A 144,179-nucleotide genomic window follows, 5' to 3' on the forward strand; every position below is an offset into this window, starting at 1 on the left:
GGTTTTACATATACCTTCTCCCGATTACAGATGAGATGGTGTATTTTAAGGCACAGTAATGGAACCTCTCTCTTGTTCTTCATTTTATTCTGAAAGCTTCCAACTAAAGTTAAATTACCACTTTACCATTTCAGTGCTTTATCTGCCTGGAACTGCTCCTCATGACTTATCCATAGAATAACCAGGAAACCCAATTTGCATAAATCGGAGTGAGGAATGGTTTGCTGAATGAAGATAACCAAATACCCAATGAATCCTTTCCAACTAGAAACAGGTAGCCCAGCTTTTAATTGCATACAACCTAAACACTGGCACTGCCAGAAGAAATCAAGTGCTGTAGTTAATCCTTGCTGGCACCATGCCACGTCTTGGAACAGGAGTCCTGTGGGGTATGGGCTCTGTTCATGGCCATGTGTACCATATGTTCTTCATGAAGCACTGAGCCGGCGCAGGGTTTTGAATACATACTGAAATTTGGTTTACAGGATGAAAATTAAACAAGGACTTTTCAGGGAGATGTAGGAGACTTCTTTGAATTATTAGGGTTTGGGGTTTTTTGAGGAAAAAAATGGTTTTATTGCTAACTTGCCAACGAGTGAACAGACTCGAGTTTCTCCACTTTGCCACCAGATGTCCGTCATGAGCAAGAAAAGCCGGTGACCTGAACGATACCCAGAAGCGTGAATCCGCAGCATTTTTGAAGGTATGACAGTGAAAGGAAAGTTTGAGTGAAAGTACATGTTACCGCAGAGCATTGGATGGTGGATTATACTACGAAGGGTCCTTCGCAAGCGAAAAATTCTGCCGGTAGCACTACAGTGTATTTCCAATTAACTCTTAAAGAGTGTGTATCAGCCTGTAGCAGTTGCTGAACGCAGAGCCTTTGCATGCCTCTGGAGAATTAGGCATCCAGCTCTCATCTGAAGTCTTAAAATTCTTTGCAGAAACTTGCCCTTTCAGATGGGAGGAATACCTGAAACATATTGCTGTAGGTGACCTCTGTAAGAGGACTTAATTCTTTCCACCCCTCAACAAGTTGCTGAGTGGAGCAACTTGGTCCCATAACATTAGCTGGAACCCACAGGAAAGCATTCACAGCTACAGGTGAGATGCATTTCCAGGGATAAGTAGTGTACATCTCTGGAAACACTGCTGAAAAAAGCGACAGGCTTAAATTAAACTTAATTTAAGTAAGTTTAATGGTGCAATGTTAAAAGTTAACACATTAAAAGTGTTAAAGGTTAATTTAAGGTGCAATGACTTCCTAAGGAGGGCATTAGCTTCCTAGCTACACACAGAAACTTACCTTAAGAATAAGGTAACTTAACAGGGAAGTACTGGAAAGTTTGCTATGTGTCCCTGTCCCCAGGTTGCATCAAACTCAGACGCCCAAATGCTGCCAACTGTTATTACAGGTGCAATTTACTGAAGTGATCCCTATGCAAATGACAGTATTTAAAATATTTTTCTTTTAGAATAAAAACATAGAGGTGATACACATTTGAGCATCAGAGGAGCAGAAATGCCCAACAGCTGTCCTGGAGTTTAATGCTGTCTGTTGCTAAATATGCACCATCTTTGCTGGACTTCAAGAGGAGTGGGAGACACTTTGGATGGAAAGGTCCATAACTTTGGAGATAATGGTATGAGACACTTCCCTCTGGTGCTGTCAAAACAGGAAACGGAGGCTACAAAGCTCTGCTGGAGACAGCAACATGAACTACATCCAAATGGGTTCAGACTGGGAAGTGAATGGCACAGAAATGGCTGGTCCCCTTCCTCACCACCTGCGGGATAAGTGCCTGCCTGGGAAACCTCTCTCACTGACCTCAGGGCTCCTGCACTTCCTCCCAGCCTCCAAATGTCCTTCCTAAGGCTGCTATAAAATACCTCCTTGGTGGGCTGAGAGGGATGCAGGACAGCTTGTGCACTGGGCTCTCTGCCTGGGAGCCTGGGTTTCCCCAGCAGGATCCCACACTGCCTCACAGAAGGAGAGGGATGTTGCTCACCTCCTCTCTGGGAGGGAGCCCTCCTCTCCCTCTTTAATCAAACCATCACCATTGCTTTAAGCTGACAGAAGTGAATAAATGAATCAGCAGTACAGAGGTTTCCCTGAACCCTGCCTTCCCCAGTCCTTAAGGGACAACACAGACCTCTTTCATGATGGTAATGAGGTCCAGTATAGCCAAAGGAGCGTGTTTGGTCCATGCTGTCGCACACACCCTCACTTTCAAATACTGACTATCCTTAACAAACTGGAAAAAAGAAGGGGATAGTTGCAAAAGTGACTTCCATACTCTTCCCTCCCACCCCCATGATAGCTATTCTCAAATCTCCTTAAAGATGCATTTTTTCCCCTCCAAAACAAGCTTTTAAATAGCTAGTATTACAGTGTTCCTTGACTGGTGCAGTTAAAGACCCATCTGCGACCTCGCTTTCACAAAGTGAACGCTTGGAGTAACCTCCACTTCTGAAAATAACATATTTGGTCTTGAATATTCTCAGCTGTGTCTCTGGGAAACTGAATATGAGCTTATTGCCAGATTCTGATTCTAATAAAGTTAATGGAAATTTTGCCAGTGACTTCAAATAGTCCAGATATTATTCTCAAGGCCAACTCCTATGAAATTATCCCAGTTCAAACCTAGAGCAATTGCGCTGATTTCAGCAGGGCTAGCCTGGATTTACTCATCCAACCCGAGCAAGACCCATGAAGTCAGAGATCAGCATATGGATGAGCTGCTCCTCACTCAACCTCATTGCCGTTATTAGAATGTTGGATGGTGGTGATGTGGGGGTTATATTTTATGAAAGGGCTGTAATCACAGCTGCAACCTTAGCCTTTGACTTTAGAAACGGGTATTTCTTTTATAGCAGTACAACCTATTTCACAGTACACAGGCACAGGCTGGTACTTCATCAATGGGGACTGGGTGTGAGGGAGAGGTACCTGTACCATTTACCAATGCTCCGTGCTTAGTTTTGCTCAGGATTCCAGAAAGAGGGGCGGGATGCTGTAACCCGTTCAAATGAACTGTAGGACTTTTTCAGATTCAGACCAGGTACCACCCCACCTGTTTTCAGGACAAATAACCTACGTGCTCTAAGTGCTGGGAGCGGGGAAATCCTTTTTTTACGAAGGAACAAGCCAGCGGAGACGAAGAGGCTGAGGCGGCTGGCGCCGCTATTTAGCGGCGCTCCAGCGCAGCAAACCAGTGACAACCGACGGGGCCGGCGCTTCCGAACCTGCTCCCTTCTGCCCCCCTCCATCCCCCGCCGCCGTCCCGCCCGCCCCGCGGGGCCGCGCTACCTGCGCCCTCGCCCGCTCCCCGCCCCGGAGGAGCGGCCGCCCGCCCCGCCGAGAGGCGGGCGCGATGGTGATTTGCCTTCGCCGGCAACAGCCCCGCTCTGGCCAGCCCGCGGGGACCGGGGCTGCCGCCGCAGGAGCCGCTCGCTCGCTCGCTCCCTCACTCGCTCCGTGGCAGGGGGAAAAGTTCGCTGCTCTTTCTCCTCTTCCTCCTTCTCCCCCAACAAGCAGACCCCGCGGCGCCCCGGGGCAGGGGCATGGCGGACTGACCGGCCGGCCCGGGCGGGGGGCGGCCCCGCCGCACCTGAGCGGGTGAAGGGAGGGGGGAGGCTGCCCCGCGGTGCCCCGCGGGCGGCCATGCGCGGCGGTGGGGCTGAGCGCTGAGCCCCTCTGGCTCTGGCTGCCCCGCCGTCCCAGCCGGTAGCCGCCGCGGGGGGGCAGGGCTGGAGGGCGGCGGGGAGCCTCCCCGGGGAGAGGGGGAAGCGGGGACCTCGCCTGCCTCCGCCCGGCCGAGCGCCATGCCGCGGCGGCTGGCCTGGCTGTGCTGCTGCTGGGCGCTGCTGAGCGGCGCCTGCCGCCCCGCCGAGCCCGCGCTGTCCGCGGAGGGCGGGGAGCCGCCGCCCGCGGCCGCCTCGGGCTTCCTGTACCGGCGGCTGAAGTCGCACGAGAAGCGGGAGATGCAGCGGGAGATCCTCTCGGTGCTGGGGCTGCCCCACCGGCCCCGGCCGCTGCCGCGGGAGCCGCCGGCCCCGCCGCCGGGGCGCCTGACGGCGGCGCCGCGCTTCATGCTGGACCTCTACCACGCCCTGGCTGAGGGCGCGGAGGGCACCGCGGGCGCGGAGCGGGGCCGCTCGCCGCCCCCCGCCCCGCCGCCGCCGCTGCCCAGCTCGCAGGACAGCGCCTTCCTCAGCGATGCCGACATGGTCATGAGCTTCGTCAACCTGGGTGAGTGAGTGCCGCGGTGCGCGGAGCCCACCCGCACAGCCCGCAGACACCCGTGCCCGGGCAGGGGGAGGCGAGCGGGCGGGGGGCTGCTCCCCCGGGAGCGCGGTGGGGTCGGCGGTCCGAGGGGTCTGCGTGCGAGACCCACGTTGGGCTGCACGGGGGTCGGCCAGGAGGGCAGCTCGCTTCGGCGAAGTGCAAAACCTCCCATCCCTCTCTCCAATGACACAAAATCCCGCAAAACCCGAGGAGGAGAAAAAAGAAAGGGGCATGTTATTATCATCTTTATTAATAGTGGTTTTGTCCTCGTTATGCTGGTAGCGGTCAGAGTCCGTCGTTCAGGATCAAATCCACCCTGCTCTGGTTCCCGGGCAGCGGAGTCGGGTTCACGCCGGAGCGCAAGTTGCATTCGCTCCGTGCGAGGTCCGGCAGCGCACAGATGCCTTTGGGGCTTGAGCGAAGTACAATCCCCCCATGCGACTCCACGCTGTCCCCGTCTCCTCTTTCTTTGAAGAGCTGAGCTAGCATGGTGATGAATGTGTGATTCCAGGTACGATATTCTGGTGATTGAACCCAGGAATGTGATAAAAAAAATCTGTATCGTGTTGGAATCTTGAAATAAGTTCTGTTAGACATCAACCTGTTCTTCAAACAAATCATGCTGTCAGTATGTTACTTATATGAAGGGCTCCAAGTTACCATGTCAGTGGGAAAGCCATTAAGCTTTTTACTTGAAGGACCCCTGAATACTAGACTGCAATTGTAAGGAAACAGTGTAATTAGATTCAACCTAAGGTGGAGAATGAAAATATTTCAGTTGGCAAATTGCAGTTCCTTTTTTAGGGAATTCCTGTGAAGCTCAAGTGTCTTAGCCGGTCAGTCGGCTGAAAACTGTCTTTTCACTAGCGCTGCCAGAGCTGCACACCAGAACGATGACACCTGGGAACAGCTTGTCTTATTTAAAGAAAAATCCAAGTTGTGCATTTCCTCATCTACAGCAGTGATAAGTCACTGTAGCAGGAAGTTTCTCTGAGCTCCCGGAACAGGTAGATGTGTTCAATAGCTTTGTGCCACAGTGTATGTGTTCAGAACAAGGACTGGGTGATTTTGGTACCTGATGAAAATCCTGTAGTAGGTCAGAAGTGTCCCACTTGCACTGCAAATGGTGATTGAAGGATTTGTCTATGTTGAGATTGGGGTGACTGCAAGTCATGCGGGCACAACCGAGCTGCCTCGGATGCTCAGCCCCTGAGCAGTGCAGAGCGCTGTGGGCTCCACATACCTGTCAGGGTCTCAACCTCCCCTTTAAAATTAGCTCAGAGATGTTTAGTTGGTGCTGCTGTCTCAGAGCTGTGATGCTTTGGACTGAGGCATCCTGAAATCATCCTTCAATGAAGCCAGCGTGATCCTCATCTGGCTTGGAACCTGGGATGTGGGAATACCATAAAGGTTTTGAGTCCAAAGAGCAGCTGCTTCTCTGTTTCTCCTCTCCCAACATCTCCAAACCTCTGATCTTTGAATGCTGCCACTGCTGCCACTCTGTTCTTTGCCTTGGGGAGCTCCAGGACCTGTGCTTGAAGCTGTGAGTTTAAGCAGCATGGTGTTGGCTGTAGATACCTGTGAGCAATCCCTGTAGCATGTTTTATTTAAAGAATGCAGAGCAAGATGCTTGCAAGGGTCTGGGTGGTACCCAGAGAAGCTGATTTCAGGGAGAAATGTGAGCATGTTGTGTTTTAGAAGGTATTTCGCTGCTTGTTTTATAAAGTACCAGGAGAGTAGTATTAGGCGGTAACCTGAAACCATGTGTTTCTTTTGAAAATAAAAAAAATCATATGATTCAGATCAGTTCTGATAATTTTGGATCTAGACACTTATGTAACAACAAGGAAAATTATTCACGTAATGTAGTAAAATAGCACGATTGAAATGCTAGTTATGAGTCTCAGGAAGTATGAATCAACTGCAGAAATTTCTCATCAACTTCCAAGTTCCGAGTCATAAACCGTAATGTCATTTAACGTGATTGTTTGTTACCAGAACGTTGGCAAATTGAGGGGGTGAGACTGACCATCTGTTCAGCTGTTTTCTGTAGCTCCTTTGACGTGTCAGGGATTTTGGGGGATCTTTCACATGTATATTGATGTTTGCTTTTCCACTAAACAATAATTCATTCTATTGCAGTGTAGAAACCAAAGGTGTGATAGGAGAGAGCCAGCCTGTGATCGATTAAAGCAGCTTATTAGATGTAGTCTAGGAAATGCAGCAAGAGATGGTGGGATCGCAGCAGAAAGGGGAGGCTCCTGACCTCAAGGACACTGACTATTCCAATGAAGTGTATGCTATGTGACCCTGAAATCCCACAACCGGAGTCTCCTTATAAGCAGACACTGCTAGAATTATTTACTTGGGGTTTTCCGCATGTGGTCAGACCTATAACTTCTGCTTCATTAAAATTGGCTTCTGAAGAGCTTTGTGTTCAACATTAAAGACTTCCCTTTCTACTACCGAAGGGGCAGCTACCAAAGAGGTGTGAGGAGCCCTTGCTGTTCCCTCGAGATCAGGAGTGTATGGTATTATATGGGTAAAACCTGTGCCTTCAGGGCAGCCTGCACCTGTGTGTGGCTGCATGGGTGTGAAGTCAGTACGGGTGACCTACCTTCAGGTGCTGATGTTGCCTCTGCTGCAGCCCAAAACATTTGATGATGCACCTGGTTGTGCTGGAAACCTATCATCTAGGTCAGTTGTGCAGAGAAGACCTGCTTTGTCCTGGAAGTTTGCAGGTGTTAATGTTCTTTTAAAGGTGTGTTTAATTTTTCCAGCCCTGTAGCCCAAAAAGGGTCAGTAGCTTGTAGTTACTGCTGATCTTAATGTGCAGTGCTCCAGTCCTTCCTGACCAACATATATATTCCTTCAGTCTGAGGGTACAACTGGTGTGTTTTCTGTCTGGGGAAGGCTATACTTCCATATTGCTCAGGGTACAAGTCCTCCTTATCGATGTCTTGTGAAGCCAAGGGACATTGGTGAGGTCTCAGATTATTCGGGCAGCGCAGGCTTGTCCCAGGCTCCAAGGTGATGTCCTGGGAGACAGTTTGTTTTAAAAATAAAAGAAGAAATAAAATAAAAAAGGGGAGCACAGAGGCATCGATGCTCTCCAGCTGCAGGGAGCTGCTGTCTTACAGGAAGGACAAGAAACATCAGTCTTTGAAGCACAGAGTCTGGGATTTATCTTGCCTACCTGATGATGTCTGCACTGTAGTATGGACTTGGAAGGTGTGGGCAATGATTCCCAGTGGTGCTGACTATAAGGGGAACTTTGAGTGTCCAAGGTTTCTAGGAGATGCTTAGCACTTTGTTTTATAAAGCACCTGAAGAGATGTATTGGGGAGTAGAAATAAGTGTTTGTTCCTGTTACAAATAAAACCACATGTAAGATATAAACCAGTTCAGATAATTTAGATAATAAATTTCATTTATCAGATTAGATATCAGAAAATAATTTGACAGAAAATATCATCTATCCTCAGTAAATCTGGTCCGTATTTTTGGAAGATGTCCTAAAAGTGTCTATTTTGGACATTTTCCTAGAATGAGGCACATGAAAAGCGCCTGTTTCTTTCCATTTCCCATGTGGGAAGTCTGGATACTAGTACAGGTAGATATAAGGTGCTGTGGAGCAATCCTGTGTCAAAATGAGGAAGAAGCTTTTCTGGTGCTCACCATACCTTCCTATGCTGGCATCCACACCAAGGGGAAAAAAGCCACATGCTTCCCACAAGAAAACCCAAGGAATCCAATGAGAGTCTTTGCAGGTTTCTGCTGTCACCCAAATCTGGGGCTGCTGACAGCTGGATGGCTGTGCATGAAAAGCCTGAACGCATCAAAGCCTCCAGAGATAAGGACCATAAAAATTGTGCTTTTGGGGTCTGATTATTCGCAGTGTTGTGCCTTTTTGTAGCTGACTAACTACATCACTGTATCCCTGTACTTTTGGAGAGAGGGTTTCCCCCTTTAATGCAAGGTCTACAGGTCGCTTGGGAGGACTTCAGGCAAAAGGATGAGGGAAAAACGCAGCTGTTTGCCAAGCAGTCCTGCAGGCAGCCCTGAAGCTTTTCCATGTGATTAAAGTTGGGATCATGGTGAAAAGCCTCTTTGATCTTTCAATCCCCAAGCCCTAGGCGATCCCTTTCTTCCCTGCAAGACTTCAAGTATCTGCTGGGGTAGGGGTGCTCCCTTTCAGTGCAAGGTTGCCGCTCGGAGGTCAACGTAAGGCTTGCTGTACAAATACTCTCTCTCTCTTGGCCTATAAAGCAGCACCTTCTGGATGCGATGTCTTCCAAACAGGCTTTTCATCTTTTTGGCAGCCATCACCTACCAGATTTCCTTCTAGGAATGATCTTGCACAAATCCATAGCAACTTAGGCGAAAGCAACATGGTTTCTCTCCGCATGGCTTTTCACAGGAGGGAAGCAGCGCTCCAGCATCCTTGTGTGCATTTCTAAAGCAGGTAAATTTTTTCATCTGAAGGATTTGATCAGCCCACCTGTCTTTTTCCTGGTATCACGCTTGCTGTCAGGGGATATGAAATGTGGCAACCAATGTATCAGGGATGTTGCGTGATTATATTGATGGGACCATACCATTCATACTGTCATCCCATCTGTTTATACTCTTGGCCACATGTTGTAAAGGTCAAGACATCTACTCAAAGGGAATAACTGGAGTGTGTGATGCTGCAGATCTGGCTGTGCTGCCAGCTGGCTGTGTACAGCCTTGCGCTCTCGGCGTGCGAGCAGCGTCCTCCACGTGTGTCCAGAGCAGGCCAGTATTAGAAGTCATGAAGCTGATGATGAGAATGAGTTTACTGACTTCTGCCAAGCCTTGTATACTGGGCTTCAATGCCAAGACAGATCCCAAGTGTCAGAGAGCAGCCTTACGTTTGCTGTTCAACTGTTGCAGCTCAAGGTGCTTGTTTATGTCATCTCCTTGAAGTAGTTGCTGTTTGAGAGCTGCCTGCTAGCATGCAGCTGCCTAATGACACTATTAAAACTGCAAACGGTCCTTTAGAAGTCCTCCGCTACTCCAGACTCTGAATTCGAGGGACTGCAGTCATCCTTCTGCCTTTGGCAGGAGCCCTTGGAAGATGCACGACTCCTAGAGAAGCCACTCTTCAAAACCTGCACTGAAATGCTCTTCAAAACCACTGAAATGAGTGGAGGGTTGCATTTGTGTAAGGGCTAAGTGTCATCTGGACTGAGCTACTGGAACCAGACCATGTGGCATTAGTAGGGCTATTCTTTGTCTTGCGAAAGCTTTTCAGAGCTTGAAAATTTACCGTCTTATATTTGGGTGAAATGTTGAAGTCTTACAACAACCAGCAACAAAAAGTGATTGTAATTGGAAAAAGTTAAGATTGCCAAAGTAGTCTTGATTGATTTGGCTCAGATTTTGTATGTGTAAATAGCTACAAAGTTGTATTTTGAAATATAAACCCAGGTGTGGGGTTTGTTTGGGTTTTTTGTTTGTTTTTGTAAAAATAAAAGCAACGCTTCCTAGTTCTTTTCCTCAAAGTTGAAACTAAACCACTTCTTATAAAAAGGCTTTATTCTGGCAATTTTTAGCAGCTGGACACGGCTTCATCAGAAAATAGCTGGGGCAGCTGTTGTGGACGTCTTGGGCTGAGCTCCTGCAGGAACTTCTTGCTGCAGGCTTGTGCCTCTGCTGAAGAGGTATGGGTCCTGCCTAGTCTAGCCTGGTGCGTCACAGTGGTGACGTGCTCTCTCGTAGTTTTAAATATAAACTTTTAAGTGGTGTTTGTGATTTAGGAGGAAGGAAGGTGGTGTTTAGACTTTCCATGCTGCAGAGGCATGATTCTTTTTAAGTCATCTTGCCTCGTGGCTAACTTGGCGGGGGTTAGAGTAAGGTATGAGTTACTTAGGACGTAAACAGTCCCACCATGTGTTTCTGCTGTATCCCAGCAGTTGCACAGTAATGCTGTTAAGTACAGTCCACCTACTAATCAGTTAGTGTTTCCACGTGACCATTTATATAGCAATGTGAAACAGAGAGCAAGCACTAATGCCTGCTAAAACAAATACAGATTCCCATTTGTTTTAGCAGGCATCAGACCTCAGAGCCTGTCAGACTGAGGTTAAGGAGCAAAAATTCTTATGTGCACTGGTGGGTTGCATGGAATGCTTCTATTCCAATGGGGCAATGGTTTTAAACTGAAAGAGGGTAGGTTTAGGTTGGATATAAGAAAAAAATTTTTTACAGTGAGAGTAGTGAGGCACTGGCACAGGCTGCCCAGAGAACCTGTGGCTGCCCCATCCCTGGAAGTGTTCAAAGTCAAAGTTGGATGGGGCCTTAAGCAACCTGGTGTAGTGAATGATGTCCCTGCCCATGGCAGGGGGTGTGGACTGGTTGTTTTTTGACAATCCCTTCCAGTCCAAACAACCTGTGATTCCAAATGTGGAGAAGGCGTTTGGGACTGGGATTCTCCAGCTGTGATACACCAAGGGTGAGGGGCCATGCGCGAAAACATTCAGCAGGTTGTTCCCACCTTTTTCCAGTCATAGCTGGCAGAGGATGAGGAGTAGTGCCTCCTGTCACCCTGTCTGCAGCGTTTGCAGCAGGGGTGGCCAGCAGTAGCACCCCAAAAAGGCGTCTGCTCCTCAAAAGCCATGTGGTCCCGTGCTTTGGACCCAGACCAGGTTCCCAAGGTGACGGCTTTGGGAAGGGCACAAGGCTGTAGCTGCCACCGAGCCGCTGCAGAAGAAGAAAGCTTAATTAAAGAAACAGCCCCTATGGGATTGTAGTAGTGTTTAATACATCATACTGGACTTTGATTCTTAAAACCTGCTATGGATTTGGGCCAGTATTTCCTGAACTTTCAGTTACTTAAGAAACAGCCTTGTAGGGTTGGGTGGATTTTGGGGCTGGTTTTTGTTTGTTATTTGTATGGTGGTTCTTTTTGTTGGTGGTGTTTTGGTTTTTTTTCCTTGGTGATGGCATGAGATTACTTTTTGTTGTTAAGGACACAAAGATTTTGACAGCACTGCCTTCAGCTCTTTTTATTTTACGTTGCAGTGTTCATCATAGCACAATGACAGAATTGAATCAGTGGTAGCAACAGTGGGAATTTTTGGCAAAAAAAGATAATGTAGACAGAGCTGAAGTGTTCTGCTAACTAAAACAGTAGCTGTATTTTCAGAGAGCTAGACATGACTGTTTTGATCCAGTGTGGTGTTAATCACAAGAATACATAACTGCTTTCCTATGAACTTTCCCCTTAAAAATATCCAATGATATCACCTGATGTTTTGCACGAACGCTCGGTATAACCAGAATTTAGAACAGCTGGCTCCATATAAACGTGGAATATTCATAGGTCAAATATTAGTGTATAAATAAAAACATTTTGAAAATGAAAACAGAAGCACAGTATTTGAAATATACTCAGCGTGCAGATGTACTTCATGGCTTGAATAGCTTTGCAAATTCATCAAGACAGTGCTAACACTTGTTCCGAAGAAGTCAAATTTCCCGATAATAAATGAGAAAGTGTTTTTCAAACAGTATTCCAAAGATATTATTCCATGTATTTTAATGGTCATTTGCAGTATGAGAGACATATAAATTGGCTATTCGAAGTCCCCTTTTAAAGAAGATGTATTTGATCAACCCAAAATCTTACTGGTGGCAAATGGAGAGCCACAATTTCTTTTATCAAGTGCAGGCTGTAAAATATGCCTTGTTTAAAGCATGCACACAAATGTTCCTGGCGAGGTGTGCTGCTGTATGCAGGTGCAGATGCAGTAGTGTTATCTTGTCACTTACTGCATTGCCTTCACGTGGCATATACGGTCAAGGTATTAGACATTCTGTTTGTACAAGGGCTAAGGGGTGACATAATGTCTATTGAAGCACAGGCGTTTAGCTCCACACCAGGCAACCAGGAGCACTTAAAAAATGAGAACAGATTAGAGCCTGTGGGCAGGTTGTGATAGTCACACCCATAAGCCAGGAGGAAAGGGTCTGCAGTTTTGGTGTGAAACAGAGCTGCCTTCTTGCACCCTTGTGTCTCCTGGGCTTTTCAGACCATTTGATGGATAAATCTGGGAGAGTAAAGCTGTAAGCAATCAATCCCAGTCCTCTTACAAGGAATAAAATTGTCCATATGAGTTGGAAAAATGTTGGGCTGTTACAAGCATGTACTAGATGAATAAGACTTCTCTGCTGCTAGCTTTGTAGACTCTGTAATAAAAGTTGTTTGGACATGAACACTTAATGCAGCATAACTTCTATATTTTTCAAACCATGTTAAAAGTATCTGGATTAAGGCTATGTGTTGGGGAATAACGACATGGTTGCAGCTTTAATTCCTTGTGTCACGGTGGTGCAAGCTCCCTCTGGTCGAATCCAGATGAGCAGAGGTTGAAGCAGAAGTCTTTAATCGCCGAGTGCTCTGCAGGAAAAAAGGAGGAAGCATTTTCTGTCACTTACCATACGCTTCCCATTCACATTTCTTGTCTTTTTATGCCCACACTGGTGGCATGGTCCAGCTCAGCTGTGATAAACACACTTCTTGGTGCAGGAAGAGGTCTTATAAGCTTTTAATATACCTGTGTCTATCATGATGCCAAGCCCGGTTCGTCAACATGGAATCATACAACGGTTAGGGTTGGATAGGACCTTAAGATCGTCTAGTTCCAACCCCCAGCCATGGGCAGGGACACCTCACATTAGACCATGTCACCCAAGCCTCGTCCAGCCTGGCCTTGAACACTGCCAGGGATGGAGCATTCACAGCTTCCTTGTGCAACCTATTCCAGTGCCTCACCACTCTCACAGTAAAGAATTTCTTCCCTATATCTAACCTAAAGCAAAGAGAAGCTTCTTTGAGGGCCTTGTCCTGTATACACAATTTTGGTGCAAAATAGTAGGAGTAGAGTTCTAAAATTTAAGCCTGGTATGAAATTGTTACTTGAATATCTATACAAAAGTTTGATTCCACAAGTACAGAATCCAGGTGCTCTTAAACAACAGAGCTTGGAGAAGATATCCTTTATTTTAGAAAAGCAACAGTCTCTTGCCCACAGTCATCCTGAGACTGCATTTCAAGAATGCAGACCCTTTTGCTTAATTATTGTAACATCAAACGTCTTTGACATGAAAGGGACTAAGCAGTGGCTATGCAAGATAATGACTTGTTTATAAAAATAATTTAAACAGCATATGAAAAGGATAAACATGCATGTCCTGCCAAAATTCACTGTATGTTCTGCAGGCTTTGGTGATTGTGAATCTCTTGGCTTGTCCTTTCAATTTCTTTTTTTTTTTTTTTTTTTTTTTTTTTCTTTTTAACCCACAAAGACAAAAAGACAGAGGGGGCAGGGAGCGAAGAAAAAGGGAGACATAAAATAAAGTTCTTTTATTTAAAGAAGTTCTGACTTATTGTGCTATGGAAGAGAAAATGCATTTGTTTAACTAACTACAGTAGAGATTTTCATTTTGATGTGTCTGTGTCTTGTCTCTTGCATGTGGTAGTTTTTACACTTTAATGATTGTAACAGCTGTTCTGTCCAAAAATGTGCCATTCTGCAGAATGCGTAATGCTCGTTACTTACTAGACAATGTAAGAATGCTGCTCTGTCTCTTATTGAGGTCCTCAAAGCACTTCATAAGTGTTGAAGTCTCACATTGTGCTCTGACAAACATAAATTGCTACTATACTCATGTCCAAATGGCTAAACTGAGGCTTGGAGAGCATGACTGGACTGGAGCTGTGATGAGGTCTCTGAAATTCTTGCTTCAGTCCTGCGATCTAACTGCAAAACTGAGCTCTGTGTTACCGTCCTGGCAGGTCTCTAGTGGCCTGTGGAGTCGTTGGAATAGTAGGGTCTTATTTGGTGAAACCTGACCTTTCTCGGGTTGCAGCATCAGTCAGCTGGAGTCCATAGGTTCTCACCTGGCTTAGGCTGTAGTACTTCCCACTTGTGTACCTTGCTCATCCATGTTGCCCAATCTGAGCCTTCTGCAGCCATGCTCTGTTAGGGACATGGCTGCTCAGCCATGCTTGCAAATAGCAAACACCTCTGATCTTTGTGGGTGATACCTGAACATGAATTTCCACCAGGCATCCATTTGTATATGATGCCTACTATTTGTCCTAAGTGACCTTTTGGAAGAGAACAGCTTTTCCTTTGTGGTCTCTGATTGAATGGTGCAGGAGATACTTGGGTGCAGCGGGTGGTAGCATGAGCATGAGGGCAGTCTCTGGTTTTATGTGTGTGTTGAAGTGCGGTGCATTGGTGTAAGCAGGCACCCTCAAGGAGATGGTTAGGAAAAATTAAAGCAGTCACAGGCTAGCACATTTTTCACTTGAAACTATTGGAAAGCCTAGTAAAGGTTTGGCTGACTTTTGGTAACATCCATGATAATGGTAATGTCCATGCTGTGGGGTGGTAGTGTGTTTTGGTGATGTCCATGCTGCAGAGTTATAATGCCTTTTCATAGTGTCCATACTGCAAGGAAGCTAATACTAGGTATTCTTTTGAGGTAACTGATAGTTTTGTTGAGAAACTCCGAATAAAAATGCAGTGTAATGGCTGAAGTTAGTATAATGACTCCTTTATGTTTCAGGAGCTATTGGGATTGGGTCCGCCTGATACTTTTGCTATTGCTAGTCTCAGTAAAAACAATTTTATGGGGTCCCAAAACAGTCTGTTGCTTCTGGCAGCCAGAGGGCTGGCAGCCCCAACTCACTGAGGCTTGAAGAGATAGTTCATTAATTCATGGCACTTTCCAGAATAAACATGGCAAACCTCCTCTGAAATAACAGACGGTAAATTCTCCTTGTCACTCAAGACTGCACATTTGTCTTCAGAAAGGGGCCGTGAAAGAAGCTGTCCATCTCCTAATGAATGAGAAAATAAATAGAAGAAGAATTGTGCATTGTGTCATACTTGACATGGCGAAGCTTCGGGATGGAATAACAACAAACCTTTCCTCTTGTCTTATCCCTGTTACATGTGGACCTAAACCAAGCAATGCCCACTGTGCAGGCTATCAGATGGAGTAAACTTTCATAGCTCTTCAGGAAGGATCCTTGGTGGGAACAATGGCCTTTTTTACTCCTGCTTTGACTCTTTTTAGGAAGGTAGATTTCAGCACCTCTCAGCTTTAGATCCTCAGGAATGGGACCCTCTGGTTTCTCTGTACTGGGAGACTTGTGAAGGTTGCTACAAGCTGGGGTTGCTCGGAGCGCACAGATGTTTTGTGCAGCTTGTTATTTTCTATGTTGGAGGTTATGAGTCAGATTACTGTTACCAAAATGTTTATGTGAAATCATTTCTGAGTCATATATTTGCATCATATACAACCTGTCTGACAATCAAAACATTCAGTGCTCAGCTAATGATTATACTAAGTTTTCCAACAGTCTACTCCAACATAACATAATTACATGGAAAAGTGCAATATATTACTTTGACAGGGTTCTTCATGTGTCTTGTGATGTCAGAAACATCATCATTGCTATTATTTGAAATTATCAGAGAAATATGGACTTTGTTTGCACGAAACAAAGTTAAGAATAGTGAGAAGCAGTCCCTCAGAAACAAAATGGCTTGCAAATGTTCCTGGAAATGGACTTTTTCTATCTCCAAGAAAACATATATTTCAAGAAGTTGCATAGTGCTTTTAACCTTGTTCTTTCCAGAGACATGCTTGATCAGCACTTATTGGTGAATCGACAGAATAGCTGTGGATATTTACGCAGAGAAATTGCTTGGCTCCCAGGATTCAGTATGTGCCCTGGGAGGCTGTTCAGTAGTTTCTGTATAATACATTTTATAAGATAGAACTGGGGTATTTTTAGCAGCTTGGAAGACATAAACAGTCTGTAAACTGCAACTTAATGCACGCTGTGTTTATCTCTAGCGTAAATAGGGGTTGCTTACAGAAGTATTCTGAATAATTAGGGCAAACATTTAAAATTATATTTACCTTCAAGTGTGTGAGAACTAGGGCAGGAGTATTTGCTGCCATATTCCAGGGAATTCAGTAACTTCTTTTTAACTGTTTATTCTAGAATGGGATGGGGAAAAACAAAGCACCCCCCAGCTGTGTGCTAAGGAAACAGTGAAGGAGATGAAAAGAATGTAGGGGCATCAGGCTGCTATTTTGTTTGGTTGTTTTTAATAACTATCAGTGAAAAAGCATATGGATATTGAAATGGAAAACACTTTTAGGGCTGACTTGTCTGAATTTGGTTTATGGTCTTTTGGAATTGGCTTTAGGAGCTCAGTTAAAAGTGTGAAGGGCACTGGCAGATCCTTTCAAGTATAAAATATCATTGCATTTCATCACTTTTACTGAACTGGCAGTGTGCAAAATGCAGGATGGATTATGATGACATTCTTTATGTTCCTAGTGAAAACAGTATGGACAATATAGTACTGGACTTTCCTGGCTAGAAGTGTCTGAACTGTGCTTAGTAATTAGGGAGCCCATGTTTGTAGCAATAGAAAGCATCCCCATGCAGTATTAGCAAGCACCATCTCTGCTTATGTACTCTCCTTGGCCAGTGTCAGTGGCAAATACATAATTGGACTATGAGGACCAATATATTGTGAAGTGTAGTGGAAAATGCCAAAAAAAATTTCAGTTGGATGAGGTCCATTTGTCCTGTGCTAATTTCTAGCCCTGTAAACAAACACAGCTGCTGAGTGTAGAATCAGTGCTCAGAGTGGTTAAAAACAGTGATGCATTGCTGGTGAGATCACGGCAGAAAAAATATGTAACATATGAGGCTGCAGTAAGGATCAAGACTATCCTCATCTCTGATTAATTGTTTCTGTTTATATATTTTCATCAGTTTATAATGTTGTAGGGTAACTGGAATGTAAAGATGGCTTTTTAATATCCAGACCATTCAGCTGAGACAGTTGGAGTATGAAGTATTGGTGAGCTGGTTGTGAACTTTTGTAAAAGGGTCTGTATCAGTGACCACTATGTATATGTATGTATTTTATATTTCTCTTTTTCATACCAATATGTTATTGATTTGGTCATCTGGGATTTATTGTTGTTTGTTTATATATATGAAGGATCCATGCAGGTTGGTTTCCCTATCATTTCATCTTCATTAAAATGTCTTTAGAAGTACTGCAGTACTGAACAAGGGACATGAGGCTTCAAACATTAGAAACCTCAGGGCCAAGCCTGCTAGGTCATTGGCAAAGCAGCAGCACTTACACTGTAATTTGTCTTGTGGCCCAGTTATATGTTTTGACATCCCTGAGCTGACTAATTGCTCTGGGGAAAAAAAAGAAGAAAAGAATGGTCTTGGTTACTGTAGTAGAAAAGACAGCTTCCAACCTTTTCTGTCCATTGCATCAATTATTTAGTGACTGCTGCATGGTCGTCCCCAGATCTAGCAGAGTAGAGCTTCTGTGGCTTGCCACATTGCAATTACATAACGCGCTTGACATCGTATTGTGCATCACCTATCCCAACTGGTTATTAGAGAGATTACTTTTTCCTTCTTGGCTTTGAGAAAGTAGAAGGCTAAAGGGGCTAGATAGTTCAGGTGGGAAGTAGCGGAGAGTAGATGAGACAGAATATTAATCACTATGTATGATTGATCAGAGGAGTTGTTAGGGAATCCTCCAGTGCAATGCACTTGTACGTAAGTTGTATGTTGAGGATGGCTGAGGTAGCAAGGCCTGTGTGAGGTAGCAAATGCTCTGTGTGAGGGTTCACTTCTGACAAAGCTGTGGTGGTACCTGTGAAGGCTTTTTGCCAGGTGATTTGCTGGTCTTTGGCCAGCTTGGTTGCACATGTGTTGCTGGGAGACTGTGAAACTGAAACAGATGTCCTGGCTCCTCTGTGGTTTGCTTTGGGCTCTGTAGTTGCAAGGTCTCCATGAGCTCCTGGCTCTCTGCCGCTTGTCCTGTCCCAGTGGCCTTCACAAGCTGCTTAGAAGCCCAGAGAGTGGCAGGTTATCTCCTGCTGCAAATCTACATCTGCTTTGAAATTTAAAAATCTTCTGAGATAGACTTGGTCTTTTGAACAGCTTTGGTTTGAGAATTTTGGACATATCATAGCCATCTAGGGCTTTGAATTGTGCAAGGTGCTTCATTCCATGCTCTCCTGTGGCACACAGTGGTGCCACCCTCTTCAGAAGCCTCTTGGGGCTTGAGAAATAATTGGGTGTTTGCATTTCTGCGTACTGGACTGAGATATCATGAATTGTGTTGTGTCTGCAGGAGGTGACCAGGGTCCGTCAGTGTCCCAGGTTCTGGAAACTCCCCTTGCCACTACCCCAGCACAGCTACATGCTGGCATGGAGAGTTTAAATCTCGAACTGTCAGTCTGGCACTTTCCATAAACACTAAATTGACTCAGAGTGGCTAGGTCTAGTGCTATAAAACATACCATTCAGGTCTTATTGCCAAGAAAAAAAAAAGACCTGTAAATAGCAGACTTACAGCATAGGGGCTTGTTTCTGTGCTTATGCTTTTTACATTTCCATTTTTGCACCAGCTTGGCAAGAAGTTAATGTAAATGTCAAAACTATTTTTATGTAAATATATGCATTATCGAATCTCTTACTCATAAAGCAAATACTACTTTAAACCCACACAAAACAGCTGAAACTATATATATTTTCTCACTACTGAATTTGGCTTTTAATAACATGGAGTGGACTGTCCAAAATAAAGTTAGGAATCAAGGGCACTTTATTTTCCAGCTAGCAACATATGTATTCTTGGCTTTGGACTGTACCAGTTTGAGATGGAAGAAAATTTGGATTTATACTACAGATCTTCTCGGCAATTAGAGAGATTGTGGTTAAATAAACACATTATTTTTAAATTAGCAAACTTTTCTAAAAATCTATAAAGCTACAGAAAAAATATTAAGGATATTAAGAAACCATGAAGGCTTTGATACCAAACAGTGGCTTTCTAATGTGTTTCTCCTGCCGAAAGTACAGCCTTGTGCCAGATTCAGAAGCAGCAGCTACCTGGAGAAAAGGCTGTAATCTGCAGAGTCCCGTAGATTTCACTGATGCTATTTGAGGAGCCCTTAGCAAGTACAAACAAAACCAAAGCTGAGGTTAGGGATTGTGTACTGAGCCCAGGTTATAGTGGCCTGGAAGGAGATCATAGAATCACAGAATCAGCTCGGTTGGAAAAGACCTTTTAGATCATCTAGTCTAACCTTTACCCCAGGACTGCCAAGTCCACCTCTATGCCATGTCACAAAAGGCCGCATCTACACCGTTTTTGAACACTTCCAGGGACAGTGATTCCAGCACTTCCCTGGGCAGCCTGTTCCAATGCCTGACAACCCTTTCAGTGAAGAAATTTTTGTTCTTCTTCCTGGGATTCATGGCTTGTCTCCATGTCATGCATTTTCTTGCCCCACTACTCTCCTGCCTGTGGGAAGTTACCAGAGGCTGGTATCAGTTCCAAAAGATAAGGTGAGAAATGTCACTTCAGAAATTCATGTAGACAAGAGATTGTTCCTGAATCTGAAGAATACCTTGCCTTGCAAAGAAGCAAGGTAGAGGAAGAGGTGAATCCTCAGCAGAATCACATGCAACCTGCTATCCCAAATTTCAGTTCAAGGTTTTAAGTCAATTATTCAGCAGTTCAAACCATCTTCATGCTTTCTGAAGCAGATGTGCTGTGAAAACTGCCTTGGTTATCTGAGGCTAAAGTTAATGTGAAGCACAACTGTGGAAATCCCTTGAAAAAAACCCAAAACCTTAAAATGTTGGATACAATCACAAGCAAAATTTGGAAGACCCACCAGTGTCGGAGGAAATGCTGCAGTTGGTCATGGGTGGATCACATCCAGCTAATCGCTTGGGCTGGCTATGCATGCCTGACTTCATGGGCTTGGAGGAGAGGAGAAACATTGGGGGCTGGAGGAATGAACTGTGGTGGAGAGAGAGGTACGCATGCAGGTCCTGACTCTCACCCATGCAGGCAAGTGAATTTGAAGGATGGTGTCTAGGAGATTCCAGTATTCTCAAATGTTTTCAGCTGGTTGAAACTACAGCTCTTGCTGCGGCAGCTTTTGATTATTTTGCCTCTTATTCCATCTTTCCTAGTTTGCATGATTCAGACCTCTGTAAGCACTAGTAATGATGCCTTGTTGCTGTGAGAGCAGTGCTGTGTGGAAGAGGCAGGGCTCACAGGGGCATGAGGTTTGCCATCACTGATGATAATGCGGAAACAGGCATGCTCTCTGTCCTAAAAGCCTTTTTGTCCATGAGATCCCCTGTGCATCCCTGGGTGGTGTCTCACTGAGCTCCCCAGATGGCTGTTGGAGTGAGGGGTTGAGCTGGCTCTGCCTGGTGGTGCCTGGGGCGGAAACCTGAGGAAATGATGCTGTTCTGCTTTTCTTGTGATGTCCTCTCCTAAGAAACCTGATCGTAATGTTCCTTATTCTTTCTTGTTAAATAACAGTGTGTGTTAAAAGGCTCTGAAAGTAGGCTGCTCTGGGTTGTATTTAAATGCAAGCCTTAAGGAAAAACTGAAACAACAGATGAATAAAATGGTTGTGGTTTAGCTTGCTCCATAAACACTGTTTTCCTTTTAAAATACATTTTTGGAAGGTGAGGGGATACCAATTACAATCAAGTTTAAAGCAAGCAGACTTTCCTTTATTTGACTGGGATGCGTGATTCATCTCCACCAGCTTTTTCTTCATGTTTAAGTCATTCTGCTTGTGCTGCATTCATTCCCTGAGCTTGTTTTGTTAACCTTGCCACCTGAACAAATTAAGCATGTGTCATCGTGTGGTGTTGCCTTAATTATGTACCTGCTGGTCACAGTTGGGACACCTATACTTTCCCCTGCTTCGCTATGTAGCCAGAGGACAATTCGTCTTGCAGATTTTTTTCCAAAATCCAATCTTTGAAATTCTTTTCTGGGTATTGTGCAGATTATGTGAATACACTTAAATGTCCCGTTTTTTCACTGCTTTGGAATTTCTGCGTGTAGTGGTATTAAGTGCAGAAGTAGTAACCTTTGAGTCCAGAGGTAATAAACTGAGGTACAACAGTTGGTACTTTCCTTAGCAGTGGTGATGCACACAAGAAGGCCAGATCTGAGCAAGAAATTGCTTGTAAATTGGTGTTGGGACTAGCAAGGACCCTTAGGACCATTGCACACAACAAAGTTATAGGCATTTTGCCCAGCAAGCTCCACAGAAATCCTTCCCAGTTTACCCCATGTCTCTCCTGACAGCTGCCCTGAAAAAAAGTTAAGAGCAAAGAAGTAAAGACCAGCAACTACAGCTGTAAGATGCCGGAGGAGATGTGCTGGGGAGCAGAACAAGTCAGCTGTGCCCCTGATGTCTTGGGTCCTCACAGCAGTGCAGCAGCTGCTAGGTGATGTTCCCAGGTGGACATGGACTGTCCTCAGTGTTATAGAAGGAAGAGGAAATGCCTAACACGGAAACTCTCCGTGCTGCTTTGATTTGAGGAAAAGTTCCTTGTTGGTCTTAGCCTTTGCAAGTGTTATCTTTACATGTGGGAGATTGTCAGTAACTCAGTAATTGGGTCCCAGCAGGCTCTTGCCCTGTGAGAGGCACTGAGGCTCTTTCTTTAGCTGGGGTCAATATCTGATGCATCAGAGGACCACGGGAAATAAAAGCTCGGTCCATTGATATAACTCATGAGACATGGGACTACTATAGTATAACAATGGGACAAACAAACAGGGGAAGAGTGGTGATTGGAGGTGATTGTTGCACTCTGGCAGTACTGACAAATTTGACACCTCTGGCCTCACTTCCCAAGTTTCAGGTTCCTGTTTCAGGAGCTGCAAGAGCATTGGTTAAGTAGGACAACGCACACCTCAACTCTTCTCCGAGTTTTTCATGTGGATGTGTGTATGCTGTGCTCACTTTCATCTCCTCCTCCTCCAAAGTCAGCTTTCTCTTAGGAAAATCTAAAACTTGCAGCAAGGAGGTGTTGGAGGTAGCTTGCGAGAGATGTAGAACATGGGTATTTCCTTGGGGGAAAGATCTGCTTTTGTTGAAATTTGGCTTTTGGGTCTGGCTCGTGACATCTATACTGGTATAATAACACATGCATTAATATTAGTAGAAGCCATGACTGAATGTCATTGTTCAATGAATGCCCCAGATATAAGTGTTGGTTTAGATAAAGTTTGGCAATATATCCTTCTTATGTATATGATGAAGAATGAACTCAAAAGATCTCCAACTCCATGCAACGTTATTTGAAGTGATATGTGGCCAGTAGGTACCCTGTATGAGGGTGACTGGTTTAACTGGGATATTTTTCAAGAAAATGAGACAGTTTCATGATAACGGGTAAAAACCCTAGAGTTTAACTGAAACAGCATTAACAGATTGTTTCTCTCTTGGAATGCAATCAGCTAACAGTAAAGGTTGTTAAATAGATACAAAATTTAAGTGACTATACTCTTCAGAAAAAAAGCAGCTAAATAAATATTTCAAGAAAATAGTGAAGTGAAATTGCAATAAATTTTATTATTTAGTGCACTTTTAAGGCCTCAGGACAGGAACATATCTGCATTCAGGAAAGCACTTAAGCATGTGCTTTCCTGAATAGGGAGAGTCTAAAGCGTGTACTTAAGTGCTTTCCTGAACACGGGCCAGAGTCTTCTGAGAGTTTATTTTAAAGACACTCTTCCCTTAATTAAAACACTTGGTTCAATTTAACAATTAGGTGTCAGCTTGCTTACTGTCACACAGCAGCTTTCTGTAACAGCGGGCGGTAGCACTATATACAATAACTGAGGTCAGGAAGCGAAGACTATTTCATCAGTTGACACTAAGAGAGGAAACTCAATTTTTATGGGCCTCCCAATAGTTCCCTCCAGCAAGTGCGGGCCGTCTAAAATAAATTGAAGTGCTCTGCCAAGAAGTGGCCCAAAACTCTTTACAGGGTCTGCATTGGAACCAGCCTGAGCTCAAGGCTTCTCCCCACTCTAGTGACACTGAGCAGTGCTGGAGCTCTTGCTGGTGCCGGTGGTACGTGTGGCTGGACCGGGGTCATCCCACCAGATGTTTTGTTCTGTTTATGCAGACATTAAATTTTTATTCAATCATTCCTTACGAGCATCCAGTTGCTCCTTTTCTCACTTTGGTGTCTGAGAGCCAGTTGTGCTAATGACACTATCAGATGAGCTATAGAAAGTGGAGTCATTGCAATCCTGCTTCTCCCCCTGCCGAGGTCCTGACCAGTCTCTGTAGCTCTGAAAGGCAGGATGGAGTACTGCTCACTCTTCCTGCCTTTCCTCATGTTTGGTGTTTGCTGCTTCCTACCTGAAGGATCAAGAGTTGCCAAAGCAGTTAGGAAGTTGCTTTGCTGGGAGGGAGAGGTGGGACCTGGCCACATTAGTAATATTGAAAATTAAGCTATTTTGGAATGCATTGCCAAGAAGTTCCTGTGCACTGAGGAGGTGGCCTTCAAGCATCTCCTGCAGTGCTAAGAAACATGGAAAAGTGGGGTTGGTTTTTTTTTTTTTCCTAGCAGCTTGGAGGCAGACAAGTAAGCTTGATGAGAAGATTTCCGTACAGAGCCCACCACAGGTTCTGTACTTTGGGCATCCCTGTCCAAAAGCCATATTGATGAAGTGCTGGAAGTGGTGTTGGACTCCTGTCTTGTTGGGCTTTTGTCTTGTAGCAGCCTCATCTGACCTATGGACAAGGAAATTCACTCCTTCATTTTCCTGAGGTGTTGGATGTTAAAAAAGGTGTATATGGTTTGAAAACCTGTTGCATTTTTTTTCTCTCCTCTTAGGTTTAGTGGACCTATCCTTTGCTCCCTAACTGAAGCAGTTCAGTGTCTTCCACCCTTCTGCTGCCTGGACCTGGCCCCATTGTTACTATGGTTGTCTTCTCTCGCTTATTTTTTATTTTCTTCGCTTCATAATTTGAGGTCTGTAATTGCAGCATAGCTTGCAGCAGTCTAAGCCGTTGCATATGTGTAGGTGCCTTCCTCTGAGTGACATCTGCATAGGGTTTTCCTCAGATTGCAATAACCTTGGCATTTAATTTCTGAAGTCAGCGGGTGTTAGCCGTGGCCAGGCTTTTAAAGGTGAGGTGAGAGCAGGTCTGTGCCACATTCAAAACTTCTCCTGAAAGATTTTCCCATACAAAATCTCATGTGCTGCTGTCCCCTCCTTGTCCTTTTGGACATGGTTTCTACCTGAGCTAGGTAGGACCTAAGGCTTGCTCTTGGTGCCTCCTGGCAAGGAGGCGAGGAATGAAGGAGAAAATAATTTTTGTGAAAAAAGGTGAAGGAGGATGTAAAGTTTGGTAGCCAAAGACTGCAAATTGGATCCCTGATAGGTTGAATTTTCCATTTTATGGACAATGTGCCAAAATGCTACAATAAAATACATAATGTGTTTCCTCCGCCTTCCCATTGTAAAACTTGAGAGTTGTGGCATATTAACCAAATCCAGATACATCCATCGAGTTTCCATACTCTGAAGTAGTAGAGGGTGGGGTGAAGCTGGTATTAATAGGTCTATTCATCACAATAAATTTTCCTGGTAGATGTGGGTGGTTCAGACTCAGTGAAGAAATGGCTCAGAAGCAATCAGCCTCCACCCAGAGAAGCAGGAATTTGTAGCAGGGAGTGTCCCACATACCGGTAATAAAAAGTGATGGCTAACTGAAGAGTCTTTTCCTCAAGGGTTTGATTTTAAATTCAGGTGCGCTGAGGTTTAGTTAGCACCAAGACTCATTTTGGTTCCCCAGCTGTTTTCTAATGTAGTCACCGGTCTGTGCTCCATAGGTAAATCTGCGTTTGATTAGGAGCTGGCTTTAGGCTGTCATCTTCTCACTTCTGTCCCAGTGCGCCATAAAAAGCCCTATAAAATATGGAGGTTCTCAAGGGAGTTGGCATTTGCTGTGCTGACTGACACGAAACCAGCATTTTTGTGAATTTTTGTCATTAAGTAAGTTGTACATTCTCTTCAGAAATTTATCTATTTGTTCTTGGTTTTAATTGCTATTTATTTTGTAGTGAGGCTTGGAGTTTGTAATGAGACGTCTGTGCTGGGCGTTGTACCAGTACATAACAGAGAAGGCAGCTCGGCCCTTGACAGCTAAGAGGACATGGTGGGCTGATAGAAGCAACAAAAGGGGTGGAAGACAGAGTAACAAAGTGCACAGAGATTAACAGTTCAAAATATGTGGCTACCCACATTAAACAAATCATTTAAAATACATTATGTTATGTATCAATTACACAGGAACATGTATTTTATGGTATTTCATATGGCATTTGGAGATACACATGTTTTTTTCTTTTTAAGAAAAAGTAAGATTGGACAAAATCTATTTGTGTATATGTAGAGTAGTCTTTGGTACCTAATCACTAATGCCAAAGAGGCATTGGTGATGTCTGGGTTTAGAACTTGGATATCTGATCACGAGGGGATGGTTTGAACTGTCTGCTCCGTGGAGAGAAGGGAGATCGATCTGTTGTGAAGTGATGGATCTATATCGATAATTGGTCTCAGCAGAATATAGAGAATAATCCTGCTTTTTGGAGAGCATGGGCATAGGGATTCAGGAGGAGAGTGGACAAATCTCTGTTTTAGCGCAAAACCCAAACACTGATGGAAAGGAACCTTTTCCCTTAAACTTACTCTTCTGGGAGAATGGCAAGAGTTCATGTGGGGTTTGTGACACAGAGGAGTTTCTGAGGTAAAGGTAACCTGCCATTTCCTGCCCACACTGTTTGCTCTGGGCATCTTCAGAGGTTGTAAGGATTGCTTTGCATTTGGTGTATGTTCTGCAGGGGAGCTTATGGGCTCCCCATAGGTGAGAAGCACATTCTGCCCACATCTGATAGATGGACTTTCTGGCCTTCCTCCTATGAATAGTCATTTTGATATCTACACTGAAATCACTGAGACCAGATGGGGCTTAAACAGGAGAGATTTAGGTTAGATATAAAGAAGAAGTTCTTTACTGTGAGGGTGGTGAGGCACTGGAACAGGCTGCCCAAGGAAGTTGTGAATGCTTCATCCCTGGCAGTGTTCAAGGCCAGGTTGGACGAGGCTTGGGCAACATGGTCTAGTGTGAGGTATCTCTGCCTGTGGCAGGTGGTTGGAACTAGATGATCTTAAGGTCCTTTCCAACCTGAACCTTTGTATGATTCTATGATTTCTTACAGTAAAGCTGTTGTTTGCCTCAGCTCTGAGTTCTTTGCAGCAATTGAAGACAGTCTATGGAGGAACATTGTTCAGCTATGCAATGGCTCGTAATTTGATCGAGTAATTCTGAGATGGTCACATTTTTGTGGATGAGTGTGGGAGGCTGTGCGCCACGTTGCACTCTTACTAACTCGGGTTTTACCATTTAAACCTCATGTTTGCTGGTTACGTAAATGCTAAGTTTTCATTCCTAGGGCTTTATTTCCGGGGCTTCCTGTTCTTCACTCAGAAGAAAGCAGCCACCTCCACCGCAGTCCAGCCAGCATTCACAATGTGCCTTCTAGGCTGGCTTCGTACACCATGTGGTTTACACTGGTGAACTGCTGGCCCTTGTGGGTGAGAGACGGTGGGTTCTAGGGCGAGTGTCAATGCCTATGAGCTCCTCTGAAATATGTGCCAGTGAGGAATTCAGACAGTAAATCAGGCCCCTGGCTGGTGGCAGTGAGAAGATACCAGTGGTAAGCCAGGCTAGGGTGGAAAAAGTGGCGAGAGGCTGAGGACAAGCACCTGCATTGGTCAAAGGTGGAGGGGAGAGACAGATGGGGCTGGTAAAACGGGTGAGTTGGCGAGTGGTAGACAAGAACATTTCTGCACAGATCCCTGGGCAAATGACTAAGTGAGCATGGGAGTGAGTAAGGTGGCTTACCGGCATGCTGTGTGAGCAGGTTGGGTTTCTAGGCTGTGAGCAAGGGTGCTGCTGTGCTTCCAGCAGTGGCTGGGACAACACTGCAGAAATGCAATGCTTTTTGTGGAAGGGATAGTAAATGGTGACATTAAAGAAACTGAAAGTGTGTTCTTAAGAGTAGTGAGATGCTGAATTACTTCACAAGCAATATGTTGCGGGAGTGAACAAGTTTGCAAAGCAAGTTGCTGTAATTTGCTGCCGTTGACTTTCAGTGGTGCTCCAAACTAAATCTTAACCATGCCTGCAAGGAGAAGGAAAAGGCTCTCGGGCACTGAGTGCCAGGGTTCCTGCTACAGGTTGTCTTTTGCCCTGTCCTTGGCCAGTCCTCCTTGGGCGATGAGTTGGGTGAGAACCTGGTACCCTCCACTTCCCAGCACCAGCCTGAACATCTCTGCCACAGGTATAAAATTATTTCAAACCCTTCTATAGTATACCTGATGGAGGGAGATGGCTGGGCATGGCCTTTCCTTGCCCCTTCTTCTGCAAGTGCTGGAAGCCACCACCTTGTAGTGATTTTGGGGTCTTGGTTGGTAGTAGCTACCAGCATTAAAAAGATGCAGTTTGGCTTGAAATTCCTCCTACTTCTCACCTTCACAGGTGAGAGGTATTTTTCTGAATAGTTCTTGTAACTACTGATTTTGGTATTGTGTAAGTATGACTTGTCATGAGTTGCATTGCTGGATTTCAGCGTTGTTAGTCCATGTTTTTGAAAAATTAACATTTAGCTTTTTTTTAACAAAAGAGCTAAAGTGTTATGGTTTGGGCTTTTTACGGGCATTATTAATTTCTTCTGTTGAAATGGAAATGAAAAAGGGAAGGGGAAGAAAATGAAAAAATTAGAGTGTCTTTTCCATTAAGAAAGATTATTTTTTCCATCCCTTTACTGGCACATGTGGTGGATATTTGTAAAAGTGTCTTTCTTTTTTTTTTTTTTAAGAGCCCCCAGCCATATATTCTTGGAGAAAATACTTTAAATATGGAAAATCTCATTTTTAATTTACTTCATTTTGGAGGGTTTTTTCTTGCTATGAGCTCGGTTTACCAATTGTAGCTACCTTGTTGGTCTCTTGAATCCATTTTTGTCAGTGGATCTGTGCATAACAGTTGTCCTCCTTTTTTTTTTTCAAGAGTAGGGTTATAATGGGAGAACCAGCCAAAAGATACAGAGTGGGCCTAAGTTAAACTGTTTAGTCCAGACAAATTAAACAGAAAATGTGCATCTCATGCACTGTGAAAAACACCAGGGGCAAAAAATATCATCTTTTGAAGGTTAGCTTGTAGAGTGCAAAGAAAATAACTGGGTTGCTATACTTTGGAGCAAATTTTTGGCTTCCTGTTAAAAATAATTGAAAAATTAGTTCTTTTCATACAGTCATGCATAAATATTTTTCAGAGTGTTGATCTTGCCTTTTCATAACTTTTTCTTGCACAGTACTTCAAAAATTCCTTTGCTGTCTTTCTCAGATTTTATCTCAGAACATGTGTTTTTCTCATTAATTTCGTTCTTATGCATTCATTGTTTTACCAACTTTTGGTTGACTTACAGTCTATCTGCAGACTCTGTGTATCTTATTACCAGTCCCTGTTCAGTTTGTCCTTTAAGTGAGATTTCTTCCCCCGCTCCCCAAAAGACTCACTTTGTAGTGCATCAGTGTTACATTGTGGAAGACATTGCCAGTGGATGTTGTGGAGGCCAGAGGTATGAATAGTTCAAAAAAGGATGGAGATAATACATGTGCTGGTAACTAATAAATGTGATGATCTTCATTTTATAGAATCATAGAATGGTTTGGGTTGGAAAGGACCTTAATTAAGATCATCTAGTTCCAACCCCCCTGCCATGGGCAGGGACACCTCCCGCTAGACCATGTCACCAAGGCTCTGTCCAACCTGGCCTTGAACACTGCCAGGGATGGAGCATTCACAGCTTCCTTGGGCAGCCGTTTTCCAGTGCCTTACCACCCTCATAGTAAAGAACTTTGTCCTTAATTTCCCATGAGGCTGCTAAGCTTCTGATGGCTGGAAGACAGTGTGCCAGGGTACAGATCCTTCTGTGTCATCTCTTGTCCTGTGTTTGTCCTGAAACATTTCTTACTGGCCACCCTTGGAGACAAGATGCTGCGCTGCCTGTGTCTTTGGTCTGGTCTGTAAGGCTGTTTCTATTATCTTGTGAATCTGACTTTGGTCAGGGTTCTCCAGTTTGTGGTGCAAGCAGCATGTAGCATCAGCAATACGATGGTGGAAACCTGCTGGGAAATGTTACATATCCCTCATCTTTGTGACTGCAGTGTTGATACTTTTAAAAGCTGAAGAATAGAGGTAACCACTATTAGAGGTGAGAAGAATGACTATTTTCAACTTCGCATAGGCTCTGAGGTTGCTCTAAAAGGATATTTAATTGTGTGCCAGATGAACTCCTGAGTGAATTCATTGTGCACATGAGGGAAGGATTTAGCTCTTGTGTCTTACCTGCTTTTCTGATGAACCATTTCAGTGCCCAGCAGAGGTGATGATTAATCATTTTTGTGGCTGTACCTTCTCTTCAAAGTACTTGACAGAACCCCAGAGACCAAGAAGACCCAAGAGGTGGCTGTTTGCTCTGCAGGGGGCTAAGCTGAGGCATGAGAGTAAATAAGCATGACTTTCACAATGTCACGTCACAAGATCAGCCTCAGCCCTGTAGCAGCCTTTGGTGACTGTGTATTTTGATTAAGCAATTGAAATGGAGGCACATCCTTCAGTTTTTGAGCTTTTCATTGAGTGTTGTCAGACGTTGTTGGAAATTGTTCCTTTGCTCAGCTGTTGCTGGTGGTCTTTCCTTGGAGGCTTTGCTCTGACCTGCTTGCCTTAGAGCAGCCTGCCATCAGGACAAGAGCTTGTGAGCAGACTGTCATGGGCACATAACCACGCCTTTTGTGATTTTGCCCCCATCAGCCCTTTCCCACACGAAAACTGCAGGGAGTAGGATTGCCAGCTTTTCTTTTTGTGTATTTCCAGAGCAGAAAAGAACAACAAAGATTGAACTCCTTAGGTGGTTTTCTTGGCTGAAAAGAACAAGATGTTTAATATTTTTATTCTTTGCTTTTTGGTTTTGGTGTGTTGTGGGGTTTTGTTTGTTTGTTTGTTTTTTGTTTTGTTTGTTTGGTTTTTGTTTGTTTGTTTGTTTCTTCTGAGTTTTCCTGTAGAAGCCTAGAAAGATCATTATATAGATAATTTAATAGTAAAAGGAGTTGGTTTTAGTGGTTGGCTCAAGGTTTTTGAATATGTGAAAGCAAATATGAGTGTATTATAAGACTCATGATAAAACTCCTCGATTTGGAAATGAGATGAAGAGCAACATTGATGGTACAGGGGCATCAGCTGCCCTGTGGTTGCAGGGAAACCCTTCCTGTTGGACTGCTGGACAGATTTTGCACCAGGCAAGATGTTACACTGATAAGAAGTGCATAGGTACCAGTGACTGCTATTTCAGTTCTAGACCTGTTCGTTAAAGATACCTTGAGCATATAATTGGTAAACTACAGACCTTTCAAAAAAGTAAACCCACTATTAATATGAGCTTTATGTTATAAGAGAACACACACAAGCGGTAACCTTTTGAGGCAAGATTATTTGGTTTGGACATACCTACAATTAGGAAAAAAAAAAAAAGTGCAAACAGCTGTTTCAAGGTTTTGTTTTGAATAAAAGTATCCAGTCCTAGGTCAGGGTGTTTTTATGCCAAGTTCTGGTTCAAGGCCTGAGGGAGATCTTACAACTGACTTAAAAAGTCCTGAAATGACTCAGAAAGCAAATGCCAGCACAAACTGTAATGGTACCCAAGGACATCGCTGCCCCCTGGTTACCACCTTTGCTGAGTTATGGTCCTGCAGTGAGACTGCTTTGACTGGCCCTCGTACACATGTGCTGTGTTTTGGGGGCAATGCTGTGTTTTGTGTGATTTTTGGATCTTGCAAGAATTTACTTGTTTGGGGGCAGCTAGGGTGGTAGGTCAAGTGAGTGGACAACTGGGAACCTACCTACTTGAGAGACAGATCCTGATACTTGTGTTGTTGGGACCTGGATTATAACTATTTATGTTGGAAAATTTGGATCATGTTGATGCTCGCTATTACTAGTAGGAGTACCTTTTAATTATGTTGTCAACAATTAACTAGAAGGACATGGGGTAAAAGAAAAAGAAATTTCTCAGATAATTCTTGCAAAATAAATTTGTTTAACTGTGTATGTGCCTCCTTCCATGTTATTGTTTACAAACAATTAAATATATTGGCAGGGATGTTGGTGAAGGGGTCAAAACTTGTATGAATATGAGATAATAAAAAGGGAATTTAGAATTTGAAAGTGTTTGTATTGGAAAACTATTAGACCAAAACAGGGGAAAGAAACATCCCTATCCAGAAGCCTACAGAAATGTCAATATTGTGGATGCTAAGCATAAGAGTGAAAGATTTTAGTAGGGTTGTATGTGTGAATGAAAAGAAGCTGCAGATTTAGTGTCCTCTGAACAAGCCAGTAGGTTAGACAATGAACTGCTGCTGTGAACTGCATGTCTGCAGCTGGCAGTCCCTGGAAATTAATTGTAGAAAACAGTGGAGTGGATTATTCCAACCCAACAGATCTGGGATGTTCACAAACTGCTCATTGATAAGTGGCAAGTGGAGACTGGCAAAAGAAATAACATCTTTTGGCTGGTTAAATCCTTGTAGGGTTAGTAACTGAGAACAGCAATGCTTGTTCAAACTAAATAAAGAGCATTAGTTCAAGAGATTTCTTTTGTTTCGTAAGTTGAAATTCAGAAAGACGCATTTCATAGCAACTTTCAAGGAAAAGAGTGTGACATGAATCACCCTCATCCTCCCTGGTACACCTGAAATGTATCTGCAACCAAGCACACATCATTCCTCTCTACTCTCTGGGCCATTTGATTTCCAAGAGGCAGGATTTGCTTCTTCCATACTCTTCTTTTTGGTGCTTCTGACAATTTATCTCAGACCTTAAGTTTTATTGCGACCATTTATTACTTCTGTGTGTTAGAACATAGACGATACAAGTTTGGTTTGCAGTTTTGGGGATGCAAAAGGCACTTTGGAGAACTCGGCAGAGCCCTCCACTATATTCAGGGGAGTAGGACTTTGCGTATGGATAAACCCTCTGTGAAGCAGGTGTATTAGCTTGAGGAAATACTTGTCAAGAGCAAGGAGGAAATGCCAATAGCTGAGCCTAGATTGTTTCACTTGAAATACCTTGGGCTGCTGAGGTGCTGCTGAATCCAGAGTCCAGGAGAAACATTTGCGTGTGGTAACCTGCGCTGTGGCAGGAAGTGCTGGGAGTTTTGGGATCCCCAATCCCAGTGCAGGTACAACCAGAGGATCTTGACCACGGTCCCCAGCTGCAGAAAAAATACATCTAACTTAGTCCAAAACCATACTCAAAAGAAATGAAAATTTCCTGACAACTGGAAATCCTGTTTTTCCGCCAGCTCTATACCTGGCTCCAATTTCATCTCTTAATGGAAACAACCTGCAAGATCCTAATTACTGGCTGACAGCTTGGGACAGAAGAGGTAATGGCACTGTTAAATGCAGGAAGCAGATTTCATCAGTGCTTTGTCAACTGTCCTGCCTCCTCATTCATGTGCGGCAATGACTCAGCCATGGATCCCTGGTCCAGTCCCAGGTCCTTGCCTCAGACTGGATCACTCTGCAGTATGGATGTGATCTGGATCAGCTGTGAACAGAAGACATGGGATTTAATGGTACCTTGGTGCTTTTATGTTGGCTTTATGTTACCTGTGGAAGGCACAGACTGACAGATGGCTTGGCCTAGAGCCTGCCATTACAAAGTCAAATAGGTAGCAAAGAGTGGAGCAAGCTTAAACCACCAAAGGAAATTTTTGCCATATCTTGGTTCTTTATCACATTTTTTTGATTTGGTAGTAGTAGTTTTAAAGCTGGATTCACCATTCCAGCAAACCACGACATCAGCATTAATACTGATTTTCAACCCCTTTCCCTGTTTTATTAGCCAGATCATTTTGCAGATTTGACCTGGAGCTTGGCTCCACAGACACTTCAGTCAGCACAACGAGGGGCCAACAACAGCCACTGGGGATGAGGAGATGTCTAGAATGGCATCCTGGAAGCAGAAAGGCAGACAGCAACCTCTAGACTGTCTCTGCCACCAAAGGATGTATGTAGGATGTGGTACTGCCCTCTCAGAGCTAGGATCTCTTACCCTGGCTCTCCAGGTGGCCTCAGAGGTCCTTCTTCTGGTGTTGGCTGTTATTCCCTTCAAAGAATGGCTTATCTTCCCTTCTTCTTCTGGGTTGTTTTTTTTTTTTTTTCTTGTTCATGGTTTTTTTTGTGGGTTTGGTTGGGTTTTTTTCCTTTTTCTTTTTTCTTTCCTTTGGGTCCTTCAAAACAGTTGTGCATGTTTTATTTCTTGCTGAAATTCCTGTCAGTTTGTAATTAGAAACACAATTTACATTATCTGTTTTGAAGCCCAGCTAATGGGTCCTCTCTTCTTCTATTGAATCTGAAGAAGTTAACATAAATGATTTAGTAGTACGATGTAGAACCTTTAAGTTTATGGGGTTCATAAACAGTAACCCCAAGTGTTCTTTATTAAATCTGTGCCCCAGAAAATGTCATTTTAAGATTAAATGTAGATAGACCTAATATAGATCTTACACATACAAATGTGTATAAATGCATGTGTATGTAAAAAAGGAATTAGATGCAGCTGTACAGAGGACAGAGCGTTGCTTTTTTTTGTTGAAAGGGACACTACAGTATTGATACATTAAAAAAAAAAGGAAAAAAACCAACCAAACCAAAACAAAAAACCCCAACCCAAACCCAACACCATCCCCCCACCCCTCCCAACCTCTGTGGTGTGAAGACTCTGGGCTTTGCTCACATCTCACCTCCAGGTCTGGGTGAGAAGAGGCTTAGAGATTTGTTGTCTCTTAACTTCTTTTAAGAGGGTTTCCTTTAAAAATCTGTTTATGGTTGGGGAGGACATGCCTGAAAAAACATTTGCACATAAAACAGCTGTTAAGTGAATCTCCACACACTGAGATCAAGAGAACGTGAAGAAATATGTACTTCCAAGGACCTCTCTGCCAACTTGGAGCCTCTTTCAGAAAATAAATACAATCTCCCTATGAGTCTGTGGTAACTTAGTTACTGAAAAATAAATTGAGCTACTTAGACCCTTGAACCTTCTTCCCTCCCCCTCCCCCTTCCGGCAAAGTCTGAAGCAAATGCATAAAATTGTGTTGGAATGATATGCAGTGAAGCCAAATAGATTGCTTTTAATGTTCCTTTGGTATGTTGTCAGCTAGTCAAGTGCAGGCAGCGACGGAGTTCGTCTGTGTGTGAACTAACCACTTCCAGTAGTGCTGCTGCTGGCCTTCCAGTAGTAAATTTAAATGTCACAAACCCCTGTTTAAACCTACCCTTGATGCCACTCGCCAAAAAGAGCATCACTTGTGAAGGGCTGTCGGAGTTGCAGTACAGTGTTATTAAGGACTTTTCCTTATTTAAAGTTTCATTCCTCTTTCCTTGTTTTCCATGGCCCTGAAAGCAGAGGGCTTGCTGTGATAGCACAACTCAGTTTTCCTCCGGTTTTGTTTGTTGTGCTTTGGGGTGCCATTCAGAGCCAGTGTGCATCTAGTTGGGGTAGCTGCAAAGTCCCAGTCCTCCGCTGCAACATTGTGGCCCTTTAAAACCCTCAGTGGCCACAGCCAGAGGCGGTTGGTGGTGCGCTACAGATGTTTTTACAGTTCATTTCCAAACAGCTGCTTTTCCCTTTTTTCGTCTGTTTTTCCTTTATTTATCAAGTCCCTGAGGAAGGCTGATGGCTCACAACACTGGCAAGGGCTCCCTCGCTCAAAGTCCTCGCATGGGGTCCTGGGGCAGATCCCCGGGTGGCACCTGCTACTGCATAGGGGGGCTCACTTCAGCGGGTTGCAGTAAGCCAGCATACCTACAGCTTTTCCTAAAATGACCCAGGAAAAAGATAGAAAAGCACTTGAAATGAGTGTTTGTTGCACCAGGGGCCTTCTGTGGCACCTGAAGCCATGTTCTGCCTTGAAGGCACACTGTTCAAATAGGTTTTGCCCCACTTCTGGTGCTTAAATGAACTCCGCAGATTAAAATATCAAGGCACATCCCCTATCTGTTATCCCAGAGGAGAGTGCACACTCGCTCGCCTGCTGCTGCTGTCAACCCCTGGTTTTCCCTGATGTGCTGAGATTTGTCCTATACCAATAGAGAATGTTTTGATCACAGGTAATGGGAAGCAGGAAGACTGAAAACAAGCCAGAGCGCCCTAGCTGGCCAGCTGACAAAAATCCCCAGGCATTTGAGACTCATTCGTTGGCTCATGAGCTGGATTTTTTTTCCCATTCATATTCCCTTTCAAGCAGACAGATTTCTGTGGATTGTTTAAGGGGGGAGAGTCGAAAGATGAATCCTTTCTCCACCAGCTCTCTAACAAAGTTTTTTGTTTCTTAACTTGTTCCCAAAACCATGAATATGCTCCATTTGCTTCTTTTTCTTTTACATTTTCTTAAGGGCAGTTCCTTGCTTTGAAGGGCAAGTGAGTGCTGCAGGGGGACTCTGAGGTTGTTGCAGCCCTGTTTGGTTCTGTTGTATGAGGCAAATAAACCCAGCACTGCCTTTTTTTCTAAATGAGGTTTTGAGTTTTGTAACAGCAGGTTTTGCATACCACTTGGACCAGAAGATGCTGGTTGAGAATTAGTTGAGGGTCAGGTCCAGCTTTGTTAACTCTGAGAGCCTGTCAACTCTTTAGTCATCGTGTTGTCAAGTCTGGTCTGGGCAGATAATCACTTGTGACAACTTTGCCACACTGAGAAATAAGGTTAATTTTTTCAGTGTGGCAGCTGGAAGGTTGGATGCAAAACCAAAGGGTTTGCTGGATAAAGAAATGAGTGATAAAATGATTTTGCATTTGTGCTATTCTTTTGAAGAAGGGCTCAACTGGTTGCCCTTCAAGCTAAGTTAAATTAACTGTGTGGTCTTGCAAAACAGAGTGCAAGACACTGCAATTCTCTTTTAATAAATGGCCACCATGCTCTGGCTTCTTGCAGAGTGTGTGGAGTTGGGGCAGCACTGGTATGGGAGGAAAAAGCACCAAGAGATCAAATTTGAATAGAATACATTTGAATAGAATACATTATGCAAGCTGGCAGGGAGCTCTGAGACCTGGAAAGGAGTGACAGGGAGCCTGAAGGCTGGGCTTCATCTTTAACTTATTTCTGGAGATCCTCAGCAGAGGCTGCGGTGGAGGTTGCTTGCGGCAGAGGAGCAGCAGGGCTGAAGGACAGCACCCCTGCTGGAGGTCCTGCCTGTCCAGGGGTAGGGGAGAAATGGGTAGAGTTGTGTTGAGTTGCTATCCAGTGTGTGTGCGTGTGTGTGTGTGTGTGTGTGTGTATGCGCTTGGGCAGCAGGGAAGCCAAAGGCTTGCAGGGATCCCTGCTAGGACGGTCAAGGCAGAAACATGGTGGCACCCACTCTCTGGTCTGGGGTCAGAGTGCCCATGAAAGTGAAGGATGTGTAGGTAATCCCTGCGGAGACATCCCCATCCCCTTCCTCCATGGAGGAGTGCGTGTTACCCAGATTCCTCACATGCTAGGATCGGAAATAGAATGTTCCCTCTCCCACTTGTTGAATAGCCTACCGCTTTGCAGGTGGTTGGGGATTCCCAGGTTGTACAGTGGATGCTGGTAAATTCTCATTTGAAACATCTTTCAGCTTAGCTCTTGAAAGTGAAGTGCATAAGCAGACCATAATAACCATAGATGGGTCTAGTCGGGGCTGAGAGGATTGAAATATCAACACTTTTCCGGTAAAGAAATAAAATCAGTGCTGGCCATTTCAGATGTCCTGAAAATGGAGGATTGCTTCTGCATCTTGCTTTTTGTTGGCGTTTGAGATGCATCACTTTGGTTAGGGTTCCCCTTTCTGCATCACTGTCAGTGCTCTGCATCTCCCATGCCGTATTAAGTGGGTTCATGCTGAACATGCCAGAATTGCAAGGTGTCGTGGAAAATAAAATGCAATTTCTGTGCCCACTGAGTCAGGAGGGCCCCACACAGGGATGGTACTTGCTAGTTAAACTCGCTTCCATACTTTGGGTATTTGGCAGTAGCTTTGAACTCCTTCTGTTTCTCTTCTATTGTCAGGCAAAAGCTACAGCAGTTGGTTTGTTTCAGAGCTTATCTGCTGTTGAAGTAAACCCTTCAGAGTTAGCGTGGTGAGAGGCAGTTTGGCAAGGGCACAGAAGTTATGCAGCAAGTTTTTCCTGTAGTTTCTTCACTATTACGGCATGCAGTATTAGGAAATGCGCTATGAAAAACATTATGAGGCTAGAAAGGTGTCTTTGGCTTTTATATTTGTAAGATGTTCTTTAGGAGAAAACCACTTGCTAAGGTTTATTAAGCAGTAGGAGTTGGGATTTTTTTTTTACATCCTAAAGTGAGACACCTTTATTCCTAATAAATAAGAGGTCTGATTTTTTTTTTTTTTTCAATTCATGTAGACCTCCCAGTCCTGCCCAGATGCTAGCTTAGAGATGGAGCTCCTCTTTCTCTTTAAAACCTACTTGCTTCTGATTTAGGTTTGAACTCCACAAAAGCTTAAGCTGATGCTTAAACCTACTTACTCAGAGGAGACTCCTTAAAGTTCAGGTGGAATTTATACAACTTGAAAAAAATCATGTACATGAATACTATTTTGGAAGACTGAGGCATTCACTGACTGACGAAGCAAAAATTTGCATTTAGGTTCAACTGAATGAGAGCACCGCTTTGTTCTGTTTAGGTTGAGAAGAATAACCATGCATCTTCCTTTCTGCAACCTCTCCTCTTACAATGTTGTTACTGATTGACTTCAGTGGAGGATCTGCACTAAGAAAGTTTGTCGCCCATGATCGTTGCATTTCAGTGACTATTAAAAGAATACTGTACGTAAATTCATCCTTAAAGAAGATGATGGGAAAGCAATTAATTTCACTTCTGTTTAGGATTATTTTTGGCCAAAGATTTTTACCAAAAAGGGCTTAGTTTCAGAATACTAAATGCGAAAATCTGTACTGCATGACTTCAGTTATTAACAACAGAAAAACTGTCCCATATGTTTTACTGGCAGAGAAAACATATTTTTACATAATAGAATTAGAGCAGAAAATATTGTTCCCTCTTGGAAACATTATAGTATATTAAGTATGAACTTGGAAGCTACATTTCCCAACAGTTTGATTCCAAAAGCTTATTAAAGTTTGATGTATGCTCTAGTGTCTTTCATTTATTTTGTTTGTATGTGTCCTAATTAGCAAGGAAAACGTCAGTTGACAGCTGTAAAATTATGAATGTGTGTCTTGCCACTCCTGAGCCTTCAAACAATTCTTAGGTAATAGCTTTGCTTTTATGGTGCGTACAAGTGGAAGTGCAGCTTTCTTAACTCAAGTATGTGAAGCAAATGCAGACACAAATGACCTTTTACCCCTTAAAAACTACTCCATACCAGGGCAATCACTGACATTTCTGAACATACTGTTTTATTTGTGTTATGGTGACATCTGGAAGCCTTGATCCAAATTGGCCCTCTCCTATTGTGCAAGGCACTCTACGTAAGAATCAATCCATGCCTAGGAGAGTTTAGAGTCTAATTAAAACTAGATGCAATAAGTAGCTTTACCTAAAAGCCAAAAGGGAATGGGAAGAGGGAGGTAAAGCATGATGTTGTTTGTTGTTTCCAGGTTCACATTTAAAAGAAAAACCAAATTCATACCAGAAGTGTGAAAGCAGTGTTTTAAGCTATGAGACTCATTGTTTTGCTGGGACACTTTGTATTCTTTCACAGCTGGATTTACACAGCTGTGTTCAGATGAAGGTTACAATGGTAGAAAGATCTCCTGGTGAGAGCCTGGACAAGTGCAAAGTTAATGGAGAGACCTCTGCTGGAGTCTTGGACCTGCATACTGCAGCCTCAACTGTCATCAGCTCAGTCTGCAAAGACACAGGCAGAGCACTAATAAAAGTCTATGCACTAATAACACTCCCACTGGGCATCCTTGACCAGGCATTTAATATATGCCTTGACCTGTTGATGATTCCAGGTTGCTACTGGTCCTCCCTCTGCTTTTGATTAAAAGCAAGCTGCAACTCATGCCACTGGCTAGAATGAGCCTTGCTGGAAAAATGAAGACACTGCATTGTAAAGCTGGAGGTTTGGACCACTGCCTGGTCCTCCTTAGCAGTCCTGCAAGGCCCATTTGGGATGGGCAGCAGTAATACATACTTCACCATGCTGTTCCACTGGTGTCATCTCTCTTCCACCTGGGGAGATGGTAGCTGCTTCCCTGTTGTCTATTAAAGAGCCTTTCTGCAGGGGTTGTCAGGAAGGACTCCATCTGAGATGGCTTCCAGATGCTGACATTTCTTCTAGAACCTGGACTGAGAACAACCACTTCCCTTTCCCTCACTGTCTCCGTTGTAAATGGCTACAGACATTTCAACAGGAGTTTATTCGTTCAGGCCACGCTTCAGCACAGCAGTGCCAGTAAGGAGAAATCTGTGGAAACTGCTGGAAACCTCACCATTTCAGCAGCACACCTGTGTCATAATGAACTCACTGTTGTTAAGAGAAGGAAGAAATTTCTTGCAACTCTGGACATATGAACTACATCTTATATTCAGTCTTGGCTTCTTAAAAACCCCACTTTTTAACATAGGATATTAGCGGAGACAGGGAGGAAAGAACTCTCTTCTTCAGAGACATGCCTACAGGCAGTAACTGGAGATCAGAAAAATATTTAAAGACTCGTGTAAGCACATTTTAACAATACTGAAAGAAACCAAAGGCAAAAATCGTGGTGTTCCTTTTGTGACTGCTTTTTTTTTTTTTTTTTTTCTGGTGTGTTAGGTGTGGGTTTTTTTATCATCTCAACTGTCTGGTCAGAGAGCTTTTTATACACGCATTCATTAGGCAGAGCAAGTTGGAGTATAGCTTTTTTAGTCTCTGTGTTGTATTGTGTGTGTCATGTTCACATGTGCTTATGTGAACGTTGAAGTCAGAATCTTGACTTGGAGCACGAGTAAGTTAGGATTTGATTTAAGATATTTGACATGGAACATGAACAGATGAGGACTAATGAATGCCCTGTCAGCTGGGATCAGAGGGACCTCCTTGAAAAGGCTTCAGGCGCTCTTAAAAATCCCACCCATAAATAATACTGCAAAATGCCTCTTTCTTCTGTAACGGAAATCTAGAAGGCATCACGATTTGTCACAAAGCTGTGTCAGTCCCAGGCTCTCTGTGACTGTGGCAAGCTTTCAAGCAGATGGGTGCTCCTTTGCTTTGTTCTGCTTACCCTAACTCATAAATGAGACTCTGTGCAGAGTGAGATATGAGAGAACCTCAGCCTGTGTGGCATGGCTGGGCTCTTGTGACCGTCCTTGGTGGCAGTGGGGCTTGTGAGGGGCACCACTGGTGGAGAGGTGGCCCAGGGGCTTGTAACAAAGCCCTTGCTAAGGCTGCCATTGGCACCTTTTGCTGGAGAAGCTTCTGTTCACTTTGTTGGCCTTTGGGTTAGGCCCAATGTTTTGCAGCTGGAACTTCATCATGCTGGCACTGAAGAGCAGTGTATTTGTTCTTACCGGCTTTCCCATTACTACCTGTGTTTATGGACTGGTGGCAAGTGCCGTAGCCTTTTAGCTGCCTCTCTGTGTCCACGCTGTCTTCATAACCAGATATTTCCGCAACAGAAAAGGGGATTAGTCACAGGAGGAAGCAGGTGTGTCATGTATAGGAAAGAGCATGATTAAACAGTGGTATTTTCTGCTTAGGCTTCTCCAGTGAACTGAAGGAGTCATCCTTGGCACAGCATCTCCTGCGGTTCAGCTGCAAGGGTCAGGGAAAGGAATACCACCAGGCTAACACCTGGTGATCTACCAGCTGCATTTTGTACAGAAGAATGCTGCCTTTAACTAACCTGCAGGAGGTTTTCTCCTTTATGCTCATGAGTCTTCAAAGGAGGGAAAAAAAATGACTTCTTCAGTTCGCAGCAAATATAGTTAAGTGGTATTTCTTTTGTCATTCTTTAGCTAAAGACCCTTTATGTCTTTCCCCATGAAACTGTGGGGTTTGCTTTTTCTGCTGTGTTTTGCTATCCCCACAGTGGGTGGGGATCTGGCCACCGCTGGCTGAGGAAGGTGGTGTGAAGGGAAGATGAGAAGTTTGGGCTTGCTGCTGTTGGTGAGAAGGTCTGCTCCTCCCACTGCTCTCCTGTACCTGTGCCTGCCATGCCATGTTTGTTTCCAGCTGTCTTGGTGGGACACCAGCCAAACCTGGGTTTCCAGAGTGGTGCTGTAGTTACTGGGGTCATTCTTCCTTTGCCTTGACCATAGCAGGCTCTTGTTTTAGAAGCAGTTTTTCTCATAGATCAGACTGCCACCACTTGTGGAGGGAAGGTGTGTACCTTGATTAAGGCTGCGCCTTGGCGTCCTTCTTGCTTGTCTGCCCATTGTGATATAGGGAAATCTGTGCTTTTCAAACCTAGATTGCAATTGCTATGGAACAGTTTGGTTTTGTTTTCTTAAATCCTTATAAGTTTTATTTTTTTATCATTAGGTTGCTAGACCTAAGTTGAGCTCTTTGTCATTGGTTTTTGATATGTTGAAGCCTGATAGATACCTGTGAGAGCTTCCACTGTGAAGTTGCATTTTGCCTGGTTCAGTCTGAGTGCTTCTTAAGGGGAAGCAAATCCAGGTGAAGGGAAAGTTGTTTCCCCTTCATCAATATTTTAGGAGTAAATTTCACCCTCAGATTCATCTGTAGAACTACCCCTGTGGCAAAGAGTGGCAGAATTTGGGCTTTGGTGCTGTGATCTTCTATGATTAAATACTGAGACAGGGTACAAATAGATTTTTCCAAGTCACATGTTACCTACATATTTGGTTTTTTAATATACTCTCCAATAATTTTAAGAAATGGCTGAAAAGGTCCAGCACAAAGCCAAAATGCAAGTTTATTGTTATGCTACTGTTGTTCAGGCAATTTAGAGTAAAGCACTACATGTATTTTGGAAGAGCCAAAATAAATATTAGGACTTCATGCTTCAGTTCTCTTCCATAGTTGCTCTGCATATCACTAGCAGTAATGAAGGACTTACAGATAGTCACATCCCTGGAGTGGCTTCAAACGTGTAAACAGAATTTATGGAGGTGGCTTGTTCAGGAAATTTATTTTCTCTGTTGCAGGTACTGCAACCAAGTAAAGAATGGTAATATGTCATTGAAAATAATCCCTATGTATTTTGACAGCAGCTTCCGAAAACCCCTATCTAGTCAGAGGATTATCTTAATCTGGGTCAAGAGATACAGCTGAGAATTTGCGGGAGGCAAAAGCATTTGGGGTGGCTTTGTTTACTTCAGGCGACTAAAGAGAGGTCATGGACAAATTCCATTCATAGTCTGATTACAGAGAGTATCCAAAAAGAGTAAGTGCAGATGCTGCATTTGGACTGTGCACTAAGTCCTCTGATAGGAATGATCATTGCTAACAGGGTTGCTGTTCTGTCTGGTGGTCATCCTGGGAGCACTCTGGCACACATCTGGGGAAAGATAATGGTGATAGAACATGAGGGAAGCAGCACCTGGGGATGGAGTTAAGTTAGGAGGTGCCTAAGCAGGAGGTATGGGAAGGTGGCAGGCTCAGAGACTTGTGTGTTGCTGCTGTCTCTAACTCCCATGGTTCAGAGATTGTATCATGAGGATGTTGCCAAAATATTAGGTTCCTTGGCAAATGAAAGATGATTATGAGGAGCATGAGAAGCCACAAATTTTGTGGGGAGGTTCGAATGCCAGTAGCCATTCAGATGCTAGTGCAAACTGGTGGATTTTGTTCATAAGCAGAGCAGTAAGGTATAGCCAGTCAGAAAGTGGGGTTGACGGTGCTTGAAAATGGTCCCGAAATAGTTTTATGTTCTTTCTGTCAGGGGCAGGAAGCAGATCTTTTAATTGAGAAAGAGCCTTGTTCCAACTGGTGAAAGGGCCAGCATCGTCCTTGGAGTAATTGTATCCGCCACAAAAGGTTTTTGTGTGTCAAAGGAGCCTGACCTGATTCATCAGGTGCGTAAGGGGCTTCTTTAACTGGTCCGAAATGAAGATTTTGGTGATAGACATGGAGAGCAATGATGTTAGGCTTGGCTAATTGCAGGCTTTCTGAGTAGCAATTAACATGTCAGAAACGTAGTTATGCTTGAGGGAAATGCTGAAGCTTTCCTTGCCTCCTGTTAAAAAAAAAAGGCAACCACAAATGGAACTCTCCGATAAACTAATGCAAACAATCTGGTAATGCTTCAGGAACCTGTTTGTCAGTGGTGTGACCCACTCGTTGCCTGTTGGGAGACGGCTGTAAATAGGGCTGCCAGCAGCTCTAGGTTTGCTCTTACTGAAAGCAGAAAAGATCATGCTGCGTGTATGAGGCTTGTTAATACCCCTGGCAGCTGTAAGAATTTCCAAGACTATAAAAGCAGCTTATCTCCTGAGGAGGAGAGCCCTCTCACCACCCCCCTCCAAAATTAGACAGATTAACTTCCTAAGAAATGGAGAGTTATTCCACCCCAAACCTACACTGCTCATTCAAGCTAATCTCTGGAGGGCTGAAAGGCCCCTTGTCTGTGATTGGAATCATATGATAAAGCCTTGCTTGCCTTCTCTTTTATTGTGCCAAAAAGTTTGTCTTGCTTTTGATCTAGCTGAGAGCTAAAGTGGCTTTTAGTGTGTTTGTGTGTTATATGGAACATTTTGAGACAAGAATATTGGGTCTTGCCTCTGGGCTTCTGGCATGGTATCTCCTCCTACTCTGTGCTGTGCTCTCCTCAGGCATCTGCTGTACCTTCCCCTTCCTAGTGATGGTTAATAGCACCTTCCAGGGGGCTTCTCCACTGATGGGTGGGATTTTTCAGGCCTGGGGCAGAATGCAGACTAAACAGGGAGAGTAAAATTGTTATCTTAATTTGCAGATTATATTCTGCAGGCCAAGGAGAAGAGAATGCTGCAGGTCACCGTGGTCATGCTTCCCCTCCTGCATCCTGGCCCCGTGCTGGGAATGGCACTCATGTCTACTGCTGTACTGAGGCATGACCTATAAAAATGCTAACAGTAAACACTGGATTGTACTAGCTGCATGGTAATCAATAGTCATCAATGGTAATGAATAATTTTTGCCTTATTCCTCCCCATAATCTACTAGTACTTGCTTGATGGGCACTCAGTTTGCTTCTGAAGAGGTCTAGCTTTGGCATAGGCACTGTGAAGGCTATAAATGTTACTTTTTTCCCCCTAAAAAGACTAACTTTCCACTTCATTAAATGCTCAAGAGTCTTTTAGATCAAAAATCTCTTACAGATTTTTTCCTAAGAGCAAGTACTCTTTCCTCCTCCCTCCTAAAAAAGTCCCAAGAAAAAAAGAAATCTTTCCAATGTTCAATACATCAGGATTGTAAAAATGTATGTAGCCCTCAGCACATGGGTAAAGTTTATGCTCCCGGGGACTGGATCCTCATTGCTCTGCAGAGCTCTAGCAAATAGGCTTTGCTTGGATAGGCAAAGATGGCATTTCAGGAGGAGGAGGACTTCCTCCACACCGTGTTTTCAGTGCTGATGCTGGATACTGATGATGAAGTGTCCCCTGTGCTGCAGCAGCTGTGGGTGGCTATTGTAGAAACTTTTTATTTCTTCCCATTCTGGCATGAAGATCCTAGCCAGTGGGCTTATGACAGAGCCTGACCCTGCTAATACTGGGCTGGTGCTGGGAGAAGTTTATGGACGTGATGCGGGCTAAGACTCCCTCCACAGTTGGTTACTCTGTGCTTTCCCAGGGGGCAGGAGATTGGTACCACTCCTGCTTTGTATATTGCTGGCTGGGATTGAGGGTCCTGGGAAAAAATTGTCCCTGAAAGCCCTGAAGGGAGGAAGAAAAGAGGAATTGCAGGGCATGTGGTTAGTTGAGTACTTTTTAATTTGGGAACATCAAGGCAGACTCCTAGGCTCTCTTCTGATAAGATGAAACAATCTAAACTGTGTCAAAAAATGAAGCTTCCAAAAACATTTGAATTTGGATCACAGCTTGAACTTTGGCTCCCTTCTGACCTTATGTAAATCATGTAATCTCCCCTAAGAAGCATGAGGGGCCTTGCATTTTGAACCTGTGGTTCTTGGCTCATCCCTCTTCTGGCTTTCCTGTTCAACTCCTGGAAGCCATTCTTGTTTGCTGTTGGGTTGGAGGACTGGCTGCTCTGTCTTTGGAGCATTTCACAGAACAGTGGGGAAGATTCATTCATTCATTCATTTATTCATTCATTCATTCATTCATTCATCAAAAAGATTTATCTTTTTTCTGTCACAACCTAGTTTGCCTTCCTCATTTTTTTGTATCTTGCTGGTCTAAAGTCTGAGTGAGTGACAACTCAAAGCCTACTTAGCTAACGTCATGTGAGGAATAAAATATTTTGAAGTAATGGAGGCAAGATTGGCATTGTATTCCTGCACCTCAGGAAAACATGTGATATTCAGCGCAGGGGAGCCCGTTATCATCCACTGAGCATGTGGTACCAGGAGGAGAACAGAGCATCTGCCTTGTTTCATTTGAAAGAAATAAAAAATATAATGAAAAGCTTTTCACACGTAGTCTGTACTATGCCACATGCACTTATTTGTATCATTCAAAAGCATTGTTTTTAAAAACTCTTTGCAGTTTTCCGTCAATTGATCAGAAATATGGTAACCAGCTTTGCTTGCACTGGGTTTTGCTTCTTCCATCACTTCTGTGAAGGTCAACATGGATGTTAAAGCGGTTGCTGTAGTGGATGCTGTCACTGGGGGCTTCTCTTTATTTTTCTTCTTTCTGTGATGATTCTAAAAACTTCATGTTTGTTAAAACATCTGTGTCGTTTAATGCCCTATTGTTTTCCTGCTTTGCAAGCAGGAAAGGAGGGATGTATCTTTTCCTTTACCACAAACTAGCCTTTGTCAGGTGCTGACTCACTTGGCCTTGGTGTGCCGAACTGCTGCGAGTTCATTGTAAATGTCTCTAACAACGTATAGTTCGTGCCTCATGTTTTTTGGATTATGAAATCATATACTGCTATAACAGGTATGAGAAGTGCTCTGCATCCATTCAGCACAGGTGAGATTGTTATCTGAGCAGTAATTAGCTTGAATAGGACACTGGATTTAACTGTTTCCCTATGATAACTTTGCACAGTTCAGACTTTGAGATGCTAATATTTTTTGCATTACACAGGTTCTTTTTCTCATAGCTTATCTCTGTTTTAAGTGGTTCAAAATAGATGACATTTTAATTGTGCAGATGCATCAGAGACTCTGGAATGAAACCAGATCTTTCCCAGTGAGGGTCATGCTGAAGTTTTCATGTAATGAGAATGACTGTGAATCAAATACTTGATACTTCATTATGACGAAAGAAAACAAACATGGCATCAACAGTGGGTTTAGCAGTCTTTGCTTCATAAAGGAACTTGCAGAACCATTTAAGGCAAAACAAAATCCCAGGGAGGATCATCAAAGGGCTCAAATGAAAGCATAAAATACTGTACAATGAAAAATGTCAGGAAAACTTCAGTGCCTTAGATATGTATGTGAAAAATTTCAGGCTGAGCCTTCCCACACCATGGGAGGTCATCAAATAAAGCAGAGCTAGCTCTGTTTATCTCCAGTCAAAGCGACACATGACTTCGTTTGGGTTTTAGTCTCATTACTGCTGAAGTGTGAAGTGTCAGGTTAAAAAGACTACACGCTTTTCACCAATAGGGATTGCTCTGTTTTAATGGGTCAGGTCAGTGCTATGGCTCAAAGCATTGCAAACGATTAATGTTTAATGGATTTTAAACTTAAGTTCATGAGAATACAAAATTAACCCTGTGGACATCTGTGAGTGGGGCTTTTTGATATTCACCCCTTTCAAGGAATACAGTGTGCCATTGCTGCTGGCAATGGAGAGCTGAAAAAAAGCCTTGAGGAACATACTTTTCTCAAACCCTATTGTTCTTCACAGAGTGATCCTGGCAATCTTGCATCCTCAAAGATTGCCAGGATGAATTATGTTACATAAACATGTCAGTCTTGGACTACGAGAGGAGAGCAAGTGTCCAATCTAGGTCAAGCAAGAAAATGTTGCTAATCTTACCCAAAGAGTTTTCCATTTCTGACTTTACCTTCCATATTACTCATAATGCATACTGAAACTTAAAAAAAACCCACCCCCCCAAAAAAAACAAACAAAAAGCAAAAAACCCCACCCCACTATCACCAAAAAAAAAACCCCAAAAAAACCCCAACAAAAAGACCCAAACCACAGACAACCAAAAACTTCAATTGAGCAAAAAAACCCAAACCAAACAAAACCAAACCCCCAAAAAGCCTTTATCCAGAAGGGCAGAGATTTCTACCCCATATTCTTGCAATTTTTGTGGCAAAAATTAGCAGACAGAATGCTCACATAATGTCCACAGGTTAAAAACTCTTGATAGGGTTTTCCAACATGCCACATATTCTCTCTGGTGACTTTTGACATTGGAATTGTAGTGGTGGATGTCTAAAATGAGTAGCTAAGAATAAATTGGGGTGTTCTTGTATCTTGTCAGTGATGTTACTTTCATGGTGAATTATTGTAGAATCATAGAATGTTTAGGGTTGGAAAGGACCTTAAGATCATCTAGTTCCAACCCCCCTGCCATGGGCAGGGACACCTCACCCTAGACCATGGCACCCAATGCTCTGGCCAGCCTGGCCTTCAACACTGCCAGGGATGGAGCATTTACCACTTCTTTGGGCAACCCATTCCAGTGCCTCACCACCATCGCGTTAAAGAACTTCTTCCTCATATCTAATCTAAACTTCCCCTGTTTAAGTTTCACCCATTACCCCTTGTCCTATCACTACAGTCCCTAATGAAGGGTCCCTCCCCAGCATCCTTGTAGGCCCCCTTCAGATACTGGAAGACTGCTCTGAGGTCACCACGCAGCCTGAAGCATCATGTCTGTTGAGTACTAATAATGCAGAAAAAAATGGCTAAGAAACTGCTTAATATACTGCCTTTTTTGGAGTGGCATGAGGACAATTTGCCCTCATCATAATTTTAAAGGAATGCAATAGTCTGCAGTGTAACATCTAAGAGGAACAAATTTTTATGGTGGTAACATTCTCCATTCAGACCTTTTTTTTTTTTTTTAACCCAGAGTACTGGCATATTTATTTCAGAAAGGCATAGATAATGTCAGCGTTGAGTTCTGTGGCTGCATAAAACAGTGGGATGATGAGTTAAATTGGTGTATATTGATTTGTGGCTTACTTTTTATATGGTTTAGTAAAATGAAGCACAATTAATTAAATGTCGCAGGATTTAAGGTCAACATTCTTCTTCTAGATGTATCATCTGTTGGGGTCCTCTCATGGCTTTTGTTGTTCCTGCATTGAGTTCCAGAGGAAGTATTCTGATCAGCAAGGTCTAATGGAGGGATGTTTCTAAAATGAAATTATGAATCTCATAAATCTTTATTTCGGGGACCTTTTCAGTGTCTTGAAGCTGAGGCCAGTGTGTCACAATCTGTTACTCTGAACCAAATGCAACAAATAGCTCAGTCGAAATTCCGGTTTTGAATTTGTTATGATTTTTTTTTTTTTTCCTTAATTGAACATTTGTTCATAGGAAACAGAAAGGCTAAGAAAGATGTTGATATTTCATCCTCGCTGCTGGCAGTAGAGTTGTCTATTTTTATTTACTTTGAGAGACAGGGAGAATTGGACAATTGGCTGAACCACAGTAACCAGCATCACCCGCTTCTCATTATTTCTGTTGCTTCCTTAAACTTCTGAAATCTTGAGACTGTAAAGAAATCACAGAGTCATTTCTTTTGAAACCACACAGAATCTGGCAAAAATTCCAGTGCTTTCAAGCAATGATAGGATATACGCTGTCATCTTTGATCCATACGTTGGGAAGGGCTTCACCCTCTACCCCATGCCCACCCTCCTTCTCTTTGCTGTATAGTTAGGGCTGTCAGAAGTGGTTTCAGCGTATAACCCTTTGCAGACAGAAATAGATCAGTGTCCCCAGAAGCGCTAATTTAGCTGGCAGTCCTCAAAAAAAGGTTGGCGGTCCTGACATTTGCATCCCAACTTATCTTGCTATGAAATGCTTTGTAGCACATGATCTGTCCTGAGGAGAAGTGAAAGAGCAGCTCCCGAGTTGGGAAAAGAATGCGCAGCATGGATGTTGTTTTCCTTTGTGGTTGGGTGCAGGCAGAAAAGGATGAAAATGTGGTTCAGAAATCAAATGCAGACAACCACTGTTCTCCTTGGAGGACTGCACAGAAAGCGTATATGTGTGCAGGAGGCACTGCTGGCCACTGACCACATCCCACTCACCACCCATTAGGGATTTTCAGAATCCATAAGCAAGCCAATGGCAAGAGATTTTTATCTTTATGTTTTCTTTCCTGAAGGGTGATTTATTGTGAGTATCTCTTTTAAGCTTTTGCAGCTGGTGAGCTGGGTTCATATTTGAACTTGAGGGTTCATCTGGGCTAGTAGGGGGTGGGAATAGTAGGAAAAGGTTCAATAGACAAAGGATCAGGAATTTATGCTGGGCATTTGCAAGCTGTTCCTGGGGATTTAAACTATTTGTAGACCTAAACCTCGGATTCAGCTGCCCTTATGGAAAGGATTTTGTCTTCTCTATTTTCACTCCATCCTCAGCTCTTTGAGTACAGTAGCATAAAGTCTTGAAAATGCTGTACTGAATAGTCTCAGTCTTATAAGTCTTTGTTTCAAAGCATATCTGGCCATGTCTGGGCAGGTGGCTTAACCCTGTTCAACATGTTACATGTAGAAGCGTGTGTCTAACTCACTTAAAACTTGCATTCAGAGGTTGAGCTCTGCCCTTGCGGGAGCTGAATGAGTGCTCCCAGCCCATGTTCTGGCACTCTCGGCATGCTATGTGGTTGCACAAAGTTGGCAGAGTGTGAGCACCTGCCAGTCATGCTGAGTTTGCATGAACACTAGTGTGGCTGGTCAAGCCTCTTGAAACAGACTCTTCCATCAATCCTCTCATTAGCCTTGCCCACTTGTAAAAAAGGCCAAAATTCCCATTTTCACTCTCAGAAGCTTTCCACAGCTCTGTTGATTCTGTTTGGTGTGCTTTTCAACTGGCTTTAGATATAACAAAAAAACCTTTCCTCCTTGTGCAACTCTTCAGTGCTAAATCGAGCATGCAGAAGTTTTTCAAGTTTCCAAAACTCTCATTCCATTGATGAACCTCAACGCTTGGTAAGAAAAATCCGGAACTTTGCCACCAGTCTCCCGGTGCTGCAGGTGAATGTGCTGGGTGAACCAGTAACTTATTTCCCTCTCTGACTTTTCAGGATGCTATTGAGAGACACACACATAATCTCCTCTCAGTATCTCACCAGTGGTCTCTGGCAATGCAGTATACAAATGTTCTGATGCATGTAACAAAAAGGAAGGGAAGATTTAACTTCATGTAAATTTAATTTTCAAACAATTGTCTTAATCTCTTATTTGAAGATGAAATAGAAGTGAATGGGGTGTATCTGCCATGGAGACATTTCTTGCTTCCTGATGGAGGCAAGTGTCTATTGCCTGGAGTTAGTGTAGCACCGCTTGTGTTACGTGGATACAAACCCATGTCCTTCCCTCAATAATACCTGGTGGTATGGAGGAGCTAAGAGCTTTACAGTGTGAATGCAAACACAGCATGCCAGAAAATAGTGAATGTGAACATCCGTGTTGGACATACCTATTACCACTGTCTCATCATCAAAATAAACATAACCCTTTATATCCCATCCCACTATTGTTGGTTTTAGTGGGTGTGTGTGAGAGAGCGAGGTGTAGTATGCTCGGAAAGAAACAACTCAGTAGGAGGATGCAGGAACAACATGCACAACGGTCCACTGAGATAAGAATTTACAGGCAGGATTGTGAACATACACTTATGCCGGCAAACATGGTCAGGGTCCTGTCCAAAAGAAGGGAAGTGACAAAGAGAGGATTTTCTGGGAAGTGTACAAGGCACTTCAGTTGTGCTTACACAGCTCATTTTGACAGGGATGGTACCAGTGGTGCTTGCAAAGGACCTGCAAGTACCTGTGGCATTTCCCAGACTGGAATTAAACCAAGTGCTGGTTCATCTGCATGCCGAAGGCAGCAGGGAGAGCTCTAACTCCTGGGGGGTAAAGTGAGGGACGGCAGTCACTTGTGTACACAATGTTTCGAGTCTTTGCAACGGTGCAGCCAGCAGGCAGGAGGAAGAGCTGCAGTTCGTCTGTGGTTATACTGTTGCATATGGTGATCGAGTGAGAGGGAGGGTTTTATTCTCTTATTAATGCACCTAGACTGATACTTGATGATACCGTCTGCTTCTGAGCTCTTTACTGACTATAAAATACAGTTACCTACAGTAAAAAATAGGAAGTAGTTTGAAAACACTTTTTTTACACTGTTACTGTTGTAACATAGGTAGCAAGTGCATGCATGTATACTAAATGAGCAGTGGAGAGAAGGTTTTTAAGAGATTAAATAGATTTTGAGCTAAATAGATAATTCTGTATTTGATCATGTACTTTCTAGTCTTTCCGAAGGTCTACTCCTGTACCTTGTGATGTGAATGGTATTTCCTTCAAATGCAAAATTTTGTTACAGTTTTCTGCTATCTATAGGAATGCAAAATGAACTCTAAATAAATGGAAACTTTCTATTAACTACATAGACCAAAAAGCAGATGTCAGTCTTTAGTTGGTGGAGGTGAACAGCCAAATAAAGTTCAGCCAATTTTATTGGGAAATGAGGAAAATCAGGTAGAATATTTTCCAGCATTAAATTGCCTTGCTTGTCTAGCATGCTACTGGTATTAAAAATATAGGTTTGTTACAGATGCCAGCAAAATATTTCATCTTGTAGAGAGAAGAGCATTGTGAGGGAAGCTGCAAAATAATTTACATTCTTGTTTCCCAAGGTCTTTCCAAGGTATTTTTTTAAAAAACCAAAAGCAAATAGACTTGTGTTTGGTTTTATGTCAGAAGCAAATACTGCAATCGGTCAAATGACTTGGAGAGAGGTTGCTTTGTGGAAAGGAGTTTTCACGAGACTCTTAACAATGACTTAGGAGTGGAAAAGGGTTTTCATGAAACTCTTAGCTACTACAACTTTGTGAAAGGTGTACCTATTACATCAGTTAAATAACTTGTCCTGCAGAGCTTTTAGTTGAGGAACTATTTAGACTGCAGTACTTCAAATAACTCAAGGGTGTCCAGTATAGTTTTGGTTGCGCCTTCTTACTCAAGCAGAGCCAAGACCTTCTGTGTTTCTGATAGCTGTTTTGGCTCAGCTGAGCTCTTTGTGAGTTATCTAAAGTGGCTTAAGTGTGCTTTTGGATTCTACCTGACAAAGCAGCAGCCTTTGGTGAAACCAGATGTGTTTCCCTGACCCCTTTCTCTTTGCATGCTCTGACCTCTCTTACGGGTAGTTTCATGCAACACAATGCAAATGTTGCAACCCACCCCCGTATCACATGTGTTTTGCATAAAGCCGGGCTTAAATTCTTGAAGATACCCCACCTGTGTTTCTGGAAAGGACTTTTTCTGGTTCTGTCCGTAAGAGGAAATACACATGGTGCTCCATACACCTCCACATAGAGGAATAACCTATCCTAGTGGTGATGATGATATTTCTACCTATTGTGATATCAGTGCCTTGAAAGTACAGTACCACCCGTACAGCCCAATGCTGTGAAGCTTTTTGGACAAGGGATTGGTGCTGCTTTGAAGGAACTGACCTCTACAGCACTCAGTCCCTCTGCTGATCTGCTCTCCCTGTGGGGGTGGGACTCTCCTTAGTGGAGACAGCAACCCAAGGGAGCACCCAGCACTGCAGCTCTGTTGTAGATGGGCTTGAGTGCACATCTGGGGACAAGATTTTGTTTTCTGCTGAAAAAGAGTTTTCTTTGAAACAGAAGCATTTCTCAGGAGCAGGCCGATGTCATTAAAAAATAATCAGTTACACAACCTCAGAATAAATTGAGATGAAATTAGTCTGGAAAAGGGAGGTGAGAAGAGACTCTTCCTTCACTCCATTTCTTTGGACTTTGTTAGGAAAAGTGTTGGAGTGGGCTTGCCAAGGCAGCTTAAGACTAGTGACCACAAGCTTTAGCAGACACCCAGACTGGAATAGTGTTTGCATGGTCTGGCCCCGCTATGGAGTGAAGGTGGTGGCAACAGCCTGAAGGACAGCACTGGGAGCTGGGACTTGCTATAGGGGCTTGGTAGCTTTGCATTGAATGAGGAAAGCAAAAAGAAGGTTGTTTAATTTGCAGAGCATTCAAATCATCCGATTGCCCATGGGAAGGTCATTTCCTTGGAAGCTGCTGAGCAGCAGCAGTCTGCGTGTTGAGATTATTTCTCTCTTGAAGGTAGTTAGAGACAGGAGAGGGGAGCTCCCATGCCAGAATTTGAGTGTCTCTTCAAAGGCTTTCTGTCACACTTCCTTCTGTATGCAGAGGACAGTTGAGTTTCTTAAAAACTAAATAGTCATACTGCTTCAGACACCTGTCTAAAGACCTTGATGTTTACACTTGGTAATCCCACGTTACCCAAACAGGATTTGTGACACATTGAGCCAAATCAAATATATGGCTGTGGTAAATCACAGGTGGTATTAACCTTATCTCAACTCAGTCAGGCTGTCCGTTATCAGACCACTGGCCATGCCCAATGCCTTTTTGGGTAAGATGCAGCTTCAGTAGGTCCTATGGCAAACGATGCATTGGATGCAGGGTAGCTATCCCAGCTGCTGTTGCTGCATTGGTGCTGCTCTTGCCACCATGAACAGTTATGAAGAGACAGCAGAAAGGCAATGGCAGAATAAAAATACTTTTCACAAAATTGAGCCAAAAGTACGGGTTAAAATACATATTCAAGAAGGTTTGTATCAGCTTTGCTGTTGTTGAGCATCAATTTTTTTTAATATTCATAATAAAATCTTGCCTTCGAACATAAATACTTCTTCCCACTAAAAATATCTCGTTGTGGGGTTTCTGTTTTCCCTGATTGATAAAGAAAACAACAAAGCAAAATCCAAAATATTAAGAGCATAATTATGAGAAAAGGATTTCTAATGAAAATACTTATTAGAAAACATATTGCATTTACCAGGGTTTTTTTAAGTCACGGGCCTTATCTCAGTGCCTACAGTAGAGGCCGAGCGTTCTGTTTCACCCACACTTTTTCTAGCTTAACCTAAAGCAGATTTGCTTAAGCTTCTGATTTTTTCCACATGGTAAAGGCAGAAACTTTGTCTTCTTCCCATAGAAGAGGCTTTCTAATGCTGAATGGAAAGATCTTTTAACAGTTTGAATGGATGCTATCCTCAATAAGATAAACCTTCTATCTAAAATATTTTCCAGCTCAGATTTTCCTCTGATGGAAAGATATGGAGTGATTCTTTCCATGCATTTGGGTAACAGGGTAAGAAATAATGTTGCTAGAAGCTCTTCAGGATTTTGAAATACAAAGGCGTTGTTATTTGGGTTTGGGTTTTTTTTTTAATGTCTTTGGATGAAAAACGTAGGTCAGAAAGAGTCTGTGAGGTTATATACATCAACACCTCACCGAGACATCAAGCATGTGGAATTCTATATTGCAGTGATTATGCTTTAAAAAATGCCTGAAAGAATTCTCATCAGCTACCCAAACAAGTGCATGTATATCAGGTAGTCACAGGTCTTCAGAAAACAAACAAAAAAGTCCCCAGAAAAACCCTCCTTGGAGCTGGCCTATTTCCTGTAATTTTCTAACTAGCGTAAAGTAGCCAGAATCTGTGGTCTAGACTGGTTTGTTCTGCAGATATTTTTTTTTTTTCTTGGGGATTTACAAACCACAGAGAGTTGGAATGGATCAGAATAAATATTTGCTCATGCACCTACTGATTAGAGCTTTCAAAGTCCCCAATCTTGTTACAACACACATGTGAGCATTAGCATTCACACAGGTTAGGTAAACACAAGGGGTTTCCTCTCTACCCACTTCTCCCCTTCTCCCCCCTCCCCAATTTCAGTTTAATGGAGACAACACTTTAAATGTGGTGTGTTTTTCTTTTGGTATCCCACCATGTTTTCTGCCCGGCAATTCTCTGAGAGACTGTTATTGTACCAGAGAGCACATTTTTTAGGATCTTTTTATTCCCCTTCCTTAGTATCAAGCATATTATTACTCATCTTGGAGCGCTTCATCGCTGCTGTTTCTGAATTGGAGATTTCTCCAAGTATGATAGTATGATTAGCTGCAGCTAATAACATCAATTATACAACATTTAGGTTCTCCTGGTCTCATGTTTTGACTGGAGGAAGTTCTTTACTAGGACATGCCATATAATTAATTGCCCTTTTTCTGCATGCAAACATTGTATGAAGCTTTAGCCCTGCTGTCTCTATCGGAGAACAGCAGTAAAAACATTCAGTCATGCGAGCCCCAACCCCACTTGTTAGGATGGTTTAATGTGCAGGGGTAAAAGTGATTTCGTAAATGTGCATTAAAAAGGGGTTTGCTTGTCAGATGGCCCTCCTGTCTGCATGTTTGTAGAGAGAGTGCATTGAGGTGCTAGCCTAATCCAAACTTTGTAATAGTTGATGGTTTCCTTATTAAAACACAGACCAAAACCATCTAAGTATGTCAGCTGTCTCCCTGGAGTGTTGCTAACACTGTCACATCTATAGCATTATCATCCTGCAGTAACTTTAAAAAAGAAGAAAAATAATATACTTAAAAAACCCAAACAAACCCAGATCTTTTTTATAGCCAGTGTGCTTGTCACCGAGTCATAAACTAAAATCTGTGTCTGGGCAATTCAGTTGTTGACAACAAAAGATAAAAGAGTTATTTTGAGATGAAAATTTGAAATTGGTTGTGGGTACTTATTTCAATTGATCTCTCTGTATATTTACAAAAGGTTGGAGAGTCTTGATGTTTTTCTCCAAGGATGGCATGTGACCAGCCAAGGCAAGAGCGGAGGGCATTACGAAGAGAGAAGGAGTGGAAAAATAAAATCAGTGATGACAAGGCTGGATTGGGTGGGGCAGAGAAATACTGGGATAGCCAAACAGCAGGGACATGAATTGCAGAGAGTGAAGATACAGAAGCCAAATATCTAAAAATTAATCTGTGGGCAAGCGGCTCTGCTGAGAATTTTAACACCTTCTCTTTTCTTCTTTATAAAGTCTGTATCCAGGAACCTTAAATGAGCAGGATGCTGATCATTTAAGGAAAAGGGTCAAGATAAACTGAAAGCCAGAAATGCCTACATACACTGGGTTGGTTTTAAACCAGCGAGATTTACTAATTTCCTATTTGTTAACCTGAGGACTTATGGAGTCAGTTTATGTGCCATTACTTTAAGACCATTTGTATGTAACTTTAATTTTTAAATACTTAGAGCCCAAGGATTGCTTTGTGTATTTGACGAGAGTGAAGGGATGGGGTGGAAGAGAAGGGGGAAAAAAAAAATAGTATAACTTGGCAGAGGCTTCGCTTTTCCTGCTGGATGTTTTTCAGGTGAACTACCCAGCTATGCTACTGTATTAAAATGAGTCCAACTATGTGGAACTAAGGATTATTCCACAAATCCTCTTTTAATAGTTCTTTAAATGGTGTTTTTCCTTTAGTTTTACTTTTTCCCTAGGATTTCCTAACCTGACCGGGACTTTCTCACCTTTCCCAAAGCATTGCATCTCCCTGGCTTTTGACCAGGCTGGGCACCATGCTCCATGGCTGGGAAGAGGAGCTGTGTCCCCCACAGTCCTGCTGCGGGGCTGCAGTCACTGATGGCTTTATCAGATGGACAGAGACATTCCAAGTATGCATCTGGTCACTGGGGGATATGGGAATATAAAAAAGTAATGAAAAAGGAAGGCTTAGAGAACAGCTGTAAAGCGAACTGGGGCTTTTTGTCAAGTTTTGTTTCTTAGTTTAGTTTCTTTTTTAAAGGGTGAAATTCTTTAACCCTACGCAGATTGTTAAAGATGTGTGATATAACTTTCTTTTCTTTTTAAATACATGTTTTGAGAAACTGAAAAGCTGCAGGTTAGGTAAAACTATTAATGACAATTTTGTGACCTCTGCTCCAACCGCCCACAGCGGCTGCAAATTTTTAGATGTCTGATGGCTGCTTGGCTCTCTGCAGCATTGTTATATTGCTTGACAGCAGATGAGATTTCAGAGGTAAAAAAGTCACCTCCCAAACTGCACCGTGCTGGCATGACCAGTGAGCAGATGAAAAAACAAGATTTCAGTGGTTTGGTAGGGCAGGAGACCTCTGTTTTTATGACCAAGGCATGCCAGGAGCTCACTCTGGTTGACTCCAGCTACATCCTTCCTGTGGGTTTCATAGAGGACAATGTGCCCTGAATTCATCCTGTCTAAACCAAGATCCATGTGGTGAAGGGCTTATACCATGGTCCTTCCTAAGTGAAGGCTCTGAGGACATACTGGGTAGGCTTCCCCCTTCTGTTTTTCCACAGGCATCTGCTTCTGGTGGGTGCAAGACAGATGGCAGGGAGCTTTGGTTGGAGCAGGCATGGCTGGTCCCATGTAACGTGGCTGTCATGGAGGAGTGTGAACTTGGAGCTGTGCAGGGCACAGAGCAAGACCCTGAGCAAGGGTTGGGTAAGTGTGTATGGTGGGGACAAAACATGGCATAGCACAAGTGGGAGAGCTTTGCAGGATGTTATTGCCTCAGGAAGAGGGACAGTTACCTCACATTGCCGTAGTCACTGTAAAATATTCTGGGATTTCTGTGTTTAGTTTTCTTCAGTTTTTGTGATCACAGCTATTAAGCGCTTCCCAGATGTGTTAGGGTTGCGCACTGAGAACCCTAAGGGACTTCATGGCCCACCTGCAATGCTGGAGAAGGCTGCGGAAGTGGTGAGACTTCTTCCATCTCTTTTTCTTTGTCCTTTGCTCTCCCTTCAGCTCTTTTATTTGGCCCTACAAGAAGAGTGTGCTGATAAGCAGGGCTGTCCACATGTTGCAGGCAATCAGGCTCCTCATCACCTCTGGAGAACGGAGGTCATGTCTGCCTTCACAGGTGGTTTGGCAGGGTGGGAGTAATCAGGGTGGCCAGCGCTGGGGCTCCTTAAATCTCCTTTAGAGAGGGTTGCCTTTGCTTCTCTCTCCTCCAGTCCCCAGGTCTAGATGTAATGCCATGTAGATCTTCAGAGCTGTGGCATCTTCTTACCTTGACTCTCCTGGAGAGCATTTGCTTTGTAGCCATGTTGAACACTGGGAACTTGTGGCATTTCCAGATCATGATTTTACTCTTTTAATTCCTGCCATCACTTTCTACCCTCTATAGGTGCAGGGCTTTCTCCTTTCTCATGTCTTCTCTTTTCTCTGGCTGATACCAATCCAGTGTCTTTTGTGCTCCCTCACAGAGTGCCCTGCCAGTTCTCCGTGGTCTTTGGCTGGATGCTGTTTAATGCAGTCCTTTGAAATTGGAGCCCTGTGTAAAATACTCAACAGTAAATAATAAGTGACACAACAGCATTTCATGGTGTCCGCTGGAGTCATGTCAGTGATGCTGCCATTACAGTGTGGTGGTGTAGGCTTCTGCACAGCATGACAAGCTCTGAAGCGCAGCTGATTTTTTCTGTGTATTGGTGTCTCGAGTGCTAGATTAAACCTTTTCAATAATTTATAAAACCTTAAGCACTCTGGGCAGTATTTTTACAGGGAGTGATTACGCTGTGTTCAGGAGATATCTTTTTCAACTGGGCTATTAAATGAAAAGCTGAAGCCTGCCTGTAATACAAAGAGATGAGTGCTCGACAAAATGAAAGCGTGCAACTTATCTTTTAAGCAGTTTTATGTTGCCAGCTTTCTTACTTGTTGGTTGATTCACAGTCTTACTGTGAACACAAAACCTCCCCTGTGAAAAAAGCAGAGAGGGAAATGCCCATAAATTAAATAAACCAAAACTTTCTCACTTTGCACAACCTTGATTTTGAAATGTAGCTCAAACGTGCGAGTGAATTGGTTTGGACTGCCTTAAATTCCTGCGGAAGGGCAGATAATTTTGAGAGATGACGCAAGATGAGCCAGGCAACTGCTACACCATTTACAAACTCCTGAAAACATTTCCAGACCCAGTCGGTGCACCCGGGGCAGCTGTACACTTCCAGGGAGCTGCGTGCCGGTGGCCATGCCAGCAGGAAATGTGGCGTGACCTGTGGTGAGCCTGGAGGGTGGGAAACGCTGCGAGCAGAACATTTCCACGGGTGGCTCTAAGCGTCCCAGGCAGTTACTGTGTGGGCATGGATGCAGGAGTAAACATAAAGCCAAGGGAGCAAACAGGAGTGGAGCATGCTCTACCCTCCACGTGTGTAGCTGCAAAGTGCTTCCTATCGTGTGTCCCTGCTCCCAGGCTGACAGCATTGCCTTCTTCCCCAAATGCTGGTCTGCATGCCTGAAACCTGGCTGTGAAGTAGAAATGGTTTTTGGAAAGCATAATATTATTTTAATCATAAATTATTTGGAAATGCAATACAGAAATAGCTCCAGATCAGTTCTTCCAGAGGGGTGTTTTCGCAGTCAGGGTATTTATCAACTTCTCAGTGGGAACTGGATTAATATTGCCACAAAAATGCAAACAGTAGTGCCTTTGATAAAGCAATTTGGCATCTCTTAAGCAGAAAGATGTTTTGTTTTCCTAAGATACAACACTGTTTTCAGTGCAGGGACCTGCCGTATGTGCCAGCATATGGAAAGAAAATACCGTTTTTGTTAACATTTGTGTTTGGAAGCTGTGGGGAGGGGATGAAGGTGGTGGCTGCCTTTGCGGTTGCAAAGTGATCTCTGTTATTGCTAGGGAACAGCACAGGAAGCCCAGAAGTGAATGCTAGTTGCAGAGATGCCGGTGGCCTGCAGTCAGCCTCCCGGCCTTAGCTCCCCCCCAGAGTGTTCTGCCAAAGGCTCTCCTCCTCCTCCTTACATTCAGTTTAGTTCTTCCCATCATGTTCTGGAGCGAGGCTGGTCCCCATTGCTGCCTGCCTCCCAGTGCAGTGTGGAAAAGCTTTACTGGCCATACAGTAGGCATCTTTGTGGATACTGTAAAAACGCCTTTTAGTACTTTCTGGTGTCCCATGGGTATTACATGTTTGGTTAGTGCATTATTTTGATTTTTAGACTGCCTTTGGTTCAAGAGTCCTGAAAGGAAGCTGTTGTGCAACTGTTTTAATCTGATTTTATAAGCCGATTCCAGCTTGATTCCAGCACAAAGAAACAAAGAGGAGCCCATTGTATTTTTTTTGTCCAAAAGTAAAAGGTCCCCCTCCTTTGAAGATCTTCTATAGAATGTTACATTTAGAGAGTGATTTGCTATTGTTTAAATTTAATCTCCATAATTACAGTGGGATTGGATTAATGATGGGTTATTTTTCTGAGTCATTATCTGGCACTCACAGGTATTGAGCATAAAGCCAGGTCTTTATTGGATGTAAACTGGCATCGCTCCACTGAAGTTAGTGGAATAATTCCACTTTCTACTGTGGTGGTCCAGATTTTATATTATACCTGTTTCAAAGAAAGCACCATTTTAAAGTTTGTTGGCCTTGAATCTTCTTATTTTTAAGCTGTCTTGAATCTTCTTGCAGTTGCATTGTATTTATGGTAGCACAGCTAGCTGTTGTCTCTAGACCACCTCAGCTGGACCCGAACAAATCAACAAAAGGTGCAATGTCATGTTCAACCGTAAGTATCTTGGCTTTTTTTTTCCTGTTTAAAAACTTCTTTTTACCCTCAAGAACGCAGATGGGAAAAGTTCATTACTGATGTCTGGTGAGCTTTTACGTGCTCTTATCTATGAGAACAAACTGCAAATCCAGGGGAGATGCCTGGAAAGCAGAGGGAGGGACTGCTCCTTTTTTGAAATGGGCTATTTTTGCTCATTCTGCTTTTCAGAAGGGGGTGAAAAGGCAGGGATCTGGGGAGACCCGGTATGTAGGAGCATAGCAGCAGGAGCAGTAGGCAATGCATTTGATGTAAGTAGTGGATTTAGGATGTTGCTGCAGTGGGTTAGACTGCATGTCTCTTTAGCCTGGTATCCAGCTGACAGTGGCATGTACTATATGTAAGTATGAAAACCAGACACATTGGTGATTCTTTCCCTTATGCATCTGCACTAGTTCCAGGAGCCATCGGTTTTTGCTGTCTGCTTGCTGCAGGACCACTCAGTACAACTTAACTTTTGTGTCCTTGTTAAACCCGGAAAGTAGCTGTGAAGCCTTTTAGTCTTCTGTTCTTCCCATTTTAAGATGTTAAACTGGTATTTTGTACTCTTTGGGTTGTACTCTTTGCTCTTTTTTACACAGTATTTAGGAAATACTGCTTATTTTAGTAATAAAGGTCAGCTTTCATCTTTATGAGTAACACTGCTTCTATAGTTGTGATCGTTAGTCAGTGTGGCGGGACTGTTTGGGAGACTTTGCATCTTTTTTAGAATTGACCTGATAGATTTGGAGGAATACAGACTTATAAGCCTTTAGGCATATCCTTGGTATCTCTGCAGAGTAAAAGGCATGTGCTGCAAGTCCCATCCATGTAGATCCCTTTGTCTTGTGGTCTAGATAAGCACTTTTTGTGTAATCAAGGCAAATTATAAGACCCAAATGAAGTCTGAATCTTACACTCAAGTTGAACATCCTCAGCCTGGATGTATGAAAGGCTTGCATGCCTGAAAACTCGTTTTCTGTCCTCCCCCACCATGTGTCAGTCTTATGAAAGTACTACTAACTTCTGTCTTAATCCTGCCTATACATTGATTCTTACTGCCTTTTACTTCTTTTTACAGCAACTATGACCAAGGTTGAGGGATTTTCTTAAGCTTACACAGATTTTGTCCTGTGCAAACTCTTGACAGTTGTTATTGAAGGAATTCTGGTGATGCAAGCTGTAAGGTTGCAGTGGTAGATCAGTCATATATGTGCATGGTCCTTTTATTAGAGAGGACTGTTGGAATTGTGGTAATGCTTGAAGTGTTTGAGGTGTGATCCACCACTTCATTGCTCCAGATGTGATAAATGCCATTGACTTTATGCAGAAATTGGTGACATAAAACAGGGAAATTGCCTCTGTGCTTATTATATAGCTCTGGTGGTGAATCTCCTGTTAACAACTCCAGCTGTCAGGGGCTTTCTCATTTTGTTACGGGGTGGTCATGTACGAAGGCTGAGAAGAAACGAATAGGAATGGCTTATATTTGTACTCAAACTGAGTTCATGAACACTTGTGCAAAACTGGTAAGCAGGCTGTGAATACTGGTTGCTTTTTCTGGAGTGAAGTTGCAGTGGTCCTGCAAAACCAAGCCATCACTGAAGATCTTGGGGTGCAAAAGATTTTTCAGAAGTTTCAGCCTTGCTGGGGACAGGATGGATGCAGAATGTCCCATCCCAAATAATCATATCTCATTCATTTGCAACCCCACTCCTTCTCTGCCCCCTCCAAGAAGCCAGGTTGTTGTGGAAATGATAATTATTCATATATTGTGGAAATGATAATTATTTATCTATATCTTTATCTATTTATTTAAATAATTTATATAATTATTTATATATAATTTAATTTTGGACCTCTAAGTCATAAGTATACATATTAGTATTTTTGGTTTTAGCTCCTAGAGTATGAGCTAGTGACTTTCTTAAGCCACCATTGAGATTCTCGCCTGAACACCTGACCTAACACTTTTCTCTACAGCTGAGAGCTGGAGAAAGCTACCATTATCACGACACTTGGTGCTGCTCTTCTGAGTGAAAATTGTGTTTCCTTGGGAAAGATGGTTGTCCTGTTATTTCTGCATACCAGTTACTTTAGGTCAAAAAAGATGCTGAAAATTACTGTGCATGAGAAGAGTTTATTTCCATGACTGTCATTAGGGTTACATTTCCTTTGGTCCAAGGTGATGTGACACAGTCAAATGGAAGTATATTGGTATAGTTACCATAATAGATGCATTGTGTTAATTTTGTAATTAATTTTTTTGTGTGCGTGCAGTGTTTTTAAAGTAACAAGTATTGTAAGCAGTATGTTATTTTTAAACCAAGGACATTTTGTGCTGAATTTGGCTATTGCAACACTGGGTTAGAATTAGAATACACAAAATTCAAAACCACAGTAACCCTAATTTTGCCATTCTTGCCTTTTTAACTGCCTAACAATAGTGTTGTGTTTGTACAGTATTTAAAAATATTTGTTAAGGGGAATGTAAAGAGCTACTGGCAGGCTTCTCCGTTAACTGTTTGTGCATGCTCAGTCACTGTGCTCAGAAATGAGCTGTAATGAAAACTCTGGGGCGAGTACTCCCAGTGTCCGCAGCTCAGACCCCGCTTGGCATTGCAAGCAAAGGAGCAGCCGAAGCCCCAGCCAGGGTGAAGGCAGAGACCCGCATAGTGGAGCCGACAGTCCGTTTTGCTCAGAGGACTTACACCCATGATGATTTAAAACCTCTGTTTACCATCTCCTTTTCCAACTCATCCTAGTATGTGCATACCTGGATCTATAGTCTCCAAGGAGCTACTCTGGCAAATGAGTAATAATGTTCAGGATAATATAGTCTGACCATGAGGATGAATTTTATACAGCTATAGTTCATGTCATGACCCTACAATCCCTGGTTTGGCCTGGCTTGGTCTTGACATTTCAGCCAGCACTGGGGAGAGGTTAAGGAAGGCCAGTACCACGCAGGACTGCTTGCTTTCAACCTGCCCTAGCTGTGAGCTGACTGATTTTCCCTGCAAGGGCTTTGTGCAGTTGAGACATGGATGTGTCCATCTTCAGACAGAAATTAGCTTTGGATTTCACATGTCACTGATCAGACTGACCTGGATGAATTCATGTGGGAAAAATAATACTTGGAAAGCAGCTTGAGGAATTATTTCTCCTTTTTACTGTTGCCTTGCGTTTTGGCATGTGCTGTCTGCATTTTGAATACGAGGTCATCTGATGCATTGTATCGTGATAGCAATACAGACTGGGTAATCCTGGGAACCAGCAGCTCCGACCTTCCCTTTGCAAATTTTACTTTTCTAAAACTTGACTTCTTTGTTAAAAATGAACAGTTTCCAGGGGGTAGAAAGCCCCCAGAAAAGAACTGTTGGCATTTTATATTTTGAAGAGGTCTTGCTGAATGAAAACAGTTTATTATTAACTTGATGGGGTGACAATGAGTATATAGAATTTAAATATCTCACCACTCCCACAAAGAAAAAAAAACCACCGCACCCTCCATTGTATCATGGGAAGATACATAGCCAGAAAAACTTTCCAACTCGTTAAACTTTTATACTTGCTTCATACAACCTTAATGTAGACTTTTTTCCATCCTGTGATGTTGTAGGGATGCTTCTGACTGCAGCTGAGGAGTTCACCATCAACTTAACAGTATTTCTTTCTGAACATGCCTTTCCTATAATAGGAAAAGCTAAATTACATAATCTGAAGGATTAAAAAAAAGGTTTCCTTGTTTGTGTGTTTCAGGTTGTTTATTCTGCCAAGCCTGACAATGAAATCAGTCTGAAGGTTTCTCCTGTAATCAGTTTAGTCAGCTTCTGTGATTGTATGGGGCATTTGGACAAGGACAAGGATAAAGGAAGAAAGTTTTAAAAACAGGAAAATACTATTGTAAATGTATCAGGCAAGTTATAAACTGGAAAAGGGTACTTGCAGTCAAGCATCATGCCTGCTGCTACTTTTGATGCTCTGTGGTAGATGTTTTTGGTGGGATTTCTTCCTCTTGTGGCGTATGTTTGACTTTTTAGAAGAAGGGTATACTGACTTAAAGAGACAGAGAAAATACTGACTTAAAGGACTAGAGTCTGGCTGTATCACTTTTAAACGATGTATTTTGTAGTGGAGGTCAGGCTGCTGTAGCTGACTTGAGGTTGGAAAGGACTAACAAGAAGTGATGTTTGGGCTTGTTTTGAGCCCTCTGCCAGGTGGGACAGCTCCGAGCTCTCCCTTGTGTGCTTGGAGAGGCTACATAGCATCTCACCGTGTGGGGCTGTAGCTGGCAGGAAGCGTCAAATATTCCCTGCACTGTTTCTCCCTGGTGTAATTTTAGTTTTCCGGCACCCTGATGGAGCTTTACTGCTTGTGCTGGTAGTGTCCTTCCCCTTGCCCTTCCTGATCATCCTTTATCATGCTCAGCCGTGAGCCCACAGGTCAGCTTGTACCCATGACAGCACGGGGGGAGAAGTGGGTTTTGGCTGCTCATTGCACCTGCGACCAAGGACTTAGCAAGTTCTAAATCGAGAATCCTTGCTTCATACGTGTGTCTCTCCAAACCCATGGATTTAGACATTCCCTCACCATTAATTACATCCTCTCGTCTCATAGCAGCAAGTAAAAAGGCTAAGTTGGGCACGTCCTCCTGCTGCAAGCAGATGAACATGGTTTCTTGTTGGTTGGGTGCTTGCAAGTTTCTGACAGTATGTGGCCACTCTGTTTTTGGGAGGTGCATCCTGCAGGGCTTGCGTCGGGATGGGGAGCAACCAGGCAGCTCAGGCCCCTTCTCAGAGGGCGTGCATTTGAGTAATGCCAGCTATTCTGTATTGCCAGAGTCATTTTCAGTTAAAAGCAGGGGCAGGTGCTTCAAAGGGGAGCCCAGATCGCTGGTAACTGATGACGAGCTAGGTAATTCCTAAGTGGCACTGGAAGTGCGCGGTACCATCATTTGCCTTCGTGCAATCTCTGATGAAGATGCTGGTTTCACCCCCTCATTTTTGGAAGCCATAGGGTCCAGTCACCTGTGTTTGTCAGTCGTTTGACATCTAAACTGCTCAGACATATGCAATGCACAACTGCCAAAATTGGCAGCGGCATCCGCCTCTAACAGCAGTTTGCAAGTTTGCCTGTTTGCCCCATGGCAGCTCTTAATGCAGCATCTCCAAGTGCAGTGTCCCACTAAATGCTCGGCAGCAGTCATGCGGAGGTGAAAAGATTTCCAGGCGAGCTTCAAAGAGAAGGATGTGACTAACTGTCTCACAGGGAGCCAGGACGTGGACCCAGCCAGATGAGGCAGCTCACATGAAAGGGCTGCCAAAGGAAAGGGAGAGGACACAGACAAAACTGGGGCTGGGGGATGAAGAGGAGCAGGCAGTTGGGAAGGGTAGAGGGGAAAATCTCCATGGGCTGTTCCCAGCAGCCAGGAGACGTATCGGCTCTCCAAGGAGGTAACCTGTGTATAAAGCAATGAACCTCAAGCTCACTGGCCGTTCGTTGTTCCTGGCTCTGCCACAAGCCTCTGCTGCCTGTCCTTGGACAAGTCACTCTCCTGGTGACTCAGCATCCCAGCTGTAAAACGGGGATTGCTGCTTACCTCATGGGGTGTTGTGAGGGTGGGCTCGTGGATGCCTTTGCAGTTTGATGTATTAAGGGGGGGGGGGGAGGAGAGCAACAAAAAGTGAGCACAGACACAAACTTCCCTCGCCACCTTCTCTGAATGTAATCATGTCCCTAATGACAATACAGTGATGACTTATTCACCACTGAGATATACTCCTTCAGCTGCACTGGTGGGAACAGTTGTTTTGGCTTTATTTTTTTCCCCTCAGGGTTTTAAAGATGTAATCTTCTATGTTTATGTAATATGTTAATGTTTTAAACAATTTCTAACAGAAAATTAGAAGAAATTATGAACAATAAATCAAAGTCAGGCTAAACCAAGATGTAATCAAGTAATACAAGAGTGGGACTAGAAGTAAAATTTGCAAAGGGAGCCTCAAACAGAGAAAATGCAAATCCTGAGGCCTGAAGAAGAAGGGGTTCTGGTTTGCATCTGCCTTAAACCCTACACCCAATAGTGTACCTGAGGAGGGCTAAAACCAGAAAGCAAAAAGGGTCACTCCTTCTCCGCTCTCTGATTCTCAAATAAGCTTCTGCAAAAGGAAGGGGATCTCTGCTTTACTTTAACCCTTATAAATGTCACGTTAATTTTACTCTGCTCACAAGACAGTCTGATGGCTAACACACAACACCAGGATCCAGAAAACAGCAGTTTTTAGGGCAGTTAGGGAATTGGTTGACCTGCTGCTAACACTTATTTCTGTCTGTGCCCTTTACGTGCTAAAGCAAAATGGAAATAATTGTCTCCTCTTTTGGAAGAGAGGTGCAAGGCCTAAAGAAATGGTGTAAAGAACATGGAGATCCACAGGTGGAAAACCCTGTGGTGGTCACAGCTTCAGAGCACAGGAGCAAAACACATGGTCATATTTCACCTGTCAAAGCTGGCTTTGCTTTAGAAAACAGGAAATCTCAAAGGCATTGGCTAGAGAAGAGGAACATTCATCTCTTCTCAGTACTGTATTTGAAAGGCTTTAGAAGTGTAAGCTTTCCTGGCACTTGCCAAGCTATCTTTGGAGAAGAAAATAGGATTCTTGGGTTTGTTTTTTTTTAAGGAACAGGTGGCAGCATGTGGAAACCTGTTGTTGTTGAATTTTAGTCATGGTTCCTTTTTCCCTTTTCTTTCCTTTTCCCATCTGCAGTTGAGTACGACAAGGAGTTCACGCCTCACCAGCGGCACCACAAGGAGTTCAAATTTAATTTGTCTCAGATTCCGGAGGGTGAGGCCGTCACAGCCGCTGAGTTTCGCATCTACAAGGACTGCGTTGTGAGGAGCTTTAAAAACCAAACCTTCCTTATCAGCATCTACCAAGTGCTGCAGGAACATCAGAACAGGTATGCAGGAAGGGGCTCGCTCTGTGCCACCAGGTGCTGTCCTGGGGAAAGTTGAGCTTGCACATTTGTGTTGAGAGGACTGCTAAATAAATATCAGGATTGTTCTCATTAAGAGGGTTCTGTTGTTGCATGGTCCTTTCCTTGTAGGAAATGGGCATGGCAGAGTGCAAAATGGACCTCAGCTGCAGAAAGTCCATGGTATTGTAGTCCAAGGTGTCGCTTAGCTGCAACCTTTGTGTTGTCTTTAAATAGAGCAAGAATCTGCTGTGAGGCAGTGGATTTTTAAACCAAACTTGTTATGCTGGCATTGCTCTTGTGTACTGAAATACATGTATCCCCTTTCAACTTAGTTCTACTGCATAAATAAAGCATAGCCTGTTTGAAAAATACTGGTAATTAGTGCAGACTTGATCTGCTTTCAGCTGGGCTTACATTAAAGTAAATAAAGCAGAAGAAAATTCAGCATGCTGACCACAGGTACAAAATCACTCCTGGGTTTTCAGTGGCAATGGGGGAGGCAAAAGACAGTGGCAGGGCAGAGGCAGACATAAAAGTCCAGACAAGTGTAAATGGGGTAATTAATTGAAAAAGGATAATGTTTTGGATGGGGGAATCACGTAAGGCTAAAAGATGGAAATAAAGGCCAATTAAATGTCAGAGTAATGCTGTGGTACAAAAGTGTTTCATTACTTCTGCTGAAACGTGTCAGCACTGTAACTGTTCCTTTGCTGCAGGCAAAGAAAAAGATATCAGAAACAGCAGTGTTGAGAAAAAGCTCATTTTCTTTTCTCTGTGAAGGTTTCCTGCGTGTTTTCCTTTCCTGTCCTTCTTTCTACATCTTTTCCATTGATATCATTTGGGGGGGATCTGCCTTTGATTTGCTGTTGTGAGGACAACGTCAAATAGCTGGTGGTTGTTCTATGGGGAGTGTGGCATCTGGGGAAATGGAGAGAAATACTCGGGTATATAGGTGATGGGAAGAAAGTGTTAGTTTTAGATGATCAGTGTTCCCTTTGAGCTTTAAGTTGCCGGTTGCTGGAGTGCCTCCTTGGGTAACGTACTTGCTGGTTAACATGTTACATCAATGCCCACACTTGAAGAGCTGGTGGAAGTCCAGATGGTCATGCAGATTTCATAGATGTTAGCAGTATTGTTCATTTAGAACCACATTGAATAAGAAAATGGTGAGTGTTGGTCTGGTTTAGATTTCACAAATAGAGATCCTACTTCTGCAGCTGGAGGAAAACCTCTGCCAAGTGTCTGAAAGCGATCGATATGCTGCCCTCCAAAGCAGGGCACAGAGTAGGAGAACTGTCAACTTTGATGTGTACATAACATTTTTTCAGAGTAAAGTCAGCAAGCAAGTAAACCACTGTGGGAAAGAGAATAAAGTACAGGATATGGCCCCTAATGTACCCTGCTCCTAACAAATTTGGAAACTCTTTTTTCTGAAAGGAGCTGTATGCAGCAATGATGCTGGCAGCTCGTATCTTTGTTTCAAATACCATGCCAGAAATATGCCAAAATTGGACTGCATTGTGAAGCTGGGATGCGTGTCCTATGGCACTGGGTGCTATGGCATCTGCAGGTACTGGACATCACTGAGTGCTAGAGACCTCCCTTCAAGACAGAGCAGAAGCAGCAGCTCAGGCGAGGATCACCAGGGTGGTCTCTCTCCAGAGCTGGTGAGTATTTCAGGTCTTTCAGGTCCTTTCCATTGTGTTCCTGCTGCTGCTGCTGGCAGTCATGCTGAGGGGATCCCGCTGTTGGGACTGGAATCATAAAGCAGCTTCCTCCAGGTCCAGACTGCCAGCAATTCACCGTCCCTCCTGACATGGGCTAGGCGTGAACTGCTGACCCAGGGATGAGTGTCTGTAGTTCATTACTAACCTCTGACTCATCCAGTCCCTCAAGGCTCCCTTTTTGTTTCTTTTTCTTCTTTATTTATTTATTTTTACTGGTGGGAAGGAGGGAGACCTTTGGCTAAAGAAACTTGCGCTTCGGATGAGTCTAAAGGACTTGTCACATCATCTGTGCAGAGGTGGGTAAGATGTGGCTCACAGATTCTTGCAGCTGTAAAAAGGATGTGCCCTTTTCCACCCTTCTTAGCTTAAAGGATTCTTTCATGTGCATGTAAAATATAAAACCACATATGAAAACGTGTGCTTCTGCATAAATAGATGCCTATGTATGTATTCTCTGTATGTATCTAGAAGTGTATTAATAGTAATTTATATTAATTGTCTATATATTAAAAATATACAGCTGTTAAAAGTTAAGATTTGAGAAGCTACTTACCACTCTTCATTTTTACCTTCAGTTGAGGTTCTGACTCCATAGGCTACTGCTGCTACAGATTGAAACATGCAGCTGCGTTGGTGACCTGGGTGGGCTTTGGCCTGTAAACATTCTTGAAAACAAATACTAAAAAGTTGTATCTAGCTGTTCACTAATATCTCTGCATGGAGGGAAAAAATGCCTCAGATTTTTCTGCTATGCCTTAAGGAGTTTTATTCAGCTCATTTGGGATTTGATTATCAGTTCACTTTACATGCTCTTACTGGGGGGGAGGGAAATCCAAAGTGTTTTTTCTCCTTCTTTTGTCTCAGTGGATTAATTTGGAAGATAATGTTTTCTTGTCCTGTTGAGAACACTAGAAGGTTAAATTACAAGAGAAAAAGCACTATTTTTGTTTTTTTTAATTGAAGGAACTTGCTAGATATTTGTAAGGCCTCTGTTGCATTTTAGCAGATATTTTCTGAGCCAGAAAATAACAGCTGCCTTTGACTTAAAAAAAAAAATATACTAAAAAAAGTCGTGTCACACTTCCTTTGGACAGCTTGATATTTCCTGACATTTTATGACATTTTATTGCATAAGGAGGAGTCTGTACAGATCTTGAAGTCTGGCTGGTTAACTAGCAGGTGAAACAGAAGGAGTTGACATAGCGCATTTTTTCATCTTGTTCTGCTGACAAATATTCCTTCTGGTCAGGAAAGTTAGTCTCTGAAGGCCACAGAAAATGCCTGTTCAGTCAACATTGGCAGTCTTCATATAAAGGTCAAAGACACCATGTTAATCTTGGCTTTTATGAGGTTAACAGTTGTCTGAGGCGATTATGGGTAGCTAATAAAATAGTTTTGGGCACAAATAATTTTTAACAGGGCAGCTGGCATGGATAGATTTAAACCAGGAGTCTGCAATGGAAAGGCAGCATGCAGCTCTGAGGGAAAACATATAAAGAAAAAGAAACCTGCCTGTTCCTGTCAAAGAAGTGAGTTTGGGAAGGCAGGAGATAAGAGGAAGCTTCAGTAAATACAGATCTTCACCAAAGCTCAGAGTCTGGAAGTATCTCTTGGCTCCAATTATGTGTAATGAAGTGGCTTAATTCAGTATTACTTGAGCAAAGGAAAAAAAAATCTCATCTGGACAGTAACAGCATAAGCGTGTGACTCCAGCCCAGATGTGTGCGCTGCTGCACGGAATTGCAAGGCTCTGTTGGCCGATCCCTGATAGCCAAAAACAAAACCAAGCCTGAGGCTAAAATTTCTGCCAGTTACTGCGTTATCAAACTGTTTTTTGCCACTGTAGCCAAGGCTAAAAGCAAGGATTATATGGGCCCATTCGAGACTGTCTCCTAGGTAGGAGTGTATGTGGAGAGAGCATGAATGATCAGAGATCATTGCTGACTGAAATAGCACAAAAGCTTTGGGGAGAAATTTGACCCTCTCCTTGTTCAAAGCCATCAGAAATATGAAAACGATACTTGTGGAAGTTCCAGGCAGTGAAATGCACATTGAGGACACTGTGGTCTAAGTACATTCTCTCTTAAAAAAGAAAACATTTTTCATACTGACTCACTTGTGCCAGTAATATTTTGATCTCCCCATTCCTTCCACCCTTTTCTAGGTAAAAAAAATAGTACCTAGAAACTAGGCTTTTGTTTTTTAACTGAACCACAGCTAACGGGCACATTTTGTGATAACACCAACTGCTGGAGTTGTCAGTGGGATGCTGTGAAGAGATTAATGAAATCCTCAGGATGGGTCAAGCTTGTGGCCAGCTGTCAGCAGTATACATTTCAGATTGTGTGGAGAAGAGGCTTCACCAAACAGGGCTGATGTCTGGTTTGCTCTGAGGGGGATAACTCTGGGTTTTGAAACATACTGGGGGCTGACTTTGGGAGAGAGAACAGGCAATACCTCTGCTGGATGCTTCGGCTTCTGACTCCCAGAGTTTAAGAGACTGTGCTGTTTGAAGGCTAGGGTGGATTTTTCTTTTTCTTTTTACCTTTGGTATGTGCAGAAAGCAGGGAGATTTGCCAAAGCATCAGTTCAGGAAGACAAGTGGCATCAGCTTCCAGCTGCTTATCCCACCTTTACCAGATCTGAGGGGGCATTTAGTTTCAGCAGACAGGAGCTGCACAACCTTGACTCTCCTTTTGGAGAGCTAAGTCCTGCACGTGGGCTTATGTCTAAGGTAGGTATCACACTGATTTTGTGGAAGAACCAGCAAAGTCCTATGTGACTTCTGATACCTCTTGGGAGTAGATTGCCATGTAAGTGAGACCTTTGCAAGGGAAAGGAAGAAATAAGTTTGTCCTTGGAAACAGCTCATTAATTTCTTTTTCTTTCTCAAAAGTTTCTATCTTTCACCCAGAGAGGTGTCAGGTCAGGACTAGGGAAGGCAGTTTATGGTTGATCAAAGATGTTAGTCCTTGGTTTGGATCATCAGTATGTTTTCAAGTGTAAATATCCTGCTAATGCAGACCTCAAACCACTCCCACACTGTCCAAACAACTGATCTATGAAAAACACAGTGGCCTGTGTTAGTGATCAAAGGAAGATATGGTACCTTAATGGTCAAGGTTTATTAAACAGTTTCGTTTGCACCCAGAATGAAATATGAGGACTTGATCTGTAGAAAGATTCTCCTATATGATAAGACGTGTGGACACATAGCTGTGCCCTGCAGAGTGACTGCCTGGGGCTTATGTTCTTTTTCTACTAAACACTAATTCCTTAAGGGTTAAGGCTCTCATTGGTTTTTAGCTGCCAGTTACAGTGGTAATAAAGTCTTCCTCTTTGCAACAGGATATTTATACAAATGCGATCCGAGCTTCTAATCTAAAGGGCAAATTGATTTGCCGGCAGTGTTTATAGCTTAGAAAATAAATAACCGTCCTCAACTGGGTTTTGGAATGGGTTGTGTAATACAAATGACAAAGCTAGCATCAATCTGTTTCAAGTTGGGGTCAGATTTGTATATAGTGCACATATATTTGTATATGATAGAACTGTTTCCATGATGCTATAGAGAAGCGTCTGTCCGCATTTCAGTTCAACTATCACTGTGGGTATGCGGTTTGTTGTGGTTTAGGGTGGCTGCTTTTTAGTAGTTTAAAAGTCAAAGTTATTCTGGATGAAACTTACTGGTTCCATAGCCAGCTGGCTTTTTCTAACAAAACTAGAGAATAGCATATCAGTGCCTTATTTCTTTTCTTGAAAGTCAAAGATAAATACTACCCCTGTGCCCTCTCACTCATCTTCATGCCTCAAAGTGCATTTAACTCTGAGGTGTAGTATTGTAGCCATTACTACAGCTAGAATACCCCTTAGTCTCACTGAATTAAGGAAATGAGAAACACATCTCCTGTCCTGTGATGACTGTTTCTTTTTTTACGTTCCTGTAGGTAAAATGTTCATTCCTCAGAGCTTGAAGCTGAAGACCTTGAGCTAGATGTGGGGGGACACCTTTGCGCTCAAATATCAGTGTTGGCTTTGCTGGGGATTATCACAGGTCTGAAGGCTGAGCTTCCCACGGTCTTGGTATGGGGAGACCACATCCTCTAGCTCCAGGCTTTGATCTTCCATGTTTTGCCAGATGCAGCCTTGAAACCAGTGTTTCACCCTGCTGCTCCTCCAGTGAGTCTACAAGTCTTAGCCCTCTGCCCTTGCAGACTTTACTGCTGGGGCGATGCCCGCAAAGGTATAGAGCAGCCTTCTCAGCACAGGGGAGCTCTTATCAGACAGAGCAGTGGTGGTGTGAGACTGAGCTTACTTCTCCCTTCGGGTGTGCTCCTGTGTCTTGGTGTGTCCAGGATAGCTCTCCTCTCCCTGTGCTGAATTGCAGACCCCCTCCAGAGTGTCCCAGCATCTCTGTTCTGTGCTTTTTCCTCCATTGGCTGTCAGTCTCTGCAAATAAGTGCCCAGTTACCGCCCTTTTGTTTCACCTTGAAAGTAGGTGTCACTATAGGTAGACAGCTCTTGGTATTTCTTTTGAAAAGGCTGTGATTTCGAAGTTTTATCTAGTCTAGTTGTTAGTCCGTCATTAGTGGATAAGAGCAAATAAACTGCTAGTTTGCTATATGCAGGATAATTTTTACAGAAGGTTGGTGTCACTGCAAACTAAAGACTCAGATCCAAAGGTACGCAGGAGAGTATTTAGAAAGTGCGTTAATTAAAATGTAAATCCCACACACTTCTGTGCAAAATTTTCTTTTGAGAAACTGCTGCTAGGCAGTCTAGACTATTATGTCAACTTGTCTTTGAAGAAAAGTAAACAAAAAGGTTCAGCTGAGGAAAGTTTTAGAGACTTACAGTAATTAATGCTTTGGTAAATGGCTGTTGATGCGTAACAATCCTTTAAACACCTGGGTAATTGCGAGCTTTGAAGTTAGGCCAAAATGTTGTTCTGAGATCCGTAATTAAAATAAGAGACCTTTAACTTGGTCATTTTGAAGGTGAGATTTCTGTTTGTTCTCACTGCCTCCCTGGTAAAACTTCTGCTCAGTCGGGAAAGAAGGCCAGGGAGGGTGGGAAAGTAAAAAACCTAGTTCAACAGATGCTTCTTTAAATTTAGCTTTTTATAGCTTTGGTGTTTTTCCTGTAGCAAAGTTCCATGTTGTAATGTGTACCCAGAACAGAGAAATTATTTTAATGTGAACATTTCACTAAGTATAGTAACTAAGATTAACCACTTGACCTGGTTACTAATTTGACTAAATTCTAATCTAATTAGTGTTCAATTAAAGAGAATTAACACCCAGAGACATTTCGTTGAAAGGTTTACAGAGGTTTCAGTTAACAAAATATTTATCTTACAGGGGGAAAAGCACTGAAGTTAAATGCAAGCTGTTTCTCCTATAAATGCCCTGGGTACATGGTTGGGATGCCGGTGTTAAGAATAGTAGCTATATTTGATATTTATATCTGACAGATCAGCTCGCTCTCTGAGGACACTGGAGCTAAATCCTGCCTTCTGAATTATACAGGCCATATTTCTCCGGTAAACTGTGTACTTCTTTCTGTTTATTGCAGCCACTTGTGATCGCTCTGTTGACCTTTGCTTCTCCATCCTCCTCCAGAGTCCTCTGAAGGCCATGGAAACACTTCCATTTATTTCTTGGGTCTTGAGACCGTACTTTAGGGCCCTGATCCAGAACAAAGACCTCCGCTTTTGAGTTGGGAATCTCTAACTTGCATCTTCCCATTTAATGTCCTCTCTTGTCTCGGGAAAGGTGTTTCAGCTCATTGCCTCAGTTTCTCCCATTCACTTGCTTTTCATTAATAATCTAAGGTTAATACATATTCCACCTGCAGCACCTTTATTATGAAAATCATTAACTGAACTCATCCAGATGGTTAAGCACAGTGAAAGTAAAGAGGAGACTGTCGGGCACCATAGTGACAATGAGATGACAGTAGCTGTTTAAAACCCCAGAGGCAGGTTTAGACAGAAAGGATGTTAAAAAGCTGCCTGACTTGGTGATGAAATTCATCTTCTGTACACTGAATTTCCTGCTATGCAGGTGCCAGAAGTCCTGTGATGTCCTTTGACATGTGGGGTTGCTTGTGCATTAAACCTCTGGGCTGACTCTGCTTTCTTCAGCCTGTGTCGAGAGCAGGTATTCCTTCCTCTTTCCTCAACGATGCCGGCTCATGTATTTCTTCTGGCCTTTCTTTTTCTAGTTTTTCTCATTCTTCTTGCTCCTTTCCCATTTCCCTCAGGTCCATCTTGCCTCTGCTATTCTCAAGTGCTGAAGTTTTTGAATATCCTTCCATTAATGTGAAATACATGGTTGCGTGTTTTTGCTTGGAAGGCTGCTGCCTGCCTCACTGCATAGGATCAATGTCATCACTTAATGACTAGAAATTCAATACTTTGTTGGATGCAACTTGCACAGTATATGATCTGTTTCTCACCTTCTTGTCCACTCTTTAGATTTTGCTTTGACTGTGGGCTTGTATCTACTTGTGTGTAGCACTCTCCAGCATGGTATCTTAGAGCTTCCTAAACTATTTCTTTTTTTGACATGGCTATAAGGCAAAGTTAGTGGTGGTGTTATCATGTAGATGAGAAGCTGATGCATATACCAGTGATGCCAACTGTCTCTGCTGTTCGCCTGCTAAGCAAACAGCCATGGCAAAAATGGTCTTTGCCAAAATCACCCAACAGTCCAGCATCCAGAGTGGCAATAAGGCTATGTAGCAGCTTTATTTCTCATGCTTTCCACCTTTCTTTCGCAGCCCTATGAGAGAGGAATGGAATAAATGTGTTTTCCATGCTCTTCAGAAAGCAGAACTGGAGGGGGGAAGAAAAATCCAATTATGAACGCTGGGGCAAGACTGGAAGTGTGAGATTCACATCACTGGCATCTGTCACTATGTTTGTTGGCAGCTGTGTTGCTGCAAATGACAGCAGTAGCAGGTTGTAGCCCTCTAAGCCATCAGTGCAGGAGGATTCCAGTAGTTTCCCAACTGCTTCTAGAAGCAGAGGAATGCTGAGTCAGAAGTAATAGGCCTGATTCACAGACGTTTGGTGGCCATAGGTACTTACTACTCTCTTTTCTCTGCAGACTTTTTCCTTTTATCCAGGGTCTCTCCATCCAGTCCTTGCTTGTCCATGTGTCTCCCACTACTGCAGCAAATCCTTCACCCTTCCCCATCTAAATAGATATTATTTCCCTTCCACCCTGGGCGAGCATGGGAGATCTCCCAGTCTCCATTCCAAGATCAGACATTGTACAGCCTTTTTGCAGGAGTAGTAAGGACATTGCTTCTCGCCTATGTGGCTGTAGGGAAGAGCAGATTGCTGTCAGGTGATATGTGGTATTTGGTTTATCAAAGAGAAAAAGAGAGGTAAGTATGTTCCCTGCATACAAAAAGTCCAGAGGATTTTGTTGCTAAACTCTGAATCTCTGTTGAGCCTGTGTGGGCAGCAATTTTCAAGTTCTTCTGCTTGGTCAAAACTGAGGTGATTTTCTTAAAGGAGGAAGGACACGCAACATTTATATTCTGAAAAATACAAAGGAGTGGTTAAAAACTCTCAGTTAAAGAGTTTGAATTCTTTTTTATGTGAGTTGTTTTCTTTTTTCCCTAATTTTGTTGGAAATAGGAGACTGACTACTTTTTTAAAATGTCCATGCCATAAAACAAACTAGTAAGAAATTATATGCAATTTTGTACAGCCTGGTGAAGTTTGGGTAACAAACATTAATTGGAAGCAGGCTTAAGCAGAAAGTATTAGAATGTTACCTGCTAGCATTACTACTATGACCCACAATACCTGTAGGGTGAACCTTCAGTATTGGCTTCATCTGATCAAGTAATGCAAAAGTCAGTTGAATAACTGATTGAAAACAAGTTCTGAGACTTTTTGCAAAGAGTTAACTGGATTGGAGAGCCCAATTGTCCATTTTTCTGCATTTTACAAAGGAATTGAAATCTTTCCAAAATGAGCATGACGTACTGGGCTAAAGTGGAGCATTCTTATTTGGTAGAATTGTACCATTGCTTATTACTTTTGTGGAGGACACTAAGGTAGGGCAGGCCCACTGGCAGGCAAGTCCGAATTTTAAGTAATCTAATAATGATGGAGGTTCAGTGTAGGAGGGGGGAAAGTGTGATCTGGTAGAAAGAGGAATTACATTTGGACCTGAAAAATCAGTGATGTAAATACACCCTAGGAAGTGACTGGGTCCTGTGTGGTTCAGCAGCATGAATCTAAGGATTATAGTGGATCACAAGATGAACATCAGTTAACAGTGTGAGTTCTGTGAAGAAGCCAGATCATATTCTGACATGTATGAGTAGAAGCATAGTCTGTGAGATGCATCAAGTTTATCCTTCCACTGTACGGTGAGATCAAGTGAAACCCATTCAATTACCTGGAAAGGTGATGGAGTTCCTGAGGCTGGAAATCTGTAAGATCATGTCAGGCAAGCATCTCTCAGGAATGATGCGGCTGTAGTTGATCCTGTCTGGAATTTAGGGGAATGTGCTAGATGATGCCATATAGTGCTTTCAGGCATTACAGTTCTCTGATGTCTAAGTGTCTTCCGAAAGTGCAAGGCAATGGGGAATGTAAACTCTGAGCCTCCTCTTCATGTTTTCGAAGGTCTGACTACTCCCATATGGTTGAGCATTCATGAGGTTTTGCTCTTACAGAGTTCCCAGCTGCTCTCCAGCCAGACATGTTTGGTTTTGGGGGATGTAAAGCCAAAGTTAACTCTAGTCTGGAGGCTCCAGCAGGCATTGTCTGGAGTGGGTGCTGGGGAGAAAATAGCACCTAAAGGAGGGGAGGTAGGACAGGAGATCAGAAAGCAATTGATGTGAGGGGGAATGTCAGAACAGGTGCTAGGAAAACCCCTTTTTGGATATAGTCCATTTCAAGCACTGGAGAGGACCAATGTGTAAGTTGTATTCAGAGGTGGGAATGATCTAGCAGTTCATTCCTCTCTTAAACCTGGACAGGGTAAGAGTGGTCTCAGCTGCAGCTGCTGTTTGTGGTCTCCTTTAAGCAACACTTCAGTTTATATACCCTGCCTGGGAAAGCCCAACTCTTTCAACCTTAAGGTTTCCAAAACATGTACCAGCTGGCCAGCCCCAGCCACTCACCGCTGTTGGAGGTGAAGGTCAGAGTTGTTCCTGAACCCTCTTCCCATTGGAGGAGCCATGGCAAAGACCCCTGTGGGAAAGGCTGCTGAGTCAACCACAGAGTGTGCGGCTACCAGCGAGGCAGAGGAAAGCCTCTATGCTGTAAAAATAGCTGCACTAGGAGCCCTAATATACTTAAGTGCTTATTTTTCCACGTGTGATCTCATGCAAACCAAGCTGCTGGGCAGTATGACATAGCAGTTGGCCAAAAATAAAACATAACTCAATCAAAATGTTGGGATTTTTCTGAAGTTAACCTTTGATGGGTGGAAGGGACTGGTACCCTGTTTTCTTATTTTCATGAAATTATTGTTAGAAAAAAAAAATCCAGGGAGGAAGAGAGATAAAGATGGGATTGACACCCAGCATCCATTTTGTGGTGATGGCCACAGGTTAAGGATAGGAATTATAGTTCTCTTGCACAGGAAAGTTATGCCTATAATACAGTGAGAAAATGTACATGGTGTTTCTTGGGTGCTTCTTCAGCTGATTTCATTGAACTCATTTCATTGAGGTTTGATGGGCATTTGATACTGCAAAAAAAGCAGATATAGACTTCATAGCATTTGACGGAGAAGTCCATGAAGGACACCCAGTACTAACAGCCTGGGAACAAGGTGCTCTAATCCGTGTTGATAAACCTTGGAATAATGTCTTTCTAGTGGCCTTTAGAGGTTCATTTTCCATCACTGCTTGATGCTTGGTCTGGTAGTTGATTTTTACTTTTTATTTTGGTCAATTGTGGTGGGTCTGTATTTTGGAAAGTGGGCTGAAACCATGAAACACCTTTGACAAAAGCCATTAAATGCCTGGAAATGCTGTTAGTTTGATCACTGTCCTACTGGGCTAGCATTATACTCTTCAAAAAGAAGAGTACCTTACTAATCCCTTGCTGATAGAGAATTGGACAGATCTGAGGAGCAGGATTGCTTTCCTCCACCCTAGAAAATAGTGAAAAACCTCTGTAATCCTGAATTTCACCTGCACAAGCATGTGCATCTCATGGCAAAACTCTAGATACAGAAAGGCAGATTTTAGGTGTTAGTTTTTTCCTAGCTATTAACATCACTTTTAATAGTTTCAGGTTTTGTTTCTGTAACAGTGAAAGCCAGGGGAGAAAATCCCAAATATCACAATCTTGTCATTACGCTTCTACTCTGCAGGGCCTCTGACCTGTTCCTGCTGGACACACGGGTGGTGTGGGCCTCGGAAGAGGGCTGGCTGGAGTTTGATGTCACTGCCACCAGTAACATGTGGGTGATGAACCCTCAGCACAACATGGGACTGCAGCTGAGCGTGGTGACTCAGGATGGTAGGTTATGGGCAAGTTAATGCAAGTCACCTCACAAATCTCTTGGATGATGTCTAACATCTTGCTTATCTGTTAGCAAGAAGTGGTGCTAACAGAGTTCAGTTGTGATATGGGGGGTGAGCACCCTACCTTTGTAGGCAGCTGTAGCCAACAACATGAGCAACAATCTGAGAGCACAGATAGAGGGCTGTCAGTTCTCGGCTGTCCGATGATGGACGTGTCTTTCCTCATGAGTGAGGTGACGTGTCTCTGAACAGTACCAGGATGAGCTACTGGAAGTGGGCTGGTGCAGGGCCCCAGTTCCTGGGTTGGAGGTGGAAGGGGGCACGAAGCTGGGATCCCAGGTGAGGTGAGGCTTAGGGGTGAGAGGAAGAGAAGCGAGCAGGGATGTGGGTATGCGCCTCCCCATGTGGGATTACGGCAACCCTCCTGGCTGCTGCAGCTGCCGTCACTGCTCAGATCTCATCAACCCTGAGGTGGGAGCCCTGCACTGGAGAAGCAAATGCAGTCGCTTTGTGGGGCTGTTTCCTCTGAGGGTGGCTGCGATGATAACATTTCACAGTCCACAGAAACTTTGAAAGGTAGAAAAGGAGAGAAGAGACTGCAAAAGAGCATGAAATTGAGCAGTGGAAGATGAGCAGTGGGGAAGGGTAGAATCTAGATGAACAAAGGGTGACTAAGAAGATGATTGTGACATCTGTCCTCTATAGGAACCAGTCTCCAACCTTATGTTTTCTTCCTATTGCTACATGCTGGAGTTTGATACACCTATGGGGTCAAGTGAGACCAGAGGGGCTATCCATGGTTCTCCCTGAGGAAATGTTAGTGCCAGTTTCCACCTTCCCAAATGGGCTGAGAGCCCATCCCTGTGCTCCTGACAAAAGCAGCCCATCTCTTTGCCCTCTACTCTCTCCTAGTCCCATCTCTGCTTCTCATGTTTCATGGCAGCAGAACTAATTTCATTACACATCTGGGCTTTGTGTTTTATATATCTATCTATCCATATACCTCTTCAGTGCCTGAACTGAAGTAGAGATGCCGTAGGGGTACCAAAGACCCAGGTGCTTTGGTGGAGCCCCTCATCCAGGATGGATGGGGTACTGTTGTAAAAATGTCCATAGGTCATGTAGCAGGAGGGGAGTGTTTAGTGATTAATAAAGAGAAGTGTGAGCAAGAAGAAAGGAAATGCTGTTTATGGGGATGCCAAAATGTTGTAAGGAGCAATCCAACTGCACTGTTTGTCTGACACTCCCTTTTCTGTTTGGTTTGAAGGTTTCAGTGTAAATCCTAGAGAAGCAGGACTTATAGGCAGAGATGGCCCTTACGACAAACAACCTTTCATGGTGGCCTTCTTCAAAGTGAGTGAAGTTCACGTACGGACCACAAGGTCAGCAACGAGCAGGCGCCGGCAACAGAGTCGAAACCGCTCCACCCAGGCTCAGGATGTTTCCAGGGTGTCTAGTGTTACAGGTAATCATGCAACACAGGTAATCATCCAACACAAGCTGGGGCAACTTCTTGTAACGTTTCTATTTGCTCTGAGTGCAGAAGCAAGAAGGGGTATGTAAGGTGGGGTGCTCTTGGGGGAACAGGTTGTATCTGCAGGGAAATGGAAGAGGGGGTCTCATTTAAAATGAGACTTAGAAGAGACCTCTTGAATCCAGGGTGGAGTCCAGACCCCCGTTTGAAGTTGTGGCCATTGAATTAATGGGGGTTAGGTGTTTTAACCCTGACTCTTGTGCTTGTAGGTTGCTTGTTACACAGCAGTTGCCTAGCATTGTATACTAGGTGAAATGCATTTTCAGGCAGACAAAGAGGATTGCCTGTTTGCAGTGGAAATGTTGCATGTTACAGGTGTTGTACAGCAGCCTTGTGAGTGCTGTTGCGGGCTGGTGGGACAATACAATAACTCTGAAATTTTGGCAAAAATTGAGTGTCCTGTCTTCTAAGTCTTGTCTGTTTTCTAGCTACTCTGCCCTGCATCACAGTGCTGCAAGTCCTCCGTTCACTGAGTACCTTCTTTCCCCTCAAACATTTCAGCCTGTTCCAAGTTACTTGATTAATTTGCTTATGCTGCCCCCTTCATTTCCAATAGGATCCCTGCTTTTCCCGTGTCTAGAAATGACTATACCCCAAGGAAAAGAGGTGGCTCTATTTTTTAGTCTATGTCCAGACACAGCACAGGGAGATGAGCCAGCACTGCCAAAAATTAGACAGTGTGAATCAATAGGCTGTCCCCTGCTTTTGCATGCTGGGGTTGTGGGTGAGCCATGCTGCACCTGAGGTGGCCCTGTGTTGGCTGTGGCACTGGGAGCCTGCAGGGAGCCAGAGCCAGATTAGGAACTCCTCAAGGGCTGGCAGCCAGGCTTTGGGCATGGCTGTTTGCCAGTGCAGTCCTATTGCTCCAGCCCAGTGTGGTGATGGACTTGCCCTTTGGGCTAGTGTGTGCCAGCAGCAGTTGGCCACTAGTGGCTGTTACGTGTCCTCATGGTGCATGCTGGAGCATGGCCATGGGTTCCCATGCCATGTCATGCAAGTGCTGGGCTTGGCTGGGTGCAAAATGTCACTTAGTGGATTTTAAGGGCAGGAGGGGTGACTCGGTCCTGCAGCCTGACCTCCTCAGGGGAGGCTGGCCAGTGCCAGCATGGCACTGCTGGAGGAGTTATCATCTAGTCTGGCGTGAGAGCCCTCTGCAGCCCCACAGCCAGGAGCCGTCCATCAGTCCCAGTTGCTGAGATGTGCTTTGGTCCTGCTTTTCCTTGGGTCTCCAAGCTGCAGTTCTAAAAGCAGGCGTCAGGGCTGTTCACTGGGTTACTTTCATGTGGTGGGCTTGCGAGGGGCATAGGTAGTTTATTCATCTGGGTGTTATAAAAGCAATAAGCGCAGTCATTACACAGGCAGCATACAGTTCTCCCACTCAGGTGGGCTTGGCTGCTGCACTCCCTCCATCACAAGAGCCAATATTTTAATGCATTCACAGCATTTTGGGAAAGTTACTTGCTGCATTGCTGTTTTGTGGCACTGGTAGCAGAGTCAGGATAAGTTCCAAATTTCTCTCCCTAGCATCACAAGCTTCACAGTGCTAAAAACAAATTTTCACTGCTATTAAATCAGGTAATGTGACTCAAAGCTCCAGAGGGAGCAGATATATTGGGCAAAAGAGGTCATTTTTACATTGCTGCTTTCTTGACTACACCACACACCAGGTCATAAAATTATAAAATGACAAAAAGGGAAAAAATAGCTAGTCATTCTGTGGTCTCAAGGGCTTTTTTGAGCTCTTCTAGCTCAAAGCCAGCTTTAATTTAAAACCTGAAATTTGGCAGTTCAGTAGTCAACAAGGTATAGTTGAGCCTCTGTGGGTTTAAGGCAGGGGAAAGGAGGGGAATTTAAAGTTAAGATGTATGTTTGGTTGGTTTCTGTGTTTGGAATAGAGACTACATCAGCTTATTTTCCTTTCTAAGTGTGACATTCTTAGACACTGTTCTCCTTAAGAAGTGGTTGATTTAATAGCCCAAGAGGCACCAATGACTGATACATGTTTTTAGTGTTAAAGAGATTACAGGGGTTTTTTGGTTTTTGGTTGTGTGAGTTCCTACATGATGCCCTGATGGTGTGTGGCAGGGCTGGGGAAGTGTTCGCCCCAGGATGAAGCAGTAGGTGAGCCCAAGGATGTTACCCTGAAGGCTGCCTTGCTCTTCTAAAGGTGCCCTGATGCACCTGGACCCAAAGCAGGTGCAGAACTGGGATGCTGTGGTGCCTTCCTGTGCATCTCTCTGCCTGCACATCTTCCTCTCTCACTGTATCTTACATCCTGTCAGATTTTGGTCTATGCTCTTCCCTGAGCCAGGATTGCCTCTGCCTATTGGGGTTGAGGGCAGTTTTTCTCCTGAAGAGAAAGGCAGCTGGCTGGTGTTGATGGTGTTTTGTAGATTGAACCTTCCTTCCTGTATGTTCGTGAATACACAGGGCTTGCTTTCTTCAGTCCAAAAATTAACCCCTTTCCCAAAAGATGCTGTGAGTTGGGCTTGAGTGGTATGTTTAAAAAAGCCCCATTTACAATCTAAATATGGAAAGCATTTCAAGTCCTGCAGTTAGGAGTACATGTAGTATGCTGCTGGGCTGGTACTGGATCTGGTGAGTTGCGGGGTTCACGGTTACGTGAAGCCGTGCTACACATGCGGGACTGGGACCCCACTGTGCTCCCTTTGATGTGCTGTTGTTGTCCTGCAGTCAGTACCAAGTGCTCAGTACTAAGGTGATGGCTGTGGCATAAGAATCTCAATGGTCTGTATTTTTTCGCCAAGGAAGCTCATTTCCCTGTATTATAAACACGTAATTTTGATAGGCTTATATAAAGCAGAACTGAGTAACCCCCATGGTTATAAACTGCTTTGACATAGAGTCCTGCATCACTGCATTTCTGGAGCCAAGTTCTGTTCTTTTGCAGAAGGAGGATGAATGGAAAGAATAAGAAGTATTTTCGTCTGTTGAGATGGAAAATCATATGCCAGTTCTAGCCCAGGACATGGAGGAACGAGGTGGATGGGAGGAGCATGCAGGTGTTTCTCTGCTGTTGTCTGTAAGACCTGGAGGCCCCCGCTCAGCCATGTCTTGCAGTGGGTTTGGCTCTCAGACTCCAGGGCTGCCCCTCTAGTTAACCTGAAGAGCTGGGGACTCTCTTCAACATAACAGACAGTGAACCTCGAGCCTAAGGACTTTGCTGCCATACAGCCAGCTCCTTCATGAGTTACATTTTCTGTATGGGGCTGTCTCTGTCCAGTGGCTATAACTCTCCTCTTCTGTCAGTCTTCAGGCACGTCCATTCCCATCAGCCCCTCCTTATGGAGAGAGCCACATTTAAACATCTGACTTGGGCTGCACTGGCTGCTCTGAATGAAACTCATGCAATACCCCTTTTTGGGTCTTTCTCTTTAGCCACCCCGTCACCTCTGGAACTGGCGTGAGGTGCTCCATGAGAAATGAAGGGGCTCTCCAAGTGGCCTTTCCTTCCAGCAGACATGCACGGCACCAGGCAGATTCCCCCACATGCACGGGAAACCAAATACCACAAAGGGCAGCACGCACAAACACTGAAGGCAAATAAGGCCAAATGATTCCACGATGGCAAGGGTCTTGTTAACAAACGTCATTATCTTGCAGCCAATCTTCCCTTTAGCAGAGCGCTCAGATGCAGACTGGAGTGGTGTGGCCCGCATTTCTGTATATGCCTTCACATGCAGGTCCACGTCAGCCCGACATCTCCCTTCTTCCCACCCAAGCAGATCGCTTTCATGTGAAGTGGGCTGTTATTAACTGTGTGATCAGTTTACACCAGCTTTATCCAGACAAATCACCAAAGTCAAACACCAAGAAGAAGGGGCTGGCCTTGGAGACCTCTGTCAAAGCTATTTTGAATCACAGAAGCAATTAATTACCATGTGGAATTTGGTAAGCTGGCACCTTGGGAGCAGCAAGGGTGTTCTCAGACGGATCGACCTCAGTAAATATTTATATATTCTTTGCCAGCACTTAACGTGGGAGAGGATATAGGAAATCTAAGGTGGGTGCATAAGTATCTGTAGGAGGAAGACCATTAAGTCAGGCTATTCTCTCTCCCCTTTCAGCAACACACATGCCAGTGTCCAGCCTTAAACGAAACAGCTGTGCTTGCAGAAAGTCAGACTTGTGTTCTGGTTAAGGCAGACAATGTTCAGTGCAAACAAGCCACAGAGACAAGCCATCTTAACTGTGCTGTTTTAACTGCACTGCCCTGGAAGTTATTTTTAACTGCAGAACTAGGGGTTTGGGTTTTTTTTTTAATCTCTGTTTTAGACAAAATAGTTTGCAGTATGATTAAATGCAGTTCCTTGTAAATGCCAAGCTAGTGTTTCTGAACTGGTACATTCAGGGGAAAAAAAAGACATTATTTTGTTTAAACCCATAATGAGCCTATACGAGCTCCCTAAACTCATAGAGATTTTGAAAAGCTCTGGCAAACAATCCTTGCAAATCATATCGTGGCAACGTAAGCCAGGCCCGTGGCGGCTATTTGCAGTGACCCCCAAGTGCAGGCTGCCTCCTCTCAGCCCTTGTGGCTTCCCACTGCAGGGCTGGCAGGAAGGGGAATGAACCCTGTTGCTTCTAGGCAGTTGGATCTTCCACTGTGAACCACCTCAAATGGCAATTTGGCCTAAAAGAGGTGAGCATGCTGGACTGGGGTAGCTGATACTGCTAAGCTCTGGGGAAAATGTGTCGTGGAGGCCAACTTCAGTAGCTCAGTGATCTTTATCTCACCGCCAAAAACCATTTACTGTGTGGATTCTTCTTTTTTCAGCCTGTATGTATGTCCAGTGTGCACAGCTGTAGGGCATATGCGGAGCCCCAAACCATGAGAAATGGATCATTATTATGTGCATCTATATTGCAGCATTTTTTTCGCCAATTCAGAAAGCCACTGCTAAGGGTTGATTAAAGGTTTGTAACATCCCTAAAGTTCAGCTAAAGTAGATTCCATAAAGCAGACCTGGTAGGCAAACGTAGCAAGAAGAGAGGGCAGAAGAGCTCGGGGTGAGGGTTAAACAGGGGACAGTGCAAATCCCAGGAGAGGAGATATTTAGTATGTTGATATTTAAGAAAGCAAAAACTGAGTTTGGGCAAGTGAGACTCATAGAATACCAGGTTGGAAGGGACTAACCTTTCTTGGCAAAAGCACAGTCTAGACAAGATGGCCCAGCACTCTGTGTTCATCTGAATCTTATAAGTGTCCAATGTTGGGGAATCCACTACTTCCCTCAAGAGATTATTCCAATGGCTGATTGTTCTCATTGTGAAAAATTTTCCTCTCATGTCCAATTGGAATCTCCCCTTGTCTTGTCTGTATGACTCCTTGTAAAAAGGGAGCCTCAGTCTTCTTTGTAGCCACCCTTTAAATACTGGAACATGGTGGTAAGGACTCCCCTAAACCTTCTTTTCTCAAGGCTGAACAAACCCAGCTCTCTCAGCCTTTCCTCACAGGGAAGGCTTCCTAGTCCTTTGATCACCTTTATGACCCTTCTCTGGACCGTCTCCAGCCTGTCCACATCTTTTTTTGCATGGCAGGGACCAAAACCAAACACAGTATTCCAGGTGTGACCTGACAAGCGCTGAGTAGAGCAGCATAATGACTTCTTTATCTCTGCTGGTGATGCCCTTGTTGATGCAACCCAGCATCCTGTTGGCTTTCTTTGCCACAGCAGCACACCATTCACTCATATTGAGCTTGTTGTCCACCAGGACCCCCAGATCCCTTTCCACAGAGCTGCTCCCCAACCAGATAGATCCCAGACTGTGAGGAGGTAGAGCTGTCTGTGTCTACTTTGGATGGAGTAGCCAGCCAGCAATGAAGAGTGTGAGTCAGGTGGCTCCAGCTGGTGAGCTGAGCCAATTTTTGGGGGCCAATTTCAGGCAGTGTGAGAGAGGACACGTGTAGCTTGTTAAGCAGCTCTTTCCGCCGCTCCCTGTGTTTTCTTAAACTTGTGATTGCTCACAAGCCTTCCTGCCCACTCCTGTTTTCTCTGCCTCCCTTGCCTTCTCCCCTGTCCTGTAGCTGATCTGGGTAAGGTGTAGCTGGATTTGGAATGTAGCATCGTTCTGCCCACTCAGTTGTGAATAGATCAACTCCACTGTAACTCCCTATCAAATACAGATGGTTTTCCCCTAAGAAAACTACACATTTTCCATTGAAGAACAATGAAACTGTGGTTTTGGGTACTTAAATGAAAGCCTTTGACCACTACAAGTATCTTCTGCTCATTTGTTTTCCCCTCGTTATGACCAGATCATGTAGAAACATCTCATGCTAGAAATTTGCTCCTGGCCTGAGCCAAGGACTGAAAAGCTTCATCTGAAAAAACCCACCACACCCTGGTTTCTACTGGTTATGTCTGGTTTGAAAATAGAAAGCTTGAATAGAGAGACTCACCCCTGTCCTTGCTACCGAGTGCTCCTGAAAGAGCGAATGTTTATGCTGCAGCAGGCTGTTAACCAGCTCTGCTCACCTGATTAAATCCGTGATTGAAGCGAAGCTATTGAAAGTCTGAAATGCAATCCTTACAGTTTAAAACCCAAACTGCTTCTAAAAACAACTCTCTAATCTTTGGTGGCTTGGAGGCTGGGTTTGAGGTGTAGGGTTTTTTTCAGACCTCAGTGTTAACTGTACCCAGCTGTAATGCTGTGCTGCCCTAATGTCAGTTGGATGTGCTTTTAGTATTATAGTTTTTCCTTTGAATAAATATTTGCATTTGTAGTTCCCAAACTTTGAGGGGGGTGGTGGAGGGAAATAAAAGAAAGGCTTATTCAGAGCCAAGGAAAAAGTCACTAAAAATATTTTTCTACCCCAGCTGCCGCATCTGGGGAAAGCTACGCTGGGAGGGTGCCCTTTCAAGCTGCGTTAGGGGCGCTGGGGGGCTGGATAGCTGAAAGGCTCAAGACAGCGGGATGCAGGCGCATCAGCATGTGGCATCTGCCTGCTGACGGAAACGCCTTTACTTGCAAATGAGGCGTGTGAGAGGAGAGGAGGCCCCTGTGGGTAAGGCACTGGAGGAGAACGTGGCCAGTCTGGGTCCAGCTCTGGGGTGAGCGCACACGTGTCACCGCATGGATGGGGATTGGGGCTGCCACGCTGCTCAGCCAAATTTGCTGCCATCTCTTCCTCTCGTGCTTCCCACGGGTGCGAAGCTTGGGTTCGGCAGCCATAGCCAGTGGCCAAGGCACCCCGCTGCAAAGGTGGTTTCTGTGGCTGCTGCGCTGAGGTCCAGCAGCCCCCCGAGGCATGACGGAATCAGTCACCGCCCGTCAAGGCTGGATGTGTGCAGCCACCCAGGGGTGAAAGGCCTCTCTGTCACGGCTCAGCTCCTCCGCGGTTCCAGGTGTTCGTGTGTGGAGCCGCCTCTCATTCCAAATGTAAATGGGAAATTCCACTCGCTGTCAAAAGCTACACTTTGTAGGGCCATCAGGAGCAGCTCCTGCATGGTTGAACCATCCTTATACATTGTGCCACGGCAAGGGCCAAGTCCAAGGTCAGGGCTTTGCACCCTGTGGCCCCACTTTTCTGTGCAGTATTGGCACAAAGGAGCAAGTTAATGTAGAAAGTGCACCAAATCCTGTGTCATCTGCAGATAAATAGGTTATGGGAAGGAGAAACTTGTTTTTCAGAGCATGGCTTGTGAAGGTCCAAAAGCGGTGGTGGTGCATGGAGCCATGTGTGATGTCCGGGGCAGGCTGGGGGTAAGGCACAGAGAGGGACGGGGACATGGCTTCACTGCCTATGAGACATCTTAGCTGTTTAAGGACCAGTACAGGGGCACAAGGTGATGATTAACCTTCCCAGAGTTGTAATTCTCTCGGTAAGTACATGCCTTTTGAGCTTACCACCTAGGGTGGCACACACTGGAAACCACGGCTGTGGAAGAGGGATAATTTTGAGCACCCAGCAGTGATGTCGCCTGTGCCTGACTGAAGGAGTAGATTTATTTTTAAGAAGTAATTTTGCTGGAGGTGTTTTACAAGCACTGTTTGTCAAGTTATTGAAGGCAGCTGAAGGAATTATGAGCAAGTCGCTGTTACTTGGGTGCCTCCATTCCCACAGGCATCTTAAAAACTTCAGCCCTGCTCTGGATGTCCCTCAACACCCTTACCCTTTTGGCTGCTGAGGGAGCTGCTGTTTCTCACTGCTGAGCCCACAGCGTGCACACATCTGGCCGGCTGTGCCCTCCAGCGATGCTCTGCCTGGTTTACTTTCTAAATTCCTGTTTTGTTCTTTTTCTTTTAACAGATTACAACAGCAGTGACTTAAAAACAGCGTGCAGAAAGCACGAGCTTTACGTTAGCTTCCAAGACTTGGGATGGCAGGTGGGTGATGTTTCTCTCTGGGTAAACTAGACATTTTGTTATGAAATGTTATCTAAACAGTGTCACAGTAATTCCACTCGAGGCTGCCATTATGCTTTAAAATGTCCCTTGTGCCTCCTCACTAAAACCAGTCACAGGGAAGGGCAAATAAATATTGATAGTTGTGACATTTGATAAGATCCAGAGGAAGCTTGATACTTTATGAGATTCAAATATACCGTCATTCTCTGTCACTCATGGGAGTCACGGTACGGGCAAGGGCTCATATCTGTGTGCCTCTAATGATAAAGAAAAAAATCTGATGTTAAGCAGTGATTTTAAACAAATCAAGTTTTTTTCTAGTGATCAGCCTAATTTTAACCTTGGCCATTGTGTTGAAATCCTCCAACCCCTGCCCCACAATTAGCACTGGCTGCGGTAGGTGGACTGAAGACTGGGTTTAGTTGCAACACCATGAGTGAGGCCAGGGAGTTGTTTAGAGTAAGTTATTTAGGACCATTATTTATAGTGTGTCAGCAAACATCACGTTTCAAAGAATGCCCTCATGGACTCTTTTTAATTTATTTATTTTTTAAAATTCTTTCATTCAGCACTTTTGTGAGGGAGGTCCCGTTTGTATTATCTAATGTTTTTACCAGATTATAATTCAGGATGCCAGAGCTACCCCTGCTGCTTCTGTAATACCCAACACATGAAAATCCTCTCCCAGTTAATGGGACAGCAGCATTGTTTTGTCGCTTATGTCAGCTCCAGCCCACTAGTCACAAACACGGCTGCACACTGACTCCGTTCCCATTACTCGCTAGTGGCAGTGGCTTTTCTTTTTACTTGTGCACAGTCTTTCCACCTTCTCCCTAGCTTGCTTGCCCTGCTTCCAGGCAGGAAGTGTATTCCAGTTGGGGAGTTCATGGTCTAGAAGGCACTGCTTTCACCTTTCTAGTTGCAGAAAGGTAAGATGCTGCCAAAGGAAGGCCACAGACCAGCAGGAGTTGGAATCCAGAGCCTACTTATTGTAGAGAGATGATGGAGTCAGGGCAGCGGGCCCCTGCAGTTGCTGAGCACTGCTCTCTCCTTCAAATTTTTTAGCAGAGTACTTCCTTTACTCTTATACTGCATTAAACCTCAAATTTAATTACACGGTCTGTACTGGCTGCTGTAGTAGGAGAGTCACTGTCTTATGAAAAGCAGCTCGGTTTACCGGGTGCAAATTATGGGTCAGCTAGTGCAGAAAAGTGAAGGGGTGGTTTGGCTATGCCCAGCTATTCTCATGTTAGCAATCAACCAGCAGACATGGCTAGCAAAGCTGCAGCAAGTCTCTGGCTGCTCATGCCTGCTGTAGCAAACTGCAGGCTAACCCAGGTAATTGCTGTCAGGTAAAGGGGAAATCATCTAAGAATTATGTGCATGTAAAGTGTACCAGTGCATCCTTCTGCAGAGCCTGACACCAAGGGAGGTGAAATGTCTCCTGAGAATTGGTGATGCTTTTAATTTACCTTTGGCTCTTTCATGTCAGCAGCAGAGAAGCTGTAATTATTTTATTATCCCCTTGGTGAGGAGTCATCTTCTTCCACAGCACGGCATAGATTGCCACTGGGGCCACCTGCTTGCACACACAGCACAGGCTGGCTGTCCTCTGTCTCCTTTAGGAGACTAGTAGAGGTGGAGAAGCTGTTATGGAGCTACTACTTCCCACCTTAGCGGACTAGTCTCCCTGTATAAGAGCATATAAGGTAGCGTGTCTGTGAGGCACCGCACCAGTGTTTTGTATTCCCATTCTGGAGGTCCCTGGTTGAACTGTGCGTGTGTGCGCACACAGATGCACCTACATGTCTTTCTCCAGGAGGGGACACCAGCTGAGGCAGTGACTCAACCTAGGAAAGGTAGTTCAGCACGAGGGCCTAACGAGGAAATATTGGAAAATAAAAGCATCCAAACCACAATCCCCACGAGGCAACCCAGCAGGAGTTTTAGGAATAAAATTCATAGTTCACAGCAGTTAAGCTGTGGATAGATGTGCACCATTCTTTGGACATTAAAATCAGTGCGTCCATGGAAAAGTGATGGCTCACAAAAAAAAAACCTAAACCCAAACCCTAACAGCTTCAGTGAAAACACATTTTCACCCTCAAGAAAAAAGTTAGTGGAAAATTTTCAGCTGCTCTTAATTGCATGCAGTTGTCTGTACAAGTTGGCAACTCTTTAATTTGAATCACGTTCTGTTTGTTTCCTAAAAAGGACTGGATAATCGCTCCAAAGGGCTACGCAGCCAACTACTGTGATGGGGAGTGCTCGTTCCCACTCAATGCCCATATGAACGCAACCAATCATGCCATTGTACAAACTCTGGTAAGGCTCCAGAAAGCTCAATGCCAAAACAATAGGTAAATTTGTAAACGAGTTACCATTATCTCACATGTGTTTTCTTTTTGGCAACAGGTTCATCTTATGAATCCTGATTATGTTCCCAAACCATGCTGTGCACCTACCAAACTAAATGCCATATCTGTTCTTTATTTCGATGATAATTCTAATGTAATCTTAAAGAAATACAGGAATATGGTAGTAAGAGCTTGTGGATGTCACTGACAAACAGTCTTCACACAGACTATGTGATTCTACCATGAACTTACATACCACCTTCCCTGCTTTGATGAACTACCTGACCTTGGAGGAAAAATAATTGATGGACCACCTTTTAGAATACCATGTATGTGCCTTGTCAGGGGTGGGGGGGAGGAGGGTGGTGAGGACTACATGCTGGGGTGTGAGCAAACTGCTGGACTTCTTACAGACTGACCCAACACCATGGTGGCTGCTTAGCTCTGCAGAGCTGGAGTATGCAAAGCAGCAATATGCCCACAAATGCTTTATTGTCTGGGATGGCCTTGATCATACATAGCAGCTTGGCATTTAGCAGTTTTGGATGTGTGCTGCAGTTTTACCAGATGGGTAAAATAACCAACTGAGTCTTTTTAGGGAGGTGGGGGAAAATGAGGGGAGAGACAGGGGAAGCTAAAGAAAGTGGTGTTAGTATTTCAGGCTTAGAGCAGCTGTCTTGTACAAGATAACAAAAAATTCCTAAGGTTAGGAATTGCCTTTTGTCTAGAAGGATCAGTTACTACACCTAGCCTGTTCGTCTCCTGAAATCTGTCATGACAGTAATCGTCTTAAATTGTGCCAAATCAAATGTTTCAGTTCTCTTGTTCTCCAAGCACAGTTTAAGTAAGTCTGATCCTTACATTATGAGAGCATAACGTGGCTTGGCTGCACCCTGTGTTAGAAACACTAGTGTGAACTCAGGCCCCGGCTGGTCTTTCCAGTTCACTACTTGACTGAGCAGTATAACTTCATACACTTGTTCTTACGCAACTTCCTTTCACTCCCCACATGGAGCTGCCTCATCTACTACCACTTGCCCAGGAAGGAAGTGGGGATGCTTCGACAGCTGTAATTCAGACGTAAAAGTTTAGGGGCCATTCATTCTCTGGCTGAAGAATTTATTTACAGGAAGACAGAATGTCAACAACATAGGCAAGTCTTTGGCCAACCTTCCCCAATCAACTCACGCAACTAACAAACTGGTATAAAGGATACATTCATAGTGTAGCCACCGTTTGTCTAGCAGAAGCTAATAGGAAATTGTTTCGATCAATATTAAACTTGTATTAAATGCACTTACCTCTAATTCTTGCATTTAAAAGGCTTCTTGTAAATACAAGCTATAATTTATTGCACTTGTCACTGTATATTCATTGTGCTGTATCATTTATAGAAAGACTGCTTTTTTAAAAAGTTTTTATTTAGAAAAATCTCAGTGTAAACAATTGTACCACTCTGATTTTATACAAGAAACTCATGAGATTGTGCTTCACTAGAAAGTTGTTAAAAACGTGATAATAAAGGCTTCCTTTAAGGCAGAAGTATACACATTGATCTAATACATCTGCCAGTACAACACTTAGCTTTCACTGTAGCTTTTTCACCCTTACACATTTTTAGATTGAACAGAAACAAAAGTTCTGGACAGACAGTGAAGTGAAGTACCAGGAGAAATTCACTGATTTAAAAGTTCATTGCTGGTTTGCCTTTTTTTTTTTCTAAAAAATACCCAACCTACTCCATATGATGGACAAAAATCAGCATCTTGACAGTATAGTCAAATTAGCCATCCTCATTCCATGAGTTTCTGTGCACACGAGACGCAGAATTCAGTCCTTGATTTGCTGTTCTCTTTGTATCATGACAGTCTCTGCAGTGTAAATTCTTTGGCTTTCAATTATTTCTGACATGGAACACCTTATGCACCAAAGAATAGATCCATGTTATAATCCAAGGCACCACAGAGCACATGGTCCTAGCATTCAAACTTATCAATGCTTACAGCTTTGAAAAAGGTTAAGGCTCAAGAAAGAAGAGTGGGGAACTATTTTACACTACTGTAGGAGAGCTGAATGAGGAAAAAAAAAATTAAACATTGTACTACTCGTTTCTCTAAGTACTCTGAATAAGGACCAGTTCAACACAAAGTCTGGATTTAGGCGAGGGTAGGAACCACATGTCATCAGCTCTGAAGTCTAACTGATCATTTAGTATTAACGGAGCAGTTATAATAGCGCCTATTCACTTTGGCTCTATATAAGTAGAGCATAGTTACTCCTCTGGAGCTGGACAGAAGCAGCCTACGACAATCCACCTGACACATGTACACTATGGCATCAGTAATGTTCAGGCACATGTTACAGTACCATCACTTTCATTATGGCTAGACCTCCCACGCTGAGAGGATTAACAGGTAAGAACCAGCTCAGGGTGGCCTGGTATCTTCCAAAGGTGTGTGTATTTTCAACCTCCCATGACTTTCCATTTCTTAACCAGCAGCTATATTAAGACAAACAGGGTATAAGTACAGTTGTAGAGGCAAAAGTGACTCAACACAGCTGTAGCTTTTACCTTTCTAGTAATGGTGAGCAGTTTGTAAGGATTACTTTTGAACCAAATCTAACCCGAATACAAAAATATTCTACTGTTGCCCTTAAGTTGGTTTTCTTAATGTATTTTAGTCTCAAAGGAAACCATTTACACTTCATTGCGGGAAGGCAGAAATGCAGTAATACTACCAATGCTGAAAATATTCTTAATTTGCACAGTAACTACTTGTTACTTTTCCTTTGCACACAGGGCAGTATGTCTTTAACACACACACAGAGGGAAGATACCAATGTTTAGTACATTCAATTTCCTAAAAACAAACAAAAAAACCCTGCCCTAATCCCCTCCTCCCCCCAAATACACTATTTGAAAATTAGCAATGATTGAAATTCCCTCAACTACTGTACAGAGACAGCCAGGGATGGCGCATCTAGACTTTTATTACAGTTCATCCCTTGCCTGACGCAAGACAAAGCTATGGAGTGATTCAAGGTCTCTTGTGCCATTGTGTTCACTGACTTTCTTTCCACCTCGGAAAAGCAGAAGTGTAGGATAACCACGTACCTTCAAAAGACACACACACACAATAGAAACTTGTTACTGATGTCCAAACTCACTGGCATCCTTCACTTGTATTTACCTGACTCTGAAAAGCCACCAAACCCCTCTAAAACAATCAACTACTTTAATTGGGGGGGGGGGGGGGGGGGGGGGGGAAGGCCAAACCAACCCAAACATCACCTCAGAACTTCCAGTTATCGTACTCACAAAGTCCAAACAGACATACTTATTATATAGTGACAGAAAGGTGCAATAAATAAAACTAAAGCTAATCAGAGCAACTTGGTCTAGTGGGAGGTGTCCCTGCCGATGGGAGTGTGGTTGGAACTAGGTGCTCTTTAAGGTCCCCTCCGACGCAAATCATTCTACGACTGTATGACCTAAGATAAGTGACTGGGATAATACTTGTTAATCTAGGCTGTTTGAATGGCAGCTCCAGCTCTATCTTCAGTTTTCTGCCTACCAGCACCAAAAGACTTTTTTTTTATTTCCCTTAGAAACAGAACTTTGTATCAGCTACAAGAAGACTGCTTTGGTGCTCTCACAGAGGGAGGCTCCTTAAATTAGGGACTTCTTCAGCTTTATCCAATAATGAGAATGACCAAGTCTGACAAACAGGCCAGGAAAGAAACGGTGTCACCAGGTGCTGTTCTGAACTACCTCTTGTTTGGCTAACAGAGAACACAGCTGTGCTGCCAGCAGGCACCTGCAACGCAGCAGCGGCTCTGCTGCACGCTGGAGCCACTAACATTTAGTACACAATACTATCCTGTTCATTTCAGATCTTTCACACTTACAGAAAATCTGTTGCAGACATTACGTTCCACAGTGCAGTCAACTTCTGCTATTTTGACATCAGTCAAACCTGGAAATTGCTCTTTGGCAAGGTTCTCCCAAGTTGGAGCCAAGTTCTTACAGTGACCACACCTAGAAACAAAAGAGGGAGGTTTGTTTAGCAGATATACCTTCCAGTTTATCTCTACTGTCTTGCTGTGATGGCTGCAAGTTTAACCAGCTGCCTTTCCTATCCCCTAATGATTTGGCTCTCCAACTCCCTTGCACTATTGTGTCAGTAAATGAGCTAAAAAAACAAGTGATTTTATGTAAGTGAAGCACTGAAGTAGTTTCTGGCCTTCGTTCGTCTCGTCTGGAATGGTATTCTGGATGTCAGTGCATTAACATTTTACCCTACAGAAAATATGAAGCCAAGTAAAGACGAGCAGAGAGAATATTTAAATGAGAAAAAAAGAAAAAAAGAAAAAACACATTTTAAGTAAGGCATAGCATGTCTGTAGTACAAATTAAGTTTCCAGGTAGCATGTGCTAAAGCTACACAGCCCAGGTTTAATTATTTATGAGATTTTAATTTCCCTATTAAATTTCTTCCAGTTCCTAATGGCCTCCTTGACCAATATAAAGTATTAATTTTGTTTATATTTTGAACTTGGCTTAGCCAAGTTCATAACTTGAACTTCTTACTACTGCCTTCAAGAATAACTCCCAAAGCACTTCAGACTTTAAAGCTGCATTGCTCATTCTATTCTAACCCAGCTGCACCTTAATTGGGTTAGTGAAAGAGCCTCATAATTGCCTTGAGACTGGATCAGGGCATTTACAAAAATAACAGAAGATGTCTCAGCCAGAGTTTTCTTAATGCAAGCCAGTGTATATCTGAACCACCTTGTTAATACACAGTGACAGTATAAAAGCATTTCTGACCATGCACAAAAACTACTAGAACAGGCTGATTTTATGCTTACTATGCAATTTTACATTAATATTTATCCAAAACTAACTGAAAGACAGAACTAGCAGCAACATAATAGTGTTTGCTGAGCCCTACATAACTTAATCCACTTGGAAGAGGAAAAGGTCATTTATATGCAGAGCACTACAACTGTATACATAAGCCTGATTTTCAAAGCTAAAACTAGGACAGCAGCTACATAAATATAGGAAGTATTTTCCTCAACAGTGGATTTCTGAACATTGCAGCAGGGAGCACATACTGGTTTATGAACCTGACTCTCTGCATCCTGAACCACCATGTCTCAGCCAACTACCTGACACTGATTGTATCTGTGAGATCCAGCAGCACTCCATCAGAATCTCATGGGATAAGGATGTAACTAAAGTGCAGTATTAGTAAGAAAAGTTAATTAAAAAGGAAGCCTTTCTTTATCATCTCAAACTTTTCCAGAAGAAGTTTCTCAGATAATGAACATATGCCAACAAGCCCTGGGTTCAGAAATCGGACTAGAAGCTGCTTTGTGCACAGGTGTAAATTGAATTTACCAGCCAGTTCTGCTGGTGGTGTGGTAGCAGCACAGGCACAGATTCCATATCAATCCCTCACAGTGCACAGAGGGGATAAAGGGAATGAAGAAAGCGCAGTGAACATGAAGAGGGCTGTGTGTGTGCGTATAGGCAGGATATTTCTTAACACAGTGGTGGCAGATACTTGCCCACATCCAAAAGTAGATCTTTCAGATGTAAGAGAGTAGAGAAGTAGCTCTCAAGCAGTAAACCACACTGAGGTAAAAAAGGTGACAGCACTGGGAAAGACTGCATCATTGAGATTACATAAAACAAAACTTTCCCTGGTACTTTTTACCTACAAGAAACACACTCATGCATTCATGCCTACCGCCAAAGTTAAGCTGCAATCTTTGGATACTCCTGAGCATGTTTAAATATGGGTTGCATTTGCGTGTACTGCTTTGTAATGGTGACATCCTACTACCCCAAACAAAAGATCTTTTTATATTTTATATACTGCATTAATGGGATGGCTAGTGATGAAATCAGAGATGTGTTATCTATCTTTAACACAGCGAAATACAGCTCAATTTTAATCTCTCCCCCTGCACCAGGCTTCCTTCTATTGGCTGAGAGACTGGGCAATGGATGAGAAAGATGGCATGCAAGTTTCAATAAATTCATGTTTTAGATCCAGACAACAAATACAGTACTACACAGAAAGACCTAAATGCAACAACAGTTTAGGCCAGCAATAATCCTGAACAACAGGTATGAACTTACCATGGAGCATAGAATTTAATAAATGTGATCCCCCTAGCAATGGTTGCATCGAAGTCTTTTTCAGAGAGAGAGAGCACTGTAGCCTGTTCAAAAAACAAATAAAAAGGTGTCAAAACCTTTTGTATATACAACGTCAGTCAAATGAGCTTTTAGCTACCTGAAAGGGAAAGTCAAACTGGAAAAGATAATATTATTGATAATATAAACAAGAGTAGCAGAAGTACACCTCATGCTTACTCCTCAGCTACTTTCCTCCCCTGGAGAGCTGTAGAGAAATGCATATTTATTTCACACTGAATCTCATCCATAATTGGAGAAACAAAACATCCCTGTTTTCAAGGGCTTTGCCTCTATCCAAGTTTTTAGTTGTTGGGGAAAAAAAATATCACCTTCATTATAATACACTGTCATGCAAATGTTTCAAGGAACAGCCCTGAGGAGTTGGCTTAGAGCACATAATGGCCATCTGAGAGTTTAATGAGGTATTCAAGACATACTATGATGTCTTGACAGCTGTTCTCCCTCTGCTATATCCCTGCATTGCAGACACAGAAAAACACTCTTACCAGAAACACATATTTGCCTGTCAAGAGGACATCACCACACCACACTTGCATGGACGCCAGGAGGAATTTTTACTCCTGATAACATCAGAAACAAAGGCATGGGAGTGATGGGAGGCTAGCACATTGCTTACAGACAGTCTCACATGAGAGCACAGAACTGTTACAAACTTCATTTTTTGTGTGAGATTCTTAAGAGGGGGACGGATTAAAAAACAAAAAAACCCCAAACAAATCTCATGCCTATAAAAGCTTTTAATTCAAATGAAGCAAAACAACAACACAACTGACAGTATTACCAATTCTACTTTAAACACAGTAAGAGTTTTATAAAGAGAAGCCAAAAAGAAATTGAAATCACAAATTACGCGGTACCTTTAAGCATTTCTGTAAAGAACTGTTAGTTCATGAAAGTAAGTTGTTTCATTAAGTTGAAGTGTTACAACCTCTAAAGAATTATTTAGAAATTACACTTTCTGATTATTAAGTAATTACAAATAATTAAGAAAAAAAAAAGCAGTAAATAGTATTCTTCTATTCTGAATTTCCTAAATGGATGTCAGATGTGCCAGACATCATTTACAGTCTAAGATACCAAATCTGAAAACCCCATAAATATCATCATCCCCACGACCCATACAGTAAAACAAATATTAAAGATCCATAGATTACTATTAGAATAGCAATGTGAACTATGTAACCACAAAAATAAGTTTGGTATCAGAGAGCTCAATTTTAACCTGGTTTCTTAAGAAAAGGCATCCTATGCAATCACATAGTCTGAGCACCTGCTGATCACTCTGCCTTAACCCATCTGGGTAACTATTGAGTAATTTTAGTCATGTCTGGCAGGAGAGAAGTCTCATGGACATAGTAGTACAGCTTCTGTGAAAAGACTGGCAATTACTTGGTCCATGTAAGACATGGGGGAATCCATGTAGGGGCTCAACACTAACTCATTGCTTTTGCTGCCTGTGGCATCAGCTGTGGGCTGCTGATGGTAAATGCTGTCAGTGTGTGCTGGCTACATGGGCTAGCACCTTGTTTCAAAATTCATGAAAACAAAACCACAACCAAGGTGCCTGAAGATGAGCAACCACAGTGGCATCCAAAGCTGTGTTGTACAGTTGCAAAGACAAGTAGAGCCCTACACTGTGTCTACTATTATTTGGCAAAAAAGTCCCCCCACAATCCATTCCAGTTTGCATGCGTGCTGGTGCATGCAAGGCTTAAGTGGGAATCTGCATCACATGTGGTTTGCATTATGTCTATAAAAATAGAAAGACAACTAATTACTTTCTGCACCATACTAACACCAGCTTGTTAGGATCTCCCAAATATGAGGTCAATTAAAAAAATATAAAATTGAAGGGTATGAAAATTGCATACATATATATATAATGTTTGGTAAGCCACTTTATGCAAAATGAGTAACACTGTTAGAAAAGTCAACTGGGAAGGGTAATATTCTCCTGTGAGAAGCTGCATATAAACTGTATTTATATAACAATATTGATGCTTTTTAAGTACATAAGTTCATTCTACATCACAAGGGAGTGTAAATCACAAGGGATTGTAAATCACCGCCCCGTATTTTCTAGGTAGAAGTATGTTTTCCACATTTCCTAAAATGGTATGCTTGAGAACCACCCTTAATTTCTCAGCCTCACCAATTTCACATTCATCTACAAGAAAAATGGCAGATGAAATGCCAAAGTGATTATAAAAGACAGAAAACAACATGACATCAAGTACCACTATGCAAAGGTGATGATTGAAGTTATTCCTGTCAATTCCTTGGCAACACTCACAACCCCTGTAGCTCCTACAGCCAGGATGAGAATAAGCCTCCCAACCCAAGGAGTATTCCTGTCACAGGACACGCTCCTTGCCACTTTTAGATTAGTCTTTATAATCTTTGCTTGTTTATTGTTTCTGCAGATAGTTTATAAGTATAGGACCCTGGCTTTTTTTAGGGTCTTAGCAGTGCGTACCATCTTCCTGGGTTCAAGTGAGAATCTTGCAAGAAACGTTTATCTCCATAGTGATGAAACACACTGTCATACAGACCAAGATGCCAGCAGTTCTGTAGACCAAAAAAGACCAGGCTTCCTCTAAATAAACCATAAAAATGGAGCCCTTTTTTTTTTTCCAATTCACCAGGTTCATAAAAGTATCACTAGGAATTATGGTCTGAGTCCACTCATTAATTAGTAAAAAAATCACCAGGAAAATATTTGGTACAGTTCACATCTAGAAAATGCCAAGCTGTCAGAAAAAGAAACTCATGGAAGACTCGCATGGACTGCTTAAACAGTTTGGACACTTCTAACATTGCTGCAGAGTGCAGGAGCACTTACCTCAACAGGGGTGGGTTCTGCGGGTGGCTGCGGGGCTTCAGCGGGTTTATCTGCTGGTGGCTCTTTCCCAGAGCTCTGTAGTTGGGAATCCACGTATTCCTTTAAGGAGTCAAAGTCCCTCTTCCCTTTGTACTGGTCATTCTACAATTACAAAATAGCTCACGTAACTGTACATATGCAGTTAATCTAGCAAATAAATAATTAGCAAATAACTACCAGAAAAAACTAACATAGCCAAGTGTAAGCATATTCACAATAAATATTATTAGCTAGTCATTAAACCTCTCCATGGCATTCCATACACTCCACATCTTCAGGATTTGCCATAGATTCTTCAGTCCCAAAAGGGAACAATCTAAAATTTCCTTGAAATGAAAGGTATTTCGGAAACATAGAAGCAAATTTTAGAAACTTTTCCACTTTGACCTTCATCTCTCACTCTAGGTCTCTGGTGGTTTTTTTTAACCTAAAAGCTACTGGAAGGAACAATAGCTGCTACAATAAGTAGCTATCACTGTTTCATGGTGGTCTCTGTTACCATGAGAGCTCTGTCCAGTGCATTGACAGGGCTGAAAGACTCTACTTGCACGTCATCTGACTACATAGTTGCTGACCAACACGCTTGTCACACATTCTTGGAAAACCCAAACAGTAAGGCAATGGTCTCCAGGCAACCAAGTTCACCTAGGAGCAAGAGACAACAGCTGCCTGCTGTGGGGCAGGCATTTCCAACAGCACCAGCCTCAAGAAAGTAAAGTCACATTTTTGAACCTGCACATAAAGCCCTCAACCAGCAAGATCTGTGAGAAGCCACAGTTTGCCTTAGCTGCTTCCCCATATCTCAGGTACTTTCACAACTCTAGAGAACAAGAAATCAGAGCACCTCCGAGCAGTTTCTAGTCATCCAAATCTACTGTTGGCCATCTCCAAACTGGCTCTTGCATGATTGTCCATACTGCTCTTTGCAAAAATCAGTACTATTTATTCTGTTCAGACAAGAGATCATCTCTTGGGAGACGCTATATATCCATTTTGGGTAGAATTCATGAGTTTTGATCCCATGAGGTGTATGGCTAGAAGATATATCCCCTCTCACAGATGAGGAATACTCTTCAAGAAACAGCACACAATCTTACAAATGTTGGAAGGAAGAACAGACACCTCAACTCTTCCCCACATGTTTGGAACTCTTTCTAACACTTTCGTCATTGATAATGTTACTTGTAACTATAGCCGCTTTCCCCACACTGGTCTAAATCACAAAGGAATTAATGTAAGACGATGCAAGAAGCCTGTACTTGCTTGTTTGCATCCATTTCAGCAGGGCAGTGCCCACTCATTCCTTCCAGGGTTTCTGCTGCAGCTAACCCACAAGTATTGTCTGATGCCAGACTTCAGTTATAACAATAGGGCTGGACAATAGGGCTGGATGACTGAAGCAGTTCTCATCCTCCTCCCCTCCCTTACTGAACAGTATAAGAGCAGCAAGAGAGATTTCCAGGAATTTCTGGGTCAGATTATTGGAAAGCTGTTGGAGTTTTGTGGGGGATTTTTTTGTTTGTTTGTTCTTTTGTTTGAATATATTGTATCAGCCCATGAAAGAACATGTGATTCTGGTGGCATACTGCCACCAGGGAATACCATGCTGCCAATGGAGAAAAGCCAGTCTGATGTCAACTGAAATACATTGTTCAGACTAACAGCTGAGATTCAGTTTGACCAAATACAAGAGCAGTGATCTGACTTTTTCTTTCACTGCACTCTTGATACAAAGAAGTGAGCAACTCAAACTTCAATAATTACAAAGGGTCAAGAAAAAAGATTGATCTGGCTGGTAGAGAAAAACCACAGCTAACTTCTCTAGCTCAAGACAGTCTGGTTCTGCCAAGGGATCTTGCCGTTTGTAGCTATCTGAAAAATAAAAATAAAGCAGGTGGAAAACCATCCTGGAGAAACAGCAAAACACTTCTCATGCTTAATTAACTGAAAACACCTCTAACCTTGGGCACGCCACCATGTTTGACTTGAGCATTGCCTCAGCTTCCAGATCTGCTTCTGACATGTGCCAGGCACCACTGCTCAAGCAGTAACAAGACCATGTATTTCCAGCATCAATCAGGCTGGAATTCAGAAATCCCAGTGCTGCTTCATTAAATTCTCTGGAGTGTCTGATCTTACAGGGGTGCTTATACCAAACCTCACAGGCACTGGTATGTATTTATGGCTAATTTCTCTTTAAAGCGCCAGAAAACTGCCACAGGCAATGCCCACTAAACTGGACTGGGTAATAAAACAACTCTGATATTGTAGATGTTCAAAAGGAATGCAAGATGAATGGGGCAAAGACCCAAAGCCCTCAAAACTTAGCAGGTAAGAGCTGAAAGAAGAGTCCTGGGTTCTCTGCATGCAGGCCTGTTTTTATTTCATAGATTGGTTAGGGTTGGAAGGGACCTTAAAGATCATCTAGTTCCAACCCCCCTGCCATGGGCAGGGACATCTTCCACTAGACCAGGTTGCTCAAAGCCCCATCCAACCCGGCCTTGAACACTTCCACGGATGGGGCATCTGCAACTTCTCTGGGCAGCCTGTTTCAGTGTCTCACCACCCTCACAGTAAAGAACTTCTTCCTTACATCTCTAATCTAAATCTACCTTCTTTTAGTTTAAAGCCACTACCCCTTGCCCTACTCCTACGCTGTTGCAAAAAGATACAGATTTCTTGCAGGCCACCTTTAGGTACTGGAAGGCTGCTCTAAGGTCTTCCTGGAGCATTCTCCAGGCTGAACAAGCCCAACTCTCTCAGCCTGTCTTCAACAAATTGGTGCTCCAGCCCTCGGATCATCTTTGTGGCCCTCCTCTGGACTCATACATTAATCTTGAAAGTGTGAAACATATGATAAGCAACACTTCTATTTATATGTTTATTTGCTGCTGTTCATGTACCTAGTATTTATAAATATTTTACTTCCCTGTAACTTCAGCATATTGTTTTAATTGCTACAAGGAAAAGTGTCAGCTGGGCCCACGGGACTTTCACTGTCATATGAAGTGTTCAGATTTATAAGAAGGAAATATTTCACTACTCAAGCATCACTCAGATAGGTACCACTTACAGATGAAAACCTTCTGATACACTGTGAAAATTATATATTTTTAGAATTATTTCTATTTATTTCATCCATGGGTTTGTGTTCAGTAGGAGGTAAGGTATTAAGATAAAGTAAACCCAGATTTCTCCTGCACAGTAGAATAATTGGAGATACTGCTTACAGATTTATGAACATCATATCAGTTATTTGCAGAGCACAAAGAGCCAAAGAGTATCTTTTATTTGTGGATGAAGTATACCTCTTCCAGTATCCAACTGAACCTCCACCATCTTTTCTCTCACAAGCAGACTTTCATATATACCCTCTTGATCTATTTTTCCCAGGATACAAATATAGTTCAAGTATTATTCAGAAAAAACGGTCTTATCTTTTGCCGAACTTGCAGACTCACCTTTTCACCATTCCTAAACCAGAGGAGTGTGGGATAGCCACGAACTTGGGTTTCAGAGCAGACTTTGGAATGCTGGGTACAGTCGACCTACAGTTTAAAATAAATAAATAAACCATGCAATGCATAAAATAACCATACAACAAGCAACATAGCCTCTCTGATGTTTACAATCTCAGAAAAATATAGGAACAATCAATACATGGGTTGGCAAAACTTAGTACCAAGCACTGTCTTGGAAACGATTATGTCTGCCTTCCAAACAGTGGTTGGGTTGTATAACTGAGAGGCTCTGTGTGTGTTTGATTATTTTATTATTTTTTTAGGAGGGATCAGGGAGGGAGGTACGGACAAGAAGGAAGTAGTAGCAGTTGCAAAGAACAATGAAGACATAATTTAATATTCCAGTTAAAAAGTACTTGGTATTCTCAGTGAATAAAATCACTGCATGGACAATAAGATACAAAACACTAATGTGAGAGAGCTTTAAAGTGAAGATATATTGGCTCATCCATTTTTTGAAAGATTACTCTTTAAAGACTTCAGAAGGCATGTCAACAGCGAGTTAACTTTACCCCAAGGGAAGTTCCAAGTGCATAGCAACATTCAATTCTAATATGTCATAAACCAATCTGTAAAGTTATCAGTTTATCATCTTTTTTGAAGCAGGAAAAAAGATAACTTAAGCATTGGAGTCATTGCTCAACACAGCACTTGGATTATGAATTTTACGTTAGAAACACGTTGCTCCAGATCACTGAAGATCAATTCTAAAGATTCAGGTTCAACCTTCTTAGAAACAGTTGTGTTCCATGTTTACTTACAGACTTAAAATCTTAGCCAAGAGATGTTTCAAATAGTCTCACAAGGTATACAGTTTCACAAAATTGATTACACATCCAGACAAATCTCAGTGGCTTTATTAAACGGAACTACCAGTAAGAATAACTGCAAACATGACAGACAAATGAATAAAACAGAAATTTTGGAAATTTTTTGTTAATTTTTCTCTGGGTATCAGAGAATGGTAACTTCAAGAAGCTGCTTAAGCTAAGCAAAGATTTTACAAGACAGCAAGCAAGGTTCTCAAAAAGTAAATCAGCAGATGCAACATTCGGTACAGACAACATCAAAGGAGCAATAGCCTTTCGTATTTTATTCTCAGAGAGAATCCAATTTTATATCCAGGTCTCGATTTTTTTAATACATAAATTCATATGTCTTTTCTATGAAGTTCAACTATGCTGACCTGCTCTACATCTACAGCGTACCTGAATTAGTGGATTTTCAAAAGCATTAAAAATAATACATAAAGTCAAGCTCACCACCCCTAGTAACATCTGAAAGTATTATGAGGGCAGAGGCAGGGAAGATAGTTGGGGTTTTGTCCCTGTGCAGAACTGACAAGGCTGCTAACCGTTATGCAGTCTTTCAGATCACTGGTACCACTCAGAAAGCTTAAGGATAGGGAAGTTGAGCCCTGTCAGTTTTCCACTGTTGGCAAGTACAGAGGGATTCACATCATGAGCCACCTGGACTTAGGTATGGGTCAGCAAATAAAGCCAGTAACTGCAATTGCCAGACCTCCTCCATACCTCAGCACAGAAGTCACTCCACGTACAAGTAACAAGCTCCCATGGTAAATACACCACAGAACCTGGTTATCAACCCTGAGGGAATAGTAAAGCAGGACAAGATATCAGTTTTTAAGGTGGAAGACCCCCTGAAACCTTTAGAAAGTTCTAGGGGGGTAAAGAGATAAAAAAACAACCAATCAAGAAATAATTCATCATAAGGAGCCCTGTAGATCTAAAGCTGGCTAAGGAATCCAGTGCAGTAAAGAGCAAATTAAAAGTCACTTTCCCACTCAAAACAAATACTGACGTCTATCAAGTTCTGAAAAAGGGGAAAAAAAAAAAATTATCAAAATATTACTCCATGCATTTGAAGTACTGGACTTATTCCTGTCTCTCTCAAACACAGGAAGCTGGCTGTGTTTCTAACAAGTACTTGCTTAACACGGGGGAGTCCTGTCAACTGTGGATGTATGGGCGGGGGGGGGAATCACTAAAGTAGAAACTATGACTATAAAGGTATTTAAGAGGTGACAATCAAAACGATTGTTATTTGTGAATCAAAGCACAAAACGCATGATACTTGGCTGAAACATGCATTCACACAAAACACATTTTTAGACGAAGAGTACTTCACCTACCTTGCCAATCTTGACAGTTTCTGAATGCTCAAAGGCTTGAGCCAGCTGTTCCCAGGTTGGGGCCAAAGCCTTACAATGACCACACCAAGGGGCAAAGAATTTGATGAAGTGATTACCTTTTAAGTTGAAGGGGGAAAAAAAAAGAGAAGAAAGAAAAGAGGAAAAAAAAAAAACACAACAAAAACACCACATTTAACTCATTTGGAATGAATTTGGCTGCAGTTAAAGACTAGGTTCTAATCTCAGACTGCAAATTTATCATGGTATTTCCTGAGCTAAAGATAGGAAACATTGTAAATCAAAGGCCAGGACAGAATGCTTCAGCAATTAGGTTTTCAATACTGTATGCAGTCCCAATGTTGCCAATTTCCCTGAAAATCCAAACAGCTTCACAACTTCAAGCCAACAAATGACATGCTAAAACTGATAATTTTAACCTAACCATTGGGCAAAATTCTACCATGTCAATCACCTGACCTATTAGAGAGTAGAAAGAACCACCAAGGCACATGTGTTTATAACACCATAAATGAAAGTAAGTGTTCAACTTCAGTATTTATTAGGAAACACCACTACATTAAGTCAATGAACTACCCAATAATTTTGTTCAGCTTTACATTCTTCTTTTTCTGCCTTACTCTTTGTTTTTCATGTTAACTACTCAGGAATCACTGCCTTTAGCAGATTTTTGAGGTGGTTTATAGAGATGTTTAGTTTAAATGTATATTCTTAATTGCAGAGTATTAGAATATGTAATTTCCTTCAATTGAGATTACTATTAATTCAAGATGCTGCACAGTTTTGCACACGTCAAGGCAAGGCTCTGTTAACATGAAATAAAAATTAATTAAAACAAGGAAAAAATCTAATTTGAAGGAAACACCAGCAACTGGAGAATGGCTCTTTTTAACAGAAGTATTCATGATCCTTTGAAGACTGCTTTGGGGCCGATATTACTAGAATTCATTTCTAATTTGAGGGCTTCAGGAGGTCACAACAGGAGGTCAGAGGAAAGACCTCATAAAATAACTAGGAAATGGAAACTGCAGTTAGTACTGTACTCTAACTTGCCTGGTCTGCACATAGCAGACTTTCAAATTGATTGAATGCTTTGCTTTGGACAAGTAAACTGCAAACTGAAATTTCTTATGAATAAATATCTAGTCAAAATCAGCTATTCCATGACACATACTCTGATATACTCTCCTCCGCGACAGAAACAAAGAATAAAAAATCTTTTTACCCTAGAACATGAAAAAGGTAAAGGGAGACTTTTTAAGAACAAAAGTTAACCTTCCACCTGGAACTGCTACACCTCCTGCTAAAATGTCCAAGAGGAGACTGGTGACAAGTGGCATTCCTCAGGAGTCAGTGTTGGGACTGGTGCTGTTTAACATCTTTATTGGCAACATGAACAGTGGGATTGAGTGGACCTTCAGCAGGCCTGCCACAAACACCGAATTGTGTGGTGCAGTCGACATGCTGGAGGGAAGGGATGCAATCCAGAGGGACCATGACAGGCGTGAGAAGTAGGGCAGCACAAACCTCAGGAAGTTCAGCAAGGCCAAGTGCAAGGTGCTGCACACAGGTTGGGGCAATCCCAAGTACAAATACAGGCTGAGTGAAAAATGGATTGAGAGCAGCCCAGAGGAGGACTTGGGGGTGCTGGTCAATGAGAAGCTCAACATGACCCAACAGTGTGGGCTTGCAGCCCAGAAAGCCAACTGTATGCTGGGCCGCATCAAAAGGAGCATGGCCAGCAGGTCGAGGGAGGTGATTCTCCCCCTATACTCTGCCCTCATGAGACTCCACCTGGAGTACTGCATTCAGCTCTGGGGCTCCCTCATAAGAAGGATGTGGGCTTGTTGGAGCGAGTCCAGAGAAGGGCCACAAAACGATGAGAGGGCTGGAGCACATCTCCTATGAAGACAGGCTGAGAGAGTTCAGGTTGTTCAGCTTGGGGAAGAGAAGGCTCTGGGGAGACCTTATAACAGTCTTACAGTACCTAAAGGGGGCCTACAAGAAATCTGGAGGGACTTTTGACAAGGGCATGTTGAGATAGGACAAGGGGAAATGGCTTTAAACTGAAAGAGGGTAGACTTAGATGAGATATGAGGAAGAAATTCTTAACTATAAGAGTGAAGCACAGGAACGGGTTTCCCCAACAAGTTGTGGCAGCTCCATCCCTGGAAGCATCCATGGCCAGGTGGGATGGGGCTTTGAGCAACCCGTCTACTGGAAAGTGTCCCTGCCCATGGCAGGGATGGTGGAACTAGATGATCTTTAAGGTCCCTTCTAACCCAAACCATTCTATGATTCTATGAAATTTAAGTACTGAACTTCTTGTAATTGAAGCCAGAGAGACTTCAGCAGTTTTACAAATTATCATAAAACTGCTCAGCCATTGGATATGACCGTGCAAATGTCTCCTCTATGAATGCCAATAGATACATAATAAGAAAATGACAAAAAAACATTAAAACATTTACAGATACACTAAACTTAGCTATCTTCTCAGACTGTAAAGTTTTTTAATGCTTAGCATCTCCCTGATGGCTTAGAGAAAAATCTATGAAGAATTTTGTTGTAATTATGTGTTAAGCCACACAGGCTGGGAAATTTTAAGTTAGCTGCATAAAATGCTCTTTTACATTTGAAAATATTTCTAATCAATGAATGGTTGCTTTAAGAAGCTCAAATATCTACCTCACTGGTGGTATCACATGGACACAGACAGTTAATTTAATTCAGCCTTTGTTTTTAGGAAAACAGATCTCCTGTTGTTATGACAGCCCAAAGTTTGTATGGTAAGATTCTGCTCATTCTCTAAAAAAGCCACCATGTGGGTGGTGAAATTTCCCATGTTAGGTATTGATCCTGGCATTAATTTAAAAGCTTCTGGACAAAATATTTTTTAAAATGGCCAAGCAAGTGAAGTGTTTTGCCCACATTAAATTCTGGAGAAAGAAAGCTAAATAAGGGGCCACACTGGAGTGGGATGGTGCAGTAAGGATGAAGTGGGTGGATTATATTTATCCAGAACAACAGCCTGGAAGTAAGAATAAGCCAGCACCCAGTGAAGGAGGAAACTGGACTTGCGAAAACACAAAGAGAGTGGCAAGGCACTCTAGGAAAGAAACAGTTTAGTCAAGCAAGCCCTGCTAGCATCTTCCATGTGATTATGGGCCTTAAATTTTAGTGCCTTCTGAGTGGAGTGGTTTTCTTAAACTTTTTCATGGTGTGCAATGTGTAAACACACTACTACATTTTTACCCAGTATGTAGCTTTAACCCTCTTTCACTAAGTATCACTGGAAAATAAAAGTGGAAAGGAGGTACCTTGAAAATTAATACTTATGTTGCAGACTTCCCACTATTGATGTCTCTGTAAGCAAGTGTCTCCTGCTTATGAAACAAATAGTTACCTTCTGCTATGTGCATCCTGAAATTGTCTGCTGAGAGTTCATACATTCCCTGCTTAGGTTCAGGGGCTTTTGGTGGTTCCACTTCAGATTCTGGATCCTATTCATAAGAAAAAAATAACTTTTATTTGCCTTGTACAGTAAATAAACAACATTTGATTCCTGTATCACACCATTCTCATTCTATGGTAGAGTTGTAAACTCTGAAATTTTAAATTCTGAAAGCAATGTCCTTATTTAGCTTGATTTAGGTATCTAATGTTTCCTAACCAACAACTACTTGAAAGCAAAATGTGAAAAAGACTCCCACACAGAAAAGAGCTAGCAGTCACTGGAATTTCACCATGCTGTAGTACAGTGACAGAGCACAATAATTGCTATGGCATTCATCACATCACCATATATTAACACACGTAGATTACATAACAGTTCCTCCCTAGCATCACACATCTGCCATCGCACCAGCTCCAGTGGTCTTTGGGCTATTTAAAATAGCTAGCGAAAAGGATATTTTCTGTTCCCCTATTGCCAGACAGAGGAACCTAATGGGCCTATGCAGGCAGCAACAGTGGGAAAAGAGCACACACTTCATAGGTATAACCTGCAGCAAACCCATTGGCACTTCAGCAAAAGCAACTTTCTAGATACTAGGGTCAGAGCTGGAAAGAATTTAAGAACCTCAAAGTACATGTCTTACAATATTTCAGCATTTAATGTTTAATTATTAAAAACACCATGTTTGTTTCAATATAATCACGTTCTAACTGTAGTTCAGCAATCACTAAAGATTTGTCCAGATTAGAAACAGCAATCAAATTTAATTTTAGGCAAGGCCTGGCTACTATATGTAAATGCTACCCCTAAACTCGAGGGTTTTCTTAGTGATGGTATTAGCTTAACTTACTTAACTGATTATTTTAAAAGATTTCTTTAGGCTTCAACATTATCAGAATATCTGATAACTGAGCTACAGACAGCATTCATGATTTAAGAGGTAATTAAGCCCAACACAAATGCAATTTATAACACATTATAGCTAAATTGCTTTTCTTAATCTATAAACATTATGGCCTACAGGTGTCAACTGAATTAACTCTATGAATTGTATCTTAAAATGTCAAAATGCTAAACACTTAAAACTGCATTATGTGCTGTAGTTTTAAATACAGGAAACAAAGGGCAGGTCACAGGATGACAGTTCTAATTACTAAGCTGACTTACGTGGAAGCTGCCCCATATTGTTATTGCCATATGACTTATTCTCAGGAGCAGATTTCCTCCTGGAAAATGAAACCTAACCTATAGAAATTACAGATAAGCAAGTTTGCAGGAGGGAATATTTCCTTTTCACTTACAGATGGTTCCTCATTTAGTTTCTCCAACATCCAGTTTTCCAGTGCCTGGAAGTCCCTAGGGCCTTGGTATTTCAGAGGTTCTTGTCCTGGTTTAAGCAGCTTTAGGCTAAAGGATCAAAATGTAGAAAAGAGTGAGGCAAAAATCTGCACACAGGAAACATTCTTGGGAAATGAACATGCTTCGCTAATCCACAGCAACACAGCTCAGGCTGCAGTAACAGCTCTCTTGACTATTAACATCAGCATCAGGCATTTCCCTCAACTTAAAGGGTCATGGCTAGAACTCAGGATACTTTTTCATTCCCATGTAAGCTTTTAAAGGATATTTTAAAAACAGCAAAAAGAAATACCATGTTAAAAATCAACATAGCCTAACATTACTTCAGCTAATAAGCAATAATAAAACATTGCACTGTTTAGTTCTAAGGTTAGTCATTCATAATGCCTAAGAATCCTAATTCAGTTTGCCAAAAAGCATTAATTTTGTTTTGTTCAACCCTCTACATCACCAGAGGAAAAACATCTAATGCTTATTTTCCCAGGAATTTCTTTCTCACATTTCATTCCATGACTGCTCTTGGAATGCAGGGCTTTTCATGTGGTATTAAACTGATTAAAAACATGCTCAAACAAGTCAATAGGTCAAAGAAATAAGTGACTACTAGTAGAGATTCAAGACTTCACAATTATTGATTTAATAATGGCTATCAAAACTTTTCCATAAACTACCTAAAACGTCTACTATTAAATATTTAAGTTAAAATTGGAAATATATTTGGTAAAGGGGCAATATTAACTTCTGACCTAGTGTTATCTTTAAAGCAAATCATAATTTCAATTACTACTGTCAACTAGCCCTCAGTTCTCCTTTCCAAGCTGTCATTTTGTACTGCTTTTTGGTTTTCTTTCTCTTCTTGTTCCAGAGTTGGAAAAAATGAACATATGAAAGTGTTGAAACAACACATAATGCAAATACATTCAAAAGAAATAGGAGTCCCACTTCCACTTTTTATTTAAGGTATTCTTGAATGTTCTTTGTGATGATAAAATGTAAAAAGTTTTTTTTTTGGGGGGGGAAGCAAGTTCATAATAAGAAGGAAACAACAAAAATGAAGCAGAAAAACATCTAAAATGCACCTCGTGGCAATACTTTTGAAGAGTAATAAGAAAAAAAAAAAGAAGCTAATCAGGTTAAAGAGCCATCTACACCTTTATTTTCTTCAAATGAGAGTAAGTTTCTCTAGTTCACTTGAGAGACTATTTTGCAGCACCAAATAATCCTGAGACAACTTTACTAACAAGCAAAGGGACCTGCTCAGCCAGTTTTACTCTCAGGGGGATGGAAAGGGGATGCAGCCTTTCCTTTGATGGATGTTTGGAAAAGCAGTGTAGGAACCAGCACATCCTGGACTTGCGACAATCCCTCTGTGCCCAAGGAAGCTGTGAAATTTCCTTTGCTGGAGGTTTTTACAAACACGCTAGTTAAAAACTTACTTAGACAGGAAGAGAATTGATATCATGAATTCCCCTTCGTCTCTATATTCTATGCAAATGACTGCCTTATCATTTATATTTTTCAAGTAGATGAAAGTGAGCGCTAACTATTCCTGGACATCCAGTGAACTTAGGGAGGGAGGGAGAAGCAATTACATGTCCATACATCTTTTTCTTATTGAAAATATCTGCCACTCTTTCTATTTTAGAAGGAACAGCACCACAATATAATCTATTTAAATATGCAAAGACACCAATACTCAGTTTTGGGGATATTAGAACAGAGTTCTATATTCATTGTTTCTTGGTATCACTAGTGGAACTAAGCCACAAACTGCCATTAAGGACAATTCCTACTTCAACAAGGACTTTGCTATTTATAACTCTCAACTTCTACTCAGTAGCACTCATCTGCGTCCAAGTGGGTGCAGTCAGGAGCATATGTTAAGTTCAGGCTGTTGCTGGGGTCAGGAGTAACGCTACACAAAGTGAGCAAAGGGAGGGAAACTGAAAAACACAGGCTGCAGGAAGGCTACAGATGATTACATTCTCCACTTATTCCCACTAAGATGAGTAATTACTGAAGTGGTTGAAACAATCCCACCCATTTTTGCAAGAAGCTTTAAAGAAGATGCAAGTGAAAAAAAATCCCTCTGCTCCTTGGTGGCAGCTAAAAAGGGAACACATTTATCTAACCCAGTAGTACTATCTAAGCTGACCTCTCATAGATATTCTAGATCATGTTCTGCCTACGAAAGCTGAGGTGGTACACCATATATCCTTTATAACAAGATAAGTTTAACAACCGCAAACTCCAAGTGAACTTCTCCTAGATCAATATATGCAAAATTACCTAGAAAAGGTCTGTATAGCATCACCACTGCTATGCTAGGTAACAATATTAATCATTTTATGAGGATTAACTTCACTCAAAAATTTATATTCTGAATACATTAACATACACGAATTATGAATGGTGCAGTGTACTGACAAACTTGTTACTTTGAAAAGTACCATTACCAGAGACCAGCTCTATCATGCATATCACAGCTGTATAATGCACTGTTGCTTGAGAAAGAGGTACTCTCAGAGAAAAGAAACAGGCAATTCTGGACTTTGTTTAAACACAGCCATCTTCCAAGACATAAAACAGTTTCTTTAGAAAAGTAAGAGTGATATGTATCACATGATACTTGGCAACATAGCAGAAAGGCTTAAAATGAACATATGAGGTCCAAAGGGCTACAAAGAAACCCACCAGAAAGTAGAGCTTCGAAGTTAGCTTCAACAAATTGGCAGAGTATCATGGAAAAATAAAAAAGAAACAGGAGCAGACATCCTTTTATACTTACGTAGGGTATCCTCGGACACCAAATTCAGAGCACAGTGGAGTATCTGTAGTACAATCCACTTTAACAACATAGACCTGTGGGTTTTCCATGTTGTTGTATTTATCTCCCAAATCATTCCAAGTTGGCTGGAGGCGCTGACAATGTCCACACCTGCGACAGAAGGAATAAGAGCTTAACAGTTGCTCGCCTTTAGAGGTGAATGAATCTATGGAAAAGTCATACACGTAATGGTTAGAGATTCTGAAGCATTAGAAAATAGTTAAGTCAGAAATCTTCTATACTCGAGCACTGTTACACTAAGCAACAGTCAATACTATTAAGAATTGTAGGGCACTGCAAACACATGGAAAAATCAAGAGATGACAACTTCTTGCTACTATCCTTTTACATTACAAAGCCTAGTAAACACCCCTCTGAATGTAGTGAGGCTATTAAGAAAAGCACGCAGTCTTCCGGTTTTCTAGAAAAATCCTGTGAGGCTGTCTAGCTTTCTTTCCACTCTAACATTTCAACACACTGTATATTTTAGTGGCAGGTAAGAAGGTAACAGTTTCTAGCCTCACTGTAAGGCCACTTGTGCTTGTGTGTCATAGGAATTGTAACTCACAAGTCACAAAACACATAAGGGCTGATTTCTGGACAGAATTTCTCAAAATCCTCCTATACCATGCTTTGCCCCAGCAGCACACCACCAAGTATTTACATCTGCATATACACAGAAAACTGGACTCATATAGTTGCTATAACAGCAGGTTCCCAGAAGCAGAAAATGGTTATTATTCTTCTCACAGTTTTCTTAGTCTTTCAAGTCATTATAGCAACGCCCTACTCCTGTGACTAGATGAAAAATTTTAAGGAATGGATTTTCATTTCTCTTTAATGGATGCTTTTGCCAACCCTTCAAGACATCTAAAAATACGTAACTGGATTAACAGAAAACATTCTCAGCCTGACAGTATGAAAGCTGTTAATGCCCTTTGCATGACCTAGGCAGTCTGCTTTGTAAGTAACAATCAAAACACCATTAGGACTTTGGAGAAAGTTGCTTCCATTTAAAACACTTTCACTTACACAACTGGATTTGAATCCACTTGTAGAAAACCTGCATGGATTCACACCTTTCCAGGTATCCTGATATCATTAGGGAAAAAAAAAAACAACAAAAGAAATGAAAACCCAACCCCCCAAAAAATACAGATTTACATTAAGATAAAGAATGTCTTCTGACCTTAATAAGGTCCTGTTACAGTCAGGTGCAGTGTGCGGGGGAATTCCCTGCTATATGGGGGAATAAACTTCCTGTATGACCTTATTCTGATCACCATGATCTCATCATGGTGAAGAGATACCATGTGTTATTACTAAAATTAAATATTCCTTAAATATTTAAGTCCCTCCATAGTCAGCTCTTTCATGGAGCTTGACTTACGAGCATTTTGGATTCCATGGTCCCTCCCCCTAGCAGTCATGGGGATTTTAAACACCAAATTAATACTGACTGGTCTTAAAGAACAGAGCATGGAAAACTATGGAAGGCAATCTCAAGTAATTAATACATCATGTCAGTGGGGTTGGAGGAGCAGCCAGAGCAGCAACGATGGAGACCTGGGCATCAGTGAGGAGTCCTGCTCTTCCCTCCCTTACATGGGCTAGGAAGGTACAAGCATTCATCATCTCTGTTTACAAACATAAATGAAGATCCAGAAGAGACTAACAGAGCTGTATGAAAGATTCACCCTTCTGAAAAACAAAACCAACCAAAACCAAAACCCTACTTCTTGTATGCCACTAACATCAGGAGATATGGGTGAAAGGACCTTATTTGTAAGAGTTTGCAGATAGTTTGCCCAATTTAAATCTGAGCAGCCATGTGCCACAAGTGCTCATGCATGGAGATTATTTTGCTGTGGTAGTATCCTACAGAGTACCAGGCTGCTCTACCCCATGCTGCCAGGTCAGTGCTCTACCCACAGTATCAGCACTTTTAATCTGAAAAACTGGACGGTGGACTTCCTGGCAAGAGGGGTTGTAAAGGTACATAGGGACCATATATGTCAATCTGCAGTAACTGATAAGCCCTCTGCAGTCAGTGAGGAACACAGACATTTCTGGAGGCCCTCAGTGGAGCTTGAGCTCTGCAGCTAACAAGGGCAGCTCCACAGTAAAATATAGAACAAATGATTATCCGATTAAAAATGTTGGTAGACCCTGGGATAAACAGGCATAATGGTACAAGCAGCACAGGACCAGTCTTGCTCCAGACAAAAGAATCCAGCTAAGGTAAAATCCAATCAATGGAGTTCAATTCAACAGCAACAAGCTCTGGTGATCAGGTCCAATTCAGCAAAGTGGACTTCCAGAGGTTTACCAAGAGACCACATATGTTGAAAAGATATGTAACGGTCAAAATAACACAGTGAAACTACTCATCTGAGGTTCCTTCCAGCTAAGGAACCATGGGAATCTCATTCCTCTATAGACATGCAACTGGCATGGCCAACATCTTAAGAATATCTAGTGTCACTAAAACAGTAATCTGCTCATAGTTCTGTCCCTTGCCAAGTGTAGCTACCAAAGGGGACAGCTAGATGATTGAAGACCTTAGACATCTGATGGCAAAGGACTTGGAGTGCTCTCTTTTTGAACTAGCCTGCAATATTTGAAACAAATGTAGGACACAAATGTGTACCGCTGCTGTCTGGGAGTGAGGCCCTCAGCAACATTTGTGTCAAGAATCTGGAAGAGTTGTGTCGGCTCTAACCCAACTTTTACTGGTAGCATTGACAATGCGACATTAGCAGCATCCATAGCAATCTGATAGGAAATCCTAGCTTAATGTTGGATTGTTTGCCAGGCTTCTCCCTTGTAACTAAAGGGAGCAGTGCCAAAACCCATGCCTCTCTGAGAAGCATTAGGAGATATTAGCACATTAACATCACCCAGGAATAGGGCAAGAGGCTCTGATAGAGCTTCCAGGGCTGTCAGGTTGCCACCTGATCCCACTGGCGATAAAACCACTAGTGTAAACATAAGCACCTCTCTCGAGCATTCAGAGGTTCCCATTGTCTTTCTCTTCCCCTTGGACCTAAAACCTGGCCCTGTTGCTACCTGTCAGGAGCCAGAAGTCCAGACTGAGTGCCCTGAAGACCCAGATATCTGGAGGACGTTTGCTATGGGTGAGAAGAACGCCCAGAGAAGTTACAAGAAGTCTGGGAAACAATGCAGGTCCCTCACTCTTGAGTTGAGCAGAGATCCTCAGACCTCACAAGGGCACACCACGGTCCAGGTTTGCAAAGCCAGTGCACTCTTTGATGCACATCAGGAATGTGCAGCATACACTGGACTCTGCAACAGTCCTTTGGCACAAGGTCTCCTACAGTGTGCTGAGACAAAGCTCATCTGGTTTTAGGGTTGCCTGTGAAATAATCAGTCAAAGCTCGGCGAGGCACAGGTATTATCACCTGAAAACAGAAGCAGAGCAGAAGCACTCCTGCTCTGCACGGGCATTTCTAAGGCCTTACAGCACTCTCAGGCAAAGGTCCTTTACCAGCAAGTCAGGCATCCTCCACTTCTGTGATCTTCAGACAACAAAGGCAGGCATCTGCTCTTTCAAGCTTTTGCTTAACATTTTCATACTGCATAAACAAGTCGACATTAATAACAACAACCAAAAAAAAAAGTAGTAGTTCCTCAGTTTTGAAAGGAAATCCTTCTCTGCTATTGATTTCAAAGAGCATCATGACTCACACCTAAATGGCACCATGTACCAATGGATAACTTAGGATCAAAACATTACTTTTGCACCTTGTTCCCTCAACTAAATTTAAGAAAACTTGGAGAAAAACAAAACCAATCCTAACAAAAAAACTCCCAGTAACCTACGCTGGATATCAGTAAGTCAGATAAAAAGGATGGGGGAAGAGACAAACAAAAGAGAAGACTATGAACAACCACTAGAAAGGCTCAGAGATGAGTACTGCCCTATGACAGTGTAGCATCCAGCAAAGCCCTGTTGTCCCACTCCTCTCAGCTATTTTTGTGTCAAATGTACTAGTCCTGGACAAAAGCCCAGTAGGTGTCTTGCCAGTCTGAGAACTCTTCAGCTCTGCTACAGCTACCTGTGGCCTTGGGGACACCGCACTATCATTATACTGCTCTCACTGCACATTTATCTTTAAATTTCGTGATTGAAAGAGAAGATAACTTGTTGCAATTGAAATACTTATGAGAGTTGGGGACACAGGGTAAATGACAGTCACCAAATCACAGCCGCTGCCACACACAGAGGCCGCGGGCCACCGGGCTCTTTGAGGAACGACGTGAAGCTGAGCCCGAGGAAGGACAGAGAGCGCCGCCGCGGACCGGAGCCGGCTCCAGCCCACCAGAACCGGGGCTGCCCCAGCTTGCCCCCTCACCGCCCGCCCGAGCGACTTCACCGCAGGCCCCACGCGGGAGGCACCGCCGGGTGCTCAGAGGGCCGCTTCGGGTGCCGATGCACCCCGCCGCCAAGGGCCCTCGGCGAAGGGGGGGGCCACCGCAGGCCGGCCCGGCGCGGCTGAAGCCCCCGACAGGACCAGCACGGCCGGGGAGGCCGGGGCCAGACACGCGAGAGGCTTCAGCTCCCGTTCCCGCTCCCGCTCCCCCTCCTCGGCCGGGCGCTCAGCAGCCCCCGGCCCCCGTTTAACCTGTGTACCCCCCGCCGCTCCCCGGGGTACGGCGCCCGCCCGGCCCCGGCAGTTGGGGCTCAGAGCGGCGCGACCCCGAGGCCTCCCCCGCCGCCGGCCCGGCCGCCTCCCGCCGCCACGTCAATGGGGGAAGAGGCGGGCAGGAGGGCGCCGCGCCGCGCCGGGCCGAGCTCCACCGCTCCGGATACCCACCACGGGGCGAAGAACATGACGAAGTGGGGGGCGGCGGCGGCGCCGTGCCGCAGCATCTCCGCGCTGTAGAGGTGTCGCCCATGCGGGTCCGGGGCCGCGTCCGGGTCCGCCTCCGCCGCCGGGACCGGGTCCGGGCCCGGCTCCGGCTCAGCCCGCCCCGGCCGGCCGCAGAGGACGGGGCCGAGCACGGCCAAGGAGAGGAGACGCCACCAGGCCGGGCCGGAGCGGAGCGGAGCCATCGCAGCACCGAGAGAGTGATCGGCCAAAGCCCCGGGCTGCTCCTGCTGCTCCTGCCGCCCCTCCCCGCCCCGCCCGCCCTACGGCTCCCGCCTCCCGCTACCGGCCGGCCCCCCTCGGGCACCCCCTGCACACGTCCTCTGCAAACGCTCTACCGGAGCCCTCCCTTCTGGAGATAAAAAAATGAAATAAAACAATGTCTTATATACATTACATATGTATTTATGTTGTATATTTATATACCATATAATTTGGTGGTTTATATTAATTGTATTAATTGTAGTTATGCTAATATAAACATTTATATTTGCGTATAAAAATAACAACATAGATTTATATTTTAATATATACACACAGAGACATACCGTGATGAAGCTTTTCTTAAAGTAAACCAATGAAGAAGAGGCAGGCAGGGCGGTACCAGCCCGGTTAATAACGGTGCTGTGCCTCTGGGAGAAAGCTCTGATGCCCAAGTCCTCCCTACCCGCGCCATGCCCAACCCGGATAAAGGCTCCGACCCTTGGCTCTTCTGCCTGGCGCTTCCCGCCTGCTGCCGAGGGAAGGCAATAGGTGCTTGCACTACTGGGGGATGCTTGAGTTGCAGCAGTATAGTAATAACAGCAGCAAATAATATTTAAAGATGGGGCTTTGAGCAATGTGATTTAATGGAAGGTGCCTCTGCCAATGGCAGGAGGCTTGGAACTCGATGATCTTTAAGGACCCTTCCAACCCAAACCATTCTGTGATTCTATAATAGTCAGTATGAGATAGTTGGAAGCTGATATAACATGGGAGAGAGGGCTGCATTTCTATAATTGCTTCAGTTTCAATTCATTTCAGTCTAAGATTTTAACTGCAAGTCCTTGAGTACGGGATAGTGAAGGGGGTAAAAATCACCTAGTTTAACAGGAAAATGCATTTTGATGAAAATGTCAGGCAACTAAATAAATCTGCATGCACACATACATGCAGACATGAGCACACAAGGCTGGCCTTTGTACCTCTGCAGACATCTGTGCTGGTGTAACACCAGGGCTTGTGCCCAGTAAGACAGGTGAGCTTGGCACCATTCCTCTCTCTGCCAAGCTGTTGCTTGCAGTGAAGAGCACTAATATGTTCAGACAGATGGAGCTCACTTCATACCATGTCTTCCAGACTTCTCCTTCCCCACACCATCTCTTCCCCGAACACTCCCCTCTATCACCTCTTCCACAGGACTAGCACCAGGTAGGAAGGCGCTTTCTGTGCTGCCTGTGTACACATCGTGCAACAACCATCTCCTTGGCCGGGCCAGTTTCTACTTAGAGCGAAGGCTGGGTCTGGTTGTTCAGCTCACTTCGATGCTACAGCATCTTTGCAAGGGCCATCACTAGAAACAACAAGAATCACTTTAAAAAAGTAAAAAATTAGAGATACATTTTACTTTCAAAAACTACTATCTGCCTCAAAACTAGGCTCCTAACAATCCTCACTATGTGTATGTGAAACAGTTACAAAAGACTTAAACTACATTTATTGCCAAGCTAGAAGAAAAGTCAAACATAGGTGGTCCCAGAAGAGCAGCTAATCACCACAATCAAAATTTAAGTACAAATCAGTTACCTGAAGTACAAAGCAGTAGCCTTTTCTTTAAACAAGGTTTATTCCTGCGCTTTTCAAATTAAGTGATTGACTAATCATGAATTCAAAAAGAAAAAAAAGTGCAGATTATTTCCCCCCTTCAGCATATGAAAAAATACCAATAAACCCCCTTAAACAAAACACAGCTTCAGAGAGGGTGAGAATGACTAATTCTCAGACCTTGAAGAACAGTGTCCTGATACAACCAGGTGGGCTGTCTAACCACAGAAAGTACCTCACCAGTTAAGCAAGCTGGTTTCTTTTCCACACAAGTGTATTTTTGATCTTCTTTTTTCTCTGTACATTTAACACATTTAAAACTAGACTTTTAATTAATGATCCCCTTAATTAAAAATAGATTAAAAACTATTTTAAGTAATTTTAATAAATGTGTGAATTTAAGGTTTCTATCTAAGATACAGACCACATAAAAATGACAGAAATACAGCATTACTTTCAGTAGAAACACGAGTATAATGGTTCAGCATTCCCGAGATGAATAGGTACAGATTACAGTTAAGCTGTTGTCAATTAACAAAAAATACTGCTAGGACAGAACTGCTGATAAGAATAAATCTTTCTCTGAGAATACTTCTTTGCTCTCCATAAAATGCTAATGAGATTAATATTGCTTATGTGAATTAGTGTTTCCTGCTTGCTGATTTGGATCTTGATTAAGATACAATTACTCTGTCCACCACCTCACTCCAGCTCCCTGCTTCTTCTGCCTTCGGAGCTTATGAACTTTTGTTCTAGCTCTCATCCTCCTATTTCTATTAACTACTTTGGGAATACAGCAAGGATGGGAAGAAGAACAGTTGAAGCAGCTTTGCAGGTAGCCTGATAGCAACTGCTGTCTCTCAAAGTATACTTGGAGAAACACCCACAAACATTTCACACAACCCAAGCTGCACTCATGTCACATCAAACAAGGTGAAAGCACATCAGATAAGGGTGAAACACAGAAGACTTCCAACATCCCTATTCCTCTCGCTATCATTTCCCACCCTGTAATCCTCTTACCCTTCTTCTGCACCCATACTATCCCGCAGGGCTGCACAGCAGCATCACACAGCCTCCTGCTTTTCCAGCCATCCAGCCTCTGCCTCCTGTGCCCCAGATGTTTTGCCAGGGATAATCAGTCTCTGCTCATCATCAGGAGTTCCCACGCAGCTGCAAGTGACTGACATCCAGGAGCTGAACTTCCCAAATGCTGTCCCAGGGTAAGGACTGGAGCACCACCATGGAGCAGCTGAGCAGGCAGGACTTGGAGCAAATGGTCCCATGGGTAAAGAGTCACCAGCAGCGACTGCTTATGCTTACTGCAATTGCTCCTCACTGATGGGCAGTTCACAGGAGCTCATTCTGGATGACAGCATACATCTGGGGTGAAACGCATCAAAGCCTGTCAAGCTACAGGTGGGAGTTGGTGTTTGCAACAACTGATCTAAACTAACCACCTAATCAAGAGAAAATTGCCAATACACAGCAATTAACCTGCATTGCTTACCAGCAAGAGGAACTCATTCTTGGATGTCAACAGTCTCTACTGGTTATGACTCCCAGGGAGTTCTACAGCCCCTGTACATGTACACCGTCTCTCAAAGTCCTCCATGCTCTTGGCCTCAGTTCTGGAAGGACAATTAATGTCAAAATCTTTGCAGAGGAATAAGCCAGACACCCCAAACCCAGCCCACTGCCTCTTAACTGCCCAGGCAATCAGATCCCATTGGCTAAGAGGCACCAGCTCGTTCCTGGTGGATGTTTTGGCCTGCAGGAGTGAAACTGTACAAACAAGTTGGTCATCCATATATGCTTGGGCAAAGAAAGTTCTTAGTGGGCAGTATGTGCTTGATAATGATATTGAGCACATACGTAGTGCTCAATATCAGTGTGATACTCATGATCATACTCATCATCAGTATGATACATGCACATGCTGATGTGTGCATGTATCATATCAGCACATACATGATACACATACATGTGCTGATCATGTATCAGCAATACATAGCAATACATAGCAGCTCAGGGAGACTGTGTATTGCATAGGCCTCATGTAAATATTTTGTAGAACCAAGGGAACCTAGGACTTGAAAGGACCTCAGAGGTCATGGAGTTTAGTCCTTGTTCTGCCAGATAATAGCATCATACAATCCTATTTGCAAACTACCTTAGCTCTAAAAGTGATGATGTTTTTAGGCCTACACCACTCTGAAAGTTAGTTCCTTGCTCAGGATTATGAACTTTTTTCATAGTCAGCCTATTTTTATTTATGGCTTAATTCATACCAGGGCATTCCTGTGCCAGCCTTGTCATTTAGATGAAATATTCTTTTCCTCTCTCACAGTATTTAGAGGTAGCAGTGGCATCCTTTCTTGGCTTTTGTTCTGCTAGACTAAACAAGCTAACAGCTCCCGTTCATTCACGAGTACCATCCCAGAAATCTTCTGCACAAACCAGACTGGCAAATAAGAACAATCAATCATCCTCTCATCCATTCACACGCAGCTGAGCAGCAGATGCATTTTAACGCCTTAGATAATGCCTGTTATCTAGGAGTTCGACTGTTTTGCAGATGTTTCCCTTTCCATTCAAGTCACAGACAACTACTTCCCTTCTACAGCCCTGATGCGAGAAGGTGATATTATGTATGCATTCAGTTTGTTTGGGGTTTTTAGAATGTGATTTGCTTACTGACAATCAAAGCAATCTACAGCAGGTGATTGCCCTGCTTGATAGAGTCCAGAAAGAGGTGCTCTGCAGACCAAAGCCTGATCCACACACACCTCTGTGCCACACTTTTTTCTCTTCTATACTACTCAAGTAATACAGGACTATATGCAGGTGGGGAAAATGACCCCTCAGAAGCAGCGTTGTTGCTCTGATTTTCTCAGCTTCGCTTTCCTCACTTTTATTTTCCCCCATCTCAAGGACTCCACTAAAGCCAGTCTTGTTTTCTTAAGAGCTTCCTGTTTCTGATACGTATTTTGAAACAGCAGCTGAAATTGTGTCAGCAGACGATGCTAATGGCTGGAAGCAGTGAGAGAAAACAAGAAAGTGCCCGAGACTCTCAAGGAAGAAATACCAATCACATCATCCAGCCCAGCTAATGAGATCTTTGAGCAGGAAAAGCTGAGCCTCTAGGTTTACTGTTTTAAGACCTGTGTTGGTCATGTTGAGCTTTGCTGACTTCTGTCATTTCAAAATGTCTTAACTAAATCTTTTTCATCTTGTGAAAGTGGTATGTACACACTTCTTTGCAGTGCTTGGTTTTAAATGGAATAATGTTTCAGGAGTTGCTATGGCCCTCACAAAAATTGCGCTATTCTGTTCTATTCCTTTAAATAGGAACTTGACTACATAATTGACCTATCGTACTGGTTTTGTCTAAGATGGAGTTAATTTTCTTCATATAGGCCCTTTAGGAAGGCCAGGCAGGGAAGATGAGGAGGGGGTGTTGCCCTCTATGTTAATGACTAGCTGGAGTCCATGAAGCTCCAGCTAGGGATGGATGAGGAGACTGTGGGTCAGGATTAAAGGAAGGGCAGAGACAGGTGCTATCATATGGGTGTTGCTGCAGGCAGCCTGACCAGGTAGACAGAGTGGATGAGGCCCTCCATAGTCAGAGGAGCAGCCTCACGTTCTCAAGACCCTGTCCTCACTGGGAGGTTCAACCACCCTGGTATCTGCTGGGGACAACATGGCAGGGCATAAACAATCCAGGAGGTTCATGGAATGCACTGATGATAACTTCCGTCTCTAAATGATAGAGGAGCTATGCTGGAGGACCTTATTCTCATCAACAAGAAATGGCTGGTAGGGAAAGTGAAGCTCAAGGGCAGCCTTGGCCACAGTGACCATGAAACGCTGGCGTTCAAGATCCTTAGGGTAGCAATGAGGGTGCACAACAAGCTTGCTACCTGAACTTCAGGAGAGCAGACTTTGGCCTCCTCAGGGATCTGCTTGGTAGAGTAGAAAAAGCTCTTTAGGAAAGAGGGGCCCAAAAAGGTTGGTTAATGTTTAAGAATCACCTCTGCCAAGCTCAAGAGTGATGCATTCCAACAAAAAGGAAGTCAGGCAAAAAAAACAGGAAGCCTGCATGGATGAACAAGATGCTCCTGGACAAACTCCAGCCCAAAAGGGAAGCCTACTAAGGGTGGAAGCAAGGATGGGTACCTTGGGAGGAATACAGAGAAATTGTCCTAGCAGCCAGGGATCAGGTTAGGAAAACTACAGCCCTGAGAGAGTGAAATCTGGCAAGGGACGTCAAGAGCAATAAGAAAAGCTTCTATAGGTATGGTGGTGTTAAAAAGAAGACTAAGGAAAATGTGGGCCCTTTCCAGAAGAAAATGGGACAGCTGGTTACCTGGCATATGGAGAAAACCATGATGCTCAATGACTTATTTGCCTTAGTCTCCACTGGCAAGTGGTCCAGCCACACCACCCAAGTCACCCAAGAAGGCAAAGGCAGGGGCTGGGATAATGAAGCCTACACACTATAGGCTGGATGGTCACACTCAAGGAGTTGTGGTCAACAGTTTGATGTCCAAGTGGAGACCAGTGATGAGTGGCATCCCTCAGAGGTCGATATTGGTACTGGCACTGTCCAACATCTTTGTTGGTGACATGGACAATGGGATCGAGTGCACCCTTAGCAAGTTTGCTGATGACACTAAGCTGTGTGGTGAGGTCAATACACTGCAGGGAAGGGATGCCATCCAGGGAGATCGTGACTGGCTTGAGAGGTGGGCCAACACAAACCTCATGAAGTTCAACAAGGCCAAGTGCAAGGTCCTGCACATGGATTGGAGCAATACCAAGCACAAATACGGGATGGATGGAGAATGGATTGAGAGCAGCCCTGAGGGGAAGGATTGGGGATTCTGGTAAACGACAATGTCAACATGACCCAGCAGTGTGCACCTGCAGCCCAGAAAGCCAACTGTATGCTGGGCTGCATCAAAAGGAGTGTGACCAGCAGATCGGGGGAGGTGACTCCCCCTCTATAATGCTCTTGTGAGACCCCACCTGCAGTACTGCATCCAGCTCTGGGGCCCCTAACACAAGAAGGGGCAAATCCAGAGGAAGGCCATGAAGATGATGAGAAGGCTGAAGCACCTCTGCTATGGAGACAGTCTGAGTTGGGGTGGCTCATCCTGGAGAAGAGAAGGCTCTGGGGAGACCATCCAGCAGCCTTCCAGTATCTAAAACGGGGCCTAAAAGAAATCTGGAGAGGGACTTTTTACAAGGACATGTAGGGATAGGACAAGAGGGAATGGCTTTAAACTGAAAGAGGGGAAATTTAGATTGTATATTAGGAAAAGAATCTATGAGAGCAGTGAGGCACAGGAACAGTGTGCCCAGAGAAGCTGTGGCTGCTCGATCCCTGGCAGTGTTCAAGGCCAGGCTGGATGGGGCTTGGAGCAACCTGGTCTAGTGGAAGGTGTCCCTGCCTGTGGCAGGGATGTTGCAACTAGGTGATCTTTAAGGTCCCTTCCAACCCTAATCATTTTATGGTAATAGGTCCTATGGTGCTGTGTTTTGGATTTGTCACTAAAACAGTGTTGGTGACACAGGGATGTTTTAGCTATTGCTGAGCAGTGTTCACACAGCATCAAAGCCTTTTCTGCTTTTCATCCTGCCCTGCCAAGCGAGCAGATGGGGGGTGCACAAGATGTTGGGAGAGGACACAGCTGGGACACCTGACCCCAAATGACCAGAGGGATATGACACCCTATATGATGTCACAATCGTCAGTAAAAGCTGGAGAAAGAAGGAGAAGAGGAGGCATTCAGAGTTACAACATTTGTCTTCTCATATCAATGTTATGTTATCATATAATGAATCATATAATGAATATTATATGAATGTTATCATATAATGAATATTGGAATCCTGGAGATGGCTGAACACCTTCCTGCTGGTGTCAGGTAGTCAATGAATTCCTTATTTTGCTTTGCTTGTGCACACCTCTTTTGCTTTACCAGTTAAACTGTCTTTATCTCAACATAGGAGTTTTCTCACTTTTACCCTTCTGATTTTCAACCCCATCCCACTGGGGGGGAGTGGGCAAGAAGGTATGTGGGGCTCAGCTGCCCCCTGGGGTTAAAGCACAACACTTACTCAAACCAAGATACGTTTTTTCCAAACATTTCTACCTCCCCCTTTTTTTTTTCCCTTGTTTGGAGAAATCTTGTAAAACTACAAGAGTTTTTCTCTTCCAATTCCATTCAAGGACTGCGCTGAGATTCTTTGATTTAATGCTTGTTCATAGCAATTGGCAGGCACTTGGAACAACTGTGCAGCAGTGGCAGCTGTTAGAGCACAGCTGACTTTGAGACATCAGAAAAAACCTGGAAAATCAGAGCAGCTTTTACTACACATTGTATTGTGTGATAGTATACAAAATAAAGGGAAAGGGCAGTTTTACCATAGGCTGCCAAACTCCACTGGGTCAGTATAGTGCTGCCATTTGTGTTAGCCCTGATTTTTGTCCCCATGATTTACAACAAATACTGGCTATTTTAGCCATTTGCATCTCAGGTGTATCACCTAACTTGCCATGTAAATGTAGTTTTCTTGTTTACATTCCACTGTTAACTCTGCCCATAATCCACCAAAAAAAAGGACAAACTCATATGTATGACCCCCAAGAGACTTTTAAAGCTCAGAATACAGCAACTTGTATTTTGACAGCTGTCCTTTGAATCCCAAACTACAACCCCTCAGGGGATGTAGCATTATGTAATTTTAGTGACAGCACAATTGTCATTCAGCTAGAAAGAAGGATATTGTGATCTCAATGGAAAAGTGATACTGCTGTCTGTAAGCTTATAGCCCTTTTTCTTTGGTAATTTGTACCTCTCATGAAAGGTTAGGAGTGGAAATTACTACAAGCTGTTGAACAAAATGACATCATTTTGCCACCCACAAAATGTTACGAGTCTGACAGCCTAGAAAATGGCAGTAAAGCCTGGCAGTAAAGCCTAGCAGTAGGGAAAGCGCAATCCCAAGGCAAGTGAGCGCTCTTCTTTCTGGTGGAAACCTATGCTCATTGTGTTGGCTGACCGCTATCTCTGTGGGACTCTGACCACTGTGGCCACAAACCCCAGTTTCAATAGTTGCTTTCCCCACTGGCTGCAGGAAAGGAATATATAATTGCTGGAAATGCTACCGATTATTATAGTTCAGTCAAATGAAACAGAATTTTGCTCTCAGGCAATTTACTCTCAATTGTAAGTCACTATGCTGCAAAATTAATAAACAGGGAAATTCAGTTATGCAATTAGAAGTTGTTAGGAAGAATAGGATAGTATAGATTGAAGATTTCATGGATCATAAAGAAAGAATTTCCTGTCTATTAATTCTGCAGCTGTTTTAATGTGTTCCTCTGAATGATGGAATACTGGAGGCTATTTTTTTCCATGGTTGAATTCTCTTCCATTACACTGCACACACCCTCTTAAGTAACCTGCAGCTGCTTTTATCTGCCACTATGAATGATGGCCCATTGTGATATTTGACACATTAGAGAGCCCTGTGATTTCTCCACATACCAGAAATAAAACCAACCTGAAGCTCAAGAAACAGAGGCTGCAGGCATGAGCAGAATTTTAAAATGTCCCGAGATATCCAGAAGGTGAATGTGGATGAAGAAAAAAGAAACCAAAAAGCACTTGTATGGACAGAGTTACTCACTCATCATTTCTGGCCAACTCCACATGCTGTATTGCAAGAAAACTGGTTTTAATTATTTTTTAATCAGCACTTTCTCCCTGATCTGCCCTGTACCCTTCTGGTGGCTCACAACCAGCATACTCCTATATCCACCCAAGGAAAAGCTGGACTCTGATGTTGCTCTTTCAAAGCCAGCTGCAACTCCTAATAAGAGCAATTTTTTTCCCCTCGTTTTTCTCTTCTGAACTGCGACACCACCTCTCTTTAGAAAAGAAGACCCAAAACTATGGAGAACTGTAATTCTAACTGACAGAACTGCCATTACTTAATGTTTGTTTTATACTTTCAGTATGTCACAATCTAATTTGGATGTTTTGCAGCACTAATGAACTTCTTTTCCCTGTAACAGCTGATGTCAAATGCAGAATTTATAGTTTAACAGAAGCAAAATGGAATGCACAGACATTCAAGAATAAAGCAAATAGCCAAACTTTTAAATGAGAGTTAGCTGATTAGGATTTAAACACAGATGTCTTCCTTATGCGCACTTCACTCCCTTCAAACTTACCACTTCTCTCCCTGTAATCTACAATTTTGCACTTCTGGTACAAGGACTTTTTTCTTTCTAGTTCTCACCAACCAACAGCTTCCTTCTTTGTTTTTAGCTCTTCATCTTACTGCCTTGTCTTACACCTTCATACCCATACTTCTCAGTATTTTCCTTCTTTTGCTATGGAAGCATATTAATTAGGAAATTACACTCTATCCTATGTATTGTAAAATTAACTCTCCAGGTATCACATGACAAATGAAAGAAATATTTTAAAAATATATTAAATACTCATTGTGTTTCTTTCTAAATCAGGCTAACATTCAACCTGCTTTCTAGTTTACATATATGACAAACCCATCTAAGATAGATACAGAAAAATAACCTACTGGTCATGGTTCCCTTAGGTTCACAAAAGGAAGAAGTCTACAGGCAGGCTGTTACTACACACCACCAGAGGAGCAGCACAGTATTGGTAGGAAGAAAGTTTGGAGACAGTTAAGGAACCTAATTTGTAAAATAGGCAAGGTGGGTGCAACAGCAGGGCAAGACAAGAAGAAAGGCAATCAGGCATGGACTGCAGTACAGCACAAGAATTTGTGAGAGGAAGAGAAGAAACATCTGAGTTGGAAAGGCATGAAGACATGCATGTGTTTTGGGGGAGCCAGGGTGTCTATCCATACAGACGAAGGAAGAAGCAATCTAAAAGAAGGTACCTGAGTCCAGCAACCTGTGTGTGCCTGCTGCAGGACATAGGATATACTGCAGGAGAGATGGTGCCTAGCCGGGTCTTTTGTTCTTAATCTGTCAACCAACTGAAGGCCAAGTGTTCAGCTACATAACTTAAGAGCATGAGAACAGCTGTACATTACCTTGTGTCCTCGTTTCAGCTGGGATAGAGTTAATTTTTTTCCTAGTAGCCAGTAGAGTGCTGTGTTTCAGCTTTAGTGCGAGAATAATGTTGATAACACACCAATGTTTTAGTTGCTGTTAAGTAGCACTTACTCTAACTCAAGGACTTTTCAGTCACTCATGCTCTGCCAATGAGGAGGGGCACAAGAAGCCAGGATGGGGCACAGCCAGGACAGGTGACCTGAACTACCAAAAGTATATTCCATACCACAGCATGTCATTCCCAGTATATAAACCGGAGGAGTTGCCTGGGAAGGGTTGATTGCTGCTAAGGGACTGGAAAGGCTTTTGTCAGCGGGTGGTGAGCAATTGTATCATGCATCACTTATGTTTATTGAGTTTGAATCCTCTCTCTCTTTTTGTTATCTCCCTGTTATTATTATTGTTGTTGTTTACATCAATTATTAAACTGTTCTTCTCTCAACACATGAGTTTTACCTTTTTCCAAATCTCCTCATCCCACTGGGGTAAGGGTAGAAGGGCAGTGAGCTGTGTGATACTGAGTTGCTGGCTGGGGTTAAGACACAACACCTTGGCTGGGAGACCCTACCTGAGTCTGCTGCATGAATCGGGGACCACAGGGCACATCATACTCCACATGGCAAAATGCTACTTGCTGGAGAACAACCAGTCTGCAGTGAGAGGACCTCTCAGAAGGGACTGTCAATACTTACAACTTTTCACTGATAGTTATAAGGCAAAGGTCATCAGAGTGACAAATATTTTAGAGGATGCTAATTCCTTGTTAAGCCGGACATTTTATCAAAGTCAAATATAAAGTCACACACTTTAGAACAAGGGATCACGCCATAACCTAGAGAGTAAAGAAAGGTGTTCAGGAGGCAAGAGCTTCACAAAGTGCTCAGGAAGCATCTGGTGAAGGCCAGAGACAGAACATGGTGGGACATTTCCCTAGAAACCCAGGAGAGGGAAGGGAGAGCATTCATGGTCAAAGGCAGCAGAAAAAGAGAGAGAAAATGGGAAATAATAATGCCACAAAACCCGAGAAAAGACAAATCTTAAAAAAGATGAAGTCATCAAAGAGGCCAAAGCTAGGAGAGAAGCATGCCATCATTCCCCTGAACACAGAAAGTCATCTAACAACATTTCGAAAGCAGGTGTAATGGGGAGACAAAAAATGAGAGGACTGCAGCTAACAGTGACTAACTTGGCTAGACAATGATTTAGCCAAATTAGCTTTTTCTAGCTTACCCTCAGTGATCTGTGTAATTCCTGCTTGGCGGAAAAAGACTTCAAAACATCATGCATGTTAAGTACTGCTTTCAACAAATATATTACCACTACCCCTTCACGAGATAATAAGAGGGGCAGCGGTAGGATCTTTGCAGTTTGTTTTGGACACATGTAGCCGGCGTAGTTTCATCAGCTTTTCTGTCCTTCTCCTTATGCGTCCAAATGGTTCTTAAGCAGAGACTTCTGTTTTAGGAGCAGTAACTGTGTCCTTGCCATTTCAGTTTGCTCTAAGCTGCTTTAGCCATCAGAGGTTTTGGAATCATCATTCTCAATGAGAAAAGTAGCTCTTTTTGTAGACAGAATTTAATCTTATCTCACGAAACACGAGTGTATTTCTAGTGCATTTAGTGTGCTAGTAAAGTATTAGGTACCTGTATTTCTGATCTAATCCTTGGGTAAATATGACTAAATCAGTGACTGTAGCTTTAGGCATTCAGCCAGGGAGAAATTAATTTTCCATGCTGATGTTCTCAATGAAAAGCTCAGGTACCTCAAACAGTTTAACAAAACTAAACATGCTAGTTCTTCTGTGAAGGTTCAGTCTATGTGATAAAAAACAAATCCTTCCTTGATTGCCATCTTGCCAAGATATATAGACTGTATGTGTGCCTACTACTAGAAAGTATTAAATAAAATATTTTTCTTTGATATGAGCTCAAACACAATCTGTTAAAGCTCTGCATGTAGAAAATTAAAAATCTTTTAATTAGGCAGTGGCAGTCACGGATGGCTTAGAAGATCGTACCACCAATCTTTGAACAGTTAAATCTATTTTCCTCCTCCACCTCATGCAGAAGAACATGTAATTTGATCATGAAACAGGAAGGTACCAAAGATAGCCTGGGAACATTCAACCAGTGGCATAACCCACCAAAATCCCTGTTTCTATCAATCCCAGTCTTAACTGAAAGCCCTCCACCAGGAAATACTGTTAGTTTCTCATGCTCTGTTGTGGGTCACAAGATTCCTCTTACAGTCAGCCACCAGCAAACACCTCTCTGAAGCTTCATCCTCTACAAAACTGTCAGGTAAATAAAGTGCATTTTATTCCACATATTCTCCTACTCGTCCTCCTGCTTGAAGGAAGATGGGAAGAGGGAGAATCTTACTCTGATTTTATGATATTAAAAGTTTATTTATCCTCACATTTTGCTTATGAACTTGTATTGTTTATACTGACCCATGATTTCATGTGCTCAAAACCAGCAATTGGCTCAGGGTCTGAGTTTCTTTTGCATTCAAGAGCTCTCAGCCTCTGCAAAAAACAGAAACTGAGCCATAACTACTTGCTTTTCATGTGTACAAAGCACTATGCTGAGTCTGTGATGGCAAGCAGATCTTATTGTTAAATCAGTACTTCAATATAGGCATTTAACAGTCATTCCCACTGGCACACAGCGCATGAGGCACTGTAAACCAGACATGCGTCTCACCCTCTAGGAAAAAAAGGAAAGCACCTTTTCTCTCATACCAGCAAGATGCCTTGAAAAGTGAATATACTTTTTATCCAACTTACAATGTTATCTTCAAGAAATAATAAATTATTTGGGAAGACTGACTCAACTTTGAAATAGTATCTCACAGTTTTATACTGCCATCCAAAAACATTAAGATAGTAACAGGCAAGGACTAAGCATGTTTTGGATGATAGGAGCAGGAGAGAGAGGAAAGCCAGGGTTAAGATGTAGCACTTGTTCACTCAATATTTAGCCAGTGTGACACTTAGTTCAGATGTAATGAATCCATTCTGCATATATGTTATTCCAATTTTAGTGTAAATCTGAAATAACTCCAGCAAAGAACAGAATTGGGTCTCCTGCCTACAGAGTACCCAGTAAGGTATTGTGGGGAAAACTACCACAAAGAAGTGATAAACATTCATCATCCAGGCTTATGTGTCAAGGCAGACTTTGAGTTAACCACATTAAAATGAAAGGGCATAAAGCTATCAATAAAACTGCCTTTTTCCTCCATGTATGAATGAGGTGGATCCAAATGAAGGCTGCCTGGCCAAAACAACAACTGTTTTGACCATAATATCAGGAGGTTGGTGTAAGTGCTGGAAGAACGGAAAGACATTTTGGCTGTACCTCAGGGAATGCACAAGCCACCCTTTCCACATGTTTGCAGGATCTGGTTCCTGTTTGGTGCACAGCAAATCCTCCTTGAGCCGGCAGCACCTGTGACAAGGGTGCTTGTTCATCCACTGAGATGTGGTCCTGGCAGCAGTTTCTTCCCCTGTTATCTCAAAGTTGAGGCAATATAAGGTTCTCTAGATAAGGCCGTGTACATAAGGTTCTCCAGATAAGGCCGTGTACATACAGCATGTTTACAAATGGAAGGTATTTTTTAATGGAAGATCCTGCTTTTAAATTGGATCTTTCATTGTAAGCATATAACTGACAGGCAGCTGACTTGAGCCTCCGGCACTCTCAGTGAGCAGGCACTGCCTGCACCAGCCTGCCTCAGTCATCAGCAGCCAGAGCATCCACACTGAAGCCTTCAGTGCTACTGGCTTTTGAGAGACACAATAAACTCAAAACTGTACAGTGACAAGTCTGCACTTTTGCCCTCCTGAAAATAAATTTATACTCAATCCACATGAGTGATGTGAGGATTAATTTTTGAATACTTGCAAATTAATTTGGAAAAAAGGTACCAGAAATAGTAAATATGTTCTACTGAGCACTCTGCATAGCAACTATAGGAACAAGTTCTGGCATATGATTAACTTTTGCTTTATTCTTCCCCTAACTTTGTTGTTTCCTGTTCCTTATCGCATATTCACTCAAACTATGGTGAGGTTACAGCTGTCACACAACTCTACTTGGACATCCCTACTGTGCCGGGAAAGATCAAAACATGGATTTACAAAACCATGATTATGAGAAATCATGGTGAAAAATATGCATTGTAATATCTGTTATTACTATTAACATCTGTTGTCACAATGACATCTGTCTTGGTACTTCTGTTTGCTGACAAAGTTCAGGTACCAGAAGAAGGAAGTCTAGTTCCTTGTCACAGCTCCAAAAAGTCAATACATGTCATTGGCTTTATTACAGTGAATCACTCTTTCGGCCTTCACATGCTCAACATCCGTCAATTAAAGGAGACTTCTTATTTCAGGTACTCTAATGTAGCAATTACTACTGTTGGACTACAATTACTACTGATTGGAACCCAAATCATAAATTTGAGATGCGTATTCAAACTTCTATAAAGCTGGAAGGCACTCAAAAAATCAAAGGTGTTGGGCCACTTCCATCTTTATCTGCTTGCATCTGCAGTGGCTTTTCAGTGGCTGTCCAAAATGAGACACTGCAAAGAAGGAGGAGAGGATTTACATGCTGCATTTCTCATACTGACATATCTGGAGTCCTACTGATGCAATTGGACCTGCTCCTATGGTATAAACTATTAATTTTACATGGTAATACTGTACAATATTGCCTGATTGCTATTTGTACGAGGCACTTCCCTGATACACCAGGTGCTTGAAGACATTGCTTTTCCAGTCATTGATCAACACTAAAAAACTAAAAAAATAAACAAAAAACCCTAAAAAAAAAAAAATAAATCTGTCTTGTAATTATTTTTAGTTTTAATAAGTTTTCATATGTTGTTAATTAATAAAAGCTGCTTAAAGAGGTGTCCTGGGAAATCAAGGTGAAGGTTAAGGCTGGTGTGCTGAGTCCCAGGCTCAGATATTGAATTTTGCAGCAGTGTCCCAGAAGAACACCTGCAGAAAAATCAAAGTAGCTTCTTCTCCCTCGCTCCTCACAGCCTTACTCCCTTCCACTACATGAGGCAGCCCTGACCTACTCGCAATGGGCATTTTCAAGAGTACCCTGTAAATGCAGTCCTGACATTGGGGATCTCACCCCTTCAGAGGTGAGGGAGACATTCGAGGTTTGTATCTCTCCTCTTTGCATGCTCGTGTATTAGGGAACCACAGCAACTGCTTAAGGCCGGTATCAGAAATGCAACCACAACACTGTCCTCCCCACCATTTTATCAGGGCACTAGATGATGCATTCCTTGGAACATTACAACAATGTAGGCAGATTACTCTTTTGCTGACCCCTGCACAGGTCCAAACTAAACATCTTTTAATGCTCTAAACCAGTATCCTTCCAATGCTGGACCACCCACAGTTCATGAACAGGAGTCCTCTCTGAAGGAAAGGCAAAGCTGTGTGAGATGAAGCCATTCAAGCTGGTGTTTCAGCAGCTTCCAGCCACCACCTTCTGAACCGTCCCTCCAAATCAAGCTGCCATTCCACACATGACTTTTCTTCTGCAGGGGGCTGCCCTGGTGCTGTGTATGCACCATGTTTGAAACTCTGGGAAACTTTCAATGTCCTGTGCATCAAGAAAGAAAATTGCTTTTTCGTGAGTGCATTTAATTATTAATAGAAAGGCATTGTCCACAGGCAGCTCAGAACAGCAATGTTTGTTGAAAAGTTAAGAAATCTCTTGGATTTCTAGTTCTCCAATCTGTTTGGATCCATCAGGGAACAGATTCTGTTAAAACCTACAGAGCTGGGTTAAATTAGAGGACATCTTGGCTTGTAGTTAGAAGAAGGGTTATTTGCCTTTACCACTTTCAAATGCTATTTTTAAGTAGCATCAGGTACTCTTTCTTCAACCAGTGTTCACTGCTGTTTGCTCCTCAGTCTTAGAATGCTTCCGGTGCATTTGCCGAGTGTTAGTAGATTAACACACTGAGGAGGGGAGAAAAACCACAAGCAGCTGCATCTGCCTGTGTGAAAAGACATCTGTAAGCATTGCCCAGCTTTTAGAGGCCTTTACTCTGTAGAAAAGAAAGGTTACTACCTGGCATAACTATCAGATACATGTTTTGGATGTCATCTTAAGTAATTTATGAGAAAGGGTGAGAAAGGGAGTGGAGAAAGATGAGCTGAACATTTAGAGTCCTCTTTGAGCCAATGTTACTGCTGCACATGAAGCAGCAACTCTACAAAGAAGCTGAGGAAGTGGAAGAATCATTGATTGTATCCACCCAAAACTGAAATACCAGGGTGCTGCCAATGCCAGTAGTGGCAGGGAGTTCCCTCAAGCTCTTTGAGATAGATGTGGTGTGAATATAGCACAGTAGTCTGTGAGAGGATAAAAAGTTCTTCCAGTTGCCGAAAGTAGCCTGAGGGTATAGATGGAGAAATTATAAACTACCATTCAATATGTCTGGTAATTATGGCTGTGGCTGAAACAACTGACAGTCTTGGCACCACACTTCCAAATCTCCTCCATCCTGAAACATAACTTCTCTCGTGGGCTCCTTCCTACTGTTACTTGGGACTGACTGGCTTTTCTTGGCCTTTCCGTATCAGGAAGGTAGCAAAAGCCTTTCAGAGCTCCAATTATGCCTCTGCTATACAGAGTCATGCTGCACCTGAAGTGGCCATACATTTTGATCTGTTTTCAGAAAGGACATTTATGACAACGCTCCCTTCTGTTCTCATGAGAAGGTGTTTAACTTCCTCACTCCAGCCTTTCTCTTGGAAATCCCAATGTAGTTCATGTTCCTTATTTATATTTTGTTACTGATAAGACAAGAAATTTACAACACTTTAAAAGAATTAGGTAACATCAATCTGGGATGAACTGTGTTCCAGTTTCCTCAAATCCCTGTAAAAAAACCCCTAGGATTTGGATGAAAAATACAATTGAATCTTGGGCAAGGTTAGTATGATGATGCAAAAAGGAGGCTTATGGAGATATTAGATGGGAAGGAAAGAGGCATGATGAAAACTCCATAGGCAAATCGATTTGATGGCACAACATTAAAATTAAAGTAGTTGGTTTATATCAAGAGCCAAACAAGTTGCTAAGATATGGCTGAATGCTTAGGTAAGATTATAGGCTGAAAACCCCAATACCTTAAGGCGAATAAATACTAATGGGTTTTAATGCCACATTGGTGACATGTTGACTCTGGGCTGATGCTGGGGACAAAGGGGCACTCAACCACCACTTACCATGCTGATTTAAGTAGAAAGTCATGCTGATGTGAGCAGCTCCTGGCCTCACCGCTCCTTTCTCTTCTGCTCTTCACCTGCTAGAGCCTGTCGGGGCACTAATCCTGCTGCCAAACACCCAACACAAGGGAAGGGCACCACAGCAACAAGTATTTGAAGGTGGGGGTCACTGCCAGTCCCCACCTGTAGTTTTGGCAACCCATGGAGCATCTCTAGCCCTGGCCCTGCAGCCCCTGCCTGCTAGCAGCTTGCAAGTTGGCACTGGGTGAACAGCCCATAGTGCCACCACTAAGGTGTCCCAAATAACCTTGCACGTCATGGCAGTCTCTTTATCAGGAACAGGAAAGCTACAGCCAAGAGATGAATTTCATTCATAGAACACTGACTGCATTGATTTCTCCCTAGAGTGGTTGCATTTTGTAGGGAAAATATTTTTCAGTTTGTTGATTTCTTATTTTGCCTCATAATCTAATTGTAGCTTTTTCCTTTCCTTCCCTGGCACCACAGTGGCTATTATTTATTTATAAAGCAAGCAAAAATGGGCTTAAAAAAAAAAAGATATGGGAAAGGCGTGATCTTTTCCTCTAGTGCTACCAGTCTATATGTGATGGGATAAAGTGGGAGTGAGAAGGAGGTTGAGGTTGGCTCATAGACAAAGATTACAGCATTAGTACATTTTCGATGCACAATTTTATAACAGTATTGTTGATTCACAGGAAATCATTACTTTGCTAAGATATACCTTGGAAATCAGTAACTTTCTCATCTCTTGGTCTAGTGGTTCTGAAAAATCGTATTGCAAGCCATCTTTGTGGGTTTTTTTACCCCACTCATTTCTGTTGTGAAACAAAAATAACGTTAATGATTCAGTAAAGCCTAACTTTAGAATTCAAAATACCAGGAAATTTAAAGTTTAAAAAGGAGCAGTAATTTTGTCTCCTTGCATTGACGGAACCAGAATCCTAAATTGGATATGATGCTACATGGAAGCCAGGTCTGAGATCCAAAGTGAGAAGTAGCATGATCAAACAAATGAAAGCGGGGTTTGAATTGAACACCTGTTTTGGGGGGAGGGAAGGGGGGCAAAGCATGTGTTTGTATCACACTTGCAAAAAGCACGATGCAAGAGCTGAAGAGCCACACATGGTGCAACAAAAGCTCAAATGAGAGATTTGGTTTAAGTTATAAAGAAGATAGGTCTGCAGAAAAAGAAGTGGAAGGATCTCAATGTGATCTAGCTGTGTAGACATAGGAGAGGAAAGAATAACATGAAATATCTTTCCAAGCCAGACTGGAAAGATGGTTTCTGACACTAAGTCAGGTGAAGAAGAAAATTTGAGTAAGGCACATAAAGAAATGCAGAACAAGTTAACATGCTCCTTAATCCAAATGGGGTTTAGCAGTATGAAGGCCAGCTATAGTAGACAATCTACAACACACCACACTGCTGTTCACTCTAAGCCCCAAAACTTCCCATATTATTTTGTTAAATTACACACACTGAGTCATATTTCATTAATCATGACAAGTTGTATGTCACACAGAACATTATCTTCATGGGTTTCAGTTGGATTCAAAATGCTATTTAAGATACCCGTTTTGTCTAAAAACCCATTCAAATAAGAGCTGTAGAGCTATACCTGTCTGAGAGATATTATGTTTCTGAAGTTGGAATTTATTTGACTAGCTAGTAGGGGGACCTTCTCTCAGAGAGAACCATGATGAAGCCACAAGGTGAAACTGATAATATTTTTGTAAGAGAATTTGCATCAGGCGTTCCTACTTTTTACTCTGAAAAAGAGCCACGAGGATCCAACACAGCTGAGTTGATATGACCAGGTGCTCACTATTTTGCAAAATAAGACTCAAGAGAAGCAGGTTGAAACATCAAATACCAACTGTTGTGAGCCCAACTCATATCACCCACAGCGCAGGATCTGATGACTTGCTCACATTTAAAAATAGAGCGAGTCTTCTGAGAAGAGCTTAACCAATTCAAGGATGTATGTGCGCTCATGAGCAATACTCACTTCAGGACCAAACTATCTTCAGGGTTTTGTCAGTGTGGATTTGACACTTGAAATTAGCCTGCTATGTTGCAGGCTAATTAAAATAATTGGCTGGTTATCACAGAGAGTTATGTTAACTGATGGGTGCCTGTCTCCTCCTCTGCTGGGTAAAGCCTGCAATGTGAGCTTGGCTCTTAGTCGCATCCTGCTGTTTATCTGTGGCAGACAAGCAGCAACCCCTGTGCTTCCAGAGCTTCAACCTCTCCCTGTGCTGGTGATAAGTTACTCCTCAAGTCCTTTTTGCCAATTGTTCTTGGCAAAGGGACCAGGGAAGACTATTGTTGTTGCTGGCTGTTATCTCTGCCTCTGACTCCACTTGGCAGGGGTGCAAATCCATCTCTCTGGTGTGGCAACAAGCTGCTGGACTCTGGATGAGTCAACTCATTAATAAACAAAGAGTTACAAAGGAAATGGGAATCAGCCTTAACAAAATAAGTGCATAAAAAGTTTATTGGATGCTAGGGTGTTTGTCCTCCCCAGCATGACACTGCTTTATCTCGGGCCCTAGCCTTCCTATCAGAAAATGGGGAAGGTAGTAGTTTATAAAATTTTAATCAGCTTAAATGTTGATGTATTACTTACATAGCATGGAAAGTATTTTCTATGTTGTTACTGGTGAAGGTGGGTTATTTTTAACTATTAATATATATCTGTTTCTCCATTTCTATACCTTCTCTGCTTTCTGAAGTATGCCAATGCTACTGGAAAACCTCCCATCAACCTACTGCTCGCCCTGTTTCTGTGAAGGAGTCAAGCCAGCTGCTCAGCAGGAAGCTCAAGATTGAAGTATTAAATTCTCATTAATTTTCTTCTGTGTTGAAGGCAGAAGTATGTGATGAGTTTCAGAAACACAGAACTTGGCTGGGGGTGTGTGTGTTGCAGCTTTTTGGTTTGGATGGTTGGTGGGGTTTGCTCTCCGTTTTGGTTATTTTGGGGTGGGGGGGGGGGGAGGAGTGTTTGTTTGCTTGTTTTAAAAAGGGGAGGATTTTTGTATTTTCTCCTTACAACAGCAGCCTTGTCCAATGCTCACTGTTGGCCAGGGAAGATTTCATTTGGATTAGGCCTTAGTGTTTGGCCAGCAATAGTATTATAGTGAAACAGAAAGCCTAGCTCTTCTCAGGTTGCTTGATGCTCCTTATCCCACCCTTCACGACAGTACTACCACGTTTCTTGATCTTGCAGCAGCACTGGGAAAGCCTCACTATTTCCTCATCTGCAAGATGACCCCAGCCATATCCCCCTTCTCTCATGATCAGATGCCAATCTTGCTCTTCAAGAGGCGCTTCAACAGCCAGTCCCCACACAAGCGCCCAACTATTCCAGTGGCATTAAAACACAGCAAGATAGATACATTACACTTTAGAAGCAAAACCAGCTGTAGGCAAACATATGCTGCAGAACTATTAAATTCCACATAAAGCAAAGCTAGCTAGACAGAAAGCTTATTTACAGTGAAGTCTTATTGAACAAGAGCAACAGAGTATTACAAGTTTGGCACAGACAGCAAGCCACCTTGTCTTTCAGTACCTTTGCAAAGTAAATTATTCAAAGCCCCTAGAAAGCTTTTCTAATGGCATGAATGTAGTTGCTTACAGAAAGAAAAAGGGATTCTTCATGTTTTCCTACTTAGAAGCTCTCTCTCTTCCTTCCGAAGTCACATACCATGTAGTGGCATGTGGTACCCTGTACCACCTTTCAAAAGCCATGCAGGATCCAAAGCCACCCCACTTCCCACAAGGTATTTCTAACAGACGGCACTGCCTTAGTTCTTCTTCCTGCCTAAAATTCACTGCCAAGTTTAACTCTGGAAATAATTGCAAGATGACCAGCCATATGCATTCTCCTCATTCAGCATTTTGTGAAATATAACGTGAATCTGTATCTACCCAGAGAAACATCAAGCTGGAATGGGACGGGGGGATTCTTAAAAAGAATACAACAGCATACTTCTGGTAAGACATTTGGTTTGTTGCTTTTAATGCATTCCTAAGAGTTCCTAACCAATTCTGAATTAGATAGTAATTGTTACACGAACACATAGCGTGAAATTTGCTGTTTGAAAAAGTAAAATCCATGGAAAACACATACCCAAAGCTAAGTATCTGATGAGATTCCCTCATCTGTGTTAGAAAGCATTGTGTCAAGGAGAGTACTCAAGAGTTAGGAAAGGTCACATGAAATTTGCTTAGAAAAGCCAATGGAAAGTTTCCTAAATGAAGTCCTTCAATGTAGCACAGGCAATCTTCCCAGAAAGTTTACCTACAAAGCAGTCAGTCAATGGCAACCTGTAGCGTGGACTACAAATCAATTGCATGTTATGTAAAAAACAATTTCTTTAATCAGTTGTAAAAGTCAAATAGATTTAATCAATTTTTCTCTCCACTCCTGCATAATAAAGAAATGTGAATAGACGTATGATTTACTTTGTCCACAGTTTACTATATTGCTTTACTCTCCAAGTTAGACCTCTAAAGGTTTCCCCCCTAATACACACTTCTTCAAACTTCATTTTATTTTCACTGTCCTTTCTTTTTCCATGTCAGTCCATATCCCTTCTGGGATGAAGCAGACTGATTTAGTAGTCTATGTGACTACATACTATATACCACGGTATTACATTATCTTATTTTTAGTATGGTACTTTTAATACTACCTACTTTCCCATGTACCTATCTACTTTTTAGCAAATGCTGCAACCTGAAGAGATGTTTTCACTCAGTTCTTCACAGCAATGTGTGTATCTTTTTTCCCTGCTGGTTTCAGAAATTCAAATCTAGCACATATAAATAGTCAACATTGTCTTTAAATCACATTGCACTGCTATCACAGCTCCATCATCATGTCAGATTGCCTGCTCTTTGTTAGGCCCTTCTACATTTCCTTCTCTTCCTTACTAAATGTAACCGAGTGATTTTTCTTCAGTCATGTGTTGATTTACCACCTCACTGCCTGTGCCTTCTCCAAATCAAACATTAGACAGCACCAACACCAGTACAAACCTTGGGGGAACTCTGCTTAACCTTACTTAAACTCTGTAAACCAACTTGCATCCATCTTTTCCATTATAAAATCTTAGACCTTCTACCATAAATAAACCAAACTGACCTTTTCATGTTAAAGAAAGCAAAAGAGAAGGGGAAAATAAATCACAGAACTATGCAACCCCTGATTTAGGCTTGTTGAGGGAAAGCACAGTCAAGGACGAGGTGGGTAAAAGAGGATGTTAGAGCTCAGAAGGTGTCGTTGTTCACGTCGGAAGCCAAACACTGAACAGAAATGAGAGGAGGGAAATTCCCCTTGGGAAACAACTCTTGAGGGCAAGTCCACATCATGCAAGAAGCTGTACACATGACGTTCGCCCTCTTGGTTGTACCACTGGCATGCTGCATAGAGAAAGAGAGTACTGATTATTGCTGGAAGCGTACATGTCCTAGAGGATCTCTTCACCTGTGAGTCCAAAGGCAGCTGTTGCACCCAATGCCAAGGGTTTAATGAGATGCAAAATAAAGTCATAAAAAGAAGAAAAAAAAAAGTGAGAAAACAAAGTGCTAGAACTCTCCATCCTCGCACGTATAATTACAGAAAATAACAACGAAAATAAGGTGCTTCTGGCACTTTTGGTGTTCTGGAGGTGTTTACTGTTTTGAGTCTCGACTGCGGTAAAGTGTAGGACGCATAAACAGTGAAGCTGGCCAACCAGATGGGGCACGCGACCTTCTAATTGGGGAGTCTGCCCTAGCAATCCGGCCACTGCCGGACACACAACAGCCCCCACAAAGTCAATTTTTATTTTCATTTTTTAAATTATAATTTTAAATTATAACTTTAAATGCTGGCTCAACCACTGATCTAAAAATTAAATGAATATACATTTGGCAGGGAAAGATTTTTTTTTTCCTCAATATGTATTGGCTTCCATCTTCTCTGTTTATAGCGTTTAACAGCAAGAAGTATAGGAAGAGAATCTAACTACGAGTGCCTTATGTATCTATGTAGTACCACTATTCATATAGCTTTGCTTTTAC

At 43.0% G+C, this 144,179-nt stretch overlaps 2 protein-coding genes across 4 annotated transcripts; one reads left to right on the forward strand and one right to left on the reverse strand.

Annotated features, from left to right (window-relative positions):
• Window positions 1-3,825: 3,825 nt before the first annotated feature.
• BMP6 (bone morphogenetic protein 6) lies at window positions 3,826-94,088 on the forward strand. The gene is made up of 7 exons (XM_030478987.1): window positions 3,826-4,252; window positions 67,833-68,025; window positions 80,126-80,274; window positions 81,547-81,744; window positions 90,089-90,165; window positions 92,401-92,511; window positions 92,602-94,088. The coding sequence occupies exons 1-7, from the start codon at window positions 3,826-3,828 to the stop codon at window positions 92,749-92,751; spliced, it is 1,305 nt and encodes a 434-aa protein (XP_030334847.1). The 3' UTR covers window positions 92,752-94,088.
• On the reverse strand, window positions 93,941-120,495 carry TXNDC5 (thioredoxin domain containing 5). 3 transcript variants are annotated; one of them, XM_030479128.1, is made up of 10 exons: window positions 119,832-120,136; window positions 114,955-115,104; window positions 112,109-112,214; window positions 110,757-110,853; window positions 107,333-107,448; window positions 105,121-105,207; window positions 101,621-101,761; window positions 98,698-98,780; window positions 96,453-96,582; window positions 93,941-95,658 (listed from the first exon to the last, which is right to left on the reverse strand). In XM_030479128.1, the coding sequence occupies exons 1-10, from the start codon at window positions 120,068-120,070 to the stop codon at window positions 95,536-95,538; spliced, it is 1,272 nt and encodes a 423-aa protein (XP_030334988.1). In that variant the 5' UTR covers window positions 120,071-120,136; the 3' UTR covers window positions 93,941-95,535. The 3 variants fall into 3 exon arrangements, with proteins under 3 accessions (XP_030334988.1, XP_030335170.1, XP_030335077.1); XM_030479310.1 differs by lacking the exon at window positions 119,832-120,136 and adding an exon at window positions 120,434-120,495 and having other exon boundaries at window positions 94,253-95,658; XM_030479217.1 differs by lacking the exon at window positions 119,832-120,136 and adding an exon at window positions 116,026-116,079 and having other exon boundaries at window positions 94,253-95,658.
• Between the last annotated feature and the right edge of the window lie 23,684 nt (window positions 120,496-144,179).

This window comes from Strigops habroptila, chromosome 1 (genome assembly GCF_004027225.2).
Source record: "Strigops habroptila isolate Jane chromosome 1, bStrHab1.2.pri, whole genome shotgun sequence".
NCBI classification, from domain to species: Eukaryota; Metazoa; Chordata; class Aves; order Psittaciformes; family Psittacidae; genus Strigops; species Strigops habroptila.

Coding starts and splice junctions, on each gene's coding strand:
- BMP6 (XM_030478987.1), top strand. CDS start 3,826: ATGCCGCGGCGGCTGGCCTGGCTGTGCTGCTGCTGGGCGCTGCTGAGC. Junction 81,745..90,088: donor CAGGGTGTCTAGTGTTACAG/GTAATCATGCAA, acceptor TTCTTTTAACAG/ATTACAACAGCAGTGACTTA. Junction 92,512..92,601: donor ATGCCATTGTACAAACTCTG/GTAAGGCTCCAG, acceptor TTTTGGCAACAG/GTTCATCTTATGAATCCTGA.
- TXNDC5 (XM_030479128.1), bottom strand. CDS start 120,070: ATGGCTCCGCTCCGCTCCGGCCCGGCCTGGTGGCGTCTCCTCTCCTTG. Junction 112,215..114,954: donor GGTGTCCGAGGATACCCTAC/GTAAGTATAAAA, acceptor TTGATCCTTTAG/CCTAAAGCTGCTTAAACCAG. Junction 107,449..110,756: donor CAGGATGCACATAGCAGAAG/GTAACTATTTGT, acceptor TCAACTTAAAAG/GTAATCACTTCATCAAATTC.